Source organism: Ochotona curzoniae, unplaced genomic scaffold (genome assembly GCF_017591425.1).
Source record: "Ochotona curzoniae isolate NIBS_2020 unplaced genomic scaffold, NIBS_Ocur_1.0 scaffold_2453, whole genome shotgun sequence".
In the NCBI taxonomy this organism is placed as follows: Eukaryota; Metazoa; Chordata; class Mammalia; order Lagomorpha; family Ochotonidae; genus Ochotona; species Ochotona curzoniae.
The window spans coordinates 15,739,241-15,849,010 of NW_024467094.1; the positions used below are offsets into that span (position 1 = coordinate 15,739,241).

The 109,770-nt window shown below is 44.5% G+C and overlaps 2 protein-coding genes and 1 long non-coding RNA gene across 8 annotated transcripts; all 3 read left to right on the forward strand.

The window, feature by feature from the left end:
• Positions 1-573: 573 nt before the first annotated feature.
• RNF135 (ring finger protein 135) lies at positions 574-26,729 on the forward strand. Of its 3 annotated transcripts, none has more exons than XM_041000464.1 (5): positions 574-976; positions 3,827-3,970; positions 6,443-6,605; positions 15,229-15,327; positions 26,217-26,729. In XM_041000464.1, the coding sequence occupies exons 1-5, from the start codon at positions 623-625 to the stop codon at positions 26,303-26,305; spliced, it is 849 nt and encodes a 282-aa protein (XP_040856398.1). In that variant the 5' UTR covers positions 574-622; the 3' UTR covers positions 26,306-26,729. The 3 variants fall into 3 exon arrangements, with proteins under 3 accessions (XP_040856398.1, XP_040856396.1, XP_040856395.1); XM_041000462.1 differs by lacking the exon at positions 26,217-26,729 and adding an exon at positions 20,155-20,307; XM_041000461.1 differs by lacking the exon at positions 26,217-26,729 and adding an exon at positions 16,205-17,075.
• A 1,153-nt stretch (positions 26,730-27,882) lies between these two features.
• RHOT1 (ras homolog family member T1) lies at positions 27,883-96,531 on the forward strand. 4 transcript variants are annotated; one of them, XM_041001551.1, is made up of 21 exons: positions 27,883-28,050; positions 45,518-45,576; positions 49,418-49,499; positions 50,798-50,841; positions 52,106-52,159; positions 52,294-52,346; positions 58,893-59,001; positions 59,280-59,381; positions 62,697-62,795; positions 63,269-63,377; positions 64,158-64,278; positions 67,569-67,653; positions 67,973-68,118; positions 69,028-69,128; positions 70,566-70,696; positions 71,733-71,816; positions 75,744-75,863; positions 78,187-78,389; positions 79,387-79,482; positions 81,106-81,228; positions 95,437-96,531. In XM_041001551.1, the coding sequence occupies exons 1-21, from the start codon at positions 27,975-27,977 to the stop codon at positions 95,552-95,554; spliced, it is 2,115 nt and encodes a 704-aa protein (XP_040857485.1). In that variant the 5' UTR covers positions 27,883-27,974; the 3' UTR covers positions 95,555-96,531. The 4 variants fall into 4 exon arrangements, with proteins under 4 accessions (XP_040857485.1, XP_040857487.1, XP_040857486.1 ...); XM_041001553.1 differs by lacking the exon at positions 81,106-81,228; XM_041001552.1 differs by lacking the exon at positions 79,387-79,482.
• A 1,693-nt stretch (positions 96,532-98,224) lies between these two features.
• LOC121170026 lies at positions 98,225-101,483 on the forward strand. Its single transcript, XR_005885928.1, has 2 exons — positions 98,225-98,611; positions 101,229-101,483. It is a non-coding gene; the product is annotated as an uncharacterized LOC121170026 (long non-coding RNA).
• The last annotated feature ends 8,287 nt before the right edge of the window (positions 101,484-109,770 follow it).

The following is a 109,770-nucleotide window of genomic DNA, read 5'->3' on the forward strand; positions in this document are numbered from 1 at the left end:
AAGCAGGGAGCTGGATGGAAAGCGGGGAACCAGGGAAATGAGCCAGTGCCCCAAAAGCGATCTCAGCACATGCAAGATAAGGATTTAACCAGTGAGCCATCCTTGCATTTACTTAAGGAACATAACTTGCATTAACTTTATCTATCTATCTAATTTTTATTTGAAAGGTTGACACAGAAGAGACATTCCATCTTCTGGTTCACTCCCGAAATGCACAGGAGAGCCAGGGGCTGGGACCTCAGTTCGGGTCTCCCAAGCGGATGGACCGTGTCCTTGCCTTCCAGGACGCGTCCTAGCAGGAAGCTGCATAGGCACTCCCCCCCAGTACATTCTAAGCAGTGTCCTAACCGCTGTGTCCAAAGGCTGCGTAGGAGTGTAGCTTTAGTGGGAGTGAGGGAGTGGGGGAGCGCCCAGCCACAGGGGCTCTGCGACCTTGGAGGGCTCCTCCTGAGGGAAGCAGCTCACAAAAGGGGTTCTGCCCCAGAGTCAGGCGGCTCCAACCAGCAGCTGCGGAGATAGTTCCCCGGAAGACGACGCTGAGCAGGGGAAGAGGAAGAGCGAGGGAGGAGCCGGAGAGACCCGGGGCCGGAGGGGCAGGTTACACCGCCGCTTCTGCGCCGCCATGGCGGGCTCGAGCTCTGCCCCGGCTGTGCCCGTGTGGCTCGCCGAGGATGACCTCTGCTGCATCATCTGCCAGGGGTTGCTGGCCTGGCCCGTCACGTTGCCCTGCGGCCACAGCTTCTGCAAGAACTGCCTGACAGACCTGTGGGATAAGCGCGAGGAGCGAACGCGGAGCCGCTGGTGCTGTCCTACCTGCCGGGAGGCCCTGGAGCAGCGGCCGGCATTGTGCAAGAACACGCTGCTGCAGGACCTGGTGGACAAGTACAGCAGTGCGGCGTGTGAGCTGGAGGACGGGGGCCCCGCGCCCGCTGCCAGCCCGACCCCCAAGTCCTGGCGCAGCGCAGCCTCACCGCGGGTAGGCAGCCCGGGTCCCGGTTCCGCTGACTCCGTCCCCACCTCGCGGTCTTTCCTGCTTCCTCATGGATCGGCTTTTACATTCGTTTTTCTCTATTTGGAAAGTTCAGAGAAGTATGAAGAAGTGGGAAAAAATGTGCAAATTTCCCGAAATCCCATGCAACCTAACCACTCTACATCTTAGCTTGTTTCTACTTCTACCATGTCTTTCTGTGGGTTGGAGACGTTTTTAAAAAATCGTTTTATATATCTATACAACTTTATTGTGGTTTTATATATATCACGTGTTTTATATATTAAAGTTTATTGTGGTTATGTACATATAAATGCATATATATGTATATATTACATTTGCCATCCTAACGGACTTACGAGTGGGCAGTTCAGCAGCATTAACTGCTTTCCCAGTGTTGTACAGCTCTTACTCCCCAAAAACCTCTCAGCCTCACAGAAACACAGAAACTCTGTGTGTGGTTTTGTTGTTGTTACATTTATTTTCTATTTACTGGTTCACTCCCCAAGTGTCCGCAAATGCCCGCAATGGCCGGAACTGCACCAATCCGAAGCCAGGAGACAGAGTCTCTTCTGGGTCTCCCATGTGGGTGCAGGGTCCCAAGGCTTTGGGTGGTCCTTGATTGCTTTCCCAGGCCACAAGTAGGAAGTTTGATGGGAATCAGGGTGCCGGGATTAGAACCGGCACCCATATGGGATCCCAGTGTATGCAAGGCGAGGACTTTAGTTGCTAAGCTACCAGGCCCCACTTCTCTATTTAACAGCTCCTGGTATGCATCTACTTTTCTTTTATTTAAACTTTATTTATTTTTATTGCAAAGTCAGATATACAGAGAGGAGAGACAGGAAGATCTTCCATCTGATGATTCACTCTCAAGTGACCGCAATGGCCGGTGCTGTGCTGATCCTAAGCCAGGAACCAGTAGTTCTTCCAGGTCTCCCATGTGGGTTCAGGGTCCCAAGGCTTTGGGCCGTCCTCGACTGCTTTCCCAGGCCCCAAGCAGGGAGCTGGATGGGAAGTGTAGCTGCCAGGATTAGATCCAGTGCCCTATGGGAATCTCAGTGCTTCAAGGTGAGGACTTTATCCACTAGGCCACCGTACCAGGCCCTGCAGGCAGGCCCATGTCTGCCTGTTCTACGTACTCCTTGTGATTAGGGACATTCGCTGCCAGTTCTCCTGCCACCTCTCCCTCTCTGACACTCTGCCTTTCAAATCCTTACACATGAAGGTGAACAGGGATGCGCAGTGGCGTTTGTTGAGAAGACTGTCTCCAAGGCTGTGACTTGTCATCTCTGCCCAAACCCAAGGGGCTGTGGATATGTGGGTTTATTGCTGGTCTCCATTCTCTTTCCCTGTCTGTCTGTCATTAGGTTAGTACTACCCTGCTTTATCGTAGCTTTGTAGCTTTCCTTTTTAACTGGAAAGTCAGATGTACAGAGAGGAAGAGAGAGAGAGGAAGATCTTCAGTCCATTGATTCATTTCCCAAGCAGCTGCAATGGCTGGAGCTGTGCCAATCTGAAGCCAGGAGCCTCTTCTGGGTCTCTCACGTGGGTGCAGGGTCCCAAGGCTGTGGTCCGTCCTCCTCCCCTGCTTTCCCAGGGAGTTGGATCAGAATGACGCAGTTGGCACCCATCTGGGATACCAGCACTACACAAGGAGGGCCTTACCTTCTATGCCACAGCACAGGCCCCAATTCTTAGATATTTTATCCTTTTTTTTAACATTTACTGGAAAGACAAAGAGGTGGTGGGGGGAAGAAAGACATTTGTCTTCTCTCTGCTGGTTCCCTGCCCGAGAGGTCACAGCAGCCATGGCAGGAGGCTGAAACTCCATCAGGATCTCCCGCGTGAGTGGCAGGGACCCAAAGGCTTGGACCATCTTCTGCTGCTTTCCCATATAGGAAGTAGGGAGCTGGGGCAAAAGTGGAACTGACGTCAGTGGAACTGACGCTCCCATGGGATGGTAGTGTTGCTGAAGGCTGCTTAACCTGCTGGTTCCTTGGTATTTTATTCCTTGGAAGCTGTGAAAATAGAACTCCCTGCTTTGTTTCTTCTTTAGGTTGTTCATTGCAGGTGTATAAAAATACAATCATGTTTGTATGTTTATCTTATATCCTGTAACTTTGCTGAGTCATCTCTTGTGGTTTAAGGATACTCTGTGTATGGAATTCTGTCACGCAAACTGGGGTAGTTTTTTCTTTCTAATTTGAGGATTTTAAATTTCTTTTTCTTGCTTAATTCTTCTCAGAGTTGTTTTTGTGTTAGGTGTGACAATTAAGTTGTTGGTCCCTTTTGAGTGCATTTTTATCTGCTGTCATTTAAGGGGCCAAGTTCATTTTGTAGGGATATCCAATTTTCTCAGTACTATTTGTTGAAAAAATGTTTGTCTCACTGAATGTGTCTAGCACTATTGTAACAAGTCGTTGGAACATGTAGGTGGGTCCTTGAGAGAAATTGTGGCAGGGACCCTGAACCCACGTGGGAGACCTGGAAGAGCTCCTGGCTCCTGGCTTCGAACTGGCTCAGCACCAGCCTTTGTGATCACTTGGGGAGTGAATCATCGGATGGAAGATCTTCCTCTCTGTCCCTCCTCTCTGTATAGATGACTTTCCAATAAAAATAAATAAATTTTTAAAAACAAAAATGCTATGCATTTTCTGTGCACTTGTTGAAGCCTTCTTGAAAATGCAGGCTTTCACCCGGGACTTCACTGGACTCTACTGAGCCACGTGCATGACTTTCTGGCTCCACCACAGTGCTCATGGCTCCCTTTGTCTACTTGTGGTTCCTGTGCCTGGGCTTCTAGGACTCAGGGACCCTGGGTTTGCTCTTTTAAAGGTGGTGACCCCAAGGAACCTTGCAGCAGTGGGTGAGGAGCTGGTGGAGCTGGTGGAACAGCTGGTGGACACTGTCAGGAGCCTTCAAAGTCACCTACCCACCTTGGAACTTGGACCAGACCCAGAACTGAGCACCCTGGCCGAGGTAGGCTTGGCTGGGGGAGGACGGTGTGAGGGAGGGGCAGGGCTGCGGGCCGACTCCCACCTGGAGCTAAAACATGTAGTCCGTCCCAGGATAGTCTCAACTGGTCTCCTCATTGCCACTCATGCAAGAAAAGAGATCTGGAATTCCCGAGGTAGGGTCTGGAAGCCTCCCGTGGCCTAGGATGCAAGTACAGTCCACCCAAGTTGTGACCTCTGTGTAAATCCTGCAGGCATTCTAGGTCTCGTCTGTTCACAACCTTTAGGAGTCTTTGACGTAGCGAGCTGTGCCTTCTGTCTTGTAACATTCCCTTCTCTTGCCTTCTGGGACACCTGCCCTCTGCCGCCTGTCCCCACTCTAAGAGCCTCAAGGGCTGCTGCACGGCAGGTGGATGCTACAGTTCTAAGGCCAAGTGGCAGGTCCCTTTCTCTTCCCCATCTCCCTTCCCTAGAGCACTTCGTGACACCCCAAGCCATTTGGGAATGAACCAGTAGAGGGGAGGTTTTTGTCTCTCCCTCTTTAACTCTTCCTTTAGTTAAGCTCCATGAACTTTAATATCTTTAGAAGTTGGGGAAAATAAACCTACTTTGTGAGGTCATTATGCAAATTAGAGGTGAGTGGTACAGTTTGAGCATCTCTAGTCTGAAGGTCTGATAATCTGAAATTCTCTAAAATCTGAAGGTTTTGAGCACCCGGAGGAAATACAGTGGAAAATTCGACACCTAACTACCTCATGCTGGGAGGCAGTCTTAGTGTATATGTGCTAAAAATATGACCTTCTGACTATGTGTATAAGCTGTATATGAAACAAATATTCTGGGGCCAATATTGTGGTGAGTAGGTAAAGCCATTGCTTGCAATACTGGCATCCCAAAGGTGCAGGTTGGAGTCCCTGCTGCTCCACTTCTGATCCAGTTCCCTGTTAATAGCCTGGGAAGATAACAGAAGATGGCGCAAATGTTTGGGCCCCTGCTCCCCACATGGGAGACCTGGATGAAGTTGCTGGCCTTGGCTTTGGCCTGGCCTAGCCCTAGCAGTTGTGTCCATGTGGGGCGTGAATCAGCAGATGGAAGGTTTCTTTTTCTCCCTCTCTTTGTAACTCTGACTTTCAAATAAATAAGTAAACCTTTTAAAAAATTAAATGCAAACAAAACAACAACAAAATGAAATTGGAGAGAGACTTCTGGTTCCAAGTATTTTATTTATTTTTAAAGATTTATTTTAGGGCCCCACGCCATGGCCTAACAGCTGAAGTCTTGGCCTTGAATGCTCTGGGATCCCATATGGGTGCCGGTTCTAATCCTGGCAGCTCCACTTCCCATCCAGCTCCCTGCTTGTGGCCTGGGAAAGCATTTGAGGACAGCCCAAACCCTTGGGACCCTGCACCCATGTGGGAGACCTGGAAGAAGTTCCTGGCTCCTGACTTCAGATTGGCGCAACACCGGCCATTGCGGTCACTTGGGGAGTGAATCATTGGACAGAAGACCTTCTTCCTGTGTCTCTCCTCCTCTCTGTATATCTGACTTTTTAAAAAAAAAATAGATTTATTTATTTTTATTGCAAAGTCAGATATACACAGAAGAGGAGAGACAGAAAGATCTTCTGTCTGATGATTCACTCTCAGGTGACCGCAACGGCCGGAGCTGAACCGATCTGAAGCCAAGAACCAGGAGCTCTTCTGAGTCTCCCATGTGGGTCCAGGGTCCCAAGGCTTTGGGCTGTCCTCAACTGCTTTCCCAAACCTCAAGCAAGGGGCTGGATCAGAAGTGGGGCTGCCAAGATTAGAACCGGCACCCATATGGGATCCCAGCGCATGCAAGGTGAGAACTTTAGCTGCTAGGACACCGTGCCAGGCCCCTAAGTATTTTAGACAAGGAATACTCAACTAGTGCTTAGTTTGAGGTGAGGACTCAGTTCGTTCCATACCTGCTCTCATGCTTGGTGAAAATCATGGAGAATGGGAAAGTCACGTGTTGATGTCAGAGAGCAGGTGAGGGACTAACTGGAGAAAAACAGCAGCTGAGGGTTGCAGGAGCCCAGAGCGTGTGCTGGAGCCCCCTGGAGGCAGGGCCTGGGTATAGGCTGTGGGTCTTCACGTTGCCTCTGAAGAAGTGGATGTGGTGATGGAGTCAGGACATGCTCAGTGACTCTGGTGGACCTTAGGTTGACAGTTGTCATGGTGTCACCAAAGAGCTTCGTGTTTGAAAGTCTTAGAAAGTACAGAGCGGCATGGAACACAATGGAAATCCTCCTGTTAAGTCTTCCTTCTCCCACCCCCAGGGTGTTTCTGCTGGATCTTTTTGCCACAGACCCCATTTTGTCTTCAGGACATGCTTGTTAAGGACCTCATTTTGTTTTCAAAAACTTGCTGGGAGTTGGATGGAACATTACAGACTGATAGCAGAATATGTCTAGAACATGTATGGATCTCCTAGTAAATTTTCTTTCATTCCTTTTTGAATGATTCATCAATAGGACTTTTCTTCTGGGGTAGACCTTCCTTTGGCTTCAGGAAAGCAAGTGACTTCCAGTGCACCTGAGGGAAAAATGAGCAACATTCTTCGTAACCTGGGAGAAATTCAGGAAAAATTACGAGAAAACTTCATGCGGAAAGAGGCTGCTGAAGAACAGATGTGTGGTGAGTGGATTCAATTTAGTGGAGGGGGGTGACAGATGATGGCTGGGGAATGTAGGAGGCCTTGAGGACAACATCTCAGACCCGCTGTGTCACCGCGTGGCACTGTCAATCCAGGACGAGGGAGCTGGGAAGCTTTGTGGCTGAAGACAGAGTGGTAAAAACAGATGAAGGGATTTTGCTTGAATTGCTTCACTCCCCCAAATGCATGCAACAGCTGGAGCTGAGCCCGACAGATGCTGGCAGCTGTGAGCTCTAAACCTCCCACGTGGGTAGCAGAGGGCCAAGTACTTGAGCTGTCTTCTGTTGCTTTCTCAGCTGCATTATCAGGAAACTGGATCAGAAGGCGAGCAGTCAGGACTCAGATTGGCACTGTGGCTCAGAATGCCCATGGCACAAGCAGTGGCTGAACCCACTGCCCTCCAGTGTCAGCCTCGGGATGTATTTTAGTATTAGAATGGGCCCGCGATATGGGCTTGGCAGTCAAGAAGGGTAAGTTGGACACAGTCTGTTCTGCAGAGTGGCCCACATTTGGGGTCAGATGGCCCCCGCAAGGATCTTTCTCTCAAGACTTAGTTTCTAAAGTCAAGACAGTCATAACTAGACCAGGGAAATCATGACATCCTGACCAGAGCCTGAAAAGTCTCCTGTGCGAAGATTTGCTTGGGGACCCTCCTAACTGGCTAAGCATTTCCTTCTTGGATCCCCCGGACACGGGAACCACACCAACCCCAGTGCTTCCAGCCTTAATTGTCCAGAACTCTCCAGCTGATGTGCAGAAAGAGGGAGAGAATTCTGTCCCTGGAGAAGCCTATCCTCCAGGAGGACCCCAGTTTATATCCTTCCCTAATAGATTTAGATTTAGGTGTCAGTTCCCCGAGAGTTCTCCCCATATGCAATTCCACTGCTTATCCCAGAAGCTGACTCTTCCTCTGAACCCTTGGCACCACCTTTAGAGACCAGGAAGAGCCCGAGACCTTGCTTCCAGAGAAAGGAAGACCACAAGGGGCCCACTTCCTCAAGTGATTCCGTTCTGCTGTTACCCATGTGCCCCATTGGGCAGGCAGAGCCGGGGTGGGGCCAAACTTATCAGTACTGGCCCTTTTCCTCCAGCAGTCTTTATAACTGGAAAGCTCAAAATCCCCCTTTTTCCAAAGACCCTAAGGCCGTGACTGACCTTGTGGAGTCTATTATGATTTGTTTTTTAAAGATGCATTTACTTTTATTACAAAGTCAGATATATAGAGAGGAGGAGAGATAGAGAGGAAGATCTTGTGTCTGATGACTCACTCCCTAAGTGAGTGCAACGGCTGGTGCTGTTCCCCCGTTGGAACAGGCCCAGGGTGGGCAGGGAACAATGCTTCCACTGCTGCGGATTGGGTCATTGGAAGAAGGAATGCCCACAACTTAGAAGGAATCAGAGAGTAAACATAGCTTGAGTGATCCTGGTAGGAGAAGACTAGGGGAGTTGGGGCTTGGCACCCCTCCCTGAGTCTTGGGTAACCCTATATGTGGAGGGGAAACTGCTAGTTTATGGTAGATACAGGTACCCAGTATTCAGTGCTCAATCAAACCCACGGGTCTCTCTCTGGGAAGACTAGTGTAGTGCAAGGGGCGACAAGGACGAAGGTTTGCTCATGGAAAAGCAGTAGAAAAGTAGACCTGGGAAGGCATCAGATCACCCATTCGTTCCTAGTAGTCCCAGAGAGCCTTGCACCATTACTAGGCAGAGACTTGCTCACTAAGATTGGGGCCTGTATTCACTTTGAGCCAGACAGAATAGAGGTAATTGACAGCCAGGGATGTCCGCTCCATGTACTTACTATGTCTCTGGCTGATGAGCACCGCCTCCTTTCTAAACCACCAACGGCCTGGGATAAGGACATGAACTACTGGGTTAAGGCCTGCCCCGAGGCCTGGGCTGAGATTGCAGGAATAGAATTAGCGGCCCATCAACCTATGAGTCAGGCCTTATCCCATGCCGGGAGAGGCTCGTCAAGGCATTGCGCCCCACATTCACTGGTTGATGAAGGCTGGTATTCTGAGGCCTTGTCACTTCCCGTGGATTACACTATTTCTGCTGGTGAAGAAGCCAGGCAGGCATGATTATTGCCCAGTTCAGGACTTAAGGAAAGTAAATGAAAGAGGAGGACATCCATTCTACAGTGCCAAACCCGTACAATCTCCTGAGCCACCTCCCTCCTTTGCACACTTGGTATATAACTCTTGATCTAAAGGATGACTTCTTCAGCATAGCCTTGGCCCCAGTCAGCCAGCCACTATTTGCTTTTGAATGGCATGATGCAGGGAAGGCCAGGCAGTTAACCTGGATGAGACTCCCACAAGGGTTTAAAAACTTATCTACCTTGTTTAATGAGGCACTTAGCCAAGACCTAGGACTATATCAGCAGGCACACCCCATGGTGATTCTGCTACAATATGTAGATGATCTACTCCTAGCCACCCCAACTGGGGAAGACTGCCAAAAAGCTACTAGAGACTTGCTTGAAAAGCTGGGAAAGTTAGGGTATCGGGCCAGTGCAAAGAAGGCCCAGATCTGCAGTTGGTAATCTACTTGGGGTATAAACTTTAGGAGGGGGCCCAATGGTTAACAGAAGCCATGAAAGAGACTATTCTCAGCATTCCTGAATCCACCTCCCCACGAGAGGTGAAAGAATTCTTAGGGTCAACGGGTTACTGCAGACTCTGGATACTGAGCTATGCTGAGCTGGCTAGACCCCTGTATTAGGTCGCTAAAGAGCAGAAAGACTGGACCTGGCTAGGGCAACATCAGCAGGCCTTTGACGAATTAAAGGCTCCCCTTCTTAAAGCCCCAGCACTGTCACTGCCCAACCCATTGAAACCCTTTGTCCTTTTCGTGGATGAAAAGAAGGGAATTGGAAAAAGGGGTCCTGACCCAAAAGCTGGGCCCATGGAAATGACCAGTAGCTTATCTGTCAAAGAGACTTGATCCCGTAGCTACTGGCTGGTCACCGTGCCTCCATTTCATTGTTGCCATTGTCTTGCTGGTGTGGGATACAGACAAGTTGATCTTTGACCAGAACTTAAGAATTGTTGCTCCTCATGTTGTGGAGGAAGTCCTGAGACAGCCCCTCTGGTAAGTGGATGAGCATTGCTAGGCTCATGCACTACCAGGGGCTCCTACTAGACTCTCCCAGGATCATATTCCTAGAGCCAGCCTTCCTGAACCCTGCCATCCTGCTGCCTAACCTGGACATGAAGACCCCCCTTCATGACTGCTGTGAGATCCTGTCAGAAGTCACTCAAGCTCGCCATGATCTTCTGGCCACACCTTTGCGGAACGGTGAATTGACCTGGTTCACGGACGGCAGTAGCTTTGTGAAGGGTGGAGTGCGGAAAGCAAGGGTGGCAGTGGCCGACCATAACGGAAACGTGATATGGAGCAGTGCCCTCCACCTAGGGACCTCAGCACAGAAGGCCGAGCTGATTGCACAGTCTACACAGACAGCCGGTCCGCCTTCGGTACTGTGCACGTCCACAGTGCCATCTACCGAGAGCGGGGCTTCATGACGGCGGAAGGGAAAGAACTGCAGAACTTGGCCAAAGTACAACACCTACTAGCAGCTGTGGAGAGACCCAAGGTGGTTTCTGTAGTACACATCCCTGGCCCCCAGTCAGCCAACACCCCTGAAGCAGTCGGGAACCACCAAGCAGATGCAGAAGCAAAGAGAGTGGCTGAGACTATCAGAGACCCCAAAAATGGAGAAGGGGAGGCCATCATGGTGGCAGCAATGGATTTGCTGTACCAGAATTCCAAGCATTGCCGCTGCAGCCTGAATAAACCCCTGAAGATTTGATGTGGATCCAATGCCAGCACCTTCAAAAGGCCAGGCCGGACAACTGGTACAGGGACTCAGAGGGAAGACTGCTTTTGCCTGCAGGACTAGGAAAATTTCTCATCACTAACTTGCATGAAACCACCCACCTAGGGTTGAAAAAGCTGCTGGATCTATTTGACACTGCTTTCCTCTGGTTCGCGCACCATAACTCTGAGGCCAGACTGGTAGTAGAGTGGTGTATGGGATGCCAGGTGATGAAACCTAGCAGGAAGGGACTACCACATACAGGTACACAGGTCCGGAGGTGGGTGCCGGGATGCAATTGGGAAATAGACTTTACAGAGGTAAGACCAGGGAAGTTTGGGTACCAGTACCTACTAGTCTTTGTAGACACATTTTCAAGTGGGTAGAGGCATTCCCCACCAAGAAAGAGACCAGCCAGGTGGTGGCTAAAGTGTTGCTTGAAGAAATCATACCTCAAGGGATTCCAGAAATGCTAGAATCAGACAATGGCCCGGCTTTCATTAATAAGGTCCTACAAGGGCTGGCCTGAGCCATGGGGACTAATTGGAAGTTACACTGTGAATATAACCCACAGAGCTCAGGGCACGTAGAGAGAATGAACAGAAACATTAAGGAGACCTTATCTAAATTAGCCCTCGAGACTGGTGGAGACTGGGTGACCCTGCTTCCCTTCACCATCTTCCAGGTTCAGAACTCCCCTTACGGATTGACCCCATTTGAAATTATGTGTGGGGCTCCGCCCCCTATTGTTCAACGAGCCCTCTCCATGGACGAAAATAAGATGGCTCCAAATTACTTGGCCAGCATGCAAGCACTGTTTATAGTACAGCAGGAGATTTGGCCTCTAATACAGGCTTATTATAAAAAGAATGAGAATCTGAATCTGGAACATGGCGTTGTCCCAGGGAACTGGGTCTGGGTACGATGGCATCAAGCCAAAACCCTCGAGCCACATTGGAAAGGCCCTTATGTTGTGCTTTGCACTACCCCATCCGCCCTTAAGGTCAATGGCATCAGGCCATGGGTGCATCACTCACACGTCCAAAAGGCTATCCTCCCAAACTGGAGACGAAGAGCAACACCCTGTGGAAAGCGCAGCAACACCCCAGCAACCCGCTCAAACTCAAAGTGTTGAGAAACGCCGAGGCGCACCAATGAGCCACAGACAACTCATGCGTCCCTCAGACTCATCCTTGTAGTCCGTGCAGCCCTGTAAGACTACTGCTGACAGTTTTCATCAGCCTTATAACATCACCTAGAAACTGAGAAACGGCCACCCCATGAGGTTCTAAACTTGACCTCTGCCTTACAACCTCCCCATTTGTGGTGGCCGGACTTATACTTTAGTCTAAGGGACTTAACTATAAAGAAATGGTCCCCAGACTATGTATGCTGTGCAGGTTTCTATGCATGTCCTTGATATGCCTGAGAAACTTATAGTACATGCGGGGGAATGTCTGACTCTTACTGTGAGAGTTGGAGCTGTGTGACCACCACCGATGGAATCCAGAAAAGGACTGTCACTAAGTCTGATTTAATCCAACTCCTTTTGTCCACCCAATGAAACCAGAACCTCAGTCATCCTTCTTCCCTTCCAAAACTGGAAATTCTTGTGGCAGGTCCCAGTGCGACTTGGTAAAAGTTAAAATCAGTGAGAATGAAAAAAGAGATAGGAGGTGGATATCTGGACTAACTTGGGGTATTGTGTAATATCAAGCTTACACCAAAAACTTCAGTTGAATTCTCCTCATATCCAAGACAATAGAACCCATCACTCCCACAAGAGCGATGGGCCCTAACCAAGTCTTAAATCCAGAAACCAAAAGATACAGCACAACCCCTCTCCTTCTCAGACCACCATCCCTCCTTTATGGTTCATGGTTACAGGGAGGGGCAGCCCAAAGCCTATCAGACCATGGTCCCGATAGAGAGGAGGTAGCCCAAAGTCCCCTCTGTCCTACCTGGGGCCAAAGTAAGGACCATCCTCTCTGGAAGATGAGCTGTGCTTTGTGTAACACCCTAAGTGCCACTAGTCTGACCTTACTCAGGGGTGTTGGTTGTGCTAATGTGTATATCCCCCATTTTATGAGGCTATTGGGTTTAACTCTACCTGGAACCAATCAGCAGTAGCCCCAACTAACTGGGTTGACAAGAGGCCCCCCTAACTATGACACAAGTAAGTGGACAAGGATCCTGCATTGGGAATGTCCCAAAGGACAGGCAAGGGCTTTGTTCTTCATTAATAAAACTCACTGGCTCGGCTAACCTAGTTGGTTATCTCCTAATTCTGGGAGTTGGTGGCTTTGCTCTTGCACTGGATTAACCCCCCACCTCAACCCGCCCCCATATCTCAACTGCTGTTTTTAATGCAACCATTGAATTTTGTGTAACTGTGACTGTTCTCCCCACATTCTGTATCATAAAAAGGATGATGTGTTCGAACATTGGGACCCTGACTTCATCCTAAGGTACAAGAGGGAGCCCATAACCGCCTTGACTGTGGCCACTTTGTTCGGCCTGGGACTTGCAGGAGCTGGAACAGGTATTGCATCCTTAGTCACTCAATCCAGGGGACTCAGCTCCTTATGAGCAGCACTTAACGAAGACCTGGAATGAATAGAACGGTCCATCAGCCACTTAGAAAAGTCCCTCACTTCGTTATGTGAGGTGGTCCTACAGAACCGTAGAAGATTGGACCTGTTGTTCCTAAAGCAAGGTGGTCTTTGCGCCACCCTAGGTGAGGAGTGCTGCTTCTATGCAGACCACACCGGGGTATAGAGGCTCTATGACCAAGCTCTGAGAAGGGCTGACGGAAAGGAAAAAGGAGCGGGAATCCCAGAAAGGATGGCTTGAATTGTGGTTCAGTCACACCACATGGCTAACCACACTATTGTTCGCTTTGGCAGGGCCCGAAATTATCCTGCTCCTATTAATCTCTGTTAGGCCCTATATCCTAAATAGACTAATACGATTTGTAAAAGACCGCATCAGTACAAGCCAGTTGCTGGTCCTTAGACAGCAGTACTAACCACTGCCTGGCACTGAGGAAGATTCCTCAGTATAAAACAGAAAAGGGGGGAGTATTAGGGAATGTTAGGCAGTGTTAGGCCCCTTTGTGTCAAGAAACTGCTACTTTACTAAGTCAGGAAAATTCCACCTTAGTGATAAACATGATTTTTCTGTGGCTTGTGACCAGTGTCACAAGCCATATCTATAGAATACACCCAGGTGCTGGTGGATGGTGGCATGATCACCGGTTCCAGCAACAGGATGAGCTACTGATACCCAGAGCCCATAAAAGTGATGTGTTTGAAGTATGTTACTCTTTAAGCTGATTAGATGTTGTGTCTGAAGTTTGTTATTCTTTAAGCTGATTGCTGTGTCTGGATTTGTGTGAGCTATGATGCTTGTAATGGCTGAAAGGGCCTAAATAATCAGTGGCTTTTCTCTGGTTCAGGGTCTGGCCCCTCCTAGGCTGGCCTGCATGCTCCAAGAATGGTCGGACCGCAGCATGCTGGAACAGTAAACTTTGCTTTCTTTACTAGTAACTTTGCTTTGCTTGCATTACCAGTAAGGCTCTTGGTCGTTCCTGGGGAATTGACAAAACCAGACCCTAACACTGGAAATGTGATGTATCACAGACTCTGGATAAACACAAATGCAGGATCTTGTTTACTGCTCACATATGTTGCTTCCAGAAGAAACACACAAATAGGCTGCTTTTTAATTATTCACCAATTTATGTCCTTTTTTTTTTTTAAATACAGAAAGAAATATAGAGGACAGAAGGATCTCCCTCCTGCTAGTTCAGTCCCCAAATGTCTGCAACAGCTGGGAGTGGGCCAAGCTGAAACCAGGATGGAGACTCTGCATGTCTCTTATGTGGGCGTCCGGGATCCAGGAACTTGAGCCATTACCTTGTGCATTTTTCTGCATCAGCAGCAAGCTGGGGTCAGGAGCTAGAGCTGAGTGTAGTGCCTGGGATACTCAGAACTTAACCAAAGTCCTAGCCGTGAGGCTCAAAGCTCTATCATATTTAAATTTGTACTAAATATGTTTATCAACAAGGCATGAAACTGTAAAGAGTGAAAAAAAAAATTGATTGGGGACCAGCATGGTGGCCTAGCAGCTAAAGTCCTTACCTTGAATGTTCTGGGATCCCATATGGTCGCTGGTTCTAATCCCACCTGCCCCACTTCCCATCCAGCTCCTTGCTTGTGGCCTGGGAAAGCAGTCGAGGACGGCCCTAAGTCTTGGGACTCTGTACCCGCGTGGGAGACCTAGAAGAGCTCCTGTCTCCTGGCTTTGAATCGGCTCAGCTCCAGCCGTTGCGGCCACTTGGGGAGTGAATCATAGAACGGAAGATCTTCCTCTCTGTCTCTCCTCTGTATATCAGCCTTTCCAATAAAAATAAATAAATTTTTAATAAAATTTTTAATAAAATTTTTTTTTATTTGGGTGCCATCACTGCAGATGGGATCTTAGCCTGAAACACCACAGTACAATTGTTCATGTGTTTGTTATGTGTGACTGGCGTGAGGCTCGGTGCTCAGTACGTGGAGCTGAATAGGATCCCTATCATAAAGGAGTTGAGGGCTTCAAGGGGGCAGACAATGAAAGCGTCCACGATGAGCACAAAGGACAGGATGCCTGCCTGATCTCACCTTGACACCCAGAAACATGCTGGTGTGGAGGAGGCCAGGCTGCACATATGCGTTGTCGTGTTTGTATGCCTCTAGTTTGCCTTTTTCTGATGCAACTTTCCCTTCCCGATGTTTTAGGTTCCTCAGCGGAAGACCCGGCAGCTCCATCTCCCTTCTCATGCCCAACACCTGATCAGAACTGTCCTGCATCCAACAGGGTCTCTCGGTTTGCTCAGTGTAAGTATTTGGTCCACTTAAAAACGTGAGGGTGGGCATGCTGCATCCATCACTCACTCCTTGACTTCCTGTACCCCACCTGGGCAGCTGCCAACAGTGGCAGAGTGGGTTCACGTGCCCAAGCCTGGGAGTGATCAGAGCCTAGGCCACCTTAGGACGTGTATCCAGGGTTATCTGTTACAGCCACTGGCCTGTTTCCATGGCTGTTTGCATCCTCTTGCTGCTGGAAGTGGATCCTGGAGCCAGAACCAAACTGCTTGAGCTATAATTTGCAGCAGCTCTCCATGTTAGCTGTGTGGCATTGAACATGTCCATTAACTAAGTTCCTTCATCTGTAATGTGGACATGAGGAAAGCACTTCTCCTGTGGGTTGCCATGAGGGTTAAAATGAATTCAAGTGGGCAGAAAGCAGCTGGGGTATGGTGCTACAGAGGAAGTACTATCGGGGCATTAGCATAGTGCTATCAGGGTGTTAGTAATTGTATGCTTAGGAACCTGCGTGAACCTACAAAATGTGTAGGATTGGAGTCTCAGTCAGGAAACTGAAGCTCAGCTGTCAAGGTATCAATAGCCATAGTCATCCATCACCATGTTACAGGTGGCAGGAGTTATCACAGGAGAGCGTGGAAAACACAAGGTGTGTTAAGAACAGCAGGAGATGGTGGGATTCAGCAAGTGCTTCATGGAAAATGGCTAATGAGCAGGCGGAAAGGGGAAGCGGGAAAGGGTGTCGTTGATATCACATTAAGTGGGGGCTCATATAGAAATTTCAACATGAAACCATCCCATGGCACGAGGCTCCCTTTTGCTGTTGGGGGACTGGTGAACGTGGATGACCCAGAGGTGACCGGCCATGTCACTGCTCTCTTCCTCCCAGGGGCCATCAGCCCAACCTTTGATCTGCGGAGCGCCTCCCTGTATCTGCAGGTATCTGAGGACCAGCGGACAGTGACTGTGTCTCGCCACCCACTCTCTTATTCCTGGAGTTGTGAGAGGTTTTCTGTCAGTCAGATCTTTTGCTCCCAGGCCCTGTCCTTGGGGCGACAGTACTGGGAGGTGGACACAAACTCCTGTAGCCACTGGGCCGTTGGGGTGGCTTCTTGGGAGATGAACCGTGGCCAGATCCTGGGAAGGACCAAGGACTCATGGTGTCTAGAGTGGAAGGGGACTGGCCAGCTGGCCGTGTGGAGCATGAACAAGGAGACGCTCCTGGGCTCAGACAGGCCTGGAGTGGTGGGCATCTGGCTAGACCTTGACGAGAGGAAGCTTGCCTTCTATGCAGTGGCCAGTGAGGAGAGGCTCATGTATGAATGTGAGGTCCCCGGGTCCTGCCCTCTGTACCCTGCCTTCTGGCTGTATGGCCTACAGATGGGAAATTCCCTTACCATAAAATAAGGGAAGCTATAACAGTTCCTTGGTGCTCCAAACACAGTGGTTTCCTGGTCTTATTGCCTCTAAGCATGGTGGCAACTTAAAAATCTCACTTTCTGGGTGATCGTTGTGATGTGCGGAAGTAAGCCACCCCTGGGAATACATGCGTATACTCTGTGTTGGAGTGCCTAAGTTTAAATCTTATCTCTGCTTCCAATTCAATTTCCTATTGATGCAGACCCTGGGAGCAGCAAGAGATGACTTAAGTCCTTGTCCCTGCCAGCCAGGTGGAGACCTGCATGGAGTTTCTGACTCCTGGCTTCACTCCAGCCGATAGCCTTGGCTGTTAATGGGTAATTGGGGAATGACCCAGAGGCCAAAAAAATCTCTCCTTTCTCTTCTGTATGTGGAAATAAATAAACTTAAAAAAAAAAAAGCCTACTTTGGTGGCAGGTACTTGGCAGAGTTGTTAACACAGTGCTTGGATGAGCCATTCAGAGTGCCTGGTTCAAGTCCCTGCTCCACCTCTGATCCGACTGCCTGCTAGTGCACACCCTGGGAAGCAGCAGGGGAGGCTTTCCGGTGGCCCTGCCACCCACATGGGAGACCTGGATTGGGGTCTGGGCCACTGACTTCTGGGTGGTCCTGCCCTGGCTGTTGTAGGAATTTGGAGAGGGAACTGGTAGATGGAAGGTCTGTTTTTTCTTTGTCTCTCAAATAGAATGAAAGAGAGAGAGAGAGAAAAGAAAAAAGAAATCCCTCCTCTTCTTTTTTCATTACAATTCATCCATCAAAAGACCTCAGGCTGCATTAACATCATCCCATGTTGAAGATGGAGCAGCTCAATTCTATGGGACTGGAGAGACCAGGAAACCTTGTCCCACCGACCAGCCAGGCATGCCTGGACAGCATATTTCATCTCCTTTTCTCTTTCTGTCTCTGCATTTTCCTCCCAGGAAATGTAGGTTGCTCTGCCTTCTTTGCCCTTCCTTACCCTCCTCCCAAGGCAGCTGAAAGAATTAGATAAACAGTTGAGGCACTGGGAAGATGGCAAGGGTGATGGTAGCACCCCAGCCCCAGATAGCTTGAGATTCACACCTCATTGTTTCGTGTGTCCTCAAAAATAGGGCTTGGCAGCAGTCTTCTGCATGGGCTGCCAGCTGACCTGGGGCCTCACCCTGCACACTGGGCTTCACAGTTATCCTGGCATGTCTAGAAGCGAAAACCCAGATAGACATCCTGGTGCTGACAGTGCTGGGACCATGCCCAGCTTTCCAACTCCTGAGTTACTAACATTATCCTCTAACACTGTGTCTTGTGGAGCCCAGGAACTGACATTCTGCTTGGATGGAACATAGTAAAATCCACAGTCAGGAGGTGCTCTGTTTCTTGCTTGGTGGTGGTTGTCTGAGGTTAGCCTAAGGTGCCTTGGGTGAGCAGGTGCCAGAAAGGCTTTCTGCCCTCACCAGGAGCATTGTGGCACATGTACCACCTGGAGCCGTCTTGGTCATCATAATGTTGACATTTCCTGCCAAAAACCAGAAGCTGGAGTCCATGGTCTCAGCCTCTTGGTGTCCTTTGCTCAAAGGCCATCCTCTTGGGCAGTTGGGACAGTGGGACCTTTGTGAGCGAGGACAGGGCTGCCCTGCCGGCCCCATGGTTTCTTCCACACAGGAGGAAAGAAAGGTTGGGAGGTTATCTCCTTGAACCCCTATCCTGGTTCCCCATTTCCTGTAGACATAGCCTCATCAGTTGCCTGTCAGCATGCTATGTGTCACTCAGAACACAGAGGCTTCCAGAGAATGAGGAAGCCACACGCCGGAGGATGGGGGACTTCTCACCTGGTTCTGCGACACACAGCTGAGGAAATCATCCACCCACAAACCAAGAAAGACATCCTGGGAACTGAACTACCGAAAAACAGACCAGACAGTTTCTAAACCACAGGGCCCCATGGCCCCGGTTGTAAGGTCACAGTGCCGGCAGATCTGATATCGACAGGGAGAGCTCCCCGGATCTTTCTTTTCTTCTCCTTCTTCTTTTTTTAAGATGTATTTGTGTATTTGTTTTTATTTGAAAGGCAAACCATTTACAGAGAGAGAAAAATCTTCCATTTGCTGATCCACTCCACAAATGGCTGCCATGGCTGGAGCTGAGTCTGAAGCCAGAAGCCAGGGGTTTCTTGTAGGTTTCCAACATATGGGTGCAGGGTTCCCAAGCATCTGGTTCATCTTTTGCTGCTTTCCCAGGTGCATCAACGTGGAACTGGTTAGGAAGTGGAGCAGCTGGGACTCAAACTGACACCTATATGGGATGCTGGCACAACCAATGGACATTTAGCCTACTATGTTACAACTCCAGCTCCTCCCTGTATCTTTCTTACAAGGGCACTAGCAGCACTGTGAGGGCTGTGCTTTTAGCACCCAGCTAAAGCCCTAGGCCCTCCATCATACTGAGGTTAGGATTTCAGGATATGAATCTGGGGATGGGGCACAGGGGCTTCCTAGGGAGAGCCACAGAGACTCCTCAAACAGCTTCTTGTGCCTGGGGATGTTTCTGTCCAACACCTGTGGTTTCCCTCAGGCTATTTTTTCCCCCCTGAGGACTGGGGGAAATGGAATATCCTGATCTGGGACATGGTCCTGCCTCTGTCTGTTCCTCTCCCCCACCCCGTCCCACTCTCACTCCTGGTGAGACAACTTCTGGAAAGCACTTCTGTACCCTTTTATTGGGACCCAGGGCTTGGGGTTCCCAGAAGAACCACCTGCTCAGTGAGGATCCAGGTGCCTACACTGACAGTTCTGTCCACGTGCCTTTGAAGCTCCTTGGAAACCATCGCTGATTAGAAGACTTCATTTCCTAGCTGATTTCAGAAACAAACTTTGAAATCCAACATTGCTGCTCCCTGGGGAGATCTCTGAAGTCAAGGAGAAACCCTTTTCCCAGGAGCATCAGGGCCTTGTGCCAGAGCAAGGGACTCTTCTTAACTTAGGTTGCTTAACTCTTTTTCACTTAGGTAGCTGCAAACGGGAACCATGGTTTTTAGAGAGCAGGATGTCGTAAACTTATGCTTCAAGGGGCAGCAAGCAGTGTCATGAGCTCACTGCAGTCCTCTCATAAGAGTGAACCTGGTTGTCTTAGGTGTGCTGTGTGTCTTTTAAAAAGAGATGATTAGATATTAAAGATTTCCCCTTAACACAGGATCAGATGATAGTAGAAAGGGGGTGGGGGCAGGGATTTCTGGGCACAGCAGTCACTGTTTCTCAGCATCCACTAGGATGCCTTGCTCCGCCTCTGCTGCCGCCTGCAGTCCCTAGCTTGCTGGAGCAGTGTGGTGCCTGCAGCCCCTCCTTCCCCCAGTGACACCTGACTTGCTGTCTTGTGCGCCTTTCCTCTGGAGTGTTGTACAGCGGCGCCAACTCACTGACCCCTCTGTCTCTATTCTCTCCTTGTCAGATTGTGTCACCTTTAAGAAGGTACTTCACCAAGTCTGTGGAGAAAAGGGAATTCAAAGACAAATTGGTGTTGGGACCAGACACTTTGAAATCCATGCAGTTGGTCCCAGTGCGATAGTGTAGTGGTTAAAGTCCTTTCCTGCAACACGCCAGGATCCCATATGGGCACCGGTTCTAGTCTCAGCAGCTCCACTTCCCATCCAGCTCCCTGCCTGTGGCCTGGGAAGGCAGTTGAGGATGGCCCAAGCCCTTGGGATCCTGCACCCATGTGGGAGACCTGGAAGAAGCTCCTGGATCGTGGCTTCGGATTGGCTCAGCTCCAGCCGTTGTGATCACTTGGGGAGTGAATCATCGGACAGAAGACCTTCCTCTCTGTGTCTCCTCCTCTCTGTATATCTGACTTTGTAATAAGAATAAATAAATCTTAAAAAAAAGAAAGAAACCCATGCAGTTTTCTTCCCAACACATGTCTCCTGTGCACTGTTGGAAGAGCCTAAAGATTGTGCCCAACCACCCAAGGTGAGGGCAGAGCCCCTTTAGGCTGCCCGCACTTTGGAGGCCTCTCCCAAGCCCCGGCCTCAGATGGCTTTTCCTCTGGGCTGACCATTTGGCTAAAAACCAGGGCCCCACAGACCCTGCCTTGGATCCACTGGCTTTGCTTAAACAGCTCCCCAAACTTGGGGAAACTTACCAAGGATGCGGATAAAGGTATGTGAGCTGCACAGAGTGTGGGAAGAGGTGTGTGGAGTATCTGTGCCTTCTCTGGACTCCCCATCCACCAGAAACCCCACGTGTTCACCTGCCCAGCTGCTCCGAGAGCCTGTGTACCGAGCTCTCACGGCCCGTTGCTGACTGACTCCACCTGCAGCCCCTGTTTCTTCCCTGGAGGTGGAGGCGTGGACCAGGCAGTCCCTATCCTGAAACCATTAAGGCAAGTCGTCAGCAAACTGAAGACACTGGTCTCACTCGAGAAGCCCCTCAGAGTGACCATCAGAGTGTCCGCAAAAGGACAGACCAGATGCGTATTTCGCAGCATCATCGTCTATCTGATATGTGATACACACGTAGCCCTCAGGCTCTGCAGGATCTGAGTCTCCATTGTGTACCACTCACGGATCAAAAAGAGCTGTAGAAAATCCCACATGTGCTGAACACAGTCTTTTCTTGATTTTTGTGTTGTCATTGCCCCTAAGCAGTACAGCACAACAGCTACTTACATTGTATTTACACTGTGGTCGGGATTGTAAGTGATATATTTTAAAAGTATGAGAGGATGTGCTTAGTTTATGTGCAACTACCTCAACACTTTATATAAGAAATTTGAGTATCCTCTGATTCTGGTATTTAAGGGAAGTATTAGAACCACTACTCCGTCATACTAAAGAATGTCTGTGTATATAGTATTTACAAATATGGATGTGCAATTCCACATTTTTTTCTCCAAAATAAATATATCTTTTAATTCACATTTTCTGTAAACTGTAAAAAAAAAGCCTTCATATTTCTCCTTTTGGGTTCTTTTCTTGGGATATATTTAATTCAGGTGATTTCTTGGCAGATGTAAACAGAAGTGATGAAGCTTTTTTGTTTTGTAGAAATTAAATGTGGTCTATAATTTCTTGAGAATTACTGCTTTATTTTTATTATTTGCTTGAAAGGGAAATAGAGATATAGAAGGAGAGAGGGAAGAATTAAGAGATCTTCCACGGCCCGGTACGGTGGCCTCGCCTTGAATGCACTGGGACCCCATATGGGCGCTGGTTCTAATCCCAGCAGCTCCACTTCCTATCTAGCTCCCTGCTTGTTGCCTGGGAGAGCAGTCAAGGACGGCCCAAAGCCTTGGGACCCTGCACCCATATGGGATACCTGGAAGAAGCTCCTGGCTCTTGGCTTTGGATAGGCTTAGCACTTGGGGAGTGAATCATTGGACGGAAGATCTTCCTCTCTGTCTCTCCTTTCTGTATATCTGACTTTGCAATAAAAATTAAAATAAATCTTAAAAAAAAAAAAGAAAAAGATCTTCCATTTACTGATTCACTCCACTTGCCGACAACATCTGTGAATGGGCCAGGATGAAGTCAGGAGCTTGGGACTTGACCTGAGACTCCCACACAGGTGGCAGGTGCCCACATACATGGGCTATCACCTGCTGCCTTCCATGGTGAATGTTAGCAGGAAGCTGGATCCAGAGGAGCAGCTAGCACTCAAACCCCAGTCCTCCAATATGGTACATGTGCATCCAAATTGGTACCTGTCCAACTAGCCTATAATTGCTCAGCCTGTACTTATTGGCCAGGCTCCCTATTTGCTTCTCCTGGACTTTAATTGGTAGGATGTAGAATTAAATTCTTCCTCACTCACTGAGTTGTTGGGGATTTCCCTGCTCACCTGCCTAAAACTTTTCTATTCTTCAACTGTTAAAATGAAAAATTCTGCATAGAACTTTGCACAGAAACTTTGCATAGAAACTTTGATGTTAAGTTTGTACTCAGCTGTTATATATATGATGGATGTTAATGTTGATACTTCCACTATTCCTGTGCCACTCTGATTTAGGTTAAACTCAAAAACATGTTAGCTTGGGAGGAAAAAAAAGTTTATGGCAGCTGATTGTGTATATACTAAAATTGAGATGCCAAGGAAGTAGTTATAGGATGTGGTTAAGAACTTGCATTTTCTAACATATTGGTCACTCAATACGTTGTTGATTAACTTCATGATAATGTTAATTTCGACGTTTCTTCCTGTTGTTGAAGTTGTGTAGTGACATCTCATTGAAGGAGATGATATTCTATCAGCTCTACTTTCAGACCAAGGATGGTCTTCCAATGAAACTGTTGAATTTATCTGGACAATAAGATGCTGGACTCTCCACATGGTCCATACCCGCAATGAAGGAATCGTGACTGGATATGATCTGTACTACTGTGACAATATGGAGGAATTCAATATGGGGGGAGGGCTAGGGAGGGGCTGAGGGAATCCCAGAGCCTATGAAACTGTGTCCTAAAATGATATAACATTTTTTAAAAATAGAAGAAAAAAACAAAACAAAACAAAAAATTGGTGACTGAGCCAAACATCCACTCCCACTTCTCTTTGAATGTCAGCACCACTTTTCATGTGTGTAATTTCATGTTATAAATTAATTATATGTTTGCCTTTCAGAGTTTTCAGCTTGGTTGGCAAGCTAATCAGTTTGCCCTTGAAAAGATAAAGCAAGTCAGCTAATAAATCTCTCATTTAAAATACAGCTGTTGGGCCCAACACAATGGCTCAGTGGCTAAATCCTTTCCTTGCACATGCTGGGATCCCATAGGGGCACTGGTTTTGTGTCCCAGCTGCTTACCTCCCATCCAGCTCCCTGCTTGTAGCCTGGGAAAGCAGTCGAGGACAGCCCAAAGCCTTGGGACCCTGCACCCACGTGTGAGACCTGGAGGAGACTCCTGGATTCTGGCTTCGGATTTGGCTCAGTTGTGGCCGTTGTGGCCACTTGGGGTGTGAACCAGCAGATGGAAGATCTTTTCCTTTGTCTTTCCTTCTCTCTGTAAATCTACCTTTCTAATATAAAGAAATACATCACAAAATACAGCTGTTGCAGGTAATCTGTGAGAGGCTTCCACCTGCAGTCCCTTATCTCATTCTCAGCAGACCCTTGTGGGATAGTTCCACTTTGCAAACAGGCTTTATGCTTCTCAGACAGGTTATACTTTTTACCCAATGTTGCTCAGCAAGCAAAGTATTGGCGTTAAAATGTAGACTCCGGAGCCCCAGCTCCTGACTGTGCTGTAAGAGATTATAGGCCATTATGGTGCAGGATGGTCAGGAGGACTTCCAAGGTCAGTTACCTCTGAGTTGAGGGCATTTGTTTCTCAGGATTCTGAAAAGAGCTGGACAAAATTAAGAAGAGGGCCTGGCACAATGGTTAGATGGTTAAGTCTTTACCTTGCAAGTGCCAGGATCCTGTAGGGCACCAATTCGTGTACCAGCTGCTTCACTTCCCATCCAGCTCCCTGCTTGTGTCCTGGTGGCTTGGGAAAGCAATAGAGGATGTCCCAAAGCCTGGGACACTGCACCTGTGTGGGGGAGCCAGAAGAAGCTCCTGGCTCGTGGCTTCAAATTGGCTCAGTTCTGTCTATTCTGGCAATTTGGGAAGTGAACCAGTGGATGGAAGTTCTTTTTCTCTGTCTTTCCCTCTAAATCTGCCTTCCAATAAAAATAAACTAAACAAAACAAAAAAGAAAGAAAGAAAGAAAGTGAGAAAAAGAAAAAAGGAACCAGCATGCAGTCTCAGATGAGGCTTTTGTCTGGAAATTTTCTTTCAGCACACTTAATTACAATCAAATGCGTTTTAGTAAGCCATTACTTGTAGAGATGGACCTTCAGCTCCAATCAAGCTGTACGCCTGTACGTCCTCTGGAGACCTAACCTTGGGACTGTGCAGAGGACACAGATGTTTGAACAACAAGCCACAGGCATGGAAAGGCAGGCTGGAATATTTTCCTAGGCCCCAGGCATTGGACTGCTCTGCTCCACCGGAACAGGCCTGGCAGGACAAGAAAGCCTTGTGGGAAAGAACGGGAGATGAAAGTGATGAGAAAACAGGTGCTGACCAGTGCTGCTTTGCATCTACCTTGAAAGATCGAAGATAGATGGGTAAAGGGCACGACTGATGCCAACCCAGGTTTTGTTTGGCCTCCTGCCCAGGACGCCGCCTCCCTCGCCAATCAGAGAAGGAAACTTGTTCCACCCAGGGTCCATCCTCTAGCACACACCATCTCTTCCCGGCTTCCCCTTGGAACCTGGGGACTTCCACTGTCTATGACTCCTGCAAAGGCCTTGTTGCAAGTCCTGCCTTTGATAGGCACCAGAGAAGGAACCTCTTTATCTGCTGGCCTGAGGACTTTGCTCTGGCCTCCCGTTGCCCCATGCACAGGTGAAGGGTGAGACTTTCCTAGGGTGAGTGAAGCACTTTCCTAACATCAGAGCAGAAGATTCCATCAAAGCCTTCTGGATACCGGACTGGCTTCTTGCCTTTGTCTAATCTGTTTCGTAGACTTCAGTTAATCTGTTATACTGCAACAGGAAATACCATCGTCCCTAGCCCCGTTCTCTGGCTTACACTTTGGGGGGTGTGTGTGTGTGTGTGTGTGTGTGTGTGTGTGTGTGTGTGTGTGTGTATGTGTGTGTGTGTGAGAGTCTCCATGAGGCTAGCTCAGGCTCCGCGAGGCGTACAGGAGTCACTTTACACCCTACCTTGTTCACCCAGTGTTTGCACATTACTGACCTTCGGGCAGGTGATTTTCTGAATGTTTTCCCATTATATTAATTTATTTGAGTTTCCCAACAATATCAACAGCCATGTCCTGTTGCTATTTCCATTTGGTCTGGAGACTAGGTACAGAGAGATGTGGCCTTGATTTGATGATTCACAACTAGGGGAAGAGCAGGTGGGCGTGAGATCTGTCTCCAGGAGTGTCTTAGCGACCCCTGGTGGACGTCTGTTACCATTTACTTTGTGGTAAAGGGAAGTCCTGGCATGAGTTCCCTCTTCACCTTAGTGTGTTCTGGCCTTGGTTTGTGTCAAACTGCGGTCCTCAGCTGCTGGAAGTCCTTGAGGTCGCCTCCTTGTCCTTGAGTCTGGATTAAAAAGCAAAACAAAACAACAAAACCCCACAAAAATTCCTTGTCCTTGAGTCTGGATTAAGAAAAAAAAAACAACCCTAATAATGTATTTCTTTTTATTTTATTTGGAGAGCAGGTTCAGTCCCTAATGGCCTACAGTGCTGAAACCCACAGTCCTGTGTAACTCCCTCCGTCTCTCCCACGTGGGTGGCAGGGAACCAACTATGTCACCTGCTGCCCTCCAGATTGTGGCATCAGAAGCAGAGCTGGCACTCGAACCTGGGTACTCCCATATTGGACAAAAAGTACCTGCTCCAACGGAAACATTTTGCATAGTTTCCTGATTTTCACGTTTTCCCCTCATTGAGATCGGTGGGGAGGCGGAGGGCTGCTCGCATCCACCCGGTAACACTGTCTTCCCCATCTCTCCCCTTACAGTGTCCTGTACAGTGCGATTTGTGAAAGGGCTCCATCCCCTGTGCTCCTTGGGCACATCCTGGGAGGGCTACAGGGAACTACTGCAGTGAACAGGTCAGTGTGTGTCACAAAGCCTGTTCATTACAACTTCACAGTGAACTGTGCAACACCAGCCACTGTGTGTCTGACCCCGGCCCTCACAGCTGGGCAAGAGGCCAGCATTGTCTCACTGCCATGCTACAGAAGACTGTGCAGGCTCAGGAATGTGAAAGAACTCAGGTCACACAGTTTACTCAGAGGAAGGACTCTGTTCAGAGCCGGGAAATCTGTGAGCAGCGCTTCACTGCTATTGCAGGAAACCATGCGTCTGCTCTCAGCAGAACAGAGGAGAAGGGGACTCATGCGCATTTAGGTCCCTTTAAAAATGTAAAAACTTGGGGCTAGGACTGTGGCTCAACAAGCCAATCCTCTACTTGCAGGCGTCAACAGCCCATATGGGCGCTGGTTCTAGTCCCAACTGCTCCACTTCCCATCCAGCTCCCTGCATGTGGCATTGGAAAGCAGTGACAGATGGGAGCTCAACAGATGGGAGACCTGGAAGAATCTCCTGGCTTCAGATTGGCTCAGCTCTGGCCATAGCAGCCATTGGGGGAATGAATCAGTGGATGGAAGATCAAAAAAAATTAAAACATGTGATGTCTAATTTTAAGGGAGAAAAGGTACCCTGTGCAGAGATGTTTCCCCATTAATTATAAACACACACACACACACACACACACACACACACACACACACAGTACTTGTGTCTGTCTCCCACTGTGTAGGTGCCAAGTCCTACGGATGTAGCAGCAGTTTTTTTCAGAAAAGGTCAAGACAAAGTTAAGGTGATGTTAGGTCCCATAATCATGTATTTTTAAGAGATGTGTTTATTGTTATTTGAAAGGTAGAGTTGGAGAGAGAGAGAGAGGCACAGATCTTCCATCCTCTGGTTGACTCCTCAAATGGTCACAAGGTCCGAGGTGGGCTGGTTAGAAACAAGGGGCTTCTAGGGGCTGGCGGGGTCCTATGCACTTGTTCCACTTTGTGCTGTTTTTCCAGGCGCATTATCAGAGAACTGGATGGGAAGTGAGGCAGCGGGGACTGGAACCACTTTCTGTATGGGGTGCTGCTACCAGAGGCCTAACTTACTTCGCCACAGCGCCAGCCCCTATAATCATATTTCATAAACACATGTAGAAAGCAGCCAGGGATCTGACACACCCTACTCGGTCAAGCACTTCCTGAGGGTAGCGTCTAGGGGCGGGAATACATTTGAAAATCTAGGGGGCTGATGACCGCCCTCCTGTGGAGGAGGCTGCTAAGAGTCGCTGCCAACCTCCGGCTGCGTGACCTTGGATAAGGCATCTCTGTCCTCCCACTGCTGTAAAACCAGCGGGGTTCAACCAAGGGGTCTGCCGCCTCTCGGATTCCGACCCTGCGGATCCCCGGCCGCCGAGGCGCTCCCGCCGCGGGCCTGAGCGCCAGGGCGCAGTGCTGACCGGGCGAGCGCGCGCCTTGGCGTTCGGGACGCGCTTGTCCCTCGCCGCGCGCCGTCCTCCCGGCCCGCCCAGGCGGAGGAGGCGGAGCTGGCGCGGGCCGGGCTCCGGGAGCGGGCCGTCGGTGGAGGCGGCGGCGGCGGCGGCGGGCCCCGGGCAGCCGAGGCTCCGGCGGAGCAGCTCGGGAGAGGCTGACAGGCGGCGCCGCGGGCTGCGCGCTCTCCGGGCCTGAGGAGGCCGCTCCATGCGTGCGGGCCGCGCTCGGTCCCCGCGAGCCGCCGACATGAAGAAAGACGTGCGGATCCTGCTGGTGGGAGAACGTGAGTCCCGGGCCGGCCGCGGCCCCTGCGCGCCCCCAAGGGCCTCTCAGCCGCGGGGCGCTCCTCCCGAGGCCTGGGCCCTCCGGACGCTTCCCGCCCGAGGTCCTCTCCTGAGCTCTGGGTCTCCGGGTCCTTCCCGGCCTCGCGCCGGGGCCTCAGGCCGCTCCTTTCAGATTGCCACCCAGCCCCGGCTCCCTTACTCCCACCCCGGTCCCCGTGTGCCGTGGAGGCGCCTGTGACGGCCGGGCAGGTGCGGGAGCGCGCGGAGCGCTCCGTGGGGAATGCGCGGCGCGGGGGAGGGGTGCAGAAGGGCTCCGCTGTGGGCAAGGTCAGCCTTCTGGGTTTGCACTGGGCCGTCTCCCTGCGGCCCGACAGGCATGGACGCGGAGGCAGGGAGGGTTTTTTGTTTGTTTCTGTTTTTAGCTACACGTGAGCTTGGCCATATTTTCCCAGCAATGTGCTCTTCAAGTTAACGCTGACCATGGCCTCCAGCAGCAGCAGCAGCAGTTCTGGTGAACCCTGGAGCTAGATTTTATTATGCCACTTGGCAGTTAGCTTTCCATCTACCCACAGGCGCAGGAGACCCCAACACAGACTCGAGGTGCCACCCTGTCACCCCACCAAGAGGCCACCTTGGCACTCACTGTGCAGGAAATGGGGAATGGTACTGTTCGCCGACTGGAGTACCAGACAGCAGGGACTTCTAGAGAGCTCTGCGCAAGTTCCATGACTCAACCGGCAGGACTAAAATAAGAAGAAAGTGGGCCAGGGAGGCTGCGGTTGTTTGAAAGCATGTTGGTTCCTGCTGTCTGTCCCCGGGCTGTTTGGATTTATTCCATGCCAATTTGTACCCCATTCTGAAGCTAGCCACCCCAGGTTACTGTGAGGTACTTCCAGTGAAGGAAGCACGCTTTGCCCTCTCTTCCTTTGCTGTTCATCGACATCCCTTCATCCACAGTTTGGGGCCATCTTCCTTTGGAATCAGTTTTGAAGTAAACTTAACCAGAGATAGTCTGTTGTCTGGTTTGCAGACAAGGATTTAGTTTTTATTTCTGGCTATGTATTTTTCTTTGTTTAATGTTCGTGTTTGAGAGGGAGACACAGAGATCTTCTATCCTGTTTCATTCCCCAAATGGTCACAATCAGCAGGGCTGGCCCAGGCTGGAGCCCGGAGCCCGGAGCCTCGTCTGGGTCTCTCACGTAGCTGTCTGCGGCCCAGGCACTTTTGAGCCATCTTCTGCGTCCCCAGGCACGTTTGCAGGGAGCTGCAAGAAGTGGAATATCTTGGAGTACAGTCTGAGAGCCTACGTGGGATGCCTGTGTTGCAAGCGGTTTAACCAGCTATGCCAGAACACAGGCCGCCTTCTGATCTCTGTTTTGCCTGCAGCCCGCTTGATGAGATTGGGAGGTGGCTCTTGCTGATGGGTTTCAAGCAAGGTAGGGAAAGTAATGAGATGATCTGTGTAGTGGTGGATCAGGTTAAGCCGCCACCTGTGAGGCTGGCATCTCACACGGGCCGTCGTCCAGGTCCAGCTGATGCGCTTGATCTAGCTCCCTGCTAATGTGCCTGGGAAAGAAAGGGATGATGACTCAAGTGCTTGGGTCCCGGCCACCATTGATGAAGTTCCTGGTTTGCCAACATTTGTGCAGTGAGCCAGCGGAAGATCTCTCATTCTATGCTGCCTTTCAGATAGATAAACCATAAAAAAATTATTTCGAACTCATTATAAGATAGTTTTATAATAGTTTTGTACAAATTTTAAAGGAAGATGCTTTATTTAGTATTTAGTTTTGGCTATAGGAAGAAGTTGCATATAGTTGGCATGTGAACTATTTAACTATTTCATACATATGTAAGATGATGTTAGCCTCAGTACATGTAAGTTCAAATATTTACATTATTATTTATTTTTATTATTATTTTTTAAAGATTTATTTTATTTTTATTGGAAAGGCGGATATACAGAGAGGAGAGACAGGAAGATCTTCCGTCCAAAGCTTTACTCCCCAGGCGGCCGCAACGGCTGGAGCTGAACCAGTCTGAAGCCAGGAGCCTCTTCCAGGTCTTCCACGCGGGTGGAGGGTCCCAAAGCTTTGGGCCATCCTCGACTGCTTTCCCAGGCCACAGGCAGGGAGCTGGATGGGAAGCGGGGCTGCTGGGATTAGAACCAGCACCCATATGTGATCCCAGGCATGCAAGGTAAGGACCTTAACCACTATACCATCACACCGGGCCCTATATTATTATTTATTAATACATTTTAAAAATGAAGAAAAAGTGGGGCCGGCATGATGCCTCACCTGGCTAATCCTTCACCTTTAAGCATCAGCATCCCTTATGGGGTGCTCCTTTGTGTCCCAGCTGCTCCACTTCCCACCTAGCTCCCTGCCTGTGGCCTGGGAAAGCAGTGAACAATGACCCAAAGCCCTAGGACCCTGCACCCACATGGGAGAGCCGGAAGAGGCTCCTGGCTCCTGGCTTCATAGGAATGGTAGGCTTTGGATTGGCTCAGCTCCGACTGTTGTAGCCATTTGGAGAGTAAATAGGCAAATGGAGGAGCTCTGTCTCTCCTCTGTAAATCTGCCTTCACAAATAAATCTCTTTAAAAAATTCAAAATTTGTAAAGAAAATCACAAACTATGTTCTGTAGAAATACAGGCCAGCCGAGCTGGTGCAGTGGCTCATCTGGCTTATACTTTGTCTGCAAGCCAGTGTCCCCGTAGGGTGCAAGTTTATGTCCCGGCTGCTCCATTTCTTATCCAGCTCCCTGCAAGAGCAGTGGAAGATGGCCCAACGCCTCGGGACCCTGCACACACAACAAAGGCCCAGAAGAAGCTCCTGGTGCCTGGTTTCAGCTCAACTTAGCTCAGCTCTGGTTGTTGCAGCCATCTGGGGAGTTAACTAGTGGATGCAAGATCTTTCTGTCTCTCTTTTCTGTAAATTTGCTGTTACAATAAAAAAAATACATTTTTCAATAAAAAAGGAAAAATAAGAGTTGATCAAAAAGTGTATGCAAAGGCCCAGTGCAGTAAGCTAGTGGCTAAAGTCCTTGCCTTGCATGCACAGGGATCCCATAGGGACACTGGTTCTAATCCCGGCAGCTCCACTTCCCATCCAGCTCCCTGCTTGTGGCCTGGGAAAGCAGTCAAGGACGGCCCAAAGCCTTGGTACACTGCACTCGTGTGGGAGACCCAGAAGAAGATTCTGGCCCCTGGCTTCGCCATCGGCTCATCTCTGGCTGCTGCAGCCACTTGGGGAGCGAATCGGAGGATGGAAGATCTTCTCTGTCTCCTCCTATCTGTATATCTGACTTTCCAATAAAAAATATATATAAATCTTTAAAAAAAAAAAGTATATGCAAGTTTTTAGATCATGGAAATTTGACAGAAGGGAAGGTGGTCATTTTTGAGGAGTGCTTGTTGAAACCTTTTAGGCCAGTTATTGTGCTTATGAGTTTACATTTAATTCAAATACAGCTTTAATTAAAGACTGATAGTTTAATGGGAGATACTTGAGCCAGTGCTTTTTTTTTTTTCTTTCTTTTTAAAAAGATTTGTTTATTTCACTTGAAATTGAGAGAGATCTGCCTTGTGCTGCATTGCTCCCCTACAGTGACCAAGCCTGAACTGGTCTGTAGCTGGGGGCCAGGAGCTTCTTCCGGGTCTCCTATGTGGGTGCCATGTTGGGCATCCTCTGCTGCTTTTCCAGGCTGTTAGCTGGGAGCTGGATCAGAAGTGAAGCAGCTGGGACTCAAACTGGTGCCCAAATGTGATGTTGGCACCGCAACCCCGAGACTTTACTTTTTGAGATTTAAGGTAGATATTTGACAGCTGGTAGCCTAACACAATTTGAATACTAGGTAAACATGAATATGACTAGGTACTTTTTTTTTTTTTTTGACTTATTTATTTGAAAGGCAGAGTTAGAGAGTGAGGCACAAGGCCCTTTTGACCATTCCTTTGTTCCCCAAGTGGCTGCACTTGCCAGGGTTTGGCCACGCCCAAGTCAAGAAACTCAGATTGGGTCTTGCATTTGGTTGCAGGGTCCCCAGCACTTGGTTCATCTACTGCCGCTTTCCCAAGCACGTTAGCAGGGAGCTACACTGGGAGTGGGGCAGCTGCATTTGAACCGTTACCTGTATGCGATGCCAGTTTCACAGGTAGTGACTTAGTGACTGAACCTACCTGACCACAACACTGGTCCCAGACTAGGTAATGTTTTAAAACTAGTCTGGGACTGACATGTTGGCTCAGTGGCTAAATCCTCACATTACAAGTGTCAGGATCCCACAAGGGTGCCTGTTTGTGTCCTGGCAGCTTCACTTCCCATTTAGCTCCCTTCTTACAGCCTATGGAAGCCATGGAGAATAGCCTTGGGACTCTGCAGCCATGGGGGACAGCTGGAAGAAGTTCCTGGCTCCTGGCTCCTGGCTCTTGGCTTAGCTCACGCCATTGTAGCCACTTGGGAAGTGAACCAGTGAACGGTAGATTTTCTCTCTTTCTCTCCTTCTCTCTGTAAATCTGCCCTTGCAGTAAAAATAAATCTGGGTGTCTCTCTCCCTCCTCTTTTGAGAGGCACCCCACCTCCCGGCTTTCTCCCTGGAGGTGCTTCCCCTTCCCTCTCCCTTCCCTGCTCACCTGGTCCCTTTGCAAATAAACTTTTCTGTCTGAAAAAAATAATTGTTTTTTAAAAAAGATTTATTTATTTTTATTGGAAAGGCAGATATACAGAGAGGAGGAGAGACAGAGAGGAAGATCTTCCGTCCAATGGTTCACTCCCCAAGTGACCACAATGGCTGGAGCTTAGCCAATCCGAAGCCAGGAGCCAGGAGCTCTTCCAGGTCTCCCACACGGGTGCAGGGTCCCTAGGATTTGGACCACCTTCCACTGCTGTCCCAGGCTATAGGCAGGGAGCTGGATGGGAAGCAGGGCTACCGGGATTAGAACCGGCAACCGTATGGGGATCCAAACGTGCAAGGCGAGGACTTTAACCACTACACTATCATGTTGGGCCCCCCCCCCCAAATCTTAAAAACTAGTCCAATACATGGATTCATTTATACCACTGATACTAAAAATGTTTTGAGTTAATGCTCATTTAAGGAAATCTAGTTTCATTAATTGTAAGATGGATAAAGAGAACAGGAGAAGCAGAGAAAATATCACCATTTTTCAGGTATGGGTGTAGAGTCTGGCTGTTGTGGGCAGTGTGGCTGAAATACGTAGTAGCAGCTTCCTTCTCTGAGGCTCCCATGCTGCTGGCTACAGTGTTACACTGCCTTGTGGTAGTGACATGGGTCTTTCCTTGGTTTACTTTTGCTCCATCCAGGCTAACAGATTGCTTAATGTGTATTTAGAGCTTAGGTACAGAAGTCAGGCTGTGTATAAATTTTAAGGTGTTGTAGAGAAAGTCAAAGATGTCAAAGTGTATCTTAATCGCTGAATATGGCCAGTACCATTCAGGCCAATCAAAAGTCAGTTCCTGGGCCCAGCACGATAGCCTAGCAGCTAAAATCTTCACCTTGCATGTGCTGGGATTCTATATGGGCACAGGTTCCAAATCCAGCAGCTGCACTTTCCATCCAGCTCCCTGCTTGTGGCCTGGGAAAGCAGTAGAGGACGGCCCAAAGCCTTGGGACCCTGCACCCGTGTGGGAGACCCGGAAGAAGTTCCTGGATCCTGGCTTCAGGGTCAGCTCATCTCCGGCTGTTGCAGCCGCTTGGGGAGTGAATCAGTGGACAGATAATCTTGTTCTCTGTTTCCTTCTCTCTGCAGATCGGACTTTTTAAAGATTTGTATTATTTTTGTTGGAAAGTCATCATTTCACATGGTCAGATTTGTTGACCAGAACTTATATTTAACTGTATTTGTTTAACAAATATCATTGTGACAGTAAAACTAGCAAAAGTGTTACTACTGCTTAAGCTAAATCCTGTAGCCCAGGTACCTGGGCCCGTGCCGCCCAGGTGGGGAGCTGGAAGGATTTGGACTGGCTCAGCACTGGATATTGTGGGCATCTGGCGAGTGAGCAGGTGTGTAGATGCTCTTGATGTCTCTCCCTCTATATCTGACTTTAAGAATGAATGAATACTTCTTTTTAAAAAAGGCAAATTTTTAAATGTAAGGGCAGATTTACGGAGTGGAAATATGAGAGAAAGATCTTCTATCCACTGGTTCACTCCCCAAGTGGCTGCAGCGGCCAGAGCTGAAGCGATCTGAAGCCAAGAGCCAGGAGCTTTCTCCAGGTCTCCCACATGGGTGCAGGATCCCAAGGCTTTGGGCCTTCTTCAACTGCTTTCCCAGACCACAAGCAGGGAGCTGGATGGGAAGTGGTGCTCATATGGGATCCCAGTGCATTCAAGGCGAGGACTTTAGCTGCCCAACTGTAGGTCTTGTAGGTGTGAGGGAGGGGGCTTCGTTGAATTAACTTGAGGCTGTGGGAGTTCCGAGACCCCTGCCCTGAAGTACCTCCCTCCGTTTTGGGGCAGTTGGTGAATTCCTGGCCTCTGCATTTGCATTTCATTCCTAGAGTGTTGCTGGCTTTGGCCTTACCCTGGCAAGACTTCCCAATGTACTCTCTAAACCCAGTATCTTCCTACAGATCCAGTCAGTGCCCTCCTACATCAGGGGTCCACGCACTGTCCTCTGTTGCTTTCCCGGGAGCATTAGCAGGGAGCTCGGCTGGAATCAGCATCGCAGTTGGATTTGCAGTCTGATAGAGGATGGTGGTATTGGCGAGTGACAGATTACCCTTGGTAGGCGCCCCAGTTGTCTCCTCTCCAGATGAATCTGGTAGCTCTTCCTCTGTCTGGTAATACTGCTCTTGAGCTAGTTTGAGCTCCTGTTGGGTATGACCTGTGTGTTGATAAAATCCCCTTAACTGAGCTCCTTCTTCTTTTTAAAGATTTATTTATTTTTATTGGAAAGGCAGATATACAGAGAAGAGGAGAGACAGAGAGCAAGATCTTCTGTCAGATAATTCACTCCCCCAGCAGTCACAATGGCTGGAACTGAGCCAATCCAAACCCAGAAGCTTCTTCCGGGTCTCCCATGCAAGTGCAGGCCACAAGCAGGGAGCTGGATGGGAAGTGGAGCTGCTGGGATTAGAACTAGCGACCATATGGGATTCCAGTGCATTCAAGATGAGGACTTTAGCTGCTAGGCCACACCGCCAGGCCAAACTGAGCTCCTTCTACTAATCTGCTTTAGTGCATTCTCCATGAAAAGAGAGTTTTTTTCAGTTTTTAAAATAATTTACTGAACGGCAGAGAAGGGGAGGCACAGGCGTTTTTGTTTGTTTTTGGTTTTTCCCCCTCATTTGCATGTTTACTACCCCAGATGTCCACCCCAATGAGGGTTGGACAGAGCTGGGCTGAGCCAGGACAGAGCTGGGCTCATCCATTGCTCCTGGTTTGCATGTTAGCAGGAAGCTGGAATAGCCAGGGCTCCAAGAGGCACTACCACACAGGCTGTGGACTGCCAAGTAATGGGCTGGCTCATGATGTCAGAAGCCTACTGTAGGTCATCTGTAAGGTATAAACAGATCTCTAGCTAGTTTCAAAGTATCCAATGTTTATCCTTTTACTTGGAATAGTGTTTGAATTTTTAATGCTGGGCTTGAAGGTGTTGCACAGTCTGGCCTTGCCTTGCTCTCATATCTCTCCTTTGTTGCTGTCTCCTTGCAGGTAGGCCCTGACCTGCATGTTGTCCTCATTACTGTCCACGTTTGTCCATTTGTCTGTCTTTTGGGCTAGAACGGAAGCTTCATGAGGGTTAGGGTTGGTCTTGTTTATTGCCACATGTCCAGCTGCTGGAACAGGCCTGGCCCAGAGTAGCAGTGAAGTGTTTGTTGAAAGAATGCTTTCAAGCTAGCTGCGTTTATTTATACTTTCTTTGTTTTCCAAACTACTCCTCCCAGTCACAAAAATGTGCTTGTTTTCCTTTCTGAGACCCAGTCAGCTGTGGTGGTTATCAGGTTTTGAAGAGTCAGCATTCATCCACTCTCAACTCTGGATCCTTAGCTTTGTCCAGTAGAGTCTTGTGTTCTGACTTACAATGGCAAGGCCATGTCTATTCTGTTTCTTGGCTGCTGGGTGTAATTTTCCTTGCCAAGAGAGCGGCTTCTCCTTGCAGCACCAGAAGCTGCATAGAGCATTGAAGTGGTTCAGGAAACATTCCTCAGGTATATTCTGATACTTATTTTACAAAACAACTTTATTTTTTTAAGATTTTTTTTTTCTGAAAGTCAAAAATCATGCTGTATTTACTACTCAGGTGATATTCTGTGGCCAAAAATGTCTACAGAAATGTCTTCTGCTTGGGGTCTGTGCTACATCCTGCTCAGCCGTGAGCTGGCATCTGGTCTCCAGGTCCGTGTGATCTCTGTCACCGTGGGCCCTGGTGCTGATCTCGGAGATGCGTAGTTCATAACCGTGTGACAGCGTTTACCCTGCAGCCTATGTAATCTGCACATGGTCACTGCAATTTTTCTTTGTTACAGTGGTTAGTTGTGTTTCCAGATGTGAAAGTTTACTGGTTAAAAATAGATTTCCATAGTCATTCTCTTCCCTACAAAGTGTTTTAATTACAGTAACTCGGGGAGGGGAGAGCCAGCCAGGTTTTCTTCCTAAGGCAGTTAGGAATGAAGAGTAGCTTTCTCTGCCACTTCAAACAAGAGATGTTTGTTGCCCAGAAGAATAGCCACCATAGCTGGTGGAGTGGTCGTTAGAACCAGAGACTCTTACTTCTGCTTCTTGCTTATGAGGAATTCACTGTCGTTTTAGACTAAATGTGCAAAAAATGGAATGGGAAGACTAGGAAGTCTGCAACCTGGGTGAATCTAAATCCTGTGTTTTACAGTGGTGGATCATGTTTTCTGTGGATGACCTACTTGGAAGCGTGGCATCTCAGCACCACGGCGTGTTGTGCTGAACTGGATCAGAGGCCTTCTGTCCTTGGGCATCACTGTGGCCTTGCCTTTTGTTTCTAGAAATTGCTGTCATGAGCTCTCATTGTGGCACAGCAAGTTAAGCTGCCACCTGCTACACCGGCATTCTGTTGTATAAGTGCCTGTTTGAGACCTGACCCACTGCCTATCCTGCCCTCTGCCAATGTTGTCTGGGCAAGCAGCAGAGGATGACCAAGTGCTTGTATCCCTTCACCCACATGGGAGACCCAGGTGAAGCTCCTGGCTCCAGCCTGGTCCAGTTCGGGCTGTTGTATGTGAACATTTGGTATGTGAACTAGGGGATGAAAGATCTTTCTCTTTTTTTCTTTTCTCTCTGTGTAGCTGCCTTTCAAATAAGTAAGAAATACGTCTTTAAAAAGTTCCAAAGCCAGGATCCAGGAACTTCTTCCAGATCTCCCACATGGGTGCAGGGTCCCAAGGCTTTGGGCCATCCTCGACTGCTTTCCCAGGCCACAAGCAGAGAGCTGGATGGGAAGTGGAGCTGATGGGATTAGAACCGGTGTCCATATAGGATCCCAGCACATGCAAGGCAAGGACTTTAACCTCTAGGCTATCATGCTGGGCCGATCTTTTTTTTTTTAAACTGATTTAACAGATGAGAAAATTGAGGACTAGAGCGAATTTGAGCCCAAGGTTATACTGTTAATAGCTAAGGCTGTGCTCACTTAACCCCTTTAGTTCAGACTGCAGCTACCAGTGTGTGTTAGGATTGTGCTAAGCATCATATAGCTGCGGTCTAATCCTCTTAGTTCTTTGAGACTAATCAGTACTCATTTTTGTACATGAAGGTACAGAGACTTGATAATTTGCCCGAGGAAACCCATCTAGTAAGTTCTGGAGTTTAGGATTTTATTACAGTTTTATCTAGTTCCAAAACTTGTATGTTTGTTGATGAGATATTTATATAAAAGGGGAAAAGCACAGTTTTTTGACTTAATTTTTGAATGTTACACAAGTGATGGGATCGTAGAGCCTTGTGGGTTACTGATTAGGATGGAGAGGGATGGGGAAGGTGGGGAGGGAAATGTCTCCCTCCCATCCCTTCTGTGTGCAGTGGAGGAGGCTGGCAGAAGGTCAAGCTCCCCTCTGGAACAATGAATGATGGTAACACAGTGCCTTCCCCGGCTGACAGGTCGGAGCTCCCTTCTCATGTCACTGTCCTTTATCCTTCAGAACTAATCCACTGCTTTGCTGAATTTCAAATCTGTGTTTAAACCCAGTAAACTCTACAGTTGCATTTGCTGAGTGCTGTGTGACTGTGTGACCTGCCAGGAGCTAGGGCTTCCGCAGAGAACACACACACACACACACAGACACACACACACACACACCCGGCCCTTGACAGCTTACTGCAGATGGCAGTGTGAAACTTGTTCCTTCATCTTTCCTGGCAGGCTCGGGAGCCGATGGGAAATAACCGCATTTTCCTCAAGGAGCTCTGGGGGTTCTCGGGGGCGCAAGTGCTGATGTGTCGGAAGGTTGCCTACGATTACTCAAGCTTGACACCGGCTTGAGAATGCACGTGTTTTAACTGGATCACTAACTATTATTTTTTCTTCCTGGAAACCAAATCATAGGCTCTTTGTGTGTGTATTTAGCTGACCCTTTGCTTTCCTGCTGTGTTTAGGGAGACGTGGATACCCTTCTCTCCTCCTCTGCCTTCATTTTTAGTGGAGTGATTAATATAGAGCTTGATCCGTACCTTGTTCATTACAGTTTTGTCTCGATTAATACATTTTCCATATTATTTCCATATAGAATCTCCAGTCATGTGGTGGTTTTTTTCTGCTGACCACCCTCCATTGATCTTGCTCCCTCCTTACCCTTAAATTAGGCACCTCATTAAGATGAACTTAAGTACGGTTGAATGGGACTCACTGTTAATAAGACACTCATATCACCTCGTAAGTTCCAGTAGTTTTTGAAGCTCTGTCCAAGAACTGGGAACAAAGACCAGGTGTATTTATTTTATTACGATGTCGTTTAGTGTACTTTGAAATTTCAACAATTATTTCTTTTCTCCCAGAAACAAATTGAACACTAATTTCAGAAAAAAGGTGTATTTTGGATTGTCGCAGCAGCAGGAACTTTTATTCACAGTTCCCCAGTTGCAGGTGTCCCAAGTGGGAGTTTAGCTGCTGGACCAAATGCCCACCCTTAAATTTTTCTCTTGATGTGTATAGAAAATGTTTTTTTTTAAAGATTTATTTTATTTTCATTACAAAGTCAGATATACAGAGAGGAAGAGAGACAGAGAGGAAGATCTTCCGTCCAATGATTCACTCCCCAAGTGACCACAACGGCCAGTGCTGCGCTGATCCGAAGCTAGGAGCCAGGAACCTCCTCCAGGTCTCCCACATGGGTGCAGGGTCCCAAGGCTTTGGGCCATCCTTGACTGCTTTTCCAGGCCACAGGCAGGGAGCTGGATGGGAAGTGGAGCTGCTGGGATTAGAACTGGTGCCCGTATAGGATCCCGGCGCGTTCAAGGCAAGGACTTTAGTTGCTCGGCCACGCCGCCGGGCCCTTTATTCAGTTTTTTATGCTTGAAATTTTTAAAAAAGTAAAACTGAACCAGAGCTGTAAGTTAATCACAAATGAATCAGTGACTCTCACTTAACCAGAAAAATGTTTGTGTATGTGAAGTGTGCTACTAGGAATCCTCATTTCCTTTCTGTTTCAGTGGCTTGCTTTAGCAGTGTTTTAAAAACACGTCACGAGAGAGAACACTTGACTGTCAGGATCTGGTTTGTGTTCTTAGGTGTGCAGCTAACTAATCTTCCAGTGAATTTATTTTGATTATTTTTTCCGGTTAAGCTTCAGTTATTTATTTGAAAAGCAGAGTAATAAGAACAGGTAGAAAGCAAGCAAGCTCTTCCATCTGTTGGAACCTGGGCAATGGCTGCCACAGCCAGGGTAGGGCCATATTGAAGCCAGACACCCAGACCTCTGTCTGGTCTCCACATTCATGGCAGTGACCAAGCTCTTGGTCATCTGTTGCCTTTCCAGACCTTTTAACAGAGAGCAGAGCAACTGAGACTAAACTCACACATCAACATAGACGCACCGTGTTAGGAACAGTGAGCAGATTAAGCCATTTGGCCACACTGCTGGCCAATGTGTGTGTGTGTGTTTTCTAATTTTTCTTATTTATATTTGTTTGAAAGGCCAAAAGGGTGAGGGAAAAGAGACAAATTGAGATATCTTCCATCTGTTGGCTCTTACCCAAATACGCACAGTAAGTAGTAGGCTGAGAGCAGAACTCGAATGATCTCCCACATGGGCGCCAGGGACTCAAGATACTAGCCATCGTTTGGCTGTGCATTAGCAGGAAGCTAAGCTGAAGGAGCCAGGACTGAAATGATACATTCCTGTGTGGGATATTTGTTTTCCCAGAGACAGCTTGTCTCAACATACCACAGCACCTGCCCCTTTTTTGTGAGGGCTTGAGAGAAAAATCACTGTAAAGTTAGTAGGGTGTTGAATAAACTGTTGACTACGGTCTGGAAGTTCTATGAAAGTTAACTCCAGATTCACAGAAATGGTTGGAATATAGTGAAATGTCACTTGATTGTCAACCTCTTAATAAAGGCCCAACACTGGCCGTAGCCAGCAGTTGGAAAGGCCTGAGAAACCAGAGTTTAAGAGAAATCTGTCCCTGGTGCAAGAGCTTAATGGCTAAATCCTCACCTTGCAAGCACTGGGATCCCAAATCAGCACTGGTTTATGTCCTGGCTGTTCCACTTTCCTTCCGTCTCCCTGCTGTGTCCTGGGAAAGCAATGGAGTATGACCCAAGTCCTTGGGACCCTGCTCCCATGTAAGAAGGGGAAAAAATTCCTGGCTCCTGGCTTCAGATGGGCTCAGCTCTGGCTGTTGCAGCTACTTGGTGAGTGAACTAGCAAATGGAAGGTCTTTCTTTTGGTAAATCGGATCTGCTTTTCTAAATAAATTAATAAATCTGGGAAAAAAAAAAAGAGAGAGATTGACACCTGTGCCTGCATAGCAGTCCTCGGTTACTCGTGTTCAGCACAGCGTGCTCTCAGAGGTGTCTGACCAGCACTCCTCTTCCTGTGTCATAGCCTTTCTTTATTTCCCCAGAGACTGCCTTGGTCTTTTACTTCACTCTTTTAGTCCTTTAGAAAAGGAGTGTGGCTTTCCTTCACTTTGATAGAGAGTTACTTTTGAGCTTCTTTTTAGAATTACATTTGGAAAATGTAATCTGCTATTGTGGTAGAGACTAATAGGGAGATGAACTGTTTTCCTCCAGAATTAGTTGGTAAGCAGTTTAATAATACTAATTTTTTAGAGATTTATTTTACATATTTGAAAGGCAGAATTACAGAGACAGAGAGGTCGTCTTGGCTGTTTCACTCCCCAAATAGCTGCAGCGATCAGAACTTGGCCTGCCAAAGCCAGGAACTTCTGGTCTCCTGTGTGGTCATACGGTCCCAAATACCTGGGTCATCCTCTGCTGGACTGGAAGTAGAGCAGCTGAGTTATAAACTACGTGCCATATGGGAGGCTTTTGGGGCCACAGAGTTGTCCCCCATTTTTGGGGGTAGGATTTAGTTTGTTTATTTGAAGGACAGAATTAGCAGAGATGGGGAGGTAAGTGAGAGATGGAGAGATCTTTTTGGTAATTGTTCTCTCTAGAAATGATGATAATGGCCAGGCCAAGCCACATCAAAGCCGTGAACTGCAGCCAGGTCTCCCTTGTGGTTGGCGGGCCCAGGAATTCAGGCTGTTTCTCCATTGCTTATCTCAGCTGAGAGAGCAGGGAGCTGGTTCAGGAGTAGCTGCTGGGGCTTGAACCAGCACTCAGATGCCCAGATTGAAACCAGTGGTTTAACAAGATATACCGATGATTAGGATCAGAAAAATGATAGGAACAAAAAGTTATAAGAGGGGAGTAATATTGTGGCATAGTGGTTTGGGCCACAGTTTGCAACATGGTTTCAAGTCTCAGCCGCTCCACGTTTTTTTCCCTCAAATGTTTAATTTTCTTTTTAATATTGTTTACTTAACTGAAACAGGTGCATGCCCATATGAACCTCTGATGGGGGTGGGAGGGTCAGGCAAAGAGGAATGTGGGTGGGACAAATACCTGTTTTTGTTCTTTGTTTTTCTCCTGGGGAGGATGTAGTAGGTGGGCTGCTCCTTCCTGTCAAAATACATCATCAACTGCTCCACTTCTCTGGCTGCCGTGTAGTACTTCAGGGTAACTGTGATGGTGCTGCCACCCAGGGCTAGACCTGGGAACTCCTGCTTCAGCCTGGCCCAGACTTGGGAGTCATGGCCCTTTGGGGAGTGCACTCGTGGGAGCAAGATCTGTTTCTCCCTTTCTCTCTGTTATTCTACCTTTCAAAGACATAAATCTTTTTTTTTAAACTGCTAAAATAGAAAATGTAACATTAAAAGGTCCATGGGTTTTATTAACCATTGTAATATAATATTCTAAAAAAGGAAAAAATGTAGGGGAATCAAATAATAGGCACCCTGATTTTCTGTTATTGAAGGGATAAATTGATTTTTGGGGGTAGGATATATCACAGTATCAATTAAATATCATACACGTTTCCTTGAATTTTAGCTTAAGGAATTTATCCTGTAGAAATAGTAATTGCATCATTGTTTCTAGAAGTGAGAACTTGGAAAAACAATCCAAATTAGGAGATTAATTAATAAATTATAATCCAGAGAAGAGGTGTGCCCCAGCTGTCGAGAGCCTGTCTTTGTTACCCAGCTTGGTTCTGGTTTCCTGGCAGTGCAGAGGCCGGGAGGCAGCCAATGATGGCTCTAACTGCTTAGGTCCTTTGCCCCTCATCTGGAAGACCTGAAGCAATTCTCAATTCCTGCCCCAACCATTGCAGGCACTTTTTAAAAATTTATTTATTTTTATTGTAAAGTCAGATTTATAGATAGGAGGAGAGACAGAGAGCAAGATCTTCCGTCTGTTGGTTCACTCCCCAAGTGGCCACAACCTGCTCGAGCTAGGTTAATTTGAAGCAAGGAACCTGGAGCTTCTTCCAGGTCTCCCACGCGGGTGCAGGGTCCCAGTGATTTGGGCCGTCCTCGACTGCTTTCCCAGGCAACAAGCAGGGAGCTGGATGGGAAGTGGAGCTGCTGGGATTAGAACGGGTGCCTTTGTGGGATCCCAGTGCGTTCAAGGCAAGGACTTTTAAATGCTAGGGCACTGCACTGGGCCCTCGAATAAGTTCTTTTTTTAAGATTTATTTATTTATTTTTAATATTTATTTATTTTTAGTACGAAGTCAGATATACAGAGAGGAGGAGGAGAGACAGAGAGGAAGATCTTCCATCCAATGATTCACTCCCCAAGTGACCGCAATGGCCAGTGCTGCGCTGATCCAAAGCCAGGAGCCAGGAGCTCTTCCGGGTCTCCCATGTGGGTGCAGGATTCCAAGGCTTTGGGCTGTCCTCGACTGCTTTCCTAGGCCACAGGCAGGGAGCTCCAACCAGCTTCTGAACTGCTAGGCCAAATGCCAGTCCCCAGGGTGTTATTTTAGAAATGGTAGTCTAATTTCTCAGATGGAACCACGTTGGGAAGGAGGAAGCAGGCCAGAAATGCAGGCTGCTTTGTGGTGCGAGTATGCCCAAACACATGATGAGCCTAGTCACCAGTGGGTGAGGCAGCCAGGGGGTGGGGCCGTGTAGGAGAGAGGTGATTGTCCATCCTGCGTGTTGAACTCAGAATGTAGAAATCTGGCAGCAGCTGCATACAGCGTGGCTTGGGCCCTTCTCAGATTCCCAGACAAATTCAGATGCTTGCCTCTGGGGAGGAGCTGGGGCATGGTGCGTGGGTATAAAAGAACTAGCTGGGAAGACAAACAGGGCAACATCATTCCATCCAGGAAGCCGGATGGGAAGTGGAGCAACTGGTGTCCATATGGGATCCTGGCATTTGAAAGGAGAGTGTTAGCCAGTCAAGCCGTTATGCCAGGCAAGCCCTCTCTATTTTTTTAAAAATAGAAATAAAAACGTATATTCCTTATTTTGGCAGGTGTATTTCATCTCCCATGAATGTATGTCAGTAGAGTGTATATAGGTACATATGCACAAATGTCTTTTAGTAACATCAAAAAGTGCTAGTAGGGTCCAGTGCGATAGCGTCATACTTAAGGTCCTGGCCTTGGACGCTCCGGGGTCCCATATGGGTGCCAGTTCTTATCCTGGCAGCTCCACTTCCCATCCAGCTCCCTGCTTGTGACCTGGGAAAGCAGTCGAGGACAGCCCAAAGCCTTGGGACCCTGCATCTGTGTTGGAAAGCCAGAAAGAAGTTCCTGGATCCTGGCTTTGGATCGGCGCAGCACCTGCTGTTGCGGTCACTTGGGGAGTGAATCATCGGATTGAAGATCTTCCTCTCTGTCTCTCCTCCTCTCTGTACATCTGCCTTTCCATAGAATAAATAAGTCTTTAAAAAAAAAGTGTTAGTATAAAATGCGTTTATTCCTTCTGTTTTTAAAACTTTAGGTAGAATATATAGAAAATTTAATATTTAACTATACTTCAAGTGTATAATTCTGGGATTTTTACTGCATTCACAGTGTTATGTAACCATCACTATTATCTGCACGTAAAACTTTTCATGAACCCTCTGAGAAGACTTTGTGCTCATTAAATAATAACCATCCTTTCTGCTTTCCCAGCAGATTTTCATGTATCTACTTGGTATACTGTCCAAATGGACAATTAGTGATAGAAGAAGATTGTAAAATAATATTAGCACTGTGATTCCGTCGTTATAAATTATTATAAATTAATATATGTATAGGGGGAAATCTGGTAACATGTAGTGGTCAGTGTGGTGTGTTCTAGGAGATTTTAGTTTTTTCAAGTATTATTTACTTATTTATTTGAGATGTGGGATGGGTCCTGAGGCAAGGCTAACACGGGAGCTGGGGACCCGATCCTGGCCTCCCACGTGGGTGCCAGGAGCCCAGTCCCTTTAGCCATCATATGGACTACCAGATTGAAAGCCACAAGGCAGCTACAACTGGGAAGCTGAACCCACATCATTTGGTGTAGAACATAGATTTCCTAACCACAGGACTAATGGTAACCATTAAATATATGTATTTTGATATTTGTTAAAAGCAACATTGTTTTGAAAGGTTTGATTTACAGAGACAGAAATCTTCCATCCTGTGGTTCACTTGCCACATGTGCTGTTCTGAAGCCAGAAGCTTGGAGCTCTGCTGGGTCTCCCACATGTGCATGGGGTCGCAGGCTTGGGGCCATCGTCTACTGCTTTTCCAGGCGCATTAGCAGGGAGTGGGTTAGAACTGTTGGGTTGGAGCAGTTGGGACTCGAACCAGCGCCCAGATGTGATGCCAGTGCCTACCTCACATCAGCTTATACATTTAATAGTATACTAAGTTTGGATTTTAGCCAACAAATAATAGACTTCCCTCTTTGTTTTTAAATTTGAGCTTATGTGGAACCTAACCATTTTATTAAAATAATAATGTTTATTTTCACAGCTAGAGTTGGGAAGACATCACTGATTATGTCTCTGGTCAGTGAAGAATTTCCAGAAGAGGTAAATACTGTGCTTTACTTTCCATACTAGACACTTTTTAGTTTATTACAATTAGGTTAAAACATAGTAAACTCTTGTTTTATTTTCACTTGTTTCCTTTTGCATAGCTGTGATTTTTGTATATTTACATGCATTTTAGTTGATAGCTGAAATCTCTGGGAAAACAAGCAAGACCCAGGTTCAACTAGGCCCTTTGCATTGTGTACTTGGGTCCTTGTCTGGGTAGTTTGTATCACTGTGCCTTAGTTGTCTGGTCTGTTAAATGGGAGCTTAAAAGAATAGAGATTTCATCAAAGCTATAACCCTTTAAAAAAATTAGAATGTTATTCATAAGATCAAAACAAAAGAGATGACGAAGATTTCATGAGGTCATTGAGGATGAAAGGTATGGATCCCCACAGCCCACAGCCCTCCACCTGACACCCCGGAGTCTTTGAAGCATTTCTGTCAGCCTAGGTTTTTTTAAGATTTATTTATTTTTTATTGGAAAGGCTGATAAACAGAGAGGAGAGACAGGGAGAAAGATCTTCCATCCAATGGTTTACTCCCCAAGTGGGCACAACATCTGGAGCTGAGCCAATCCGAAGCCAGGAGCTCCTCTGGGTCTCCCACAAGGGTGCAGGGTCCCAAGGCTTTGAGCTGTCCTCGACTGCTTTCCCAGGCCACAAGCAGGGAGCTGGATGGGAAGCGGGACTGCTGGGATTAGAACTGGCGCCAATATGGGATCCCAGTGCGTTCAAGGTGAGGACCTTAAACCACAACTCTGTCGCGCCGGGCCCTGTCAGCCTAGATTTTTGACATAAATATTTGAAAACCTCTTTTATTATCAGCTTACCTCACTGTGCAAATGAAGAAGCTAATTTGTTCCACTTTTTTCCCACCACAAAGGCTTTCTGTTGGTCTTAAATAAGATAAGCTTAATAACAGCGAAGTGCCACCCAAAATAAGGTGGTTTGATTATGATTGATTATTTATTTTTATTTTGGAAGTTCCAGTGTGAGGAGCTGTTGGCCACACTATTGTGTGGGTTAGGATATTGTGACGCAAAATGGGTTCAGTGCAGCGTGATAAAAATTATTTCTTTTGTCTCTTTCTTGTGGTATAGTGTCACAGTTCGTAGTTTTCATTTTGTTGCTTTTGTTTAGATAGGAATATCCTCATATTTTCATTATTCCAACTGGAATTTGATCTATCACGCGTACTCAACATTAACAACCGCCATGTGGCCATTCACTGTTGCTTTTGCTCCTCCTATGTCTCCTCCCACTCGACTAATCCCTGTCTTAATTTATTAGAAAGTTAAAGTATTTACTGAAGAGATGAGGTGTATTTTCACATGTTGTTTCTGGAGAATCAGTAACATAATTTGTAATCACTCAGAGTGTAATTCCTGCAAGTTCAGTGATAGTTTAACTTGGTTTTGAATTGTTTTAGAACTCTTTGTTTGTAAGGTGTTTTTGATTAATTAAAAATCAATAGCCTAGCAGCTGAAAAATCAATAGCCTAGCAGCTTTGCATGCACCAGGATCCCATATGGGCACCAGTTCTAAGCCCTGCTCCTCCACTTCCATCCAGCTGCTTGCTTGTGGCCTAGGAAAGCAGTTGAGGATGGCCCAAACCCTTGGGACCCTGCACCCTTGTGGGAGACCCAGAAGAGGCTCCTGGTTCCTGGCTTTGGATCAGCGCAGCACAAGTCTTTGCTGCTACTTGGGGAGTGAATCAGTGGACAGATCTTTCTCTCAGTCTCTCTTCTCTGTAAACGTGACTTTGCAATAAACATAAATACATGTTTTAAAAAAGTCATACAAGGACAAGCATTTGGCCAGGAGATTACCATAGTGCTTGGACGACTTGCGTTCTGTAACCAGAGTGCCTGGGTTCGGTCCTGTCTGGCTCCTGCTGGCATGCGTGTTGGAGCGGGTGGGGGGGAGTACACTCCTGCCACTCAGGTGTGACACTTAGATGACGTTCCTGGCTTCTCACTGGCACGGACCTGCTCTGGCTCTTGTGGCTGCTTGGGCAGTGAAGCAGAGGATGAGATATCTGTCTGTCCCTCTAACTTTCAAAGAAATAAAATTAAATTTAAAAATAAAAATTAGGAAAAAAAATGCAGTCTGACTAAAAGTTAGAATCATTAGAAATGTGTTTTAATAATTTGTTTTGGATTATTTAGTTTCCACACTTGCAAATCGTTTTAAACTTTCCACAAGACAGAATGTAAATATTGTGTTTTAAAAATATAATTTTGCAATGCCAAAAATGTTTCTTTTATTTGAAAGAGTTACAGCGAGAGAGGGAGAGACAAAAAGGGTGCTCTTCCATCTGCTGGTTTGCTCCCCAAATGACTGTAACAGTCAGAGCTGGGCTGATCTGAAACTTGCACCCAGGAGCTTTTTCTGGGTCTTCCCCGTGGGTGCAGGCGCCCAAGCCCTTGGACTGTCTTCCGCTGCTTGTTCCAGGCCATTAGCAGAGAGTTGGATCAGAAGTGAGGCAGCTGGGACTTGAGCAGACACCCGTATGGAACGCTGGTGCCACAGCTGGGGGATTAGCACACTGTTGCACTATGCCGGCCCCTAAACTACTTTTAAGACTTGTTTCAGGGCCCAGCGGCGTGGCCTAGCAGCTAAATCCTCACCTTGAACACCCCGGGATCCCATATGGGCGCTGGTTCTAATTTTGGCAGCTCCATTTCCCATCCAGCTCCCTGCTTGTGGCCTGGGAAAGCAGTCGAGGATAGCCCAAAGCCTTGGGACCCTGCACCCATGTGGGAGACCTGGAAGAAGTTCCTGGATCCTGGCTTCGGACTGGCATAGCATCAGCCATTGCGGTCACTTGGGGAGTGAATCATCGGACATAGGATCTTCCTCTCTGTATATCTGACTTTCCAATAAATAAATAACTCTTTAAAAAAAAAAAAAACAGAGACTTGCTTCAGACTACACCAGACCTGAGGAATCCTTGATACGGCCTGTAACCCATACAAACAGAAATGAACTTTTTTTTTTTTTGGAAAAAAAATGTATTCAGTTTTCTTCTTAATTTTTAAATTTTTCTAGGTTGAGTGACAGAGACATAGAGAAAAATCTCCTGTCCGTTTGTTCATTCTACAAATGGCCACAGTGGCCAGATGTGGGCCTGGCAAAGGCAGGAACCAGGAGCTCAGTCCTTGTTTGCCACACAGGTTACCAGGGCCCAAGTATTTGGGCCGACTTCCTCCACCTTCTCACACACCTTAGCAGGAAGCTGAATCAGAAACAGAGTGGTGGGCCCAGCAAAGTAGCCTAGTGGCTAAAGTCCTTGTCTTGAACATGGCGGGATCCCATATAGGCACAGGTTCTAATCCCAGCAGCCCTGCTTCCCATCCAGCTCCCTGCTTGTGGCCTGGGAAAGCAGTCAAGGATGGCCCAAAGCCTTGGTACACTGCACTCGTGTGGGGAGACCCAGAAGAGGCTCCTGGCTTCAGATCAGTGTAGCTCCAGCCATTGTGGCCACTGATGGAGTGAATCAGTGGATGGCGGATCCTCCTATCTCCTCTCTGTATATCTGACTTTGCAATAAAAATATATATATTTTTAAAAAGTGGAGGGGGCTCAACAGACACTTTAGTGAGGGATGAGGAATGTCAGTGGCAGCTTAGCCCACCCTGTGACAGCACATGACACTCTGCTGTGTGATGTTAATGTATATTTGCATCCGTAGTAAAGTACAAAGCCAACCATTTAGATGTAGAGTGCACACTTTTAGAAGGATAGGTATGAACCAAAGGGGCTAATATAAATACATTTACATATTGAAAAGTTTGATTGATTGAGTTTCCTTTCTCTAACCTTTGCAAATGAAGGTTCCTCCCCGGGCTGAGGAAATCACCATTCCAGCTGATGTCACCCCTGAGAGAGTTCCAACACACATTGTGGATTACTCAGGTAAGCAGCGATTCTTGTAGGTGAAACTGTAGGGTGAATTTTTTTCCCTTTTGCTCAGAGGAAGGCATTATCGCCTGGGAGCCGTAAAGGAAGTAGGTGGCGGCGGGGAGGTCAGACTTCCACAGTAACAACGTGAGCAAGGCCTAGGCCCCTCGGGAGGTAGGCATGCGGGTGACTGCAGGAGAACTCAAAATTCAGTTAATCTGTAGTAGATTCATTTTTATTTTGATAATTTTATGTGGCCTGCCATTCTTATTATAAATACCCAAATAATACATGGTAAAAAAAAATAGAGTTCCCCACCCCTGACTTAGATCATTGAACACATGAAATGTATTGTGTGAAATGAAACAATGTGGGAGACTTAGCATGGTAAAGTATCTCATTAATCTTCTGTTGAGTGCATGCTGAACTTTTCTCTTTTCCATTCTTAAGGTAGCTGCCAGAAAATAGCAGTGACCTGTGTGGCTTGCATTGTTGGATAGCAGTGTTTGGAATCACGACCAGTTTTACTTACAGAAATTTTCTTGCTCTGTATGTGTAATTACATAATAGATTTCTTTTAGTATTAGAATTGAAGTCTTCATTCACTGATTATTCAACATGTAGGAAGATACTAAAAACATAGTGAGTTGTATTCAGTATTGAAGTCGTAAGTGTGCATGTCAGAAGCAGCCATTTTTAGGGGAGGCCATGTAAGCTGAGTGATCTAGATTGCTATGTCATTAATTGCTGTGCTCATTTCATTGCTTCCTCATGGCCCGTAGTCATGCATATCCTCTGTATGGTTGCAGGAGTATTCAGCCATGGAACTCTGTTCTAGCCAGAGATCTGTGTATGTGTTACAGAGGGAGTTCTTCATTCTTTATTGTGCTCTAGTTACCCTTTTGGGCCCTTCCTGTTGTTACTGCTACCTGCCGTCTAGATCTTAAGGTGTATCACCCAGATTCCAAGCTAGCCTTATTGACCCTCTGTGTACGGGCTCTTTGTCTGAGCTTCTGATTCTTCAGCTTAGGTTTCAGATCCCTTTTGCCTGCCCCTTTCCAGCTCTGGATCAGATGCTGGTCTCACTGATCCCACAGTGCCCTTGCTGTCTGCTGGCGGTGTGCTGCAGGAGGCTCGCCCTGCACTGCTGGGGAGCCTCCTCGCTGTGGTTGAGTTTTTCCTGCTCACCTTGCCCGTGTCAGGCGCTAGGCCATGTCCTCTTCGGGGATGTATGCTGGGTGCTACATAGCTCGGCTAGTCATTGCTAATGGAAGTGTCTGGAATCAGAAACATTGGCTTTTTATCATTTGTAGAGACAGAGCAGAGCGATGAACAGCTGCATCAGGAAATATCACAGGTGAGTTTCTTCTTGTGCAAACAAGAATGGCCGTTCTGACTTTTCCATTCCATTTCACTCAGTAGGAATTTCCCAATCTTTCTTGTTGTTGATGAATTTGAGCATAAGTTTAGGTTGAATAGAGTGTTTTTGTTAGTCAGGAAATGTTTTCTTGCAGGCAACCTGATTTCTAATGTGTTACGTACCTAGTCATTATATGCCCTGTTTCTATTTTTTATTTTAAAATGCGGGGGGGGGGGGCATTGATCGGCCAGGGGATGGGAGTTCTTTATTTCAAATAAATAAATAAAAAATAAGAAGAATCCCCTTGAAATTGCTGCATCCCATATTGCAGTGTCTGGGTTTTTTAAATTCAGAAGTCAGATTTACTGAGAGGAGAGAAAAAGAAAGCTCTTCCGTCTGCTGATGCTCTCCCCAGCCGGCCCCAGCAGCAGAGCTGTGCACTGTGGGAAGCACCGGCTGGGAACTCACGCCGCTGGACTTTGGCCACCGACATGGCTGGTGCAGGTTGGCTGTGACGTGGCCGGCTAGCGCAGACATTTGGGGATGAAACCATCCAGATGACATCTCACTCTCTGCCTTTCAGATACATAAATACTTCATTTGTTTGCTTGCTTGTTTATCTAAAGACTAATTCTTATTGGAAAGGCAAATACACAAGGAGGAGAGAAAATCCTCCATATGCTGATTCACTACCCACGTGGCCACAATAGCAGCAGCTAAACTGACCAGAAGCCAGGAGCCTCCTCTGGGTCTCCCACACTGGTGCAGGGTCCCAAGGCTTTGGACTGTGCTTGACTGCTTTCCCAGGCCATAGGCAGGGAGCAGGATGGGAAATAGGGCCACTGGGTTTCCAACTGGCATCCATATGGGATCCCAACATGTGCAAGGCGAGGACTTTAGCCACTAGGCTACTGCGCCAGACCCTACACAAATACTCTTAAACAATATGTTGTTACAGGCTGCAGTCAGCCTAACATTAAGATGTCTTCATGCCACGTGGTAGTAGCTGGTTTCAGAGCTTGGCTCCTGATTGCAGCTTCCTGGCAGTGAAGGCTTGGAGACCTGTTGTATCAACAGTCATGAGTCCTGCCATCTGTGTGGGAAATGCTTCCTGACCCTTCCCGTTAGAGGCAGTCCATACCTGCAATTAGTATACTTCTCTGTCCTCCTTTTCTCTGTGTCCTCCCCTCCTTCCTTCCCCTTTCTGCCTCTCAAACAAGGATGATTTTAAATGCCATTAATTTGTGAACTTTTCTTCTAGGCTAATGTCATCTGCATAGTGTATGCTGTTAACAACAAACATTCTATTGATAAGGTATGCCTCTGCGACTTTGCTCCTCTATGTCTAAGTTTTACTGGGCTACTGTCAACGTCGACCCTCAGTTTTGAATTTGATGGGTGTAAGGAAGATCTGCATCATGGCTTAGTTCTTCTTAATTTTCATTTTAGGTAACGAGTCGATGGATTCCTCTTATAAATGAAAGGACTGACAAAGACAGCAGGTATTTTTTTATTCCTCTCAACCTTTGTGTTAGAAAACTCCAATGTGCAGAAAAAGTGCGGTGACTGTAAGCCTTCCCTTAGCCTCACAGTTCACGTGTCCTGCTCCACTGGCCGTGCGCATGGGCGTACCGCCACTGTTCATCCGCCCGCACACACCTTCTTTGCGGGGAAATCATTTGAGCAGATATATTTGAGGGCAAAACAAGAAACAGAGTTCTGATATTATGATTCATTATTGCAGACAGATGAAATATTTTGATAATCTTGTGCTGAAAAGTCATCTTTAAAATGTATTTTGCGCCTGGTGCTGTGTGTGCCCTCTCCTCAGATACCCTCACAGTGTGGTGTGTGGAAGAGCACAGGCCCCAGGGGAGATGGACAACTTTTTTTTTAAGATGTATTTATTTTTATTGGAAAGAAAGATATGCAGAGAGGAGGAGAGCCAGAGAGGAAGATCTTCTGTCAATTTACTCCCTAAGTGGCAGCAACAGCAGGAGCTGAACTGATCCAAAGCCAGGAGCCAGGAGCCTCTTCCAGGTCTCCCACACAGGTGCTGAGTCCAAAAGCTTTGAGCTGTCCTCAGCTGCTTCCCCAGGCCACAAGCAGGGAGCTGGATGGGAAGTGGAGGCACTGAGATTAGAACCGGTGTCCGTAAGTGAACCTGGCTCATTCGAGGCGCGGACTTTTAGCCAATAGCCCACCGTGTTGGGCCCGATGAACAACTTTTGAAATCTTTTTGAGGTTTTTTTTTTTTTTTAATTATTTTTATTGGAAATGCAGATGAACAGTGAGGAAGCACAGAGAGATCTCCTGTCTGCTGGTTCACTCCCCAAGTTGCCATAACAGCCAGAGCTGAGCCAATCTGAAGCCAGGAGCTTCTTCTGGGTCTCCCACATGGGTACAGGGTCCCAAGGCTTTGGGCTGTCCTTAACTGCTTTCCCAGGCCACAAGCAGGGAGCTGGATGGGAAGTGGAGCTGCCAGGATTAGAACCTGTGCCTGAATGGGATCCCAGCACATGCAGAGTGAGGAAATTAGGCACTAGGCTTTTGTGCTGGGCCCTCTTTTTGGGCCCGCTGGCTTCGTAGATTCCTCATCTGTAAGTGGACTGAGGCTTCTGTCTATGTGGTTATGTTGAGAATACAATGAAATAATGTGTATGTTAGTGTTCATGAGTTCTGTAGAGCACTTTGGAGGTCTTAGTAATACCTGCAGGCAAGTATATTTGTAATCCTTGGAAAGATACAGGTGTGATGGGAAAAAGATGAGAGAATATGCATTCTGTACTATTGTGAGCAGAATATTTTTGACATAAATGTTTTAAGTTTTAAGTCAAAATGAAAACAAAAAATTTGCCTTGAAATACCATTTGATGGACATAAATTGTTTATTAAGCATTTGATTCTTTTTAAATGTGGCAGACATTATAGTTTTAACAGGTTAAGACACATCTGCAATACTGCCATCTCACGGCCATCACCTCATGTGCTGGCTGTTCCAGTTTGGATCCAGTTCCCTGCTGATAGGCCAGGGAGAGCAGTGGAGCATATCCTAGTCCTTGGGTCCCAGGACCCCCTGGGCAGCTCAGAGGTCAGTGGCCCAGCCTTAGCCATTGCAAGCATTTGGGGAGCGAACCGGCAGATGGAAGATGTTCGTATTTCACTCTCTGCAGCTCTACCCTTCCGGGGGAAAAAAGGTTGGGGGCCAGTGCCATGGCGTAACCAGCTAAGCCTCTGCTGTGGCCCTGCTTGTCCCATAGTAATGCTGGTTCAAGTCCTGTCTGCTCTACTTTGGATTTAGCTCCCTGCTAACATCCCTGGGAAAGCAGTGGAAAATGTTTCAAGTCCTTGGGCTCTTGCACATATCTGGAAGACCTGGCAGAAGCTCCTGGTTCCCAGCTTTGGACCAGCCCAAATCTGGCCTTGGTAGCCGCTGGGAAATGAACCAACAGATAGAAAACCTCTTTCTCTGACTTTGCTTCCTAATTTTCAAATTAAAAAAAAATATATGAAGTAATCTTTAAAAAAAAAAAGGTTAAAAATCAGACTAATGTGCATATATCATACAGCTCTTTAGGTTTTTAATTCAAGTATTTTGTGTCGTGAAACTCCAAGAATCTGGTTTTATATGCATGCATTTGGTTGTTGACTCCTCTGTAATGTGTATTTATGAAAAGGAAACTTGTGGCTGAGATGCTTGTCTTATTCCTTACAGCTCTGATGACTTCTCTTTATTATGGTTTTAAACTTTATGGAGACTTAGTGACAACGTAGAAAGGAGAGATTGACCCTCTAATTCTGTGCTGTCCAGTGTAACAACCTCCAGTCAGTTTTGGAAATTTAACTTTGGTTGAAAATAACTAAAGTTTCAGTCCCTCTGACTGTCATGTTTCAAGGGCGGTTACAGAAATGGACAGTACAGACAACGGGTGCGTCCCTCGTTGTAGCTGGTTGTATTGGCTAGGGCTGGCTTGTAGGACCCAACACCCACTTGTTGCCTCTGTCTGCACCATTTGTAGCAGTGACTCTAGAGAAGTTGCTTTTCCAGCATGTATCAAACATCAGCTGGGGCCACTGCATTACACAATTTTGGCTTTGCTATCATTGCTTCCTAAAATGTTGTGGTTAGTTTGTCCATACTTTTATTATCATGTGGAAATGGATTTTGGCACTTGAAGACCTAATTGAGCATTCTCAGGCGTAAAAATTTCTGTCATGCATTAGCCTATCCTTGAACTTTTGTGTTTTCCTCCTCCTCTCCACTCCCTTTTAAAACATTCATTTCTTTGAAGTCAGAAACAAACACACCCCACTCACCCCACCTGCTGATTCTCTGCTGGGACTCAAACTGGGCTTTTGATGTAGGATACATACCTTTGTTACCACTTGTTCCACAACACTGACCTGGGTTTTTTCCTTTCTTTAATGTCACAAAGATACTTATTTCTAGTTTGAGAGGCAAAGAGGGTGACAGAGAGCTGTTATCTGTGGTTTATACCCTAAATGCCTTCAGCAGCCAGGGCCCAGAAACTCAACCTAGCGCTCCCACTTGGGCGTCAGCAGCTTCACCCACTGTCACAGCATCCCCTGGTCTGCTTTAGTAGGAAGCCGCTGTCAGGAGCCAGAGCTGGGAGTCAAGCCCGGACACCCTAATGCCGTATTGTGGCCAGCTTACACGTGTTTTAGTTGCCCTTTGCCTCCTTCAGATGAGTATACTTATTTTTCATGTTTTGACTGTTTCTAAGGTGATTTATTTAAAAATTGTTTTTATATGGTTACCTTTCCACTGTATCTCTCACCTTTGTTTACATTTATTATATAAAAGTCTTTTCCTTAAGACTTTCTTAGACCACCGCCACAGTGGCTCTTCATTGGAGGTGCTCATCGCTATCTCCTGAGGTGCTTTAGAAAGGCTCTGCAGGTCGGGGTGGGTGTTGCAATGCAGTTCAAGGCTGCTCCTGCTCTGCTTCCCATCCAGCTTCCTGCAAGTGTGCCTGGGACACAGCAGATGATAGCCAAAGTGAAAGACCTGTATGGAGTTCCGAGTTCCTGCCTTTGGCCTTGGCTAGGTCTGGCTAAGGTAGACATTTGGGGAATGAACCAATGGATCAAGGTTTCTGTTTGTGTCTCCTTCTCCACCTTTCAAATAAATAAGTAAAGTAAATCTTTTTTTTTTTTTTTTAATATATTCTTTCTTCCCAACCTCAAACTTTAGAATCAGTAAATTTCTGATGCACACCACTGCATTTTTGGAAATCCTCCTGGCTCTGATAGGAATTCATCTGTGGGTTGTTTAGTAGGTCAGTCTTTTAAATCGTAACAGTTCCACAAAGAGAATAAACTAACTGCTTGTGTTTTTGTTAGATCCTGTGGTCCCAACAGGATGATTTGTTTTCCCTATAAGGTTTCTTGCACGATTCATAGATGCCAGCTATCATGCAGGCTGATCCTCTTTCATGCCACACTGAGCTCTCCCCGTGTGCCTGACAGATTTAATTTGTCTGAAACAAAATCCTTTATTCCCTACCTGCTACCAAGAAAAAAAGGAAGACAAAAACCTCTCAATCACTTCTGCTTTGAAAGTTCGATTCATTTTGACTAGCCAAAAACCTTTGTACCAGAGTACTTCAAGATGTTTGTGGAACATCCAAAAACAGTTATTTTGGTGCACAATTTTTTTTGCAACCTATACATGAACAGGATCTTTAAAAGATAGGGGCTGGAATTGTGGTGCAGTGAGTTAAAGCAGTCCCTGTGTTATCAGCATCCTATCTTGCAGTACTGGTTTAAGTCCCAGCCAGTTCCCTGCTCGTGTGCCTGGGGAGGCAAGTAAAGATGGCCTGACTGTTTGGATTGTGACCACCCTTGTTGGATTCCTAGATTATTGACTGCCAAGCTCCTGGTTAACTTGATCCAGCCTTGGCTGTTGCCACCACTTGGGGAGTAAAACAGCAAATTTAAAAAAAAATCTATGTTTCTGTCACTCTTTCTCTGTCATTCTGCCTCCCCCCTACCCCCCGAAGGTAGAGTTACGGAAAAAGAGAGAGTAGGGGAGAGAGAGAGAGATCAGTCTTTCATCCCCTGGTTCACTTCCCAAATGCCTGCAGCAGCTGGGGCTAGGCCTGGCTGAAACCAAGAGGCAGGAGCTTCATTTGGATCTGCTGGATCTCCTGCATTGGTGCAGGGCCTGAGCACCAATCACCTTCTGCTGATTTCTCAGGCTGATGAATGGGGAGCTGGATTGGAACAAGCAGTGGCTTAATGTGCTGTGCCACAGTTCTGGCCTCTAATCAGCCTTTTAAATAGACAAATCATTTTTTTTTAAGTTTATTAATGTGTATCATGAAAAAATTATAGATTTTAAAAAACTTGCACCAAAATTAACATAAAATCTTTTAATTCCTTTTTCCCATGAACGTTTTGAAGTACTCTTGTGTTTCATTTCATTTCTGTCTTCCCTCAAGCCTTTCCAACCTATCATACTTTTGTTTGTTCTTCCAAATAGTTAGTCTTTATTTTTTAAGTCTTTTTAAAATATCTATTTATTTTCAAAAGAGAATGACAAAAAAGAGGGAGGAGATGGCTTGGTTCATTTCCCAGTTTCTTACAGTACGTAGTTTTGAGCCAGACTGGCGTCCAGCAGCCACAGACTACAGTTGAGTCTCCCACATGGGTGACAGGGACCTGAACACTTGGACCATATTCCTCTGCTTTCTTTGGTGCATTAGCAGGAAACTGGATCAAAAGTGGCATTGCTAGCACTCAGACCATTACTTTGGTGTCTGGTGTTGTGGCATAAACAGTTAAGCTGCTGCCTGTGACACTGGCATCCTATACAGGCACCAGTTTGATTCCTGGCTGTTGCACTTCTGATGCAGCTTTCTGCTAATGTGTCTGGGAAAGTCGTGTAAGGTAGCTCAAATGCTTGGGCCCCTCCCCTCATCTAGGAGACCTGGAAAAACTTCCAGGCTCCTGAATTTGGCTAGGCCCAGACCTGGATGTTATGGCTGCTTTGGGAGTGAACCAATAGATGAACAATCTCTTTGTCTCGTCTCTCCTTTGTCTGCAACTCTGTCTTTGAAGCAAGTAAGATAATGTTAAATAGCAAAAATAAACCTGCACTATGCTATGGGATGCCTGTGGTACAACTCCAGCTGCCCTTACTAGTTGTTAATTCCAAACTATGTCTTAACTCTGAGAATTTCCTCCTCATCTGCATTGTCACTTCATTGTCACCAATGTAAAAATAACAAACATACACAAAGTAAAGAGAATACGGTAATGAACCTTACGTATTTTTCATTCAGCTTCCATTAGTAATCAGTGATGACCAGTCTGTTTTCATCTCTCACCTCTGTTTTCAAGCAAACAGATGTCATTGTGTAAATATTACATCGTGTATCTCAAAAATAACAAATCCCTACATTTTAAAGTTCCATTACCTCATGTCATTTGCCTGCTTATAAATCTTCAGTAACTGCTCATTTTGCGTCAACAGCTTCTGTGGCCTTGTGGGTCTGATCTTTGATCTGCTCCCAATGCCTTGTCTTTCCCTTTGTTTCACACTGTCCGCCCGTTCTCGTGTTTTCCTGTTCCTTGGCCCCAGCAGAGTGTTCTGCATGTGCTGTCCCTGCTTTCCTGGCCAGCTCTTCTGGATTCCGTCTTGCTTTGTCCTGCGCTCCATGTCACGCCTACTGTTTGATCGGCTTCTTGTATGATGCTGTTCCATGTCCTCTTGTTTTACTTCCTTCTTAACATTTATTGAATTAGAAAGTAAATCCTTGTGTATTGTGTATTTTGTTTTTCACCAGTAGAACAGAGAGGAGCCTTCTGTTTTCTCTGTCCCTTGTGTTTAGAAGAGTATGTGGCTTAGAATCAGTATTGAGCAAAGGAATCTGCTTTGTAGAAGGGTAGCCAGTTCACAGGAGGAGGTTTGTTTTGGGAAGATTAAATGAAAACTTTTTAGTTTGGATGGGTATGATGTAATCCAGATTACAATATAAATCTAATGTATTTTGTTGCGTTATTATGTGCCTTATTCATTTTAGGCTGCCTTTGATCTTGGTTGGGAACAAATCTGATCTGGTGGAATATAGTAGTATGGAAACCATCCTTCCTATTATGAACCAGTATACAGAAATAGAAACCTGTGTGGAGGTAGGCCTCATCATTTGATGTGGAAATTCAGTGTTGGCAAATTTTCCTCTTAGTTGAAGTTCTGAATCTCGGGGACTGCGTAGGATGGACTGAGTTTCCTGTTTGTTGTGAGTTTACAACATGTATATCAAATTAAACAGAGAACTTGGAATTAATCTCTGAGCTGTATATAGACATTCATATTAAGATGTCCTTAAAGAAAAATGTGTTATCCCATGTTGATAGTTGAAACATTGTTCATCTCAGGCTTTTAAATAAAGCAAACTTTTTTTTTTCAGTGTTCAGCGAAAAACCTGAAGAACATATCAGAGCTCTTTTATTATGCACAGAAAGCTGTTCTTCATCCAACAGGCCCCTTGTACTGTCCAGAGGAGAAAGAGGTAACCCCACACTGCGATTATACAGACTGGTATGTGTAGGTGGTAGCTACAAGCTGGTAGTAAGTTTTGAAAACTCTTCAGTATTTTTGTAAAGATGAAGCAGGCAACAGGTAGATTTGTTGCTATTGTTATTTTCTAGCTATTTTTCTTCAGTAAGATTCACCTTAAACATTCAGAATATCTTCCAGATCAATACAAATTTGGGACATATCTTTAAAAGAAATAGAAGAATTGACAATACTAAAGCAAAAAGGTCAGTCAGTTAATAATAGCTTGTAGTGCTATTATAAGATCTGTGATCTTTTTTAAAAAAAGATTTATTTATTTTTATTTGAAAGGCAGGCTTACATAAAGAAAGACCAGAGACAAAGAGAGATCTTTCATCTGCTGGTTTACTCCCCAAATGTGTGCAACAACTGGAGCTGAGACTACCCAAAGTCAAGAGCCAGGAGCTAGGCACTTCTGGTCTCCTTCGTAGGTATAGGGACTTCGTAGCTATAGGTAGACTTGAGCCATTTTCCCCTGCTGCTTTTGCAGACTACAAACAGGGATCTGGATGGGAAGTGGAGCAGCCAGGACACAGAGTGGCACCCACATGAGATGCTGATGCTGTGAACAGGGTGTAGCTTGCTGTGCTGCAGTGATGGCCTCTAAAAGCTGCAATCTTAAACTATGTGTGGGATGCGAAATCTCTCCCTCTTTTTCCCCCTTAAAAATAGATAAAATATGTTGAAGAATGTCTTTAAGAACCTGGTGTGATAGGCTAGTGGCTAAATCCTCGCCTTGCATGCACCAGGATCCCATATGGGGATCATGTCCCGGTTTATGTCCCATGTGCTCTGCTTTCCATCCAGCTCCCTGCTTGTGGCCTGGGAAAGCAGCAGAGGACGGCCCAAAGCCTTGGGTTGCTGTACCTGTGTGGGAGACCTCGAAGATGCTCCTGGCTTCGGCTCAGCTCAGTTCTGGCCATAGTGGTTACTTGGGAAGCAAACCTGCAGACGGAAGATCTTTCTGTCTTTCCTTCTGTCTGTAAATCTGACTTTCCAGTAAAAATAAGTAAATCTTTTCTAAAAAAAAAAAGGGAGTCTTTATAAACCTGTGGATAAAAAACTTTTGACATCTGTACAAACTGTAACACAATTTGAATATTTCTTTATTGAAATCTCTAAAATTTAAGTTTAATACTACATATTTTTAAAGTAATTAAATTGTTTTAGATGTGCTTCACATACTATACAACTCCTCAGTTTTTTGCAAAGCTATTCCATCATCCAAAGAGGAATCCCACACCTATTGGCCATCCCTGCATTTATGCTTCTTTCTCCAGTGGCGATCACAAATCTACCTTTTTTTCCTCTGAATTTGCATCCTCTGTACATTTCATTTAAAATGTGCAATCATTGCTTCCTTTGGCCATTTATATATATATATATAAACATTCTTCTTTCTTTGGAAAAATATTTATTCATGATGTTTCACCCATGTTTTAATTTGTTTTTTTATTTTATTTTACTTACAGAAGCATTATTTTTAAGAAGTAAATTACAAAAATAATTAAAAAAAAAAGAAAGAGATTCTACATTGATTTCAGGAAAAATGTGTAGTGTTAGGAGAGTGACTGGCAAATAAATGATGACCTGTGGATTAAAATTGGCCTGTTTTTGTATAGTCTGTGAATACCTGGATTGCATTTTTTATGTTCTAAATGACTGATGAAAGTGAATAATATTTTGTGATAAGTGAAGATTTTACCCAATTTCATAAATGTGGAATTGGCGTAAGTAACTAATCTGAGTTCTCCATAATCTGAGCCTGGTTTACGCCTCGTTTACCACTCCTTCATTGGTTACTTCTTCCTAACTTACCCAAATTTGTCCAATAATAATGGTTAATACATTTATTTAGAGAAACAGGTTCTAGTCTGATTCTCTCCATAAATTCTGACTTTATGGTTGAGGAAATTTGGATGATAATCTTAACGCTACAGAGAATCACCTTGGGATGTTATTCTAGTGGTGCATTAAACCCCTGTTCATTTGTGTTCAGTTCTTTAATTGCTGTTTTGTTCTTAGACCTACTATTAGTTCTGCTAATTTGCTAATTCCCCATCACAGCTGCTTGGGGAGTGAACCAGTGGGTGGGAGATCTTTCTTTCTGTCTTGCCTTCTTAGTTTAAACAAAGTTCAAAGATCTTCCTCAAAGTTTCATTTTATTCTCAAAGCTATTGGCAGTACTTCCTGTGTACTGCATATGTAGGCCAGAAGCTTGTGGGCCTTATTTTTCATTAGTGTAACAAGGATTCTGCCCACTAAAAATTCAAGGATAAAAATTGAGAAAGTTGGGCCTGGCGGTGTGGCCTAGTAGCTAAAGGCCTTGCCTTGAAAGCAACAGGACCCCATATGGGTGCCAGTTCCAATCCCGGCAGCTCCACTTCCCATCTAGCTCCCTGCTTGTGGCCTGGGAAAGCAGTCAAGGACGGCCCTAAAGCTTTGGGACCCTGGACCCATGTGGGAGACCCGGAAGAGATTCCTGGTTCCCGGCTTTGGATCGGCATAGCATCGGCCCGTTGAGGCTCACTTGGGGAGTGAATCATCGGACAAAAGATCTTCCCGTCTGTCTCTCCTCCTCTCCATATATCTAACTTTATAATAAAAAATAAATAAATCTTTAAAAAAAAATGAGGAAGTTGTCAAAATGTGTGTAGCAGTGTACTTTCCAAAAGTTCTGTAGGATCACAAAAGACAAGATTCGTTTTTTTTTTTTTAAGTGTAAATAATTGTTTAAGAGGAGTTGATTAGAGTCCTTTATATTTACTACTCAGGAATATTTTACTACCTGTTTGTGAAGTAGCACATTTTATATCCAAATTTTCACATACCTTCTCAAGTACAGATTAAAAACTTCTACTGGAAAGTTTTTGGCCGTGTTCAGAAACTGGAGAAGAAAACTTTTAGTGCTTTAAATAAGTCAGTTCAAATTCTTTATGGAAGGAGGTAGGGCAGAAGTAAGTGGTTTGTTTTGTGTGATTGAAAGGATAACTCTCTCCTCAAGCTGAAGTTCACTTTTATCTACCTTTCGAGTACTTGGGGTCCTGAGAAGAGGGTTGGATCATTCCCAGTGTCAGTCCAACTAAATACTACTTCATTTACTTGAAAAGGTTGTAGGCATAAAAATAAATGGTTTTGCTTTAGATCATTTTTCTTGTATTTAATGTCATATGAAAACAATGATAATTATTCCCAGCAGTGTTTATGAAAATGATATTTTAATTCAACCAGTCATTTGTGCTTTTTTGTTGTTGTTGTTGATATATAGATGAAACCAGCCTGCATAAAAGCCCTTACTCGTATATTTAAAATATCTGATCAGGATAATGACGGCACTCTCAACGATGCTGAGCTCAACTTCTTCCAGGTAGCTGGCTTTCATTTCAGACAATGGCATATATTGTTATTCTTTTGTTGACATAGACTAGGAAAAACCAGTATGTTGATATAGGTCTTTTCACATACGGAGGGGTCTGTCACATCAAGTTATTTAAGCCTAGAAATTAAAGGAACCTTGCTGGTTTCATCTCCCAGTGTACAGCGGGTGTGTTAAGGACGACATGAAGTCTGAACTCCTGGTTACCTTCTCTCTCGGTTTGGTGGCTCCTCAGAGGCACTCCACAGAGAGCTCTGTGTTCTAGACGTGGGAAGAGGAGAGTGGGGAACGTTCTTTCAAGCATGTCATACTATACTTGACTAACAAAGTGAAGACCACCCCCGTTTAGATTCTGTTTCTTTTGCAACGCTTTCATGTAATGTTGCTTTGTATGCTGCTTTAAATTATCTGTAGTTTTATTGCTGGTGTGTTTTTTTAAAACTTGCTGTTATGTTTTTTGTTAGAGAATTTGTTTTAACACTCCATTAGCTCCTCAAGCGCTGGAAGATGTCAAGAATGTGGTCAGAAAGCATATAAGTGATGGCGTGGCTGACAGTGGATTGACGCTGAAAGGTAAGAGAATGATATTTTTCCCTGTTTTTTTTGGATTTAGTGTTTTCCGAATTTGGCAGAAGATCAAAGATTATTGCATGATTTATACTTCCAGGAAATGTTAGTAGTTATCGTGACAACTAAAATTTGACCTGAAGCTTTAGTAGTTGTGAGAAATAGGCTAGTTAGGGCCGGCACAGTGGCTCAATTGGCTAGTCTTCCACCTGCAAACACCAGCATTGAATATGGAATATACTAGTTCACTGGAATAAACCCGTGCACTCTCCAAATGGCTACAGTGGCCAGAGCTAAGCTGATCTGAGGCTGGGAGCTAGCTGGGAGCTATGAGCCTCCCATACAGGTGCAGGGACCCAAGATTTGGGTGCAATGCTTGCTTTCCCAAGCCATAAGTGGAGAGCTGGATCAGAAGTTGAGCAGTTGGAACAGGAGCTGGTGCCCATCTGTAATGCCAGTGCCTTAGCATAGAAGATTTACTGGCTGAGCCACCGTGCCAGCCCCCATTTCTAACATACAACTTTATGAATGAGATCATATTCCTTGAGATTTGATTTTGGCCCTTTCATACATTCTTATTCCTTGCAGAATGTGGTAATTTATGTGAAACAACTAAAATGACCTGTGTTTCATTGAGACCCTCAGAAACTTTGTTTTGCCCTTAACTGTGCATAACTAGTGTATGTATGTTCATAGATCTGTTGCCATGATGTGTCGTGTGCTTTTCTCCTGTGTGACTGTACCCGTCTTCCCATCAGCTGTACTTACCAGTTGACTTTATTCCAGGTTTTCTCTTTTTACACACGCTTTTTATCCAGAGAGGGAGACATGAAACTACGTGGACCGTGCTTCGGCGATTCGGTTATGATGATGATCTGGATTTAACACCTGAATATTTATTCCCCCTGTATGTACCTTTGGTTTGTAATTGATTTTGCATGCCAACTCTTTTAAAATGTGACTGAGCTCCTAAATAGGTAGGCTTCAAGCTACTCAGGAATAATTTAGAATTAAAACAGAAATTTGTAGCAAGATTTCTCAACTTTGGAACTATGGGCTTTGTAGGACAGATAATTCTGCATTGTAGCACAGGTAATGTGCAGTAAAGGGTGCTTGGCCCATCCTTAAAGGTCCGTCACACTTTCTCCCCCAATTTTGACAAGCTGAAATAACTGCAGAAGTTGCCCAGTATGCTTTCAGAAGCAAAATCATCTCTAGTTGACAGCCACCAAAATAGCATGGCCCAAACTTCTCCTATTCTTGTCAAGAATATGAAGGCATATCTCTTTGATTTGACTGAAAGAGTAGAATAATTGCTAGGCAAACTTAATTTTGTACTTAGGAGCTCAGAATTATGTTGTGAGGCAGTTTACTTTCATTGGTTCTCCTCCTCTGGTTTTATATTATTAACTCAGGGTAAGTTATTTTTCCTAAAGGGTCTGTTTTTGGTTATTTTCCTTTGATAATGCTGTGTTTAACTTGTGTGTAACAGTGCACCCAGTGCCACTCCCAAATGTGGAGACTGCCTTGCCTTAGGATGTTTCTTCTGTGATCCAAGAAAGTGAGCTTTTTAAAGATTAAAAAGGGCCCAGTGTGATAGCCTAGCGTCTAAAGTCCTCGCCTTGTAAATTCTGGGATCCTATATAGGCGCCAGTTCTAATCCCAGTGGCCCTGCTTCCCATCCATCTCCCTGCTTGGCCTGCGAAAGCAGTCGAGAACAGCCCAAAGCCTTGGGACCCTGCACCCGTGTGGGAGACCCAGAAGAGGTTCCTGGCTCCTGGCATCGAGTCAGTGCAACTCCAGCCATTGTAGTCACTTGGGGAGTGAATCATCAGATGGAAGATCTTCCCCTCTGTCTCTTCTCCTCTCCATATATCTAACTTTCCGGAAAAAAATAAATCTTTTTTTAAAAAGTTAAAGGGAGGAAGAATTTTTAAAATATAAATAGTTGGGTTTTTTTTTTCAAAAGAATTTATTTTTGTTTTTATTGGAAAGGCAGATTAGATTTGTGGAGAAGAGCGATAGAGAAGGATCTTCAATCCAACTGGTTCATTCCCCAACTGACAGTGGCTAGAGCTCAGCCGATCTGAAGCTATACGAGCCTCTTCTGGTTCTGCCTTGCAGGTGCAGGATCCCAGGGCTTTGGGCCATCCTCTGCTGCTTTCCCAGGCTAAAAGAATGGAGCTGGATAGAGGTGGAGCAACTGGGACAGGAACTGGTGCCCATGTAGTTTACTGGCATTTGTAGGTGAAAGCTTAGCCAGATGAGCCATTGCACTGGCCCCGCATGTTTTTAGATACAGTGCTGTATTTCAACACATTTACATGATGTGAACTGATCAAATTAGGCAGTCTTTTCATTTCCTTATCTTCATATTTGAAGCCTTTTAGCTCTGCTCTTCCAGTTCTGCATAGAAATACCAAGAGCTCTTTCTCCCAGTTCGTTGTTGTAGACCATATTTGCCCCGTTAGAGCTTGTTCCTTCTGTGTTTTACTTCCCTTGCCCACGCTCCTTCTATTCCTCCTTCTCATGTATTCTTATTTCAGGATACCCCTACAGCTGTCTGACTTGGTTATTTCTTCTCTGGCTGTCATTAAGGAAGCAGAATTCTTTCTGTTCAGATTCCTGTGCAGTTCATCAGGTCTACCTTCAGACTTGGCTTATGTCTAATTTACTAAATCTTTGCTCAAGTTAATTTCCCTGAAAATTGAAAATATCATGTAAATTAATGAATTTGGCCCAAAACCTCTCGTTGTTTTATAGGTTGATGAATTCTCAGCAGGTTGTATTTTGGTTCTTAAGCATAAGAGTTAGGAAACTGGTTGCTATAGCTTTGTGGCTTACAGTAAGCATTTCTGAGTTTCTTTATGCTCTCTATCTTTGATTTTCTGAAAATTAGCTCCCTAGAGCAACCACTTGAGTCTCTCTGGCTTTCTCACTAACCCTCAGCTCCCATTGCTGCTAAATTAGGAGATATTTAAATACACATTTGTCCTTGTCACTTCCCTTCGAGACACAAGGTGAAGCCCAAGCTGCTTAGTGTGGAATGTGAGGTCATTGACGCAGCTCCTGCTCACCCCTGCCTTCACACTATTTATAGTTCACCAGCTGTATGTTTTTTCTTACTTCAGGCTTTCACCCATGCTATTTTAATACCTGCCCCCTTACTGTCCCTGGGTTAATGACAGCCTGTTGTCCTTCAGGTCTGAATTCAATTGCCAGTGTCGCTCCCTCAGCAGTGTTGACGGTTCCCCACCCCAAGTCCCGAGGAGTTCTCTTTGCTGTGGACTCCCTGGCATCTTCAGCTTACTCAGCACTTGCTCATTGTTTGGAGATCTGTTTTTGGCCCAGGACTGACTTGAATGTGGCTCTTTTAAAAGCCTGTCTTGTTTTTATTCCTATGGTACCTATCTCAGTGCAGTTTATTAATAATTGCTGAACTAAATTTAGTGTGGATTAAAAAGATGTAACTAGGCAATATCTCTCCACATCATTTTCAACTTACTATGATGCTAGCATTATTTTTTAAGTTTATTTTTTACTTTTATTATGATTATCATTTTATGATACATTTCCATAGGCCCTGGGATTTTCCTTGTCCTCTCCCAAGTTCTTTCCCTCCCCCCTCATTGAGTTCTCCTATATTATTACTGTGATATAGTTCTTCATCAACAGTCATAAGTCCATTGTTGTAGGCATGGACAGTGGCAGACAGTCCAGCATCTTATTGTCAAGATATATTTAACAGTTTTTTGGGGAGTCCATCTTTGATCTGGAAGTAGAGATGCATACTGCATTGTTTCCTCACATCTGGATGTGATAGTCTCCATTACACATTCCCTTAAATTAAAAGCTACAATACAAAATCAAATAAAGACCGTAATTATGCCTGACAGTGTGTTTATAGGAAGAACACATTCCATTGTAATCTGTGTTATTTATATAAAAAAAAAAAAGTTTATTTCAATCCATCTTTCTGATTTAAGAAAACTTGATGTGGAACTTTGGCCTAAGTGATGTTGGGATTTTCTGAGGAGTGCCAGGACCAAAGCTTGCCTGGGAGTCTCGGTGGCCCCATCAGAGTCATTTTTGTAGATGATGTCATTCCACAAAAATGCTTGTGGCAGTTTTATATTAATTTTTAAAATTTTAATGCAATTAATCATTTATATTACTCTTAAACTTTTTCATTAATAGGCTAAAAATACCTCCTGATTGCACTACTGAATTAAATCATCATGCATATTTGTTTCTACAAAGCATATTTGACAAGCATGATTTGGTAAGCTTTTAATTGCACTTTTCCCTGATAGAATATTTTTTCTGTGAGTGATGTAACCTTGTCAACAATAGAACGTTTATTTCATGTAGCCTAAAATTGCCAAAATGCTATGTTAAACTAACAAAAATATTTCTCCTGCCGTTATTGTTTCCTCATGAGAAGTCTAGTGTCCATTAGCTTCTGTCTCAGGTTTTCTCATGTACTTGTGAAGAATTTTCTTGATAAAATATGATATGTTATCATTTGTCATTTTTAATTGCTTTTTAGCAGCACAGGCTAGATATCTAAATCTTGTATGTTGTTCTTTATGTGCCTTTAGGATAGAGACTGTGCTTTGTCACCTGATGAGCTTAAAGACTTATTTAAAGTTTTCCCTTACATTCCGTGGGGACCAGATGTAAATAACACAGTTTGTACGAATGAGAGAGGCTGGATAACCTACCAGGGATTCCTTTCCCAGTGGACGTGAGTATGGAGCCCGCCTCTTCTCCTCTAGAGTTGCAGCTGATTTCAAGCTACAGTGTGTAACATTCATCACATTGCAAGCTTCACAGATTTTAAAAAATGCTTCAATCACAGCTGCCTCTCAGCAGTTATGTAGCTACTGATATTTCTAAGATGAGCTGTAGATGTTGAAAGGGTTACTTTTTCATAAAATACTTGGGAAATAAGCGTTAAATTCAAACTGAATTTTAGTGCTATTTTGATTGATGAATGGAATTTAGAAACATCATTGTTACACAGTTGGCATTTTTTTTAGAAATACATGGGAGCTGGTATTTTATTTGACACTGGAGACTTGTGCATTTCGTTGTATTGTTTCTAAAGGACTTTTGGTAAGACTTAGCCTACAGCCTAACTATAGCAGTCGTTGACATTGTGTTTGCGTATTACGGTGAGACTAACTTCTTTAAATAAAGTTCTTTTCTGCTTTCAGACATGTAAAAAAGGTTAACTCATTCCAGATGTCTTTTCGTTTGTGTGCTTTGTCAAATCTTTGTAAATTTATATATCATTATGCCCTCAACTTACCAATATTTGCAGGACACTGTGTATTAACCTGGGAGGCAGGTGGTATGAAGTATCCCTGCCTTAGCTGTATCCGTCACTCATCAGTGTGGCCTTGTTCTCTGTGGGCAGGTGGGACAGAGGAACTGCCTCCTCCTCACGCCTGTTCTCACCAGCTTGCTTCCCCCTCCTGTCTCCTCTGCTAGAGAATGCATCCTGTGAAAAGCCATGGTTGGCACATAGGGAGTTAAAGTAACCCGCCAAAAATGATATCGGTTGAGCAAATAAAAAATGAGTTGTTGGAATTTTTATTTTCTATCAGTGTTCATTTGGGAAGCTTTTATAATTTGAATTTCCCATTCCTAGGCTCACGACTTACTTAGATGTACAGCGGTGCCTTGAGTATTTGGGTTATTTGGGCTACTCCATATTGACTGAACAGGAGTCTCAGGCTTCCGCCATTACAGGTGAGAATCTTGATATCATTCATATATATATATATATATTTTTTAAGATTTTATTTTTATTGGAAAGGCAGATATACAGAGAGGAGCAGAGACAGAGAGGAAGATCTTCAATCCGATGGCTCACTCCCCAAGCGGCCGCAACGGCTGGAGCTGAGCCAATCCGGAGCCAGGAGCCAAAAGCCTCTTTCGGGTCTCCTACATGGGCGCAGGGTCCCAAGGCTTTTCCAGGTCATTCTTGACTGCTTTCCCAGGTCACAGGCAGGGAGCTGGATGGGAAATGAAGCTGCCAAGATTATAACCAGCACCGATATGGGAACCTGGTACATTCAAAGCTAGGAGTTTAACTGCTGCGCTGTCACCCCAGGCCCTGACCTTGTAATTTTTCAAAGGCTCTAGTTTCAGATGTAACAAAGTGTAAAAATCTGTTCATCTTCATTCATCCTTCATGTTTATACTTTTTTGTGCAATTTTTAAATTTTTTGGTTGAGTTAACATGCTTGATTTTATTATTTATCAAAATGAATGAAGATTTTGCTATTGGTTTACTTTTACTCCCTAGAGGTTTTACATTTACAAAAATTATAGAGTGCTATGGGCCTTGAAGATTTGCCAGTTTATTTTTTGTTTATTTTCAAGATTTGTTTTATTTATTTAATGTCACAGGTATAGAGACAGGGAGAAACAGAAGCAGATCTTCCATGTGCTGGTTCACTCCCCCGAATGGCCACAGAAGCCAGGGCTGGACCAGGTAGAAGAAAGAAACCAGCTGCTTCTTCCATGTCTCTCAGATGAGTGCAGGGACCCCAGTGCTTCTCTGTCTTCCTCATCTTTGCCAGCATGGAGCTGTAGCAGAAGTGGAGCAGCTGGGACTCAGACTGGCATCCATGTGCGAGGCCAGCATCGCAGGCTTTACCCAGTTTGCCAGCGTGCTGTCCTGATAGGGCACCATGTGTCCTGGCCTGCTTCCCTTGCACACTCACTTTTGAAAGGCTGGTTAGTCCCAGAGCACATATGCTTGATGCATTTATAGACACCATTTCAAGAAAGTCGAGATTTGAGATAAGATCGTTTACTTTCTAATAATGATATGAAAGCAGTTTTACAGAGAATATTAGATATGAAATTGGCTATATTTAATAATATAATTTTCACTCATTCTTTTAGGATATTTTCCTGATGTAAGTATACTAATTCTAAGATAAGTCAACATCATTGGGTTTCGGGAAGTTTCTTTCACCATTAAGTTTCTGAAATGCCTTTTTCCCATTAAGGGATGCCTTCGACCCTGTCTGGAGCATTTTATTTCTCAGCAGTGTGATATTGTTCAGGGTGTATATAAATCAGATGCTTAATAAAGGTAGACATACCTTCTTACAGAAGGTGACATGCAGGCTTGTTGAGTTTAAGTTGTATAAAATGCCTTTTCTTTGTTTTTAGTGACCAGAGATAAAAAGATAGACCTGCAGAAAAAGCAGACTCAAAGAAATGTGTTCAGGTGTAATGTAATTGGTATGAAAAACTGTGGGAAAAGTGGAGTTCTTCAGGCTCTCCTTGGAAGAAACCTAATGGTGAGAATATAAAACTGCTTTTTTTTTTTTTTTTTTAAGATTTATTTATTTTTATTGCAAAGTCGGATTTACAGAGAGGAGGCTGTCTGATGATTCCCTCCCCAAGCGGCCACAATGGCTGGAGCTGAGCCAAAGATTTATTTGAAAGGCAGAGAGACAGAGAGGAGAGAGGATCTCCCATCTGTTGATTCGATCATCTGATGTCCACAGTAGCTCCATTGGGCATAACCTAGGCCAGAAGCTCAGCACCCACAGAAGTCAAAGCACACACATAGTGAAGCCAGCTTTTGTGCTTTCCCTGGTGCATCAGCAGGAAGCTAATTGAAGCAACCAGCCATGCCAAAGCTGGGTGCAGGCATCCTAAGCAGCAGCTTACCCCACCATACCACAGTGCCCGTTACAGTCAGGAGCGGGGTGTAGTTTCCTCATAGCTGTTAGCCTTTTTACATAATTACTTGAGCTCAGTAGCCTAAATGTGTTGAAGTCTAATCTGAAGTGTAACAGTAATCCCATTTAACAGTATTTGTTTTGCCTGGTGTTAGCTCATTTTTTTTTAATAACCAGCATTAGCTAGGGATTAAAGGACTACCATTGTAAAGCCATCTAATATAAATTTTGGTGAAGCAAATTGCAGTTGAAACTTTCTAACTGAATACCAGTAGGCAATTCAGATTACTCTTTTGAGACTGCTGTGGCCCAGATAGATTGGTCTCAATTAGACCAAGTTCCAGGATCAGAATTGCCAGCAGGTGGCCCTAGAATATACTCTTAATGAAAAGGTTGCTGCCCCTGGAGCTGCTGCTTTTCTTTTTCGGGAATAAATAAATGCACTTTTTATTTGAAGTATTTGACTTTAATAAGTAAAAGCTGAAAAGTCAGAATCCCCTTTGTCTTATGAAATATAACCTAGTTCAAGAATGTCCTTTTACCTTTAGCATCCCCACACATGCACACAGAGGTGGGTGTTTATATGTTGATGAAAATGTGTTCTTTCAATTTTTTACCATTAATATTGATCATCTGGTTCTATTTGCAGAAGCAAAAGAAAATTCGTGACGATCATAAATCCTACTATGCGATTAACACTGTTTATGTATATGGACAAGAAAAATATTTATTGGTAAGAAATTCTGTTTTTTTTTTTTTTAAATGGGACATGTTGAAAACATTTTGGCTTTAATGGCTATGGGTAGAATCTGTGATTTATTTTTTAATCTGGTTTATTCTTTGGAGTTTTCATTCTTTTCATTTGTGTAATAACTACAGAGTATAGATATAAGTAAAAACTTTATTTGTACACTTAATTCCGTGTTAGCTAACCCACACTCAAGGTAGCCAAAGAATTGCCTCCCTTTTTAGTCTAAGATTTATTTATTTATTAAAATTTTTGTATGATGTTTAGAGTTGATTAGAGTGGGAAGGGTTGAGGATTAGGGGAAAGTAGGTGAGACCATTTTTTTCCAAATTTCTTTTTCTTCTTCCTGTATCTGGGGGAAGGGGGGAGATATGGGGGGAAGCTGCACCCAGCCTCCCAGCCGGCCCAGTACCTGGGGATGGGAAACATCCACTCGACACCATCCCAGGGTCCCCGATGTAGGGCATGCTCTGAGGACTCTGCTCAAGTGGTTTTGATAGTTCTAAAATACTGTTGATCTTGCCATTCCAATGATGAGGAAATCCTTCCAAGGTCCATTGGCTGACATAGTCCACCTTAGAGACTCCATTCACCCTGGAGTTTGCTGTCAACACTTGAGTGGGATAGTTGACCAATTTGTTCTGGCCTCCTTCCTTTGCTGTGGTGTTAGATGTCGTCTGCCAGCCCCAGTGGACTGCCGTATCCTCCATGTGCATTTGGGCATGCTGTCCACTACTCCGTCTAAACCACTGAGGAGGCCCAATTCTGACATATGCACTCCACAGTCAGACCACAGATCCTGCGATTATCCCCATGGTTGGAGTTCTGAGTCCAGTGGTTCACTTGAGGAAATCCCCGAAAGAACCTCGTCTGAAGTGATCCCAGACCTGACTCAAGTGTGTGTTTTGCAGTATAGGATCCAGCTCTGTTCATTACCCTCATCAGCTTATATACACACTGATAGTTGCAATTGATGGGTCAGATTTATCTCCAGCTCCATCTCTTATGTAAACCAACGGGTGCTGTGGCCCAGCTCAGTCCTACTCAACACACACTCAACTCTCACATACACCAGTGGGAACTGTAGCCTAGTCAGAGTGGTCCCCAATAACCTCCACTATGCCTGCCCCCAGGCCTGGTTCCTATGCTTGCCAATATGTGCAGCAGACTGGTCCAGTGTGCCCCACATCCCATTCAGCTCTCGTACACATCAATGAGCATTGAAGCCTATCCCAACCCAAGTGACCCTACTATCCAGCCAATACTGAGTGCTGGAAGGTGCCACCACCTATGTAGCCAGCCCACCCCTCCTTCCCCCACCAACCCTGGTTCTCATGCTAACCAGTGGGAGTTGCAGCCCATCAGTTTCCCTACTCGACCCACTGTCAGTCCCAAGTCTTGCACTCTGCAGGTGGTTCTGCAGTCTGGCTTGATAGGATTTGCCCCCAATACCAGCACTTGCCAGCTGATGCTGTGGCAAAGCCCAACCAACCTGCTCTTACTCTGGCTTATGCATGCACAAGTATGTACAGTCAGTTAGCCCAGCCTGGCTCTCCCCCTAAACCAGTTCACATGCTGGCTAAAAGGTGTTATAGCCCTACCCAGCCTGGTCTACCCCTAGTCCCAGTTCTCATGTTCATCAGTGGGAGCAGTTGCCCAGCAGGAGAGCCTCAACCACAGACCACCTACTGGGCTTGCACCCGTCCCTTGTCTTTGATGTGCTGGTGGGTTGTGCGGCCCAGTCTGGCATGGCCCATCTCACCTCAGCATTTGCAGTGGGTGCTGTAGGCTGGTCTGACCTGTCTTGTACCCTGGCCTGATTCTCAGATCTGCCAGTGAGTGTTATGAACTGGCCCAGCCTGGCAATATATATATATATATATATTTTTTTTTTTTTTGCTGTTTTAAAGATTTCATTTTTTTAAATTATTTTTTTAATAATATTACTTAGTTGATTAGGGTACAAAGGATTAAGGACTACAGGGTGAAAGTGGGTAATACCATTGTTTCCACACTAATATTATCATTTTTTTCCTGTGTCTGGGGTCAGGGGAGAAACCAAGGGAAAAGTCCCGCCCAGCCTCCCACCCATCCCAGATCCCCTATGTGAGGCGCACTCCGAGGGGCCTGCTCAGGCAGTTTTGATAGTTCAACAGGTCTGGATTGCTGCCAGTCTCGCCATTCCAATCACAATGAAACCTATTCCGAGTTCACTGGTTGACATAGTCTTTTCATGGTTGGGGTTCTGAGATCAGCAGTTCAGTTGAAGGGATCTCCAAAGAAACTTCATCTGAGATGTTCCCAGATCTGATTGTTGCGTGAGTTTGCTAGTACAGGGTCCAACACCATCCATTGCGTCAATCAGCTTACACACAGGCTGGTCGTTGCTATTGCTGAGTCAGTTCTGTTTCCAGTCCTGTCTTTCTCGTGAACCAACAGGTGTTGTAGTCCAGCTCGATCCTACCCACTTCATACTCGGTGCTCACGCAAACCAGTAGGAGCTGAAGACTAGTTGGGGCGACTCCCCATAATCCCCACCAAGCCTGCCCCCTACCCTGGTTCCCATGTTTGCCAGGATGCACCGCAGGCTTGTCCAGTCTGTCCCACATTCCATTTAGCTCTCGTACATGTCAATGAGCATTGAAGCCTAGTTCAACCTAATGAACCTACTATTCAGCCCGCACACTTATTGGCAGGTGCCTTTCTGTCTAGCCCTGCCTGCCCCTGTCCTGGTTTTCTTGCTGTCCAGTCAGCCTGGCAATATTTAATAGTCAGTTCTTTCCTGAGAAGTCCACTTGTTCTGTCAAGCATACTGTCTTCATTAAACTCTGCTGATATGCTTACTGCTTTAAAAAAAAAAAAAAAAAGGAGAACATATAATGAATATTGAACAGGGTAGATAGTGAAGCAGAACAAGATGAATTTATTGTCATTTCTCTTTATTTTCATTTTATTAGAAAAGTGGAGGCAAGGCTGATGCCATGGTGTTATAATAGGCTGACCCTCTGCTTGTGGCATCAGCAGGTGTCAGTTTGTGTCCTGGCTGTTCCACTTGCAATCCAGCTCCCTGTTCATGTCCTGGGATAAGCACTGGAAGATGGCCCAAGTCCTTGGGACCCCTCCACCCACAGGGAAGACCCAGAAGAAGCTCCTAGCTCTTAGTTTTGTGCTTTGCATTGGCTCAGCTCTGACCATTATGGCTGATTTTCTGTCTCTCCTCCCTGAAAAACAAAAGAAAGGAGAAAAAGAGATATAGAGATCTTCCATCCACTGATTCACTCCCCACATGCCCAAAATAGCCAAAACTGGGGCAAGCCAACGCCAAACACTCAGAATTCAATCTGCATCTTCTACTTTGGTGATGGAGCCCTGATTCCTGCACCCACCATCTGCTCCCCACCAGGGTGTGCGTCAGGAGGAAGCTGCATCAGCTGGGATTTGAACCAGACTCTGATATTCCAAAGGACCCTGCCAACCATCAACTTAACCGCTGAGACAAACACCTGCCCCACTGTGTGCTTTTGATTAGTGGGGAGTGAAGGTAGCGTGGTAGGAAGAAATCAGACTTGACATCTGCTTTAAAATGTTAGTCTGATGGCCTCAGATGTGCTATCTGTCCTGCACCTTTCTCGCCTGTAGACAGTGCATGCAGAGGACCTTCCCCGCCCACGTGAGTCACTCAGTGCATTCTGTAGAAGTTTTTTTTTTAATTTGTTTGAATGACAGATTGCAGAGTGAGGTTAGGAGGGGCACTAGAACGGAGATGGACAAGGACTTCAATCTTCTGGATCACTTTCAAAATCCCTACAACAGCTGGAATGGCGAAAGGCCACAGTCAGGAGCCAGGAAACGCAGTGACGACCCAGCAGCATCGCAGCACTTACATTTCCCTTCGTCTTTGTCTTTTTACAGCTGCATGATATCTCAGAATCGGAGTTTTTAACCGAGGCCGAAATCATTTGTGATGTTGTGTGCCTGGTGTATGATGTCAGTAATCCCAAATCCTTTGAATACTGTGCCAGGATTTTTAAGGTTTGTTCTTCTTACTAACTAATATGGTTTTATGTGGAGTTTTGATTCAATTGTAGTGTTATATTTCCTAACTAGAAATCTTTGAAAGAATCACTCTTGGAATTTTTTTAAGGTTCTAATTTCGTTCTTAAGTGATTTGTTTTTTTTCAATTTCTTATACATGGTTCTTACATCTCTGGTTAAGAAGTTCTGTGTTGGTAGATCTTCTTGGCAATTAGAAATGTATATGGATTATATGTATTGACAGTTACATCAAGAGTAACAGCTCAGGCAAGGAGGTGAATCAGTTTCTCAGTCCCTTGGAGATTAACGAAAAGATTCAATAGAAAAAGATGGATATGCAGAGATACTTATTCCAGCATTGTTTTTAATATCAAAAAAGTAGAGATAGTCTAGATGTCTAGAAATAGGATATCAAATTTTATAGTGGAATTAAAATATTTATATATTTATTTGAAAGCATGACAGGGTGAAATGGAAGGGGCCAGAGAGAGAGCTCACATTTGTTGGTTGACTGTCCGCATCGCTGCAGTAGCGAGGTCCGGGTCAAAACCAGAAGCCGAGAACTCCATCCTCGTCTCCTGCATTGGTGGCAGGGATCCAATTTCTCTTTCTTTGTTTTGTCAAGTACATCAGTAGGGGACTGAATTGGAAGCAGAGCAACTGAGAATTGAACCAGTATTCTAATATGGGGTGCTGGTGTCAAAAGTGGCAGCTTAGTTGCTATACCACAACACCTACCCTACCATTATTCTTTCTTTTTTTTTTTTCCTAAATTTATTATAAAGGCAGAGTTAGAGCAAGGGAAAAACAGATCTTTCATCTGCTGGTTCACTTTTTAAAAGGCCACAACCGCCAGAGGTTGGCTGGTCCAAAGCTAGGAGCCAGGAACTTCTTCCGGGTCTCCCATGTTGGTATGAAACCATCCTCTGCTGCTTTCCTGCGTGCATTAGCTGGGAGCCATTTGGGAGGTGGAACAGCTTATAGCTTCCCCCCTCCCTGCCATAGCACAACTCCATAGGCTTGGGGGATCCCTCCCTTCATTTGTAGCAGTAGTACAGTCCTTCAGGAACAGTCACAAGTCCATCATTCTGCTATTTAAATGTAAGGATGGACCGTGACATGACATTGTAGGTATAGGCAGTGGTGGAAAGTCCAGGATCCCATTGTCAAGATATATTTAAGTTTCAGACCACATTTCCAAGGATGCCCTGTGGTGCATCCAGCTACGTTGCTCTCTTAGGCGGAGGGAAGATGTAGGCAAGCTTGGGAAAAACGGAGTGAAGGGAGTGGGAGTCGGAGCAGAGGGTCTGAAGTTCACGGCGGCCTGAAGGGGAGGGGCAGTGGAGAAGCGTTCGGTAAAGAAGGTACAGAATCCTTCAGATCAAAGCTCATCAGTAAATTCAGGATGTGCAACAGATAAATGCAGTTGAAATGTGGAAAAGTGAGAGTTATCCTAACCAACTGGCACCTGCTGTCCCCTTCCTACCGGGATGCCTATTGGCGGCTCCATAGGAAAATTCCTCTTTTTATGAATGATTTAAAATGCTGCCTCTGTAATATGCTACATTAAAATAACTTTATCTATTCCAAAAAAGGAAAAAAAAAGATGTATCTAAGTTTCATTGGGAGTCCTTCTTTTATGCAGCTGGAGCTCTTAACAGGCACCCATATGGGATGGCAGCACTACAGTGCCATGGTGCCAGCCCCCAGTATTACACCCTTAAATGATTGTGTTGCCCCTGACTGCAGCAGTATAACAACATTTGTACATGCGTGTGTTCAAAGACAACAGGCCAAATAAAAATGAAAATAATCTTCTTTAGGCCCAATAATTCAAGTGAATTTCTGTTTGTTTTGAAATTTTTTGTGTGTGTCTTTTTGGTTAAGAAACTGTGTTAAATGTAAAGGATCTGTATGGATCTGTTTTTACCGACTTGAATATAGTGGTCCTGGTCTCACTGTAAGAGACACCTAAACCACTGCCAGTCTTTGCCTCGTGGTTTCTTTTCTGTCTTTGGAGTTGCAGTTGCCTAAGCAAGTAGAACGAAGAGCTCCATGACTCCAGTCATAAAGGAATGTCAAAGAGAGAGACATCAATTCTCCCTGTTTAATATGTGCATGTACCTGCATTGAAATGTGCTGTATCTTGAAGATATGTATAATTGCTAATCCAAAATTCTCATGTTTCTACTAAATAAATAGAAGATATTTGAAAACTAGAAAAAAAAAAACATTGCTTTGGTTATTCGGGGAAGTTTTAGCTGTCATTTGAAATTTTTGAACTTCTTACTGGATTTTGATTTTATTTTTTATTCCATAGCAACACTTTATGGACAGCAGAATACCTTGCTTAATTGTAGCCGCAAAGTCAGACCTTCATGAAGTTAAACAAGAATATAGCATTTCACCTGCTGATTTCTGCAGGAAACACAAAATGCCTCCACCACAAGCCTTCACTTGCAACACTGCTGATGCACCCAATAAGGATATCTTTGTTAAATTGACAACAATGGCCATGTACCCGTAAGTACTTGCTCTGTTTTCATTTTCATGTTGCATGATGCATAACATTGCATGCCCATTATTAGCCACCAGGGGCAGAGGGAGCTGGCTCTTTGTCAAAAAGAAGTTGTTCAGCAACAGAAAGAGTTTGTAATGAGAAGATAACAAATTGGTATAAATTTAAGTTTGGTTTGGTTGTCCTAGTAAAAAGATGTGAACAGTTCTCCTGACAGTATTTGTATGCTTTGAGCAGGCTGTTACTATCTTAATAGGGGAGTAGAAAAGCAAAGCAGAGCCCTCCATGCAACATAAGCAAACAGGACTGCATTGGGCTGCAGTGAGCCGGAGTTGGCATCTGTGCATTTATGCTAATGAGATATTTATGAAGAAAAAGTTTATATTTTTCTATTAATTATGAAAGTCTAAAATCTTGCATCTTTTTTTACATGCTGTAAAAATAGTAGTTGTGATTGGAATTGCCACTGTAAATATTTTGCATTAAATGTTGTGAGCCACAAATTTCATGTACATTTATTATATATGTATACATACATATGCACAAGCACCTAACTGGTCATCTGCAAAGTTTACTAACTGCCCTCAAATTGCATGGTTCTTAACGGCATTCTTTTCAAGTAGTGTGTTTGTATAAACTCTTGTTTTGTAACAAAATAGATTTTCAGGCAGTGCGTTTCTTAGAATTTTATAGCTAATTTAGTTTTATGTTAGTCTCTAAATTACTGTTTTTTTATAAAAACTATAGTTGAAGATACTTGTAGAGTAATAAACATGGCTATAAACCGAGACTGAGTTTTTTAAGAAAGTTGTTAATTTGTAAAGATCTCTACAATCAGAGTTAACTTTACTGCTGTCCGTTAAGTAATACTTTTTAAAAATGGAGCAAACCCTTGAATTTCTATTTGTGTTGGAAGACAGAACAATCCTATAACTATAAGATAAGCAAAACCTTCTTTATGTTTTATCTTTGCTTTAAAACTCTCATGTGTGTTATCTGCAGAGAGGAGCATTACAGAGGCAAACTCTCCCAAGACATGGGCAACACTGATAGAATAGAGAATTTGAGAAAAGTCTGGGTCTTTCTAAAAACTGCTTTGTAAGTTACTTTTTCTTTATGACTTCTGTGGGATTTTGTTGATATTTTCTCATAGACTGGCCAAAGCTCCTTTCTTGCCATAATTAGTATTTAGTAATAATATAGAAACGCACTGCTTGGTCAAGCTTACTGCATAACTGCGTATTATGGTGTCTTCTTTTCTGTGCAAATGTATCTTTTTAGTTGTGTCAATAATTCCAACTGTGACTTTAGACCTGCCTCTTCAAAATGCTTCACTGTGCTTCCTCTGTGTGTGTGTATATATGATAAATGTACGTACATGGACACTTGTTTATATGGCAAATCCCAGGTTCCTTCTCATGAAGCATCTCCCTGTTGCTAAGCATACTTTGCATCTCTCCTTTTTGGTGGGTGGAGCCTTGTGTGCGTTGAAGAGTCAGACTGAATTTATAAAATAACAGATGGATTCTAGTATGACAGCTGACAGTGATGTAGTTCGCGGTGATAATGTTCATTATCACTAGTGAAGTTTTAAAACAGAATGTCTTGAACATTAATTCTCCAAATTAATTCTTGTTTTTCTTCACATTGGGAATTAGGCATTATTGGGATGCTGCTTATCTCCACAACCATGCCACCGTGTGCTGTGGTCTCATCAGATCTCACAAGCTAAGCCAAGTCAGCTTGGGCCAGTCCTTTGACTGAGAAGCCACTAAAAATATTCAGGTGTTTCAGGAAGCGATGGCATTGATTCATCAGATGGCGCTCTTCTGAGTGTGTTCTGCGCCAGTACCTCTTCATGTGTTGAGTGATGGCTCTGTATGTCTGAGTGGCTCTGACCACTCACTAGTCATTGGGGACTACCGACTTTGGCAGTTAGGGCCAAGGTGAAATGGGTTGCCTCATGTCCTGCACCAACCAGTGCAACTCCACTCAACCAGAAAGGAGTCAGAAAGCCTCCCTAAATTTTCATATCTAATTTCAATTGGATTCACTGTTGGTTTTTCATCCTTACCAAGAGTTTCGTATTATGACTTAGCTGCTTTGTTTGGGTGGAAGATGAAATTAACCCTGTATTTTGTTTGAGTGGAAATTTATGAAGCACTTTGATTTCTGATGGAAGTCAGGGTGCTTGATGAATTAAAGACGATGTTGTTCATATCTTCTCAGGGTTGAATATACTCGTCTTTTGATTCTCGTGTATTTGTTATTCTCCTTCCTGGTTTTTCAGGCATGTGTGTATGCTGAGGGAGGAGGAGGGCTTGGTAATTTAAATGCTAGCAAACCTGGTCCTTTTGGTGGGTGCTGTGGCTTATTCAACTTTTTGTTTTATTAATTCAGATGAGGGTGTCATCTATTGCTGTGCATATTTATTCCACTAAAATGGGCGTACAAATAATTCCATTTCCCCCTCCAAAAATGGCAAAAGTGTTAGTTAATTTTTCCAGATTTTCTATAGGGAGGGAGGGAGGAAGCTGTTACCATTTATTGCATTTTTGGTAAATGTGGAATTCTGCACAACTTTAGCATGCCCCACACTGTCCTTTTCCTTTCTACAAAGAGTGTTGCTTATGCCTAAATTTTTTTGAAGTTGGCACATCCCGACTTGTGCCGTATTTGTAAGTAAGAACTCAACTCCTGTCCTTCTGTGTGTTTTCGCAGCCATGCCCGGTTACGCTGTATGTGCACCTGCAACAGGTGTACATTTTGCATCTGTCAGAACTTCCTCAACTCAGACTTGCTGCAATCTGTAAAGAACAAAATCTTCACTGCAGTTCTTAACAGGTTCTCAACTTTATTTACTGGGTACCAGGCATTCTGTTAAAATACAAAAGAAAAAAATGAGTAACTACTTACCACACAGATTATCACTAGAAAGACCACAAGCCAGGTGAAGCCCAGCTAACTTCCACTAAAATCCTCACTGTGCTGACAATGTTTAGTTCTGGAAGCATCCTTAGTAATGTTTTTAAATTAATAGATACATTTAAGAGGCCTATAAAATAAGATTTTTAGGTGATTATCTTCATAAAAGAAGTAAAAGTATCTTTTGCATTATAAGGCAGTATGTATAGAGATATCAGAATCATTTGGCTGTGAGTTACAGAGCTAGATTAGGTCTTTTGTAGTAAGGAAAAGACATGGTGATCCCAAATAAAAAATACATTATTACTGTACTCAACTTACATGCAAATGATGCATCTAATTAAAGCCATACTAATGTGAACAACTTTTGGGTTTTAGAAAATTCTCTATTTTTGAAACTGTTTATGGTAACAGTCTTGCTTTTAAGTACCTGGAGTGTTTATTTGAAAGAACATGGATCACGATTTGGGAAAATGAGGATCATAACCAACTGGAAGGATTCAAAGAAGCTTGGAAAAAATACCTGTAGCATTCATATTTGAAGTCTTGATAACCGAGCCAAAAGATGAAGTAATAGGTTTTTTCCTTTTTTTTTTTTTTTAGGAAAAAAAAAATCTATAATTCCCTCAAAGTAATGAACTTGGAAGGGTTCATTCTTATTTTGATCATGCTACATTTTGTTCAAATTCCTTTTACATTTTTTGAGCCTTTAAGAATTTATGTAGTATTAATTTGTATCTGATCATAGATTTGTATTTGTCTAAGAATGGAGTAGGTTTTTGAAGCCCTGTAGATATCGTGCTTGCTAAAGATGGGTGATGAAGCTTCACAGTGGATTTTAGTTAGAAACGGGTGTATTATTTGGCTCACTATTAGACTTGCTAAAGGCTAAATTCCAGCTGCATTGAATGATCATGGTTTGCGTCCTTGAGCAGTATAGTAGTTGTGTCATGAGACTGTTCCTTATGGGAACTAGACACTGATTGTGCAAGCATTCTAAGAGCTCAATGAATAAGAACGTGGCTCCCTTGGATGACTGCTTTGGAGGGTCCACACACTCAAAAGGAGACAAAGTTCCACATCTGTGCTTTGAGTGGCATCTTGTCAAGTAGGAGCCCAAAGGAGAATTAACTGAGAAAACACAAGGCTAGTTCAAACCAAACAACAGCCAGGCGCTGCAGTGTCAGGAGTCAGAGTGTGGGGAGATTCTAGAATTCATCTGACCTATCCTCCTGTTAGCATGCCTTCCTGAGCAAGTGCTGTTTATCTGCTGATGGCTTTCTTCATGAAGAGAGGGTTTTTTTTAACTACAATGTTTCGCTATAACTTTCTCTTCTTTAGTTTTAGTTCTGCCCTTTAGAACAACATACGACCATTCTACTCCCTCTTCAACATAGCAATTCTTCAGACATTTGAAGATGACCATCATGTCTTCCTTAATTTTCTCTTCTCCAGGTAGAACATCCCCATTTCTTTCAGCTTTTCTTAAAGTAGTTGGCCTACTGACCCATGATTCCCAATTAGCCTCATCTGAAAGCCCTTTTAGCTTCCAAGGGACCTCTTTAAAGGTACCGCTGAGGTGGGGTTACAGTACCCCAGAAGTGGCCTGACTAATCCAGATTGGTGGGCCATCATTCCACAGTTAAGACAGCACCACCTGTCTAGTGCATGAATTAACTTGTTAACAGCTCTGTCCCACTGTTCACATACAGTATCTTGGGGTTAATGGAAATCCGCTTTTTTTTTTTTAATATGAAGAGCTACAAAGGGAGATGTCCTCTCCTCCTCCATCGTATGTGACTATTTAGTTGACTCTTTGAATCTAAATTCAGATACATAACTATCTCTATTAAATGTTACATTCTTCTTTTTGATTCATTTGTTCTAGCTCAGTCATTTCAAACATTATTTCTGTCACTTGTTCCATTATATATCCCTCTCAGTGTTGTGTTATTTGCAAAATTTTGTGGGTATGTCTTATCTTTCAAATTACTAATAAAGCCAGAGGTTGAAGAGAGAGCTAAAGCAAGGAAGTCCCATAATACTTCCCTAAGGAACTGTTTTTCTCTGATGACAGGTTCAACACTCTTGGGCAAGAATTTTTTTTTTCCTATTCTATTTTTAATTTTATGGTACAATTCCATAGGCTCTGGGATTTCCCATGCACTCTCCTCAAATTCCGACCCCACAAATGATGTCCCCATATTATTACAATAGTATAGTCCATCATAAGCAGTCATAAGTCCATCATTATGTTATATAAGTTTGTCCTGACATTGCTGGCACATTCAATGGCAGACAGATTGGACAAGAATTTTTTAAGTATTATTTTCTCGTTTTATAGAGAGTGCATGAAGGGTTTTCTAATATCAGCATGTAAATTTGACCACATTCTTTTGATCTGCCACTGTAATTTTATCTAAATAGAAAGTGATATCTGATTTGGTCTTACACTTTTTTGGCTCTCAGTAATTGCTGATCACCAATCAACTGTTTTATTATCTCTTATCAAAGCTTTTGATTGCCCATAATATCAGATTCATTCATGGTATGCGTCTTTGGCAACGGTTTTATTTCTAGGTTGGTTTCCTCAGCTCTCAAGTAAAATAGGTTTGATATGCATTAAATTGTTGCTGTTGCCCATAGTAAATGACTCTTATGGCATCCTTAAAGAAGAATCAGTATATTTTTGTGGTATCTGTATATTAATTCGAAGAAATTTGGTAGTAATCTCAGCAAATATCACTGACACCTGGTAGTCAAGAGTAAGAAGAATGGAAAAAATGGATGGGGGAACTAGTGTACCTTTCAAAGAACGTCTTTATTGCTGCTAATATTTCGTATGATAGAAAGTGGAATTTCAGAAATTCTATATTGGTGTTTCATTATTACGATGTGGGTAAGGAAGGAAGGTAAGTGAGGGCCAGAAAGCTCAGTGTCTAGAATGCAGGTAGATGCTGTAAGTGAATGAAGGTAGCTGAGAGTAGGAAGCCAAGCCTGGGAGGAGCCGTTACAGGCCCTGAGAGCAGAGGCAGCCAGTGCACCATCTTTCAGCTCTTACTGTGCACAGCAGGGGTTACCAGGCTTTTGACACTGTTATAGAGTGGAAAATTAAGAATTTTATGTCAAATTTCCTGATACTTAGATAACAGCAGTTATAAAAATTTAGAACTGATCAGTAGGTCTAAAAATCAAAGATGTTTACTGGACATTAGTTTATAGCCTCATTCTAGGGCCTGGTGTAATGGGTGCCAGTTCATGTCCCTGTTGCTCCACTTTCCATTCCTGCTTGTGGCTTGGAAAAGCAGTAGAGGACAGCCCAAAGCCTTGGGTTCCTGCACCCACATGGGAGACCTGGGGAAAGCTCTGGACTCCTGGCCTTGGACCAGCTTAGCTCCAGCTACTGTGACCACTTGCAGAGTAAACCAATGGACAGAAGATTTTTCTCTCTACATCTCCTCTCTGTAAATCTAATCTGCCTTTCCAATAAAAATAAATAAATCTTTTTAAAAAGTATGGTTCTGAAGTTATTAAAATGGAAGCCATAAAATAAAAAGGACATTTAGGAAAAGAAAATGCCTCCACTCCTACCCCATCGCAATACTTACTCCTTCCTCATGAAAAGTGGTGGTATAAAAATGGTACTACCTTTCCCTGCTCCTTCTCAGCAGCCTTTGGAGATTGCTCACTGTTGGTTTGCTATGCAAGACCTATCTTAATGTTAAATAGACAGTAAAATGATTAATTGAGTGAAAGTCATTTAAGAATTTTTCACTGGGGCCTGGTGTAGTGACCTAGCAGCTAAAATCCTCACCTTGAATGCACAGGGATCCCATATGAGTGCCAGTTCTAATCCCAGCAGCTCCACTTCCCATCCAGCTCCCTGCTTGTGGCCTGGGAAAGCAGTCAGTGATGGCCTAAGCTTTGGGACCCTGCACCCATGTGGGAGACCTGGAAGAGGCTCCTGGCTCCTGGCTTCGGATCGGCATAGCATTGGCCATTGCGCTCACTTGGGGAGTGAATCCTTGGATGGAAGATTTCCTCTCAGTCTCTCCTCCTTTTTGTATATCTGACTTTCCAATAAAAATAAATAAATAAATTTTTTTTTTTAAAAAAAGCGTTTTTCACTGTAGTTCATTCAGTGAGAGAGTGCTCCTACATTAAGTCTTTATTTCTTTATATTTGGAAGGCAGATTTATAGAGACAGAAGGAAAGAGAAAGAGGCTTTTCATGTGCTGTTTAATTCCCGAAATGGCTGCAATGGCCGGAAATGAACTGGTCCAAAGCTAGGAGCCTGGGGTTTCTTTCTGGTCTCCCACGTGAGTTCTGGGACCCAAGTCCTTGAGCCATCATTCGCCTCTTCCAGACACAATAACAGTGATTTGTATCGGAAGTGGAACAACTGGTGCCTATATGAGGTGTTGGCACTGCAGATGGAGGATTAATGTACTAGCCACAGCACTGGCCCCACGTCTTTGTTTTTTTAAATCAGAATTACCGTACTTAGTGCTCCATTTAGAAGTGTATAAGAGTAGCTTTCAATGATTTGCTACTTTTATGTAAGTAAAAAGTTCTAACAAGTGTTTGCAAAGAAATTGGGCAAATATTTGTACATACATGCTGGTCTCAGTGCATTATTTTAATGTGGTTATAAAAATTGTAGTCCCTGAAATACTGGGATTACCTGTCAGACATGACTACATGTTATGAGGTCACTTTCTCCTGCCACACTACCTCCCACCACCTACTTTGGTTTATTCTTTCAAAGTCCTTAGTTGAAGTACCTGCATTTGGTAGGGACTGCTATGAGAGGGGGCAAAATATCTAGACAAATAAAATGTTATACTTTCCTTTCAAGTAACTTTAAAAATATTATGTAATTAAAAAACAAAAAACTTTTAAATCTCTGGGTGCATTTTCAGTGAGCTTGGTCCTGCATGCTAAGAAAAGAACTATAAACTGATGGCGAGTTCAGGCGTTTGAAATAAGTTCATTTCCAGGGCTCCTTTTTTTCCCCCTCCCTTCTACCAGGAAGATTAAGTCTTTCCTTTTTCTTGAGTTTATTTGCTAATGCTATATTTCTTTTAAAGAAAGCATCACCAAAAAAAAAAAAAAGCATCACCAAACATTTTTATTTCAAATTAATTGAATTTGTGTTGAATTTAGCATGTGAGAGTAGAGTTCAATTACACACGTTCATCTCACGCATAACTTTGTTGCTTAATAATTATGTCTGGCTCTGAATAGGTTTAGTTTTTCTTGATAGTAACCAACGACTAGCTGCCATTATTTGATTTTGAGTACATTTGGAGGATGAATAGCATGGTCAGATGATTTTAATCTCTGGTGGGAATTTTTCATTTCCAATGCAGTCAATGTGACTGGAGCAAAAGCATCTTTTAAAAACATTTGAATGTTTCAGTGTCTTTTGAATCTGAAAATGTTAATATGATTTTGTAGGGATGAGCTTGATTGTTGGTTTGAACTACCCATTATTTTTACTTATGGAGCATTTGTTCCCCTGACTTGAGAACTCCCCAACTTTGCACAAGAACATTACTGGGCTGAGTGGTGTGCTGTGAGCTCTCGTTTGTTCTTTCCTTCAGGGGTTCATTTCCGTTTGTCTGTGCTGCTAAGTCATTTTTTAATCCTCTTGGTCCCTTTGCCAGCTAGGTCTCTATGTGTAATCTACCACTTCGCTATCCTATAATTTAACAAAAACTGTTTATTTTCTAATTTATTATTTTAGTGTCATTTGCTTTGATGCATTGTTTTGGTTTTATGATTTCTTTCATTCCATTGTATTATTTGCGTTGTCCGGATAAGTCACTGGTTCACGTCACTTTGTAAGGTAGTGGCAGCATTTTGGTTTGACAGTGGAGTAAATGATTCACATCATTTATAGAGCCCCAAAGATATGATGGACATTCGTTATGCCCATTGTCTTTTCATGCATTTCATGCATGTTGTTTAATGCATTTTAATTGAATATAATGAAACTTCTTAAAAGACATTCATTAATGATTTAATCTCATTTACCCATATTGCTTTAATAATTACCCAAATTGCTCCTTTATGTAGTTTAAACTCAGATTGCTTAATATAGGAGTCCTTTGATGAAGAAAGGATTTTATCAGCATCAAATGAAAATGAACTGCTTTTTTAATAAGATGATTGTCTTATGAAGAGGATAGGTTTGCGGAAAGCTTAGGGTTATTGAGTATTGGGAATCTAAGAGATCTTAGGAAATATGTTACAGTATAGTTTCCAAGTCCTATATTTCTTATGAAAGATTTATGTTTTTACATATGAACGTTCTTACAAGGCTGTCCTTTGAATTTGAGCATATAATCATACTTTTTTTTTAAGGATTCACTCCTTAGATGGCCACAATGATTTACTCCTTAGATGGCTACAATGGCCAGGAGTAGGCTTGGCTACAGCCAAGAGCTTCATCTGGATCTCCCAGATGGCTGGCAGGGCCGAAACACTTGCACCATCTTCTGCTGCTTTTCCCAGGTCATTAGTAGGGACCTGAGAAAGGAGTAGAGCATCTGGGACACAGAACATTGCCTATATTGGATGCCAATGTTGCAGGTAACATCTTTACCCAGGATGTCACAATGAAAGTCCCAGAAATTTAAAATTATAGAAGAACTGTAGATTCTCAGTAAGAAAGCTACTGCTGGGGCCCTGCACAGTAGCCTAGTTGTTCAAGTCCTCACCTTGCATGCACTTGGATCCCATGTGGGTGCCAGTTTATATGTCAGCTGCTCCACTTCCCATCCAGCTCCCTGCTGGTGGCCTGAGAAAGCAGTCAAGAATGGCCCAAAACCTTGGAACCCTGCACCTGTGTGGGAGACCCAAAAGAAGCTCCTGGCTCCTAGCTTTGGATTGGCTTAACTCAAGCCATTGTGGCCACTTGGGGAGTAAACCAGCAACGGATGGCAAATCTTCCTGTCTTTCTTCACTCTGTTAATCTGATTTTCCAATAAAAATAAATCTTTTTTTTTTTTAATAAATCTTTAAACAACAACAGAAAAAGAAAGCTATTGCTAATGCTTATAATTTTTAAATTTTTGCTATTTTAGTATATCATGTGGGACATGATGAGATGAGATGTCCCTAATCTGATCATGAGGTATCACAAGTTAACATACAAATATTATTAGAGCATTTCCTGTGTGTCTATGATCATTTGTAAATTTGGATTTTTGCAATGCTTGGTGAAGCATTTCTTAACATTGGTGCACACCCATGTCCTTCTCCAAAGTATGTTACCATTTAGCCATGCTCAGTTAACAGCTTGCTTGAGATTACTATTCAAATTCATTTTTACTACGCATGAGGGATTTTTTTAACCTATATTGAGAAGTATTTTGTGTTAAATACTTGTGTTAAAATATTTTGTGCCTGCAAGTTCAGTTAGTGGAATTGTCATTATTAAAATATTACTAGCTATACTGGCATTGTGTTATTAGAAGTAAGTGTAGAAAATACTTTACCAGGTATAAACATTTAGAGTAAAAAAGCAGGAAGTCCAGAAGACTTAAAATAACGCATTGTAGTATTTTTTTAAAAGAGAACTTGATTACACTTGAATAGCCTTGTACAGTTTTAGACTTGAATATATAATTATAAATTTTAAAAAGCTGTGTATGATACCTCTGAGCCTTAATAATTTTAGATACACATGTATTACAGTTATGTTGAATGTTTTTAAATTGTTATCTTAAAAATTAATATCTGAGATGTGTATATAGATTGCTGTGAAGGTAGGAGACTGTTGGTATAACTCAGTTACATGGAGGAAAGACTCAGTGACTAAAGGTTAAAAATAGAAAATTCAAAGTCATTTCTAGCAATCTATGTAGGAAATTTGATTAAAATGATTCTGGGTGGAGTTACTCTGATGTCTCTTAATCTGTTGTTTTTGAATATGTTCTGTTGAACATAAATTTTCCATTACATAATAGCCTGCAGTTTAAAATAAGGCTGATTATCTTTCTCAATTCATCCTCTTCCTCAAATTCTAATTTTGCAGATACAGATCTCTATAATACAGTTTTTAAAATAAATCTGACATTTACTTAAGCAAAGACACACACAGGCAAACAGAACTTCCATCCAGTGGTTCCCTCCCCGGAGGGCCCAGCTTCTGTGGTTGGGCCAGTCAAGGGTGCCTGTGTGGGTGACAGGAGGCCAACAGAGCCATCCCCGCTGCCTCCCACTGTCTGATTAGCTGAAAGCTGGAGTTGGGAGTCATGCTGGGAATCCAAACCTGGGCGCTCTGATGGGCATCTCCACCAGGTTCTTAGCTCCACAAGGAGCCCTGCCCCCTGCAGTACAGTCCTGTACTCGAGATGTGAAATCCTGTCATAGATTACAAAAAATAATTTCAACAAGGGTATTTAAAAATACCCTATTTCAAATACTTAGAGTAGATATAATAGGTTTTGTGAAATTTTACGCTTATAATATGAGAACGTTCCCCTTAATTAACTGTTGGTTAAAAAACAGTGGCAGAATTAAACAGAAGCATTTTATTTGCCTTCTTGTAATTTATTCAGTACAAGGTTACACGAGAATTTTGGCACTCTGCGCGCCTGTGTGATTGTTCACATAAACAGTTCTTCATTTCACTCTTGCCTGATTTTTGAAACATTTTCTTATAGCTGCGTTATTTAATAGCTGTTTGACCTGGAGGGTGTTCAAAAAGTTGGTGGAAAATGTGTATTATATAAGCTGTGCCTGTTACCCTAATACCCAAGTCCAGGTACGTTGCTCAGCTCCCGCACTTTGTCAGAGGCTCTTCTAGCAGACCTCTGTCGGAGGTCTCAGCATTGGGGAGTCAGAGAGCTAGCAGCTCCAGACGGGAGTTTTCACACAGACTGGAACATTCCGACAAGCTGCAAATGATTAATTAGGACTGGCGTCCTACACTTAGTATTGCCTATGTTCCCAAAAAAGACACTGCTAAACAAAATGATGTTCCACACAGAATAGGAAAATTTGGTGATTCTGAAAGTATTGCTTTGTAAAAACAAAAGAAGGAAGAACTTTTATACACATTTACATTTTTTGAGCCTGTAATATTTGCTTTCAGGAAGCCTACTTAATGTAAATATCCTACATATTGAGAGAAAAATCTTATGTGAAAGGATACCCATCATTTTCTTATAATATTTTAAATTGCATAGGCTTACACATGTTGTGTTGCAACTGTGAAGAATTGCTACAGGAAGTCCCTGGGTGGAGCTGCGCTTGGGCCGCCCACATCCAGGTCAGAGTTCCTGGGGTGCAGTCCCACATTTTCTCTCTCTCTTCTTGGTGATGAGCCCTTAGGCACAAATGCGCTTTCCTCCCTTGGGGGAGGCAGTTCTTGACTTCAACCTGGCCCAATCCTGCCTGCTGTCAAATGCTTTGTGGGAGTGAACTAGGAGATAGAAGGTCTTTTCTCCTCTCCCCTTGGTTGCTTGAGGAGAGAAATTAAAAAAAAAAAAATGTACTTTTATTTGAAATGCAGCACGGGGCCTGGTGCAGCTAAAGTCCTAGCCTTGAACGCACCGAGATCCCATATGGGCGCAGGTTCCAATCCCAGCAGCTCCACTTTCCATCCAGCTCCCTGCTTGTGGCCTGGGAAAGCAGTCAGTGATGGCCTAAAGCTTTGGGACCCTGCATGTGGGAGACCTGGAAGAGGTTCCTGGCTCCTGGCTTCGGATCAGCATAGCATCGGCCGTTGCGCTCACTTGGGGAGTGAATCATTGGACGGAAGATCTTCCTGTCTCTCCTCTCTGTATATCCGCCTTTGCAATGCCTTTCCGGTAAAAATAAATCAATCTTTTTTTAAAAAAAAGAAAAGAAATGCAGCACAGTTGACAGAGGAGAGACGGAGATCCTCTGTCTGCTGACTCACTGCTCAAATGGCCACAGCAGAGCTGAGCCAGTCTGAAGCCAGGGGATTCCTCCAGGTCTCCTGCATGGATACAGGGGCTCAAAGACTTGAACCATTCTCTGCTGCCCTTCCAGGCAATAAGCAGGGGGCTGGGTTGGAAGGGGAGCAGCTGGGACACAACCAGTGCCTGTATGAGATGGTGCTACCACAGGCGGAAGCTTAGCACTATGGCATGGCCCACAACAAATCTTTTTTCAAAAAAGTATTCGTCTATTTATTTGAAAGGCAGAGTTGCAGGGATAGTTAAAACTTGTATCTGTTGATTCACCACCCCCTCACCCCCAATGACCACATTGTCCAGGCTGAGCCAAATCAAAGCCAGGAGCTCCATCTGAGTCTCTCATGTGGATGACAGAGATCAAGTAATTTGACTCATCCCGCTGTCCTGTCAGAACCCTTACCTGGGAACTGAATCAGAAGTGGAAGAGGTGAGGCTTGAACCAATGCCCGTAAGGATGCAGCATCATAGGCAGTAGCTTATCGTGGTGTGCCGCAGCCTGGCCAAGATGAACCAGGAGCCTGGAACTCTGTGTGGGTCTCTAGTACATGATGAGGGCCTGAGTATGTCAGCCACCCTCTACCACTTTTCTAGGTACATTAGTGAGAAATCGGATTTCAGGTGGAGCAGTTGGACTTAAACTGGTGTTCGTATGGAATGCCATTGTTTGAGGCAATAGCTTAATCTTCTGTACCATAGAGATGACCCCAATTATATATATGTAAAACAGAGTGACCCAGATAGAACAGGAGAGATGGAGAAAGAGCTCTTTCGTCCACTGCTTCACTCCTCTAAATGGCCACAATTGCTAGGGCAGGGCCAGGCTGAAATCAGGAGCTTCTTCCAGGTCTTCCATGCAGGTACAGGGGTCCAAGTACTTGGATTGTCTTGCTCTGCTTTCTGAGGCACATTAGCAGGGCGCTGGGTCAGTAGCTCTTTTTCCTTCTCTCTGCCCCTCCTTTTTGTTTTCTTCTTTCTGTCTGCTTTTCTTTCTTTCTAAGGCAAGAGACAGATATACACAAGAGGACACCTCCAGAAACTGGGAACTTCATCCAAGTCTGCCATGGAGTTGGCAAGGAACCGTTTTGCTTGAACCATTTCTGCCTCCCATAGCCTGGATTAGTAAGAAGTTAGTTAGAAACTGGAGCTGGTCATTGAATCCAAGCATTCTGATGTAGAATGCTGACATCTTAACCATGGGGCTCAGTACCTGCCCCAGGTAGTCCTTTTTTTATAGTCAATAAGAAAACGTCTAAAATAAGTGAAAACTGTGCAGTGAGCTATTGTAATTCATTCTAAGATGATATATCATGAATCATTTTGAAAGGTTTGTGCTTTTGAGTCGTGCAACAATTATGTCTACTTGGGTTTTCAAGTAAGATAGGGAACAGCTTTATGAGACTGTTATCCTGCCTCTGAGACCTGAATTGGCAAGCATGCATCAGCTTCCAGTGCTTGGGGAGCATGTCATTGGATCACACTGTTCTCTGATCAGGTGATGCCAGCAAGCTATGAAATGAACCCAGTAAAGCTATCATCTAAGTAGCTTTTTTAAATAACCACTGTAACATTGATAAAGCCATTCAAAGATATTTTAGGAGTTAGTGGTTACCTTGAGTTCTGAACTAGCAATATTTTGAGCATGTATATATTCATTTTGTTTCCTTTATATAATTAGGTAGCTGTATTTTGCCTGTAGAAGCGCTACTATTGCTTGGGGAAAATGATAATTACTGCCTTTGAAAAGCCAAGGAAAGCTAGGCAATAAAGTTCCAGTGTATTATTTCACAAGTGGTAACACTTTCTTACAACGTAGCAGAGGGAGACATGTGAAGCATACCCACATGTGAAGAATGCTTATGAGAAATCATTCTGAGTGATTTCATGGGATTATAGCAAGCCTTAATCTTAATTCCTACCTCCACTTAAGTACAAAAATAATAATAACAATAAATGTGAAATTTGAAAAACAGAAGAACCACTCTTCATCAGAGAGGCTGCATGATACCCCAGTGTCGCAAGAGCTGAAGCCCGAGGCATAATGCACGTTTAGACTCTCGCTTTAAAATCTGTAGATCTCTAGTGACTTGGGGTTGTAATGTTATTCTCATTTGTAGGCCCATGCTTAGAATGTTGGACTAAGTTCTCCACAGGTCTATGTTTGTATTTTTTTATTCTGATGTTATAAGGACTTGTAAATTCCATGACCAGCAGTTATTAATTTCATTTCAAATGCACACTTGGCAGCCGCCATGTGTTGCAGAAACGGATAGCAGTTGTCTCTTAGACTCTGAGTGTGAAATATACTCCCCCCCCCCCGCCAGCTTTAGAGGGATACAGAGGGGATATGGAATGTGTATAACAGCTTTAGATTTCCTTGTCTGATACGTGATTGTTAAAAAAAAAAAAATCCATATAGATTTTTTTAACTTTGGCAATTTGCTATAGAATACATTAATTTTAAATATGGAAAACGTGAGATGTTTATAGGGTGGCAACTGAGTTTACATGTAGGATGTTTAAATGAAAGATGTTATTTTGAGTTCCTTTATGTGAGTTCTGCTGTGAACTGCAAACTGTGCATGTGTGTAAAAGGTTAAGAGCCCGGGTAGCTGAGTGGGGTGCCATGCTGTTAGCAGACGACGAAGGCAGTGTTACTCACCAGGTGCACGCCGTCAGCTCTATAGAAGATTCCATCTTCATGGAGTCATCTCATGGTCCAGTTTTTCTTGAAGCCAGGTAACATTTCTCACACCAATGAGCTCGCCTTGTTCAAGTTTTTGCAGTTAGAGAAAGCTGAAACTGAAACATTTTCTTCCCTAACCTTTCTGTGTTCTTGTTCAAACAAAACATCGCATGTTGTTAGAACTAACGTGCAAGGTGGAATGGCGTACATTATCACCTTGCTTTGCAAAATATGATTATGTGAAGAGTGACAAGTGTGTGTTTAGGAACTGATGAGGTCGAGCAAGGCAAGGGCTGTGTGTAGCTTTGCCATGGCACTAAGCATGGAGCACTCTGGCTTGATTTCTGATTTTTTATTCTGGACACGTACAGATTACATTTTGCAATTACTAATATGATCTTCTGTGACTATTCCTAAGCAAAGCAGTTTTATACGGTATGAATTCTTGGCTCTTAACTCTTTTGCATATGTCAGTGTCTTGGTCTTTTAATAGTGTGTAACTTTTCTTTAAAGCTGTTTGTTTAACTTAGTTGTTAGACAGTCTCTCTGAGCTCTTAATTCTGTTATCTACATCAGCGTCAGTTCTGTTTACTTAACTAAGACTTCAGTGGCACTTGAATAAAATGTTGCAACCTTTTCTTGAAGGCTTTATCCTCTTCGCGGTAAGCTGTCATACTTGAGACTCAAGGGTGCTTAGCACTGTTATTAACTGAGCATGCTCACAAACTCAGTTTGTGGTCCAGGCTGTCCCTATTCATGTCATGCATACTCTGATTTTTTTTATGTCATTCCTTTTCATTCCATTGTGTTACTTTGTGTCCTTTCGTTGGTATCATTTTCACTGCCTGTCTCACTAACACAAGGGCTTTGGTGTTTGTTTTTCCTCTTTAATTATCATTAACTAAATTAATACAGACTGACAGATCTTCCTATCCCTGTGGGATTTTGTTTTTCCTGTTTTGATAAATTCTGATGGGATTCAGTGTTTCCAAAGTTGGCTTTAATTATTACTCTTAAAAAAAGTATTGTCACTTGTCGCTTAACTGCTTACAAGATAGTTTTCTGTTCCTGGGGACAGGAGATTGCACATTATATAAGTCCCGTGAATGTGACCCCCAGAAGTGTGAGATCTCAGCCCTAGTTCTTATTTTGAAGGACTGTGGAACCATTAAAATGTATTGGGTTAATTTATTGTCTTTCATTTACCTTGCGAAGAAAATGTATAAAATTTTAAATGTCTACTCCAAAGCAGTAGCTAGTTGCAAATGCATTTGCCTTTATAAATGTCTGCTTTATTGTCATTTTGCTGAGATAAAGACTTAGTAATATATACATGGCTACATTGATAAACACTTCTGGTAAGCATTGCTGTATGCAATTAGCATGACAAGTGTGCTAATACTTCCCTAAATATAGACTGTTATATGACTGGTAACAAGCGCTCATTCTAATCATGTTTTACATCTTGATTATATCTTCTGACTACAGGCACGTGACACAAGCTGACCTCAAGAGTTCCACGTTTTGGCTTCGAGCAAGTTTTGGTGCTACTGTATTTGCAGTTTTGGGCTTTGCCATGTACAAAGCATTATTGAAACAGCGATGATTAAAAAAATTATTGGCCCTACCAAAAACAAATACTTTTATGTACATTCTGAATGCTTTAAATTCTGCTAGAAATATTGAGATATTTATACATGCAGAGTTACTTTATTAATATTTGTAATTCATGCATAAGAGTATTTTAATGATAGTTATAACTGCAGTATTGGCTAGCATATGGAAAGAAAATAGCTTAACAGCCAAACTAAAATGGCTGCTTTTCAGAGGCCAAAAGGGAATATTTTGTAAATAATGTACATATTCAGGCAAGATACGGTCTCCCAATCTGAGTTCTAGAAATGATGTTTCTAGAAGTTCGTCCAAGGTTTTGCTAGTGCTCACTTGGCTCATTCTGCTAGGTTGAAGTCAGCCCAGAGATTGTATTTACTCATGGATCACTTATTTATTTCACCTTTGCACAGAATCAGAATGATCGTTTGGTTCTCTGAGTACATTGGGCACAATTTGCTGTTGTCTTTCCATTTTTTAAAACATGCAAGTCAGTGTTAGCTTCCCCACATGACTTTCGGTCACTTGTGTCAGGCCAGCCTTGAAGCCATTGTGGGATCTAGAGAAGTGAATAGCCGAGTGTGTGGCCCCTTTTAAGGACGTGAGGGAAAAGCAATTAACAAGACGCTATCTGTGTGATTATGTTACTTTGTCAGTACATTGGAATTTTATAGCCCTTTCAATCAAATGAGAAAAGGAATTTATATGTTATCAAAGTTTTTAGTTTAAATAAACAATTGCCCTTACTACTGTTGAATTTCCTCACGAAGTGTAAATCATTCTAGGATGGCTGTGTCTGTTATAGTATACTACAGTAGCTGCATGTGTTATCAAGTGTTATATCCGGCTGTGATGACCTAGAGAAGACACTTTTTTAAATGATAAATCTAATGAATATAAACTCACGATAAACTATTTTTTCCATCATTGACCTTTTCAAGTATTTAAATAAATAACTGCTGTGTACTGTGATCACGAGTGTTTTTGTTTTACAAAATACAGATGTGAATCAAGTCCCGTGGTTTCTACCTTCTTAGACTGAAATTACATTTTTTCCAAGTTAGTAATACTTGGCAGGAAGGAAGTCCAGCATGATTTCTGTATCTAAGAGGAAATAGATTTTAAAACTGTAGGGAAATCTGTTTCCAGAAAAGTCCAAATGCTGCCCCCTACATGCACGTAAGGGGTGTAGTTTCTGATATGTTTATTTGCTTATTTTCTCCTTCAACATGATGATTGTTTTTCCCTTTTGTGGTTTTGAGGGAAATTTTCTTGCAGGGTCAAACCTCTGGAGCAACTAGTAACAGCGTAACTTACTGTAAGCTTCGAACATAGTACGTACCCGCGTTTACTTACGTATATCCCTGTGCCGCACTTATACCCTCCCATTTCCTGCCTGAGTTAGAAGAAAATTAAGCAGAAATCTAATGATCCCTTATTTCTATTATTTTTTCGAAAATTTCCTGTTCATCCAGTTTCTACCAGGTGCTTTGATTTCGGTTGCGGTTAACTCTTCTGTCCAAGTTCTTTCTTGACTTGGTTGAGTGTGCCTTATAAACTGCTGTGCTTGTGAGGAACCGAGGGGTAAGGTGGTGTGCCAGTTTGTGTTAGATCTTCCTCTTGGCCTTTTCACTGGGAGATGAAGACACACTGGAATACTCTGGAGAAGTCCCGCCGGCAGCTCCCTTCCTCTCCACAAGATCGGGTAGGTCCACAGGGCAGGCTCGCTGCTTTCTGCTCTGCCATCTGTAGGCTTATGGGGAGACTAGTTAATATGGGAATATACCGCAATAGGCTACTTTTCACTTTCACAGTTTCCCCAGTAGATGCAAGTTGTGAAAGTACTAAGGAAAAAAAGGAGAATGGAACCAGAGGCAATCTTCACTATACCTCAATGACATGATCTTCTCTCTTGCTCTCGCTCTCTTTTGCTTTTGTTTTTGAAGGCAGGAAGACAAAGAGGGGCAGTTCCCAGACATCTGCAAAAGCCAGAACTGGGAAAGACCAAGGGCAGGGACGGGGAGCTCCACCAGGTCTCCCATGTCTGTGTCACCACTGCCTGCCAGGGTCTGCATCCGCAGGAAGCAGGAGTCGAGCACAACCAGGTACTCTGATACAGGCCTCAGGCATCCTAACAGGTGTCTTAACTGCTAGGCTCCATGCCTGCCCCTAGGTGATTTTTTTAATAGATTGTTCTGAGGCCGTTCACCACAGCAGGTAGCTTAGAGTTAGTACATCAAGTCTATTTGCTTATCTATTTATTTTCAGACATTGGGGCAGTTTTTTTTAATTTGTTGTAATTGTTTTATTTTTGTAATCTTTTTAAAAAAAATATTCTATTTTTTTTTTTTTTTTTGAAAGGCAGATATACAGAGAGGAGGAGAGACAGAAAGATCTTTCATCCGATGGTTCACTCCACAAGTGACCGTAATGGCTGGAGCCAAGCCAATCCGAAGGCAGGAGCCAGGAGCTCTTCTGGGTCTCCCACGAGGGTGCAGGGTCCCAAGACTTCTCCACTGCTGTCCCAGGCCACAAACTGGGAGCTGGATGGGAAGCAGGGCCGCCAGGATTAAAACCAGCAACCATATGGGATCCTGGCGTGTGCTAGGCGAGGACCTTAACCACTACGCTATTGCGCCGGGCCCTATTTTGATAATCTTTACGTAGTTGATTAAGACACAAACGGTCAAGGGCTACAGGAAAATGTGTAAGACCATTGTTGCCACATTAGTGGGTTTTTTTTTTTCTGTATCTGGGGTAATGGAGGAGATAAAGGGAGAATCCCTACCCAGCAGGTCTGTTGATTCTTGACATTCATGTGTTTCTTTCACATATGATCAGAATGTGATCCATCTCTCACATTGTCAGCACAGACGCTAGAAGTGCTCTGTGATGCGGAGTGCTTGGGGACCATATCATCAACCATTCAAAAGGGACCTGTGGAAGAATTAAGACTGTGCCTACCTACTTGTGCACATCACCAGTTGGGAAAGGCACCAAAAAGGAGATCCACCAATAAGCCAGTCTCGAAAGAAATCTGTCCTAAGCGAAGGTAATGAATAATGAATAATAGAAGGAAAACACAGACAAGTAAAGCCTAAATCTTTCCTAATCGGCCCTCAGAATGCAGCTGAGGTTAGCTTTGGTTTCCGTTTGTCTGAATTATACTGGTAAAAGTCGGCATGGGGACTGCCATGATGCCATAGTGGGGTAAGCCACTGCCTGTGATCCTGGCATCTCATATGAGCACAGGTTCTGTTCCTGCTGCTGCGCTTCCAATCCACTCCCTGCTAATGCTCCTGGGAAAGCATGGAAGAGGGTCAGATTACCTGGGCTGCACCCATGCACTGACGAAGGAGACCTGTATTAAACTCCTGGCTTCAGCCTGACCCATCCCTAGCCGTTGCAGTCATTAGGGAGTGAACTAGCAGACAGATGGGAGAATGTGCTTGCATACCTACTCACTTGCTCGCCCTTTAACCCTGCCTTTCAAATAAATAAATCCTCCCTTAAAAAATATTTTTATTTTGAAGACAGAATTAGAGAGGAGATGTTCGTCCATTGTCTGGTTCACCTCCCAAATGGCCACAGAGCTTCTTCCAGGTCTCCCATGTGGGCGATTCTCCACTGCTTTCCCAGGCCATTAAAAGGGACTAGACAGAGGCTTAATGATACACCACGTGCCAACCCCAATAAATAAGCCTTTTTTTTTTTTTTGAGCCTACACAGAGGCAGAGAACTCACATCTGCTGGTTCACTGTCCAGGTGCCCTCACAAACCACAGGTAGACCAAAACCAGGAGCTGGAATTCAATCCAGGTTTCCCACCAGGATGACAGGGACCTGAGTCCTTGACTCATCCTTTGTTGCTTCCCAGGGAACACATTAACAGGAGACTGAATCAGAAACACAACTGGGATCACAACCCCATCACTCCAGTGTGCAATACAGGTGTCCCAACTCAAAACTACTGCTTGCAGGAAACCTTTTCCCCCCTTTCCAGTTAGTACTGAGTCTCGGGCTGGCACTACAGCACCAGTGTCTCAAATGGGTGCCTGTTCAAGTCCAGGCTGCTCCATGCTCCATGTCCCTAGGAAAGCAGCAGCAGAGGCCCTGTGTCTCACTTAGGGAGACTCTGATGAAACTCCTGACTCTTGCAGCCATTTGAGGAGTGCACCAGCAAATGGAAGATCTCTCCCTTTCTGTATGTGTGTAACTACCCCTCAAATAAGAACTAGATTTAAAAAAAAAATCCAAAGGTGTTGGAAGTTCTTTATATAAAATTGCAGAGGATGTGCAGATAACCTGGTACACCCTCCTGTATACTTTAAGTCATGTGTTAGTTACTTCTAATACCTGATGTCAATGCTGTGGGGAGTGGTTACTTTTCAGTGCTTAAAGAGGGAGTTTCCATGACACAGTTGGAAACCGTAGCAGGGTTTGGCTACACATCACTTCATCTATACAGATCAGTATGGGTGCTTGGCGTGCAGCAAATTCACAAAGTTGGTTTTTGGAACTTTCTGGAACTTTTTTCCCCCAAGGTATTTTTGACACATGGAAAGTTGAACCTGCAGATGTGAAGCCTACAGATACAGAGGCCTGAAGTTATGGATACATATTTTAAAAGACACAAGGCCTAGATCTCATTAACATGTTTATTTGACATCAGACTTTAATTTCCAGCAGTCTGTTTTCAGAAGGGTGGGTTGGGGTTACGTGCTTTCTGAGACATGACCACACTCCAAGATGCTAAATTTATCCTTCGCAGTGTGAGGATGTTCCCCACAGGAAGCGTGACCTTTCCAGTCCTTTGAATCCCAGTCCAGCAGTCCACTTTGTTAAGCCCCTAAGGTTGCAAGTGCTTGTTGTCTTTTTATCTGCTTCAGCAGTCCTCCTCCATGGAGCGTAGGTCTTCAGCCTGCCTGGCGCTGAGCACTGGGGAGATCTCCGGCCTGTGAGCATCCAGTTTTCATATTTCGAATTTAGTCCATGGATACCAGTTTCCAAAACTGTTCCCTTGCCTCTTGCTCCCATGACACACTCAGACTTGTCAGGCTCGATTATTTTAGGTTCAGACAGTATGGACACTTGACAAGAAAGGGAGATTTTAAAATCATTAGGAAACATTTCGCAGCCTCACAATGCCATTCTGGGTCTGTCCCAGCTGTGTTGTCCAGTAACAGGATTTGCTCTATGGACTTTGCTCCATAGGTTTAATTGAGGGGAATATATATATACAGTTAAATAAATATATATTCCAATTAAATATCTTCCTTATAGTTATAAATAATTCATAACTGTAAAAATAAATTTATAATTTTATAAATTATAATCAAAAGTTTTTCCAAATAAATATGTGTGTGTTTGTTTTAATCTGTATGTATGTGTGTGTGTGTATTATTTATTTATTTTAATCTGAGAGGCAAAGACACAAAGAGTGTAGTCAACTTCCCAAATTCCCATAACTTCCAGGGCAGGGCCAAGGCCAAACTCAGCTACTGCCAACTCAGGTGCCCCGTGTCGGTGCAGGAACCTATCTACCTGAGCCATCCGCACTGTCCCCAGGGCCTGCATTATTGGGAGGCTGCAGTCGGGTGTCAGAGCTGTGACTCGTGGCGTGGGACGTCTTCCCCACCAGGCTGAACTCTTCCTTCTCTCTTCCTTTAGCGTCGGCAGTTGCAGAAGCCCAAAGGGAAACAAGTGGAGATTGTCATTGCTTAGGGACATGCATGCAGACTGTCAGAGGCGTACACAAAGGCAGCATTGCCAGTACTACTCTCATATATTGAAATGGGATAATTGCATGAGAAGATCATTGGTCTCTTTCAGCACTTTTCTATTCATGCTTTACATGTAAGTAATCAGCCTTGAGAGATTTTGCTGAAGAATTATGTAAGTAGTGTATCTATTGTAGAATTATAATTCTAAAACCATATTCTGTTATAAAATTATATGAGAATATATGTTATAGTTGAATTTACAAATAGGAAACATTAATGAACCAGATTGAATATTTAAAACTTTTGCAACCACTCAATTCTCACAGTGCAAGAGCAGCTATAGAAAATATATAAACAGGGCCCAGCACAAGCCTGGTGGCTAAAGTCCTCACCTTGCACATGCTGGGATCCCTGTGGGCAACAGGTCTAATCCTGGAGGCCCCACTTCCCATCCAGCTTCCTGCTTGTGGCCTGGGAAAGCAATCAGGAATGGCCCAAGACCTTGGGACCCTGAATCTGCAAAGGAGACTACAATGAAGCTCCTGGCTTTGGGCCAGCTCAACTCCAGCCATTGCAGAGTGAACGGCTTTGGGAGTGAACCAGTAGATGGAAGATCCTTTTCTGTCTCTATCTCCATCTCTGTGTATCTGCCTTTCCAATTAAATAAATATTTTTTAAAATAATAGAAAGTATTTTCGGGGGGGGGGGCTGGTGTGGTGGCATAACAGATTAATCCTCAGCCTGCAGCATTGGCACCCCGACAAGAATGCCAGTTCATGTCCTGGCTGCTCCACTTCCAATTCTGCTTCCTGCTTACCTCCTACGATGGCAATGAGGATGGCTTAGGTCCCTGTGCTCCTGCATCCATGTGGGAGACCCAGAAAGAAGCTCTAGCTTCGTATTGGCTCAATTGCAGCTGTCTGGGGAGTGAACCACAGGGTGGATGACCTCTCTCTCTCTGTGTGTCTCTCTCTGCCTTTCCTTCTTTTTCTGTAAAAATCTGCCTTTCCAAAAAAAAAAAAAATCTGCCTTTCAAGTTTTTTAAAAAAAAAAAATCCTAATACGTGTATCATCTGTTTTGTCATTTGGAAAGTGCTAGGAAGAATTTCCACACACGTTGTGGTATGTGTGGCCATGTAGCCAGGGTTGGGGGTTCTCGTGTTTACTGGGCCAGCTGTTGAAGGCAGCAAGTCTAGGGCTGATGCTCAGGAGGCGGAGGGGCTCGGTTCTTCCCCCTTGCCTTTGTGCGCAGCTGCCCTGTTGCTGCTTCATCTGTGTTGTTTTTAGGAGGTCCGGATTGTTATTGACACGCCTGCAAGGGTTTACTTTGAATTCTAGTCGGTCAAAAGGAATGTTTGCCCTTGTGCACATGGCTGTGTGATAATGCTCCTTCTTGAGGTCTCACAGTCAGCATTGGAGAGCTTGTGGAGAGACCACAAAAGCCATCTCACTGCATCCTGTTGAATCATATATGCTGACTGCATCAAGTAGAAGTGACTGACCCAAAACCACCTTCTAAGCCTGTGCCTGAGCCAGCACAAGGAACCATAATATCCTGAGTGTCAGCTCAGTAGCTCTCCCGCTGAAGGAGCCAGCCTGCCATGACTGACTTGATTTGTGGTGGTAAATTTGCAGTATATTTTAAAAATACATAAGCTTTATTTTGCAATATAAGCTCTATCAACATCAAGGAACTATTGCCAGGGATAATAGCAGTCCTGTACATAGTTGCTAAAGAACTGAGAGCATGGGCCTGGCGCAGTGGCCTAGAGGCTAAAGTCTTCACCTAGAACACCCGGGATCCCATATGGGCACCAGTTCTAATCCCAGCAGCTCTACTTCCCATTCAGCTCTCTGCTTGTGGCCTGGGAAAGCAATCAAGGACGGCCCAAAGCCTTGGGACCCTGTACCCACGTGGGAGACCCGGAAGAGGTTCTTGGCTCCTGGCTTCAAATCGGCACAGCACCAGCCATTGCGCTCACTTGGGGAGTGAATCATCAGACGAAACATCTTCCTCTCTGTCTCTGCTTCTCTCTGTATGTCTGCCTTTCCAGTGGGAATAAATAAATCTTAAAAAAAAGAACTGAGAGCATACCAGGAATTTTATGTTTTTTGCCAGAAGAAAAAGTCTTTTTAAGTTTAGGAACGCTTAAAAGTCAGAAGGAACCAAATGAAGACTAGCCAAGCTGTGTGTGTTTGGTGCAAGGAGGAGGCAGGTACGCCACTGTGGTGTACTAGTGCTGTAGGAGTGGCCTTGCTGGCTGTGTGTCCACTTTGTAGTCTCAGAAAACAGCTGTCGGGACCTTTCTTCATAACTGGTACGACCTGGCTTTGACTGACCACTGTCACATCTTGGTAGTCGCGGCTTTGATACCGCTTTGTCTTAGGATATCGCCAGCACAGCCATTTCATCTTCTGTTTCTACTCATTTAGATGTTAAAAATGACATTTAAAATTTAAAATTTTCAGGCGTGGCGTGGTATTATATTGCTTCGGAATCCCATATGGGTGCCAGTGCTAATTCCAGTGGCCCTGCTTGTGGGCTGGGAATGCAGTCAGAGACAGCCCAAGCCTTGGGATCCTGCACACACGTGGGAGACCTGGAACTGGCTCCTGGCTTCAGATCAGATCAGCTCTGGCCGTTGCAGCCATTTGGGAAGTGAATCAGCAGAAGGAAGGTCTTCCTCTCTGTCTCTTCTCCTCTCTGTATATCTGAATTTACAATAAACTTAGATAAATCTTTTTAAAAATATTTAAGTTTTTCCTTACAAGCTCTACTGTTGCGTGCTGATCTGGGCCCAGCCGGCTAAGGGCCTGTCCAGCAGAGCGTGCTAAGAGCCACTGCACTAGATCTTGAGGAGTGAGCCAGTGGATGAAAGATCTTCCTATCTCTCCTCCTCTCTGTATATCTGATTTTCTAATAAAAATAAATTAAATCTTTAAAGAAGACAATGTTTGGTCCTTTTCAGTTAGGGCATGAACAGGATTAATCGCTTCCTTGCTCATTGTTCTTGCTTCAGTTTTTGTTAGGTTCCTATTATTCTGATAAGCCCCCTTCTCAAACTGATGTCTCCCACCTGGATTCTGCAAATTCCTGAAAAGTGGCTTTGCAGTCCAGGAGAGGACTAGTGGTGGGCTGGCCTCTGGAGCTGCGAGAGGAGCTGGTGTAAAAGCTGGGAGGGAGGTGAGCGAATCTAACAAGATTGGAACTGGGTGCTGAGAGGCAGCCATGAGTCCCAGGGAATGCAGGGAGCAGGCAGCAGCCCACGCCCTGGCTGCAGCAGCCATGCCACGTCTGAAGGGGAAGAAGAGGAGGTCGAATCCTACAGCAGAGTTGGGGTGTTTTTTATTTCTAAAAAGGGTTAAAGATGGCATAGCAAATTTCTGGCAGCCTGTCTCCCCGTGGCACTCTGCCTTCATGTGTGCTGGCCATCCCTGGGGACTGCCGGTACCTGGGGGTCCTGTTTACTGCAGGTGTCATAACTGAGGAGTACTGCTCTGTAAAGTGCTGTCTCGGTTTTTTGTAATTGTTAAGCTGATGCCTTTAGGAGAAATTACTGTTTGACTTTTTATTTGTATGTTATATGTGCGAAGCACCTGGGAACAAGGCATTTAATAGAGGGTACAACTGGGGTAATTTCTGTTGCCAGCTGCACCTCTGTAGATCGCCTCTGGGATCTGCTGGATGCAGCCTCTTCCCTCGCAGGAACTGGCTGAAGGCGGCTTCCCACACTCACTGCTCCCTCTCCGGTCCCTTCCTGTCCCCGCCCCCCCCCCCCCACCTCCCAGGGATTTGTGTCCTGCCCCTGCTCAGCACACACACCCTGCTCTGTGGGAGGAGCGACTTGGCAGAGTTGAGGTCCAGCAGAGTCTCCTGTAACAACCACCTGTACCCCACCCCGCCTCCTCCTTAGCCCTACCCCACCACCTCGTGATTCTGGCACGTGGCGAGTGCCAAGAACCACTGCATTAGACCTTGAGCAAGTCAAAGTCATGCAGTCCACGGGCTTGCCCTCCAAGAGGGCACTCGCTTTTGTTTCGCACAGTTAAGCTGTAAGTGTGCTTGCAAGGCAGTGCTTCATTTTTAAAAATTAAGGTGTACATACATGTCATTTTGATTTAAAAATACAATAAATCCTTCAATGTCTTCTCCTTCCTCTTAGGATAAAATTCAAATCTTTATTTTTCCTAAAAATTAATTTTTTTTATTGGAAAGGCAGATTTGCAGAGAGAAGGAGAGACAGAAAGATCCTTCTACCATCTGGTTCACTCCCCAAGTGACCACAATGGCTGGATCTGAAACCAGAAGCCTCTTCCAGGTCTCCCACATGGGTGCAGGGTCCCAAGGCTTTGGGCCGTCCTCGACTGCTTTCCCAGGCCACAAGCTGGAAGGGAAGTGGAGCAGCCAGGAAATGAACTGGCACCCTATGTGATCCCAGCAGTTGCAAAGTGAGTATTTAGCCACTAGGCTGCTGCACTGGGTCCTAACGGGGCTTCATCTATCTTGAAACATCCCCTGTATATTCAGAGCCTAGCATAATACTTGTTACATAGTTGGTTCCCAATAATTAAAAAAAAAAAAAAAGTATGTGAACTGACAGATAAGTGAATTTCAGGCTGATTTGTCTTAAAGCTTTGTGGAAGTCAGTGCAGCTTATTGGATTGAGAAAGGAAATCAAACTTAAGGAAAACCAAAATATTTCCTGAAAAGATAGCTGACACCTCAGGGGGGCGGCGGGCAGAGCGGGTGGTGGTGGGAGGGCTCAGCAAATTTGCCAGAGTAGCAGGACCAAGCACAAGCAAACCCAGTGGTCACAGTCCTGACTTGGGAGCTGGACATTTCCTCTGACCATCTGGTCTACTAGCCTCCTTGGCCTATGCTCAGTGGCCTCCTATTCTTACACTTAGTTTTGTTTTGTGTAAAATTTATTTATTGGGCCTGGCATGGCAGTCTAGTGACTAAAATTCTTGCCTTGTACACACCAAAATCCCGTATGGGCACTGGTTTGTATCAGCTACTTGGGGATTGAACCGTCGGATGGAAGATCTTTCTCTCTTCTCTCCTCCTCTCTATGTCTGCCTTTCCAATGAACATAAATAAATTGTGGGGAGTTTTTTGTGATTTGTTTATGTTCATTGGAAAGGCAGATATACAGAGAGGAGGAGAGAAGAGAGAAAGATCTTCAGTCCAATGATTTACTCCCCAAACAGCCTTAGTGGCCCAAGCTGAACTGATCCAAAGCCTGGAGCTTCCTCTGGATCTCCCACATGGGTCCCAAGACCCATCCTCGACTGCTTTCCCAGGGTACAGGCAGGGAGCTGGAAGGGAAGTGGAGCTGCCAGGACATTAAGCAGCGCCCATATGGGAGCTGGTGCTTGCAGGCAGAGTCATTGTGCCAGCCTCTTACAATTAGTTTTGATCAGTGAGGGATTCCATACTCCTTAATCCTTCCTGCCCTCAAGAAGTATGTATTTGGAACCTCCTTTGAGGTGCTAGGAGGAGAGGGGAAGACACAATAAAGCAGAAATAGTTACAGAGGAAGTATGTTACTCAAAGACCTTCCAGTGGCAGCATATAGATAAATGTTTACTGCTGGGAGAGCGTTGACAAGAAGGGTAAGGGAGAAAGTCAACTGAAATAAAACTGCTTTCACAGTAAAAGTAGTGGGAATTCAAGCAAAGGAGAAATTTTTTTTCCAGTTAGGTTTATAAAAAGCTTTTGGAAGTAGATAGTGTTCAGCTTGTGTCTTGAACAACAACATGAGGTAGTTTTGTTTGCCCTGAATGTTGAAGTGACTATGTGCCTGGTACTTCTGGGGTGGGAGATCGGTAATCACCTCATTGAAGGAATTTCTTCCAGCTACTGTATAAAAATTTGATACATGTTCTTCTTTGAAACTCAACAGACTTTGTGATAATGTACTTGGAACAGAATAGGTGTTTTCTCAAGCAGCATGAAAGCTGTGTTCAGCTGTTACATGGGAGTGGCTGCTGAAACCTGCACCCGATTATAACTGTGTTGCCAGCCGGTGTAGACACATCTTGTACCACTGTCAGGATGCTCTCAGTGTTTGAAGATCCACAAGGGAAATGAGAGCTACCCTTTGCCAGAAAGGCCTTTCCAGACTCACGTGACTGTCCAGCAGCTGGTGAGAAGGAATTGAAGAGATATCTGTGAGCTGCTGAGAGGGCATTCCCCAGTGGCTGGGAGCACAGCCTGGGAAGTGTGCCAAGGACGCTTGCTGTGGGTGCCTGCCAACTGGCTTCTCTGGGCCTGGAGAGCTACCTGTCTTTAGAGATCTCTGCTGCACTCTCTTGAGCTTGTTTTTACGCTCGATCAGATTCTTCCTGTATCTTCCCATTGTGGATCCTGAGTTTTAGAACAGGAACTGTGGTGTTCTGGAGGGTATCAGGCAGGGCTGGAGGTTTATGCTGGTGCCCAGGTGCTTGATGGACAAAGTTAGAGAGGACCCTGGTTTTTTCCCTTACACAATATGGCTTTTGGTCCTTAAGCCATGTTCCCCATCATAAAGAGTCACTCCCAGCTGTTACCACCATGGAACAGTCTTCATACTGTCTACATTGTTTGTTGTTGAGAATTATTTTTGCTGAAAAGACAGATCAGATTTACTGAGAGGAGAGACAGAGAGATCTTCTATCCACTGATTCACTCCCCGAATTGCCACAACAGCCAGAGGTGAGCCAATCCCAAACCAAGAGCCAAGAACTTCTTCCAGGTCTCCCACATATTGTGCAGGGGTGCAAGGACCTGAGCCAACATCTGCTGCTTTCTCAGGCACAAGCAGCGAGCTGGATGGGAAGTAGAACAGCCAGTATACAAACCAATATCCATATGAAATCCTGGCACTTGCAAGATGAGTATTTAGCCATTGAGCCATCATACCAGGCCCCTACACTGTAGTTTAACTAAAAAATCTAAAGAACGAAAAAGAAATCTCTAGATTTCTGATAGTCCATGTGGAAGATTGGGGGAAGGGTGGGAAATGACAGATGAGGATTTAGGTAAGCAGGCATTTGTCAGCTTAGATCAGGTTCCTGCCATGCAAGAGTGCCTGGTAAGGAGGTATCCAATTAATTTTGTGTAATATTTAGGGGCTCCCAGTCTGCAAATGTTGATCCTACTCATTAACATGATTTTTGAAATTGCTGGCTAGTGGATTAGATTACCATTCATTTGATAGTAGAATCCTTCTTAGGGTGCCTCGCCTCAAAAACTAGCAACAGCAAAAGGCTTCTCAGAGAGAAATGGGGGCTCTGACAGACAGGTAAAATCCATGTCGCACAAAAGGCATCATTTTGCTCATCTGCCCCTGGATGGCTCAGGGTCCTGGAGAGTGGAACTCAGCTGGCAGTATCCCAAGGACGTCCTCGCACTGCTCCCAACAGCGGGTAGAGGGCAAGGGTCTCTTCTTGCTTAAGAAATTATTCTTCAGTCGTTAGAGAAGGCAGGACAGCATACACAGGGAATTCCCTGGTAGCCAAGCAAGGGTGCTTTGCTTTCAGTACCGTCTGCAGCACTGGGAACGGAAAGATCCGCAGGCCCTGTGACCTCTTGCAAGGACAAAGACATATTACCTTGAAGCCTTTGGAAACATCTAAATTTTAGGTCTCCATTTTTCTCCCCTGAAATTCCAGACAGAGAGACCAGCTTAGTCCCATTCCCAGCAACAGAAGGACCACAGAAGTCCTCAGATCCACATCTGGATGGACAGTGGCCCTCTGCAGCCACGTGGCAATCCTGACCCTGGGACACAGGCTCCTGACCTGCAAGCTGCCTTTGTTCTCCAGGCATGCAGCTGAGCCAGCCTTGTCCTTCCAGCTTTCATTTTCCTTCCCTTGGTTCCTTTATCTCTGGAATTCTGAGAACTGTATTGTTCATTGTTTCTACCCTTCAGTTATTAAGGGAGAGATAGGGAAACATTCCCATGGCAACAGTTTCATCTCAAAATATCTGAATGTTATTAGCTGCCTTCCCACTCCGGGGAAAAGATGAGATTCTTTTTATAAAAAGTCGTCATCCTCAGAATATGCTTGACAGATTCTCTCTACACCGCAGGGAGGGCCGCCCAGGTCAGGGATGGGGACAGGAGAGACTCAGAGAGCACAAGCTAGGGCTTGCTTCTTAGCCGACTTCACTTCCTGGACACAGCGGCAATGGCTCACAAGCCTAATATTCCATGGTTCTGACGCTAATCTGGAGGCCTGCTGGACCCAGGATTTGCACAGGAAAGCAGGACCGGGAACCTGGGCCCGGTTCAGAGGCCAGAGGCCACACATGAAGAGAGTGTGATTTATCGAAAGTGCAGAGTTAAGAGAGGGAGAGACAGTTTGTTCTTCCATAGTCTGGTACACTCCCCAGGTGCCCATGTCAACTGTGTTTGACTGGACGGAAGCCAGAAGCCCAAAGCTCAGTTCAAGTCTCCCATGTGGGTTCTTACACCCTTACCTCCTCCCGGGGTGCCCATTAT

Bases quoted from the DNA above. Each gene is read 5' to 3' on its own strand.
- RNF135 (XM_041000461.1), top strand. From the start codon at position 623: ATGGCGGGCTCGAGCTCTGCCCCGGCTGTGCCCGTGTGGCTCGCCGAG. The intron at 3,971-6,442 runs GTAGGCTTGGCT...ATTCATCAATAG, and splicing joins AACTGAGCACCCTGGCCGAG to GACTTTTCTTCTGGGGTAGA. The intron at 6,606-15,228 runs GTGAGTGGATTC...CCGATGTTTTAG, and splicing joins TGCTGAAGAACAGATGTGTG to GTTCCTCAGCGGAAGACCCG.
- RHOT1 (XM_041001551.1), top strand. From the start codon at position 27,975: ATGCGTGCGGGCCGCGCTCGGTCCCCGCGAGCCGCCGACATGAAGAAA. The intron at 64,279-67,568 runs GTATGTACCTTT...TTTCATTAATAG, and splicing joins CCTGAATATTTATTCCCCCT to GCTAAAAATACCTCCTGATT. The intron at 69,129-70,565 runs GTGAGAATCTTG...CTTTGTTTTTAG, and splicing joins TCAGGCTTCCGCCATTACAG to TGACCAGAGATAAAAAGATA.